Source organism: Metopolophium dirhodum, chromosome 3 (genome assembly GCF_019925205.1).
Source record: "Metopolophium dirhodum isolate CAU chromosome 3, ASM1992520v1, whole genome shotgun sequence".
Taxonomy (NCBI): Eukaryota; Metazoa; Arthropoda; class Insecta; order Hemiptera; family Aphididae; genus Metopolophium; species Metopolophium dirhodum.
In genome coordinates, this window is record NC_083562.1 from 39,600,881 (window position 1) to 39,702,649 (window position 101,769).

Sequence of the window (101,769 nt, forward strand, 5' to 3'; positions counted from 1 at the left end):
AACCACAACCTTTTTGTTGAAAAAATCATGACACATGATTGATATTGTCAATTCGTGCGGCGCAACGGTATAATGATAATAATATAATATGTATATTATACATAGTAATAATACTATGATAACAGTCCACAGGGTGAGTGGAGGGCTGCCTTGGGAAAAAAAAAAAACGTACTCGATCAAGTGGGCCCGCGGGATAAAACCCAACTGCAGCGGGGTACAATATAATTTTTTTTTTTTTTTTTATCAAGATTTAAATGCAATTTGTATTCTAGAAATATTTTATAAACTGCACGTATTAGTATGCCATAATAATATGCATCATAAATCATGCGCGGTTTAGAAGAAAAAAATAGGTAGGGCGACGGCCCCTTGGCACCCCCCCCCCCCCCCCCCACCCTGCGGATGTTTATGTACACTGCAATAGTCACAGCACAATATACAGGATGTAACAGATAGAACTGAGTTTTGGAATAACTTTTGTTCTAATCATTATTTAATTTTTTTTTTTTTTATATATATATATAATTTATAGTCACTTGCGCTACACATATATTATACAAAAAATTATTTTTATTTTTTAACACTGAAAATAAAAAGTTTAAAATTTGATTTAAATTTGCTTGAATATATTCGAAATAGCCAATTTGTGAATCTGATTATAAGAACAATTTTGATAACAAAACATTTATCCAAGTAAAGAAGTTAATTTCTTAGAATTTTTTAAAATATCAATATTTTTACGATTAAATTAACTTGCAACGTAATAACTTTTTCCTAAATATTTTTTTTGGGAATTTGCTGACATGAGTATATTTTTTAAATTATTAACTAATCATATAATTTTAACAATTTTCGTCATGCGTTTAAGTAGCATCATTTTTTTTTTTCGTCAAGGCTGTCTGTTACACGCCTTGTATAGTTGTTTGTATAATTTATATTATTTGATGTACTTTTACAGGTTAGGTTATTTTATATAATACATTTATAAATTACAATATATAGGTACACGGTCAATATAATATTATGTACCTATAACACATACATACACACATAATACACGCGTATCGAACTTATCAGCAAATCGGTAATGACCTTAAATAATAATAATAAACACATGCTCGAACAATATAATATGTGGGCAGTATGTGAGTTACGTATACTCCGCAGTTAATACAATAATATATTTATGTACTACCGTTCGGCATTGTCAATACATAATATAATATTAGAAATATGGGTAAATACTAACACTATATAGATGGGTATGCATACATGTTTACGACCGATTTTAACGATTTTACCTACTCGCAGTGTATATAGGTATAACATAATAATATATAACTAGGTATATGGTATATTATACGAGTAAGAGAGTATACTAAATTATATTATATTGTAATGAATAAAAAATATAGATAAAAATTTAAAGAATGAAAATAAACATTAAAAAAAAGTTTTGAAAATGAAACAATTAAATAATACTGTAAAATAAATGAAACGATTATCATTGACATGATGTCATGTTGTATAAAATTGTATTGTTGTACGTTGTGCCTAAGTTTATTTAAAATTTAACACGTCGGTTGTATTGTATCCCTATCACTGAATAGTATTTGATGACTGATGAGACTATCAAAAGTTTCTCTATAGGATTATGATTTTAGTTCAGAGACCCAGAAAGAAGATAATATCTATATAAAATGAATATTTCTTATTACCTTTATATGAAGGTTGTTATAATATCTGAGTCGGAACGACTTTAACGATTTTACAAACTCGCGGTATATATTCTACACGTATGCATATTATTACCGTATGTTATATTATACGAGTAAGAGCGCATATTTATGGATAAAATGTATTATTTTATAATGAATAAAAAATATGGATATAAATTCAAAGAGCGAAAATAGTCCAATTTTAAGTTATGAAAATAAAATAATAAAATAGTATTAATGAATTAATGATTATTATTATCTATTGATATGATAATATATTATATTTTTATATACAATTTTACTGTTATACCTAAGTTTATTTACTATAATACTTGATATTTTTAGGGCAAGAGAATATCGAATGTTTTTCTATATATTATATAGTATAGCCATTATAATTCTTGTAGACTATAATTTTATAGACTCTTAAGAATTATGATTTTAAACCCAGAAAGAAGATATCAAATGGATATTTCTTTTATTACCTTTACGAAAGTCGTTATGACATCAGAGTCGGACTGATTTTAACGATTTTCCAAACGCGCGGTGTACATTATATACTCGTATAATACATATAATATTATTACTACGTTATACGAGTAAAAGCGTTATACGTATTATTATTATATATATATATATTTAATATTTATATATAATATTCTATATAAATTGTATTTATTTAACGGGTAAAAAACGCACTGCTGTCCCGCGGTCGCGGTCGAACCCGGGAAACGTCGTCGTCGTCCTCGGCGGCGGCGCTCGGGGATGCGCGCGAAATTGACGAGCAGTGGGCCGAGGGGGTGGCGCGGGGGGTGGCGGCGGCGGGCGCCCGGGCGAAAGAAAAAGCAACACTCGCACACACAGAGCTGGCATTCGCACGGCGGCGTAAAAACGGTCTGTTGCGCTCCTAGTTTTCCGTTTCCACCCCGTCGGCGACGCACGTACCCCGCGCGTTAGACATTATTACTGTTACATCGTCCGTGCACAATCATACGCCGCCGTTCGATCGGCTCTCGCTGACGAGTCGATAATAACAACATTATAATAATATAATAGAATAATAATTAGCCACTTGAAAAACGTGTTATTCGTCACGACGTCGGCGGCAACCGGCTACGAATTATAATAATATTATCAATAATTAACAATCCTCGCGTCCATCATAATATAATATTATCATTTATTATCATATAATATCATAATATTAGTACGCGGTCGACTCACGTCTTACAGGCGCAGTGCTCGCGAGACGGCTGTCAGGTCTGCGAAGATCGTCCGCGCGCGCGTCGTGTCAACAGGAAATAAATAATATTTCCGACGAAATATCCACACGGTGACTCCGGGCCGATAAGGAGGCGATAACGACGACAACAACAACAACAACAATAATAATAATATAGTAAAATATATTATTATTATATCGCAATCATGCCAGCCATCGTAGCCAACGAGTTGCAAGACATGCAATTGCGGTCGGCCCACGTAACGGACGAGGTAAGCGATGCACCCGATCACACTTTGTTATATTATTCTTCTGCACACGCCACTTATGCCATCACAACAAGGCATCACATAATATTTGATATTATATATCGTTTTCGCCGAGATTCCCTGTATAGAAATAGCTGATTTCCCTTTTATATATTATATGTTTTGTTCGTGTTTTTTGTTTACAGTCTCTGGAGAGCACCCGTCGGATGATCGAACTCTGCGAAGGGGTACGTAATATAATACATACTGTGTAATATAGGTACATTCCTGCAGCTTTACTTGTATAGGTAGGTACGTAACGTAATACGAAAATGTTTATTTTTGTAATTGTTTTTTCCCCTCCGAGGCCAAAGCACAACTCCCTTGCCAGCATAACCCCGATCCAATGTCGTATTTTTCAAACAGTGTAATACTATGTTCGTCCGATTTTTTGTTTACACCCGCGACACCGGAGCGGGTTTTTTGCGTCGTCTGTAGGTAGTATTGTTATGGGGTATTAAATTATTATTATTATTATTATTATTATTATTATTGCCGTGTTCTGATTTCGTCTGGTCGCGCGCCCAATCACTGCGCTTGGCAAACGATAATCAATCGCCGACAAAATCTCATATTATGCCTGTACCTATATATCAAGCATACCTATATGGGCCATGACCAACATTATAATATTATGTAAATGTGTATTTATCGACTTATCGTTGAAAACGCGTTTGCTCGACGCCGCCGTCTGACACGTGCGTCCATTCATATAAATTATATTACGGGTAACGCGCGTATATTAAATTGAAAAAAATTAATTAATTACATGGTTGACAGATTTTTTAATAGAAAAAAAGTTTAATTTAATTAAACTATGGTCCGCAGGTTCGGTTCGCGTTATAATTATGTTGTGCTTAAGTGATCCGGATAAAGTTATCCTTCACTATTATTCATGTTTAGGTATTATACCATTAATCTGGAAATTCAATTTACATGAATTCTTTTTCTGAACAATAACCTTCTGCGAAAACATTTTAACGTAGTTACAAAATAATAATATTGGACTATTATACTGGTCAATTATCATTAACTTTTTTCTAGACTTTAATAAATTGTGACAATATTTGTTGTCAGGAACACGAATTTATGCATTTACAAAATAAACCAATCATAGGAAATCAATCGTTTTATTTCAATAAATTAATAAGTTGTAGATTTCGTTAATTTGTTTTTTTTATAAAGCAACTTGATAGTTTTTGAAAATAATAATTTTTCCGTCGGTTATAATATGTTTATTGGTTTTATAATGTTTTATATCGAATGTCATACCTTTTTAGACTAATATAATAATAAATAATATAAATATATGATATATCTAAATATTATTTAACATTAGCTTCTTAAATTATTTTTATAAAAAGTATCATCATTACCAATTTTTATATTCATGTCTCGACTAATTCCAAATAAATCGTGCAGGTTGCTAACTTGTACCTGTTATAATTATTTTTATTGAAGTATAATTATCCATAAATACAATGCAATATTGCATTTTATTATAATATATTATGATTTATTTGAGTTGCATTATATTGAGTTATTCAGAGTGGCAAAAATTCTAAATAATATATTCATATATACTTTATACATATTTCGATAGGTAACATATTGTTGATACAATAAACTGATTAATCATTAATATTAATTATTCAATGATAATAAATAAATAAATAAAAGTTAAAATCAATTATACAATCTTCAATTTAGTGTTAATAACGTAAAATATCAATTGTATTTTTGTAAGCCAATAATTAATTTTACTATAATATAGCATTAAACTAAGATCCAAAAATAATAGTACTTACCTACCTCTTGCACATGTTCAATATATCTATTTATATAAAGATGTATAATTTAGTATTGTATGTGTTGATGTGTTGTACTAATACGATATGCTAAATAAAATCCAACAATACTATACATGTATGTACCTATAATATAATTTTTGAAAAAATAAAATTTTAATGTTATATGTATGCATGGTATAGGTACTTTAAAATTTACTGTTTTCAATTAATTTTTTATGAAGTAACTATATGACTTCTGTATAAGTATAATCCCATTTTATCTTTAACCATTGATGATTATTTGGTATTGTTTTAGATTCTGAGTGGAACGATGAATGTATTGATTTTACAATGATATGTGTTTTTTTATGTCTCTACACGATAAGTAGTGGAAATAATGCTTCGAATTTCAATATCAGTATCTTGTTCGGTTGGAAAGTGAATATTGTTGGTGCATTGGGAGGTCAAATTTTTAAATTCCCAATAGTTTTCAAAAGCGCCGGGAAAAACAACATACACATTTTTTTTTTTTTTTTTTATTTATTTAGGATATTTACAATCTATACAGTTTGTACAATAAGTAAATTTTATAACATAGGTAATAATATTAGTGCATGATTGAATAACTTGAGGGGGGGAAACCGTCCATCAACAGTACCTCCTATTAATTTGATGGGTTCAAATGTTCAAAATATGGAAACCGTTAGGCAAGAGCGTCTCTTGGCCATTTTCTTTTTAACCTCCTCGGAGGATTGTTGGGGATGGTTATAGAGGACATCCGGGAAATTAGAGGGTTTTGGTTTGAGTGCAGTTTGGAGTGAAATTTTTTATAGTGACGAGTTGCTATATCGTTGACTGTTGGTATTTGGAGGTCTTTGTGTAGTGCGTCGTTGGTCATGTACCATGGGGCTCCAGTTATTTGTCTAAGACAAATAGACTGGAAAGCCTGAATGGGTCTTATATTAGATGGTTTGGCTTGGCCCCAAATTTGGATACCATATGAGCCATACAAATTAAGGAAAAACAGGAATTTTTACGCAAAATCGGTATCCTCAAAATCGATTTTGGTTTTTGGTGTAACTCTAAAACAAGTTCACATATACACATGACATTTTCACTGGTCGTTTATATTTGCATTTTCTATACAAGATAAAATTTTCAAAATATTTTGATTTGTTTTGAACTATTTAGGAACATTTTCTGTTTCCAATTTTATTAGTCTTTTAGATTCTGAGCGGAGCGATGAATGTATTGGTTTTACAATGATGTGTGTTTTTTATTTTTTTTCTATTTTTGTGTCTGTGTACATGATTAGTAGTCAAAATAATGCTTCGATTTTCAACTTCAGTATCTTGTTTGATGGGAAAGTGAATCTAGTTGGTACCTGTAAGGAGGAAAATTCTCATTAGTTTTCAAAAGCGTCCGGAAAAACAAAATAAAAATTAAGGAAAAGTTTTGATTTCATGTACCGATTTTGTTACTTTGTTGTTATTTAATAATGAAAAACTATAGATACATGAACATTTTACTGAATGTTTATGTTTTAATTTTCTATACACCATAACATTTTGAAAATATTTTGACTCTTTTTGAGCTGTTTACGGACATTCTCAATTTTCAATTTCTTTAGTTTTTTTTTTCTATAAATATCAATAAAATTTTATTTGTCAGGTAAAAGAGTGTGAAAATTTAATACGAGGCTCTTGATATATTGTCACAATAGCAGTTAAAAAATATTAAAAATACATAGGCACAATTTTTTAGCATTTATAGTTCGAATTTCAACAAAATGTATCAAATTTAAAATTTAATAAGTATTTTGCAGTTAAAAATTTATTAAATGTTCAACTTTTATAGTTAAGTATTGAAAATTTAAAACATGGTTCCACGTAAATAAGTTATGTATAAATTACTTTATTCACAATAATATCATCAAATATACTTAATAATATCGCAGGCTGACTGACCGTTTTCGCTCAGAATCGTTTTTCTTATACAATGATATTATATCATTGAATTCAAATTTAACACCATCCATTACAGTGACCCACTTGTAACTAACTGTACATCAGAGCGACATCCACTTTTTTTTTATAATTTTCAAATTATATATACTTACCTAATATAAATATCTGTATGTTTTAAAACTAGAAGTAGGTATAATATATGTGATATATTAATTATTATTGAATAATTATTAAATACAAGTGGAATTTAATAATTATGAAATTACAAAAATAAATAGAATTTTAAGTAAAAATAAGGCCTTGACTCTTGAGCTTTCCAAAAATTAGCCCTGTTTTATAAATACTAGTTAAACTATATTTACGATAAAAAATGTTCTATTTGTTACTTTATAATACTTTACTTTATGTTATGTACGACATCTTATAATAGAATTATTGGAAAACTCAATAAACCACGAGTTTAATATAATATTATATAATAAAACTGTAGGAGCTTGCCCTACATTTTTTATTGTAAAGTAAGGGTGTGGAATTGTATTCGATCGTTGCTTTGTACTTATTTCAATATTAAATTCAACCATGTTAAATATATTGTAAATATTAAATTATTTATATATGTATAAACATCGATTGGACCGAAAATCAAATTTCAAATATTGAATATAATGGTGTAGGTACCTACGAGTATGAATGTACAAATGCAATAATTAACTTTATTAAAAAATAAATAAATGTATAATATTATAAAATATAATATATTTTTATATTTATTTTAATGACATATAGGTACCTATACCTGTCGATTATCTGAGATGAAGGGTTAGTATTATCATGCAATATAGTGACGTTTCGTTTCATTATAGGGTGTCAGACACGGATATTGTCCAATTTTATACGATATAGGTACATTATACAATGTATGCGTCAGTAGGTATTCATGATAACTCGACAAAAGGCGCATTTAGGTGATGACTATACACCGTCGGATGTTCATTAATGGTGTCGAGATTATTTTGACAGTGACGGTTAGATATATACATATATAAGTACAATATAATCGCTAAACGATTTATTATTGTACCTATATATGTAGCAATATAGCATATATTATAAAGCTTTTGAACGTGTACATACCACCTCGTTAAAGATATATTTAAAACGAATACGGTCGATGGAAGAACTTAAGGTATACTTTTAAAAACGGCTATAATAGTAAGCGTTTAACCGCTATAAGTATATAATACCTATTTAAAAATTTACAATGTACATAATATATTTATATATACAATATACAATATATTATATTTAAATAGTAAAATAAACTTGTATATTATATACATTATGGGCAGTATTTCTTCGAGTTTTTACTTGGAAAGTATAATAGCAGTGTGTTATTTCTTAAACGATAGTGAATATATAAGTCTATAGTCACTTGAGAACCACTTAAAAAGTTTATTTCAAAGTTAAATCGTATTTAATGAAAACGATTTTTTTTTTCGTGAATTATTTATTATAACGTTTACTCATAGTCGTGGATGGCCATTAGCCTGGTAGGTAAATTAAATCGCACTTTAAATAATAACGTCTCGTAAGTTTCTCAAGCGATTTTCGCATTCGTCGAGTTGTACGCCACCAGTCTCGTTTTATATATACAGTAGTATTGGACGAAGAGCTATATAGTTGTTCATCCGAGTCATTAAATAGTTTTAATTTAAAGTCTAGAAAGAATGATGAAAAACATTCCCACGTCTTTTTGTTGATTCAATTTTACAAATTCGTCCAGGAGCTAACTGACCTTTTTTAAATTGAGTTTAAAAAGTAAACAAAGTGCTACACTATACAGGCATAATATATAGTGTGTACCTATAAATATTTGAATATAATATTATGCATAAATAATATACCTATCCTTATATTTTCCCGCATTTGGACTTCCATAAACTCTGTTAAAGTTAAGTTATTCATAAATGTATATTATTAAATATTCATTATTTTCATAGTGTGTGTGTCTGTGTGTGACTGTGTGTGGTGTGTGTGTGTGTGCGCTTTATAATTCAAAAGTATAATAGCTCGTGTTTATTTGTTAATTACTCATTATGTCACTATTGAATCACCTCAATACTTAGTCATTAATCATTTTCGTATGAAGATTTTTCATTAATTAACTGAATTAAAACAATTCAAGCGTGAGGTGTATTTTATGTTGCAAATTATATGACTTTAAGTACAAACACTTCATTTAACACAGTATTTATTTATACTAATTTAACTCTTACACAGTAATATAATATATAAATATTTTTCATTTTAATATAAAAATAAAAATACTTATCAATAAAAACAAAAATTGTACGCTCAGAAAATCACGTTAATTTGAAATTATAGTGAATCAGTTAAAATTATTTATATGTAAACCACTGCAGGAGTGAATTGACACATTCTTACAAAAATTTAAAATTAAGATTATTATCTAGGAAATATCATAAGCTTTATATTATATTTTAATTTTAAAGCGAGTTATGAGTATTGTATGATACAAAATTATGTATAAGTATTTGCTTTGGGGATTTTGGATTTTATTTCCGGAGATTATTTTTCCTGTGGATTTTTTTTTCGTCTACCCTTTTGGTGGAGTTTGAATTCTATTAACTGTTGAATAATAACAAAAGAATTATAACATATTATTATAATGAATAGTTATTTTGTAATTATCATGTGCAATTTTTGTTTTCATTTTAAATTTATTTTATAAAAAACTGATTTTTTTATAGTTTTAAATTTTAATCCATTATACTAACACAATAAATAATAATGGTAGGTATTAATTTAGTTGTTGTTAATCCAGTGTATGTATGGGTACCGGGAACACAACGTGGCAAAACTTTCTGGGAACGTGTGAGAATCCACGGGAATTATATTGAAATTTCGCAAATGAATTATAGTTAACTCATCATAAGACTAAATAATTGTTGATTTCAATTATACATAGATGAAGTTTTACGCAAATTTTTTATTTGAAAACCACTTAGGTTAAACATTAAAAAACGAGCATTAGGTTTTAATTAGGATACCTATCTATGTTTATTATATACCTGTAATGCTATTCGATAGGTGATATCGATAGGTCCCATTACAATTCTCTGATTTTTTATGACATTAATATATAAATACAAAAAATCGGGTAAGTGGATGTCGCTCTGCTCTACAGTAGGTTACAAGTGGGTCAATGTTTAATGGATTGTATTAAACTTGAATTCAATGAAATAATACCATTGTATAATAAAAACGATTCTGAACGGAGACGGCTTGTCAGTGTGGATATTTTATATTGTTGTTGCCTGTAAGTTAATTTAATATTATAATATTATTATTTTTAATTCGTTTCTATGGTGATAAGAAATTAAAATCCTGTTTTTGGCGGTTTTTCGTAATTATGGTCGGTGGTTTTTCCCGTGGCATTAAATAACTATTGAGAAAATTTAAAAATTACCTCTCTAAAGTACCATCTTGATCTAATTTACTAAAAGATAAGATACTATATTATGTTGAAATCGAAGCACTCCTTCTGGTAGAAATTTTGTATACAGGATAAAAATAAATAAACACCATTGTAAAACCACTAGCTTCCTCGCTCCGCTCAAAATTTAAAAATGTATAAATTAAAAATAAACATTGTACGTAGGTACTAAATAACAATTTAATCCAACATATTATCTTTTATAACTGTTATTTAATTAAATTTAAATTGAATACAATTTTTCTAATAAATCAGCCATTGTATATCTTTAATATTTTAAACACTCGAAATCCTTATATAAATAAAGGTATAACGAAAACGGGAGATACCGCAATTTGTTCTCAAACAATAGGGATTTTTTTCAAAAAATTAATAAATTTAAATATCCAAGAACAAAAATACCACTTAAGTGTCTTACAAATTATTTATAAACCAATAATTATTTTCACCATAAATCCAAGAACAAAAATGTCTTACTGTATTAAAATAAAGAAACGTTCTTCTAGTTTTTCATAAAATCTTACGTCGACGAGCAAAGTTTGTCAACTTGTCTTGAAAAAACTCGCATAATAATTATTGTATTCCATATTACTATAATAAACATTTTAAATTTTGTTTCAAAAGAATACTTACTGCAGTGAATCCAAACGGTAAAAGACAATGTCATTACGGACTGTATAGTGTATTATATTATAATCATTGATATTATATTACATTTGTGAGCATAAAAATGACTAACGTGAAATTTTTGCAGACAAAGGAAGCAGCCATTAAAGCTCTAGTTGAGTTAGATGATCAAGGCGGTAAGGATGAATTAATTAATATTAAATAATATGCATTATAGTATTTAGTATACCCCCGCAAGTTTGAGATGAACTATACGGCAGGCGTACTTATATATTATACATTATTAAAGCTCTCGAATCCACTGATAAACCTAATAGGTATCTGAATTAATAATGTAACAAAATATCGTTGATTAAATACGAACCCTAAACTAATATTGAAAATTACTGAGAGATCTATTATCGGTGTCGTACCCACACAGCGGTGCACAAGTGTTTAGAGAATAATATGACACTATTTGTCATAATAATATGTTTAGTTATTTTTAATATAATATTGAAGTATCCGAGAATACTGCAAGTTCCAAATCTATTTGCTGGACAAATTTTACATAATGGTAAATGATAATAGCCAATAGGCATACTATTTTTAGATCCAAGTTTTAATTACATATTATATGAACATGATTTCTCTATGCAATTAATATGTACACATATAATATATATATATATAGGGTTATGAAATAATTCACATGAAATTTTCACTTTGAAATATTCCAAACTAGAAACTTTCATCCTTGAAATATTGAAAATTATAATATTTTAATTTGTTTTTTTAATTTTGTGTTTTTTGTATGTTACATAAAATCATTTCTAGATGGTCAAATTGATTTCATACCTTATTAGTTATTATCAATATTTAATTTGCGATCACTGTGTAAAGAAGATATATATATATATATATAAGATAGATAATTATTATGTTATTTATATAATATACGATGAAGCAATATTTCTATAACATTTTCCACTAGACATTTAACTAAGTAGAGGTGTTTACTGCAATTCCTACTATAATAGTTTTGAATTAATTTTTTTTTTTTCATCAAAATTTAATTTTTCATGAAATATTTCAAAAAAAGTAATTTGATGAAATTTTAGAACCCTTTATATATAGGGAATAAATGCTCAATTACAATAGGTATTATGACATCCCCCTTGAAAAAAATCATGGATTCACCACTACTAGCTAGTATGATATTTATTTTTGTTTGTCGGTTAAATACCTACCTGCTATATAATAATAATACTTATACGACGACTCACCAAAAATAATATCTACGGACCTGACATACTGAAAAAAAAATATATATATATTGAATCGTTCAACAAGTCTTTACGCTCAAAGCACATAAACCGCAGACGGCTATACTGCGATATTTTTATCCCAACCTTTATCCGAGTATACCTGCTGCAGCAGTTCTATCGAAATGGTTTTTGTAATCGGTTTAAGCACGCGTTGCGTGACTGACATAAGCATATATTGACCAAGAACGATTATACATAATATATATAAATATATATACTATACACAAAGATACCTATGCATCATGGTTTATTGTTCGATTTCCAGAGAAAATGGACAGGATCGAGGAGGGGATGGATCAAATAAATGCGGACATGAAGGAAGCGGAGAAGAACCTTACCGGCATGGAGAAATGTTGTGGTATTTGCGTGGTGCCTTGCAACAAGTAAGTTCCTATCTATATTAATTCACCGTAACAACACTATTGGCTCGGAATCAAATAAACACTTGTATACGTGGTGTCTCGGTGGAAACTGTCAAACGGAGAAAAAAAATAAATACAAACCCCTCTCGACGACTAATACGTTTTATCTTTTGTACATCCAGGGAAAAATATCATAAATTCAACGGTTCGGCACTTCGACCTACAAGACGAAATCCTATTTCGAATCCGATCCGAAAAAAATACACTCGAGTGAATTTTATCACTAATTTATATTTGATTTCAAAGAAGTAATACAATTTTCCGGTAAAAGTACAAATGATGTTTCCATTATAGATTTTTATTTTTTTTTTTATTTTTTTATTGAAAACAATTAGTAGTTAAAAGTTGGTAACGAACAATAGTAGTAACATAATTATTATGTAACGAGTCGTTATTAAGATGTATTAGCTCGAAATAAAATGCAAATATAGTTATTCCTTATCCATAAAAGACATCGATATAATATTGATTTACAATCCAGGTTTACACATATACGTACTAAATACTAATTACGTAGGTATATATTTATATTATAATATGCGCCTTACTATGATATATAACATATTTTTATTGTTAGCACACTTGAATTTTTGAATTTCCGACAGAATTAATAAATACATAATAATATTATGTATTGAGGCTATTAAACACAAACATGTGCAAAATTTACCTTAATATGGAAGTCGAAAACTGCAGCAAGTAACCCAAAGTGATTTTCGAGCTTTTCGGATACACGGTGCACGTACCTAGGTAGCAAGTTCATATTATATTCAAAATACAAATAAATAATTGCGTTACAGATACACACAACACAATATATAGGTTTATAAATCATCGATTAGAAACCTCGACGAGAGTGAAAAGATGATTGACGGCGATTTTCAATCAATCAGACGGAAGTCATTGATCATTATTGCCTGTTTGCGGTGGTCCTGCAAATGCAGTGAACGGTTTTTGTGTAAATCCTATCTAAATTGCAATGCTAAATGTACCGCACTGAAGCGTCAACGATATATGACGACTTTATCGACGGTCATAAATTGCGTCTATTACCCTGCGCAGAAACTTTTTTTTCCTCTTCCTTCTATAATATTATATACTCTGTAAAGGATGATTAAAATTTTGTTTTTATTTCATCAGCCCCCGATTTATCGTATTTTCAATATGTACAGATTTTTCCGGTCACGCCATTTTTCTAATTTTAATTTTTGCATTTTTTTTATGATAATAATATGCTTTTATGTGTATATTTAAATATTCCACTATATTTACTATAGGAACACCTGTCAATATTAATTTGATCTTTCATTAGTTATTATGAGAGAACTAAAAAAGCACAAACCACTTTAACAATTAAAAAAAAAACTTTTAGTATCTAAATATAATTAATTTTAAAAACGTTCCGAATAAAAAATGTTAATATCTTTTTTTAAACTGTTAAGCGTAATACTGAACAAAGATTTTAAATAATTACATTTTTTTATAATGCTACAATTGAAGAGAACGCTACACCCGCTGCATTATCTCCGTCTTACAAACGCATAACATAGCAAATTGTATTCGTTCCGCGAGTAATCCATTTAACGTTAATAAACGTTTTTGTTATCGTCTTACAAACGCATAACACAGCAGATTTTACGTTCTAAATAATCCATTTAACTCTGTTATGATTAATATTAGAGTGAATTGAACTATTATCAAATTTAGAAGTAAGAATAGTATCCACTGCGAATCTTTAATTTCAAAATTGTAAATAACTCGCTTTAAAATTAAAGCATAAAAAAACTTTTAAGATTCATTAGATATTATTCTTACTTCATAAATTTGATAATAGGTAAATTTACTTCTAATATTGCACATAACAGAGTTAAATGGAATACCTATTTAGAACGGCAAATTTGGAATATACCTATGTCATGTGTTTATAAGATGAGACAACGCAAAACGTGCGAGTGTTGGGTACTAACTATTGAGACTTAAGAGGCCGTCACACTCACGTGTTTGGTACGAACGAAGAACGTAGAAATTGTGAGTACAGAATTTTGTGTTGTTAGTTTTAATATTAGGGTGAATTTATCCGATTATCTATCATTAAACTTCAAGCTTACAATAACATTATCTATGTTTGAACTTTGAACGTTGGATTTTTACGATATTAGAACTTGTAAGTGAATTATGAGTAGGTATGTCAAATAATTAAAATCAAAAATGCTTCCAAATAACTAACTTAAAAATTTTAATATCGCTAAAAACCCAGCTTACAACCACAGATACTGTGCTTAACTCTAATAAATGAAAACAGGTAAATTAATTCTAATATATTAAAGCTAACAAGGCGGAGACAGCATAATATGTGGACGTGACCGTCCTCTTAGGGGTTTAAATTAAATATCAAATACAATTTTAAAAAATATTTCAATAATAATATACAAAATTAAATAACTGACCATAACCATTATAACACTACATTATTTATTTTTATATTCTGGGAAAGTTTTATTTTATCGAGTTTAATAGGTAGGTATTTTGTTTTTAGAGATTTAGGTGTATATTATATTTTATATGAATATAATATTATAGTATTGACATAGCTGTCCAAAACATATAATTCAATTCACATAACGTTATATGATGTGCATCCGAGCAAACTGTTGCTGTATTTTTTTCCACGATTGACGTTTATTAAAATGATTTAAAAATAAAGTTAATAGGTATAATAATAATATAAAGTATTTTATCTGAATTACACCTTTACTGCAGCAGTGTACACCCGCAGTATTTAACAATCGTTAAACACTAATAATTGTCAGATACCTATAATTTTTTTATATTTCAACGTCAATCTTAACATAAGTGACCTATCAGGACACTGCCGTTGTTTCCAAATAAATATAATATATTACAGTGGCTGGCGACCAAACTGGCCCCTCTCTCTATATATACATACCGTCCATTGATATGCGTTTAAGTCGTTATAATTCGTCTTAATTAATCGCTGTTCCTTCCATCTGGCCATCATTCACTCTCGTCGAGGACTCCAATCAACGATGGTGCTGATACGGTCTACCTACTACAAGGTAAGAAATCATTTCCCCGTTAATTACTAAATTAATTTTGTATAAATCATTATTATATTAGTTAATTTAAAAACGATTCCTGCATATTAAAACGCGTGTAATTTAAAAATTATCCTTTATTTATTTTCTGACACACAAGAGAAACCTTTCTTTTCCTTTACTTCAAATAATACAAATCTTTGTAATATAATTTTTTGTATTTAATTGGGTGTGTTTCTTTGAAGTCGTTTATTGAATTTAAAATTGTGTTTATAAATTATCATCCAATATAACCAAACGAGAAATATTATTTCAAATTAACGCTGAAATCGGTATGAAAATTTAATTATCTCTTTCTATAGAACTTAGATTATACAAAGAAAAAAAATAGACGCTATAGTAAATGTGTAAATAAGAATACTAAAAATAAAACGCCATTGTTTCTTTAACAATAATTGCGTATTGTTTGTAAGGATTTTTCATCTTATACAATAATTGCGTATTTTTTGTATATAGATTTTACAAATTATTATGTATTTTAAGATATATATTTATATAATTCGTTTATAATCATTAAAATGTAAATTCTTGTTTGTTGTTGTTGTTTTTTTTTTTAATAGTTTTGTATATTATGGTGATTTAATTATAACTTTATAAGTTTTGATTAGTTTATTGGTACTTTAGCGCCAGTACTTGTCTGTTATCTCAACTACCAATTTTTTTATATTTAAACAAATTTAACGTATTTTCGATGGCTGACGTGCGACTTAAGATATATACGAGATAGGTACGAATATATGACCAATATGACCTACGCCTTTTAGCTGGTCACTAACCTTAGTATATGCAGGGTACCTAGGTATAGCATAACATATCTTACATATTATATTTCGTTATTACCTATTATTCAGATACTATAATTATTGAATTCATCTCGGATGAGTACATTGAATATATTATTTTCATCAGACAATTATGTAAATACGTGCGAGTTCATCAATACGATGTACGCAGTTTAAGTATTACGTATGTCATCATTTAATTACATTGATTCAATGTGCATATAGCAACCTTTATAAATATTACATATGCTGCATTTGCGAAACATATACTATATGGAAAAAAATCACCACGTATATGTGCGTACAAATCCTATAGTCAGTGCTTGAACTGAGGAGGTATAGATACTCGCGGGGTAATAGCCACTCATAATATTTTTAAAAAGTATTTTTGCTTACCCATTCTGATCAATATAATATCATCTTAATCAATAAGATATTTAAATATTCAGGTACGCACGTTTTTGACGCTTTTTTACCCTTCTCATTCTTTTCCCTATTTAAGCTCAAACACTGCCTATATATATTATATAAATTATGAGAAGGATAACTGTCATGATATTATACAAGATATAACCATATATAGGTACACACAGGGGTCAAAATGGGGGGTACGGTATGGAATGGCATCCCTCCACTTTTTATAATTTACATTTTCCATCCCTCTTATAATCATATACAAATATTATCGATTTAAGCATAATATAATATGTAAAATTATACATTTATACATCATAAATGTAATATTTGTTATGCTTTAAAGTTTAAATTCAAAATATATTTAAATTTTAGGTAGGTTTAATGATATACATGTGAAAATAACTAATAAGACATCAAACTAAAAAATAAAATTGTATAGGTACTACAGATCTCAGCCCCCACCCCACTCAAAAAAAAATAAATAAATAAAGGAAAGGTGTATGACTGTTTAACCTATATAAATCAGAACTATATGAGAACTATATAAATCATGCACATTCTTCCACTTTTATTTTGAGCTGCTTCGACCACTGCAGGGTAACACGTATATATTATATATGCAACAACAGTATCAGACATGGCCAACGATTATTTCCCCCTAGATTCACTGTTGTAGTGCAAGTATAGGTACCTAGATGCACAATATTTTACTATCCGTTACACACACTATAGAGTAAACAAAATTAGACAGGTATCGTGTAATAGGTACCTAACTTGTACCTACCGTCGACGAGCCGCAGTTTTGATAGTCGAGATAACGATTAAGTAATTTTATTTCGTATTTCAGTTATGCAAACGTCGAATAATACCTCTGTTCAACTAAACTGTTTATATAGTTTATTTATTTATATTTATTATATACATACCATATCGTTATTATTTTAATATACTGGTAAACTCGATATATATATAGGCTTGTCGGTAATTATATTTTAACTACTAAATTGCATGTAAAACTGTAGTACGTCGTTTGTTTGAAGTGTTTTGTATACATTGTGCTATACAACTATTAAGTAATATGTACATATACATTTTATGAATTTTTAGATATTTAGATTTGTTTTGACTTTCAAAATACATACATTTTGGATTTTCTCAACAACAAAATCGTCCTCTTAAAACTAATTACTATATATTATATATATTATAATACTTGCGACAACTATCGTATATTATATACTTTTATATAAAATAAAAAATGCAAAATACTTAGATATATTCACGGTCATCGCGTTATAATATTGCCATAGCATCGTTAGGAAATGGTGTTTAGATATTTCTTTAACTGTAATATTATATTAATTATACAAACTAATTTTTCGTGCATAACTTGAATGCAAGATTCAAAGAAATTAAACTTGGAGATATATTTCTAATAAGTATAGGAATGCAGTCTAAATGCATTTAATAATTAGTAATTACCTACCTATGAAACAAAAATAAAATATGAAGCTGTATCTTTCTCTTCTTGACAACTCATCTACAATATGCACGAATAATTTAAAGCAACATATTATACTACAACTATATAGAGGTACCTGCAGAGTTGTGACGAGAGTAACAATTATTAAAGTGATATCGAACAATAACAAAAACTTTAATAACTAAACCTTTATCTAAAAAAAAAATATTATTTTTAAAACTTTGAACATAGAATTTTGTACATGCTATATTTTAAATTATTCGTGAAACCAGATGAGCAAGATATACATAGTTACCTACTTACCTATAAGTTTAACATCATTCATATAATTAATCAAAATGGTATATTTTAAAACTGAAGAGCATATTTTTTATAAAATTAAATTTTGAAATGTTTGTTTTTTTATAAAAAAAATAACATAGGTACTAGTAAAATATAGCATAGAAAGTATTTCAATCTTTTTAAATGTTGCGTAAGTTTTATATTGATGGATTGTTTCCTCTTAAATCTTCTCGTTTCATTTATAAAACAAAACATATAATATATACATATACTACGTAAAAATATTAAATAAAACCGAAAAAATTGTGTTCGAAAAAATATGAAATAGTAAAATAATAAAATTGAATATTTTTTTACAAAACTGTTGTTTAAAATTATTGAATTTGGGTTTTACTGGGAACAATATATAACCCAAAGTGGCTGCAGCGTTATTTCTTTAAGAAATATTCTCACATAAAAAAACTCTATTGTCAACAATTTCAAATCCAGATGTTTTTTCTCCCCGAAAACACTTATTCCCTGCTTTGCCTGAACAAATTAAATATAGCGTTACGCTATTATGTTTAGGTCGACATCTTTCAAAGAGGACGAAGGCACGTGGAAGGGAAACGAAGATGGAAAAGTAATAAACAAACAACCTCAGCGTGTGATCGAGGGGCCGAACATTACGCCACAGGGTGGATACATAGTGAAGTAAATTGCTATTTAATTGAGAATTAATTAACATTATTAACAGAACAAAATACTACAAAGTGATACAAACGAAAGTATGCATTCATGTAGGATTACAAACGACGCCCGAGAAACGGAAATGGATGAAAACTTGGGACAAGTGAACACGATGATTGGTAACTTGAGAAACATGGCGTTGGATATGGGTTCCGAGCTTGAAAATCAAAACCAGCAGATCGAAAAAATCAGCACAAAGGTATGAATGCATTGTTTCGTATTAATTTCGATTTTAACAATGATTTTGTAGTATATGTAGCGTAAGATAAAATTTATAAATATACATACCTAATGGTTACACCTATCTTAGGTTCTATATATTATGATAAATTTCAAAAATATTTTTCAATAATATATTAACAAAGCAAATACAATATAAAATACCATATTTCATTTTAGACAAAGTCAAATGATTTGCGGATTTCAGCGGCCAACCAAAGGACCAGAAATCTTCTTAAATAAATTACTTAACTTAAACCTTCTGCTATCTGTGGTTGTCATAAGCGAACATTATGTATGGATTTTTTTTTTACATACTCAAACTTCATGAGTAAATATCGTGTCTTCCCTTCATGTCGTGTTATACTATACAGCATTAAATAATAAATAATAATATAGAAATAGGTTTATGAAATAATAATAATATTTTATAGATGTATTACATGTGGTTTGAAGTAGGTACCTACCTATAGTACCTATATATATATTATAATAAAATATATACTATCCGCTTCTGTCCAATGACTAATGTAGATAGATACAAAATGTCTATTAATAATATCGGTATTCATAAAATTCTCATTCGCAACTTTCACCCACTCGTGACAAGTTTTCGTATTAGCAAGTGTCAAAATTAATTTTTTTGACGGACAGTTTTGGATTTTTTCGTATAAACCTTATGAAGGTTTCAAGTTTGTGCCATTTGTATATATAGCATTTGCTGTCCATCAACAAGTTAAAAAATACATCCCTTTACTTTTTATATGATGTATAATATGCACGTCGTAAAAAAAATAAAAATACAAACAAATAACAATGTCGTTGAAATTCCAATTTAAACTTACCACCATAAACCGAACTAACGTGATTATTATTTACTTATACTTCAGTGACTTACTATTTATATTTGACACTTGCATTTATGTACAAACGAGTGTAAACAGTAAAATATATAACCTTAATATTATACGGATCCGTCCACTTCATAATTAAAAACAAAGTTCATTATTTTTACTATACAAACTCTGAACTCAATAAATACGAGTGCGTTGGAATCCTTCTTTTAAAATGTAATTAATCAATCTCAAAAAATATTAAAGCTAAAATACAATTATTAAACATATAAATAGATATATATTTAAACACATTTATATTATATTTTGTCTCATTTTATATCATATTCTATTTGTAAAATATTCATTATATATTATACTTTATGCGAAACTGTTAAGCTCAAATAATTCAATACAGTATATATTATTCTCAACCAATTAAAAATTAATTGTATTTAAATGTCGTGGATATACCTATAGTAATATTTACGACTATAATAGGGTACTCGCTGAAAATACGCCAAAAATATTGATTATTCATTTATCATTTATATATACCCACTAACATTAGGTCACTCGTGCAAGTAATTGAATAGATTACTAATTGAACCCGTTTTTAGTTTTTATTAATAACATTGTCGTAAATTTCTAAAATGTGTCAAACGCGTTAAGTTTAACTACATCGCGTCGTGTGTAATAAACTAATAACTATATACATTTATAAGTCTTGCGTACAGTTTACTATGTAACTTATGTCTGCAGCTATCAAATCATCAATATTAATAACAACTTATGCGCTGTAAGGTAAATGCAATTTCAAAAATTATCCTGAATTCCAATATATCGACGTTTTCTCCATTTATTTGTAAACAATTATTGGCTATATAGAGATATAATAATATTCATGATATGATTTTGATTAGAATAAATTACGACGTATATGTCATTAACTATTTAGATTATGTCCAACTTCTTTTCTTACTAATCATAACTAGTTATATCGTTCTATGTGACTATGTACTATACGCGTACCTATGAAAATAACAGAAGGGTTGCACGAGTGTTCGAACTTTATTAGCCTGTCTACGGTTACCTATATCGAATAGATAACTGTGGCAAATTTGTTTACATAATTACTTGTGATCGTGATGCATCTAAAATTAAAAATTTGAGTTTACATTTCATGTTAAGTCAAAGGGTCCTGCACGCCTATAATTTAAAAAATTTAAATATTTTTAATAGTTAAAATAAACTAATAATGACTTAACACTATATAATCAATGCAAATTGTGATTGTACAGTTTTCAAAACGAATACATACAAGCATATTACTTATATTATATTTTGTTCACAAATAAAATAATTTTAAACAGGTTTAACTATAATAACCACTTTTTCAAATGTTTAACATTTTTTTTTTTATTTCAATAATGTTATTATCAATTATTGTATTAGAATATAATTAGTATATTTGGGATGTCTATATATTATATAAATCGAATATTGTTTTCGAAATTTAGCATTTAATTTGCATCGATCCGGAATGTTTAAAATAGGGAGATATAGTACATTAGTACCTACTCATCGACCTCTACATAATTTAATAAATGTCTCAAATCCTATATTACAACTTATAAGTTGTACATTACTTGCATATAGATACGTTATAATATATAATATTGTTATATTAGATGATAAGTATTATATTTAATGTAATGTAGCCATAGCTGAGTATTTCACAAAGACCATAGATGATTAAATCTGAGCCTTTTTAAAGCTCACTATAAATTTTAATTATACGCATTTTATATGGTGTTAATGTTATATGTTATATCAACATTTTTTTTTTTTAATTTGTAAAATTATTCAAACGCGACAGCAATCACTCAACCCCCTGTGATGTTTTGTATATCCTGTCCGTGAAAATAAGTTTAAATAATCACAAGAAAATCGTTCAATATATATACCAAATATTATATTATATTATGTATTGTTATATGTACCCGCATTATTTTTCAGTTTTTATCAATGTCAAGGCTTTTTTCTCTTCGGTTGTACGTGTCCTTCCAGACTGTTTATCTTCAATTATTATCTGTAAAATGAATAAATGTCAATTAGAAAGTGAATTGCGTTATTTTTTTATACACCTACTTATATAATTTGTACCTTGTACTCATAGTTATATGTATCTATGTCCTATTATTATGGATTAATTATTTTATTTTAACGTTTTCCAGAATTTTATAGATATGTATCGAGAAACAATTGCCTACACATAGGCAAAGTTATGTCAAAATATAAAATGTATGATTTCAGTTTTAATTATTTAATTTATGCATTTTAGTAACTCCGGTAAATACCAATATTTGATAACAGAAATGGCCGTGTAAAAGCATATAAAAGAATATAGAGCGTCAAAGAAAATCTGAAATTGACGTATTTAAATTAGGAACAAAAGAGTTTTTGATATTCAAAAGTGGCCAAACTGCCACTTTTAGACCCCATTCAAAGAAATATAATAGCAGAATGATTATATAAGTCAGGGGTCACCAGAAAGCGGCCCGTGGACGAACTTTATCACAAAATAGACATAAAGTTTTAAATTTTTTTGATGGTAAAGTAAAGAGGTTTTTTATTAAGAGGTGCAATGGTATTATTTGAGAGCAATACCATAAAACTGGATGTTAGGTGGCAAAAAAAAATGATTGGTTCAAGACTGTACTTATAAATTGCGATGCCATGTTTTCAATAAGTATTTCTATTTTTTAAATATTTAAATTTTATTTTGAGTGTTTGGGATGACATTGAAAAAAAAGTATAAATCAATTATTTTGACCGTGTTATGCATGAACTTACGTGGGACAAAGATTTTTCATTATTTCATATAAATAAAGTTAGATTTTAACTTTTTGTAACATTCATTTATTAAATTTATAGCTTAAATTATGTTTGTATTAAAATTCAACTTTTATATGATATGTTTAAGCTAAAATAGATGCCATTTTGTATTACTTTATTATAAAATAACTGAAATATTGCGCAAATTTTACACTTTTATAGATATTTAGTTGCTTAAGCAAAAAGTAATTTGAAAATGTAAAGTGAACGAATTATTATTTGGGCGATAAATGGGGAAAATACCCTCATATGTTAATAAGCTGAGGTAAATTTCTGCACACTAGTTGTATTTTAGGGCGGTGGTAAACTCTTCCGATTTTTAAAACTAGTGAACTCTCCCGATGGTCAACTCTCCCGAGTCAATATTATGTTTACCTGAAGGAAATATGTAAACTCTCCCGAGTTGTTTTAAATGTTATTGCTACCCGATGAATTGGCAATATTGGCTACTATCTGCAGAGATTGTGATTATAATTTTAAATTTTTATTATCGATTGTATTACCTACCGTTAAGGGGATTCCATACCGTGATTTTCTGTTTTTGTCTAACACACGCACGACATAGGATTTTAGACGGATTCTTTGTCAAACATATCAATTGATATAATGAAGTGATAAGAATTCTGAAAAAAAGATTTGAATTCGTCGTCAAATCTACTTGAAATCGACTTTCCCACAATTTTTATTTTTTGATTTTAGCTTCTCCAAAAATTGAAATACAAAAATGTTTAAATACTCTTTTTTTAATATGACGTTTTCTGGAATTTGGGGGGATAATATCAAAAATGTGGGAAAGTTAATTAAAAGTAGACTTGACGACGAATTCAAATCTGTTTTCAGAATTCTTATCGCTTCAATAGATCAATTGGAATGTTTGGCAAAAAACACGTCTAAAATACTATGTCGCGAGTGTGTTAGAAAATGTATTATTGCTTGGACAAATTTGTGTTTAAAAATGACTGGTTAGTCCAAAATGAACGTTTTCCAAACATAAAAATTATATTTAGAAAATCAAAACGTATTTTTTCAGTTTTACGCCAAAACGTAGACGTACTATACCCTACACAAGGGGAAGTAAAAATTTCATGATAGCCGGTAGGTAACGAATTAAATAAACGATTTACAATATATTTATCTATCCAGGATTATATGTTAATTCATCATTGATCGTATACACATTACTTAACCAGAACATAGTTTAAAATAATAAACATATTATATAGGCAACTCAACCTACTGTCGAAATATGGATATCAACTTGAACGACAACCAATCATAAACGAACTTAAAGAAATAAAAAAGAATGTAAATTAATTGCATACTCCCGCAGTCCCAGTGTCCCACCGAATACCGATGTATTATATATATATATATTATGGTATATAATTCAGGGGTCCCCAACCTACGGCCCGCGCGGACAAATCCGGCCCGCCAAGGGTTTCTCACTGGCCCGCCAAGCTAATTAATGTTTTGAAAATAATATATGTACAGTGTATAGTTTTCATTGTTTTTAATTTATTGAATTAATTAAATTAAATTAATTTGTTAGTTTTTTTTCTTTCGGTGTTATTCGTTATAACAGCTTATAATAGTAGTTTATACCTATATAATTATACTAATTACTAACACTAAATAATAATAGAAAAACTCGTTATAAAAAAAAGTATGTAAGCAAACATTAATTGTTCTAAATAAATCTTATCTATTCTTCATATATTCTCATCTATTCCTCTAAAAATGTTGGCACGCAATGTCAATAAACGTATCTCAATTTTGGCCCGCCGTAAAAAAAAAATTGGAGACCCCTGGTATATATAATCTCACCATGCAGACATCATTACCACCAGACCAAGAATTGAGCACACATTTTTCACTAAGACTATAACATCATCCACATCTACTCAAGCATGAAAAAAACCACAACTGCATGGGTAATGCGATGAAAATCGTTTTACATTGACCAAAATTCTCCAGATCCTTCATCCTTTTATACTATGGAAGAAGCACTTAGGGAACAAAACACCTTCCACATTCATATGTCTTATTTAACACCATTGGTGTTTATACTAAAATATAATATTACAATATTAACGGGCCCGGTGCCAGTTTTCCAAATTTTCCGATATTCTATAAAATTTGAAATGGTATATCCAGCGCTATCTTATATTTGAGTGTAAACTGCCAGGCTAGGTTTACGTCGTAAAAAGTAAACGTGGATAATATGAGAACCCCTGGTTAAATAATAGTATTTTACAGTTGTTTAAGGGGCCAATTCAAATATACGTTTTCAGGAGCCAATTCAATGGTCGAATTCATACTTTCCCAAAATTGAGAGCCAATCCAATGGTAGCCTGTCGCCCCTGGTGCGTCGCGTTATAGTGTTGAACAGGTGTAACAACAGGTCACTATTATTCAATGCTTTCGCGCAAAATCACCGTCGCGACGTCGCGTCTTGCCTCCAACTGCCAATATAAAAAATAAAAAAACAAAGATTGACAAAATTAATGAAATATGGAAATCTCACACTCACTAGTCAGTAGTAACCGTTCGTCTAGTGTCGTTCTTAGAACATAAAAACTGAAAACCGTAAACTCTTAAACCATTTGGTGCCTCCGTGTGCATCTTCCCGGCTCGCCCGGTCTGGTAACACTGTCAAAACACGTCGTAATAATCACGAGTCATGACAAGTATTTTATATTAACCGTCCGACGGCCAACCACCTGTCGTGTACAGAGAGACGAGTTAAGAGTTCGTACTTCAGTAGTTCAGTATTAGTTCACTTAATTCGTGTTTCACAGGAGTAACGCCGTGACAGTGCTGAGATTACGTCGGTCCATAAAATATATCATATAACGCCAGGCGCTAGCCAGATAAGTTTCTATTTCGGTATGTAGTTGTTGTACGGCTGCAATGCGGTTTTCGGTGGGTCGGTTCGACTTCCGCCGTTTACTGTCGTACCCTCACATCGCACAATATAATCGAGCTTACGATTATTAATGCGTGAGGTACATTAATATATAAAAATACTTTTTTTTTTTATCGAAAGACGTATTAGGTACATCATAATATCTGGGATTTCTACAACTTTCGCCATAGCGAGAGTTCTGATTATTCTATTGTTCCTGATCGTAATGATTTAAATTGTACTATTGTAATTGCTTTAAAAAGATAACAATACGATGAACAGCATTAACTCGTGAGCTTCGAGATTTTATGAGGTGACGAGAGGTGACCCCAGGACATTGCACCTGTAGGTATTGTATGGCAGTACCCGTCTACTCTGATGACTGGAAGTGTGTTGCAGTAGATTTAATTTAAATTATTATTCGTCCCTTCAGATGAATGTTTAACAATTTTTCCTCACCGTAGATTTGTATTGCGAATGAGGAAGATCTGTTGTACTGCGTCAGCACTGAGCTAATTGACCCACGAGACACTGATAGTCCAGTCTGCGACTTGCAAACGCCACTTGTGACTGGTAAGTATTAATATCATACTTGACAACAGATTGTATTAATAAGAGACGCCGATCTTAGCAGCTAGTCTATGTGCCAATTTTATTAGTTATGAGTTTTCTCCGTCTTACAAGTGCGTAACATGATAAAATATATTGTCAGCAGAACACGTGTAGCTCCGTTAATTTAAAAATTAGAGTGAATTGACCTTTTATAAAATCTAAAGGTAAGATTATTATTTTGGCAACATCATGGGCTTTTTATTATATTTTAATTTTAAAGTGTGTTTATGAGTATTTTAAGATGTACAAACAGATTTACAATTTCCAAATACTCATAACTTGCTTTATAATTAAAATATAATAAAAATTCCATGAGGTTGCCTAGATAATCTTATCTTAAGGTTTTATAAGAGGTGAATTCACTTGTTTAAACTAACAGAGCTACATGTGATGTTCTGCTAAGTGTAAAATTTGCTATATTACGCACTTGTAAGACTAAGACACCACATCCTCTGAATGTGTCATTTATAAAAATATGACATTTCTACCAACTATTGATTAATAATGGACAAACAGTGTACAAAAGTTTATATATTTATGTTCTAGAGGTATTTAAAAATAAACGCTTATTAAAACATACATAAAAAGAGCCCGTCCAGTCACCCTTATATTGCACCTACAAACCTAATACAATTTTAACTATTCAAGACTGAAAACATACAAAACATAATATACAATATTGGGAATCCTCCCTGTAATTATAATTCCATTTTTAAACTGAACATTGGAAATAGCAATTGAAATATAAAAACTAAAAACCAAATTTGGCTATTGATACATTTTTCCATATATTTCCAAATATTAAAAAACTTTTACAATTGTTTGCAACATTGCCAGTTACTCGCCCATGCCTGCCATAAATAAAATTGTTATAAAATTAGCTTAATATTAACAAAAAAAAAATTAATTAATAAGGTTGAAGTAATAATATTATTTTCTTAAAAGGCACAGAAAAATTTGAAATCAGATGATTGGTCAAAATTAAAAAAAAATATTCTAAAGTTATATAAATAATAATTTCACACTATATATTATATATCCAACATTAAACAGTGTACAATTCCATGTAATATGCTATATTAAATAAGTATACAATAAGTAATAAGCATGATATTATAATGCTAAATTATTAAACAGTGCTGTGCCAACTTTCATTGGCTCCTCACGGCAATAATATTTGGCACCCCTATTAAACGTACTAGTTTTATATCTTTTGCCTCTCCTCCTCCTCCTCATCCTCTCCCTCCGCCCCAAGGAACATTAGCATGGCTCTATATAATAATTTATAATGAAAAAAATTTGTTCTGTAAATAATTTTTATTTATTAATTATGAAGTATAATTATTTTTTTAAATCTTTTGTAATATATGTCTGTATATTTTAATTGTGCAGCTAGATAATTATTACCAATAAATATAGGTTATTTAACATTATGTCTCAAATTAAAAAATCCTTTTATTATCTTATGATTGATTATCGTGGTTTAACTTGAATATTGTGTATTATCAAACTGTTTGTACTTATACTAGAAATGTGTTGATTTAAATCAGTGTAAAATTATCCCTCACCAGTTGGGTTAGGTGCTAACACCACAGTGATTCTTTTTTCACACCAGATTGTGTGAAAGCATCTCTAGTTTATCTTGCTTCAAATGGATTTAAGCTTATCAATTTTAACTTATGCCGATAATTGATAAAGTTTGGTTATATAAATTTGTGATGACCTCTGAATACTGATAAATTCAAAAATTGCACTAGATTGTTAATTGGCATATAAAGAAAAATCATTTAATTAATACATTTATCTTATAATTTTAAATCAAATATTTAATTAGTTGATCTAGATCTTTTATTTTATAATACTTATTTTGTATGAAAATACAGTTAAAAGTTGTTTTCAAGAATATTCAAACTTATATAATTTAAAGTAATACGATTAATCTTGAATTAGTACAATTTTATTCCATAAAATAGGATAGTTTATAACTTTATGTTTGAATTATTTTTTGTACCTAGCCACAAATATAAAATGTATTCCAAAGATTTTAATTATTTAACTATAGATTTAATTTGGTGTATATCTTATATTAATTAATAACTATACAGTTTAGTATTTGACAATTGTACAGTTAATATTTAAATATAATATATTAATATTATACATTTATCAGAATATTATTAATTAATAAATGCTTGGAATTAAAATATATAAGAATATACTTCTTATTTAAATAGTTTTTCATTATAATAATTTTATCAATAATATTATAATATATTCAACTTTTAAATACAATAGCTTATCCATGTTCAAATTAAAAAAAAAATAATATGATATGCAGTCATAATAATAAATATCAATACTATGTCTATGCTTAAATCATAATTTTTTTCTTCTCAACGTTATTGATATATATTTTTACAATGTAAATAATACTTTTGATTTTTAAATAGATCAATCAAATCACACTTAAATCAAATTAAAAACATTTTCAAAATGTACTTATAATAACAAACATCTCAACAATTTAATCCGCGTTTGAACATTGAGTTATGGGATTCAGTTTCTATATCGGTTTATTTCATTGCCTTTTATATTAAATACATGTAGATTAAATATTGTATTCCAGTCAATAACCTCATTCCTTAATGACTAATTATCCGTAATTCTATAATTTAAATTTTATATTTTAGTTGCCACCTTAGTTATAATACTTTTCCACTAATCTGCTCCTCGATACCTATTTGGGAGGACCCCGGGAGGGTTGATACTTGATAGGGTATATAATATCGAAAAAAATGACTCCACGGGAATCATTGTCAGGCATTTTAGAATTGTCGGATTTTATCAAATATATTGTTAATTTATGGATTTCTTTATTTTAGATAATATTATAATAATTAACAATGGGTGAAATAATGAATATTGATGTATCAATTAAGTTGCCTCCATTATTGCTGCAATCATTTTCTATCAACAATTACGAAGCCAAGTGTATGAAATGTAATATTTCATGTGCCCCTGAAGAAGAAGATATTCTTTTCCATCTTTCTGTATGTAATGGGACCCTTATTGAAGAAAATATTCAAACACTATTTAAATTCAATTGCTTGAAGTGTAATTTTTTGACTCATAGTATTGATCAATGGAAGCATCATTTATTCAAACTTGATCATATTTCCAAAAATTTTGATTTCGATATAATAACATTTTCGTACAATTGCAATTTGTGTAATACTCATTTCTATGGTTTTAGAGAATGTATACTAAAACATCATTGCAAACCTCAATTTATTTCAACATTATCCTATTTAATGTCCACTGTTTATGGGAAATACAAAATTAAGGACAAACAGACCATGCTTCATTATTGTGCGGATTGCTCTTTTTACACTGATAACTTAGCAGAATTGCACAAGAAAAAACATAGTGAAGTTGCTAACACTTCTGTATGCCATTCATGTCTGATAACATTTTATGGTTCTAGTAATGAGGAATTTTTGAACCACAAAATTTCATTTGAACATATGCTTCTGTGGTGTTTAAACGGTGTTCGGAGTATACCAAAAATACCAACAACAGTTTTTAAAAACTTGCCATACTACATAACCAAATATTTTGTAATTAATCCATTCTTGAAAAAAGTTTGTTGTATTGTCTGCAAAACAAAAGACATTCTAACTCATGACTGTATATACGAACATTATTACAACTGTATTTCTACAAAAGAAATTTCTGATGTCAAAGATTGCAATCCGTTGCTAAGTCTAAGTTGTAATTTGTGTAATTATTCATGTTTTGCAGAAGATGACATGTACAAATGTTGGGCAAATCATGTAGTGAGTCTTAAACATTTAAATAAAACTGTGGTTGAAAAAGGAAACAAACACAAAGTGATTTCATATTACTGTTATGTGAATGGAACTATATTTTGTGGTTCAGATTCGTTCATCAAAAACTTACTAATGAAAACGAATAATGATATCGGGCGTCTGTTATTTGTATCAGATTTAATGGCTACAGTGTATAAACATGTCACAAATGCACATTTCAGCTGTAATATTTTATTTTGTTGTGGAATTTGTCAAAATCATACCGTCAACCAGTTAAATTGTGTACATAAAAATAATGATTCACATCTATCATTTTATTGTTCCACTTGTTTAGTAGTGTTCAATGTCAGATCTGACTACTATGAACATCTTGTTAGTAGTGAGCATATTATTTTGAAATATTTTAAGCCCAATCAATTAGCCAAGCTTAAGATTCTTGATCATACCATGGAAATAATGAAAATATATTTAACTAATTTAAATAAAAGTGACTATGATGATGATAATGATGACACTGACAACCCTCAAGAGACCATATGGCAGGACAATCATGAAATGATTATTTCTACACAAAACCTAACATCCTGTGATCCAAAACAAAATATTATGACAAAATTAATAGAAAAACTACCTACACAGCCAATAAAGTCAGCATTTAACAATTACATAGCAGAGAATTTTGAATTATTAAATCAAGAGCCGCAAACAAGTTATGATATTAACATTGTGTTTTACTGTGAAATTTGTAATATAATTCTCAGTAATCGTGATGTTTGGATTAAACATGACAAAGAGTTTCATAGCAATGATATGGACCTTTGGGTTTTATTCTGTGATATTTGTTGCATTTACCAAGTAAGTGCTCAGATTAATACTATCGAACAGCATTTAATGACTATGGAACATATAATAATGGAAGTGTTTCAAAAATACGTCAAACCCTCAACAAATAACATTGATGATTGTTATAAAAACTCTAATCCCACCAATGATGACAAGGATTCTGATTTCAATGTTGAAATTAAAAAAATCAAAAATTCAAATGACTATAATATAAAGAACAAAACTATTTATATAGAAATTAAAAGTGAATATTGTTTTATACTCTACACTAATTTTATTAAACTTAAAACATTTAAATTAAACAATTTTTTTTATTTTTTATTCATAGACGTGGATAATAATTTAAAAAAAAATAATTATACTATATTAAACAAAATTATTCAAGAACGATATGGTAAATTCAAACAGTTCGAAAATGTAAACAATTCATTTGTGATTCTTTTCGAAAATAAGTATGTTTACTGTTTCATTTGTATGTTATAATAATAATTGTTGTTTGTTTTTGTAATTTAATAACCTTTAAGATACCAAGTTGAACGAATATGTGAGGATACAAACAAATTGGAAAACCAGTATGGCTTTACAATACAAGTTATAGAAAATCATCATTCAGGTATAAATTTAAAACAGCCTAAAAATAAGAATATTAATATTTTATGTTTATCTTTCTAGAAAAAGTATTATCGATGGAAACAATAGATTTATTTAAAGATTGGGGCTCGTTGTGTACCACAATTCTCCGTGATTTAGAAGTGATGAATTTGTCATTAACCAGTACAGAAATACAATCCCGTGTTCAACAATTGTGTGACTCAATATGTAGCTTCCAAATTGATACACATTCAAAAAAGATTCACATTTTTGGTTCTCAAGTTTATGGACTAGCAACAAATACTACTAATATAGATATATATTTGGAAATCGGTAAAACAAAACAACTTACAATTATTATTGTCAGACTTAAAAGAATATTTTAAATTTTTTTGTATTTATAAAATACAAGCATAATGTTAAAATTAATTTTAATATAGAAGAATCGTTGTACTTAATATAAATATAATATGTTTTAGTCGTTGGTGCACCTTGATAACGAGGGGCCTATGTGTAAATTTCCAGACTGGGGGGGGGGGGGGGGCCTTACTTTTATATAAAAATTAACATTAATCATACTTTATTATAACTCTAAAATAAATTGTTCTCATAAGTCATTGTTAATAATTATTAATTATGTATATTTTTGTAAAATTAACTTTTTAATATTTGATGGACTGATTAGTGAATATGTAGGAAAGGTGATCTGGCTCAATTGAGTTTTGCATGTGATTCTTAATAAATTCAATTTTGAGAAATATCTCTGCTAATGCAAATGTTATGATTAAGGTTAAATAAATAAGACATGCACTTTATTCATCACTGTATGTAGCGCTGAGATCATTTCCCAAAAAATATGACAAAATCTTTTATACACTTTATTTTTGAAATGTTTGAAAACAACTTTTTTATTAATAGTAATTGACTGTGAAATTCTAGACGTTTGTCATCATCGTACAACTGTATACAATATCATAAGAAACATTGCCTTGACCTGAAACTAATATAGATGGATGTTTAAAAGATGGAAATTATCATTAACTTTTTTTAAGTTGAAATAATACTGTATCTATAATTGGTAAAAAAAAAAACTTTAATTTTTAAATATTCTTCTGTAATATTTAGTAAGTGAACTCCTAAGTCAATAACTGAATAATATTTAAATAATATTTTTGCTGTATTTTATTTGAAAATAAAAATAATACATATATTCTGAAAGCAAAAAGTTTTCCTTTAAAATTCAAATGTCTAATTATCTAATTTTAAAAATTTTTGTTAATTTATCTGGAACACATTATAATAAAAGTCAACTTATACATCACAATTGGAAGTGCTGCCATATGAGTATATATATGTAATATTGAAAAGAAACTATTGAATAATTATAGGCTAATAGCTAATATAGAGATAACCATTTCAATATTATGCTACATTGCTACCCCTATTTATTTTTGAGTGTGTGCCACTGGCTTAGGTAGGTATATTTTAAAACATTTAGTTGGGACACTTAATATTATATTATATGCACAGAAAATGTCTTTAAAAATAATGGACACTTTTCTCAAATAGTTCTCACTAAGTATTAGGTTCATTTAATATTATAACTGTTGATGTTTGGTTGATAGTTCATTAAAATCTGTGATGGTCTAAAAATTGGATAGCGAGTGCTGTTGAGTAATATTGATAACGACAGTGATTTTAATTTACAGATGACACGTTTGACGGAATAATTGCAAATAATGAAGAAATTCAAGTGGAATTTGTACAACAATTTACTGAACATTGTCTATTGAAGCCCGAAGTCTTTCAAAATGTTAAATCAATCTATCATTGCCGTGTGCCTATTGTTACATTTCATCACGTACCATCAGAGTTCAACTGTGATGTATCCTTTAAAAGTGGTCTTGGCACATATAACACTAAATTAATCAAGTATGTAACACCATTAAATATTTGGCCAGAAATATGGTTATAGTTATTTTTATTCAACTTTGTTGCAGACTTTATTTGTCAATGAACACTACTGTGAAGTGGCTGGTCTGTGTTATTGTGAAGAATTGGGCTCTCCAAAATTGTTTAAAAGACAGGAACTTGTTCACCAGCTATGCCTTGACATGGCTGGTACTGTTTTATTTGATGACAGAAAAAGTGGTTCCATCGTTGATCGAACTCAGGCAAAATGCTACTAAAGCTGATCATAAAGTCATTGAAGGTACCTAATATATTATAATATATTTCTTTTGCTATTTAAATTATACCTACATATATAGACAGATATATATATATGTATATTTTTTTTTACCAGGATGGGACTGTACATTTGGAAAATGTTCAGGCTATATCAGTGAAGATAAACGCCCAAAACTGTTAATGGGTTTTTTTCAATACTATGCCAATAAGAGAGCCTTAAAGGACAATGTTCTGTCTACTTGCACCGGGCAGTTAATAAAAAAGCATGCATTTTATGAAAGGTTCAGCCAGTTGCCTGGACTAAGTAAAATACAGAGAACAATGTTTAAAAACTTTAAAGCCAAAGTTAATTCAAGTTTTGGAAAAAATTACGGACTGGTTTTGCAGGATCCATTTGTACTGTCGTTCAACCTAACCAGAAATTTACATAATCAAGCTTTGACAGACTTTTGTGATCTGTGTCATCAAAGTTCAACCCTTTTGATTAATATGAAGGGTTACAATATGTTTTCTAATACCTAATATTTTTTTATGTTTAACAAATGTTCTGGACTTAAGTTAATAATGCTTGTTAGTCAAAATATTTTGAATAGGAATTGATAATATAAACATATGATATAAATTTAAAGAGTCTATGGTTATTCATTTTTGCATTACAACAAAATAAAAAAATCCCTACATGAGACATCGACTGAATATATTTTAATGTTGTAAAAATGCTCATAAAAATTTTATTTTATTTTCTTGAATACATTTTTTTTTTTTGATAATGGTGGATAACCATTTAAGAAGTCTTGTATTACATTTTAAAATCTTTAGAAATTTCTATCCCTAAATAATCTGCACATTTTCATATTTTTATGATTTTTACGCCTTTTGTTAAAATTCAAACTTTAAATTAACCCTCATAACTTCTAATATTTATATAATTTAAAAAAAATTATTACTGCCATTATTTATAATTTTAACTTAGCATAAGTCATCCTGGTACTCTTTATTACTGTCATTATACTTTATGTTATAACCAATATTATTATATCTATTCATAACTTTGTATTGTTTATTGTTTTCTCTTCATATTTTATGCATATTATTTTATTGTATATAACTTATTAATATCAATTTAAAGTTGAACTCCCACTTCCGCACAGCCAATGGCTTGGAAGTGGCCAACTATTGTAAATGTATCTTTATATTTTAAATGTTAAACCATAGTGTTGGAAAATAAATATATTATTGTTATTATTATTATTATAAATGCTTTTAATAAAATATTGTGACTGGATTTTTAATATTTTTCAAATGTCATTGTAACAATATATCAAGAGCTTTATATTACATTTTCAAGCTTTTTACCCAACAAATAAAATTTTTATTGACATTCATAGAAAAAAAAAAAAATTAGAAACTGAAAATGTCCGTAAACAGTTCAAAACAAATCAAAATATTTTGAAGTTTTATCATGTATAGAAAATGTTAATATAATAAACAACTAATGAACATTTCTTATATTCAGTCATTTGTTTTAAAGTTATGCCAAAATAGGTTTTCCTTAATTTTTATGTTGTTTTTCCTGGCTCTTTTGAAAACTATTGAGAATTTAAAATTTTTACCTCCCTAATGCACTAACTAGATTAACTTTCCCATCAAACAAGATACTGTTGAAGAAAATCTAGGCAGTTTTACTGCCCTAAACAGTGGTGACACAAAAATAAAAAAAAAAATTAAAAATTAAAAAACGCACATTGTTGTAAAATCAATACATTCATCGCTCAGAATCTAAAATATAATTCTAGAATATTTAACACATTTGAATCGTTTTAAATATAAATAATATATTATTTAATAATTTAAAAACCTTTTTGTTAAAATGATTTGGATTTATTCAAAATTTTAAGATACAGAATATCACTTCTCTTATAAAATCAGTATTATTATAAATTTTATTATTAGGCACTAGTATATACTAGTATACTACAATAGGCAAGTTAAATTCATTTTTTCTAAAAAAATTATATTTGAAAATGTCATTCCGTGTACAATAAGTATGACAGTATACTCTAAAAGTTTCATATATCAACAAATAATATTTTTAAATTATAACAAAATAACTAAAATCGTTATTCTCGAATCTAATATGTAATTTCATCCAAATTTGAATTTAAAATGTCTGTAAAAAATAACTGTGTTTATATATTTGTTAAAATTGTTGGTTACAGTATGAACTATTTATGAGAATCTTTGTTTTAAATTTTCTATCCTTAGTTATAAAAACTGAACATTTTATAATCTATTAATTACAATGATTGATAAATTTCGTGATTTTGAACTTATTAAATGATCATAAAAAAAATGTGTGCCTATGCATTTTTAATATTTATCAACCGCTATTGTAAGAATATATTAGGAGCCTTGTATTACATTTTCACGCTTTTTGGCCCAACAAATAAAATTTTATTGATATTTATAGAAAACAAAATCTTGAAATTTGAAATTGTCCGTAAAAAGTTCAAAATTAGTCAAAGTATTTTCAACATTTTATTGTGTATAGAAAATGAAACTATAAACATTAATTCAATTTTTAAGTATCTACAGTCATTCATTTTTTAATTACAACACAAAATAAGTAAATCGTTACATGAGAAATTGAGTGAATATCAAATATTGTAAAAAATGAATTCCATATGCTCATAAAAATTTAATTTGACTTTCTTTGGACATTTTTTTTTAATAAAGGTAGATGAACTTATTGGAAAATCTTGCATTATACTTTCAAATCTTGGATTTAAAAAGAACATTTTTTATGAATTTCTAACTCAAAATACTTTGCAAATTTTTGTATTTTGTCAATATTTGAACTTTAAATACTTATAAAAAAAAATTGTGATTAAGTATGGATTTTTAATATTTTTCAACTGCCTTTGGAACAATATGCTTGAAGCCTTCTATTAAATTTTCAAGCTTTTTTACCCAACAAAAATAATTCTATTAATATATAACAGACATAAAAAAAAATAAAAAACATACATCATTGTAAAATCAAAAAATTTATAATAATCGAAAATTTCATATGTCTATAAATATTTTAACATGAATCAAAATATTTTGAAAATGTTATGAAGTATAATAAATTCTAATATAAACATTCAGTGAAAATTGTAGGTATGTATCTTTTGTTTTAGATACTCATATTAATTATTTTTAACAGGAAACATTAGTTTAATACATTTGACGCTGGATGATTTGTACAAAAAACGATTATGTATGGATCATTTTATAAATAATGATTTTACTAATGAAAAGATCAACAATTTAAAAAAAAAAAGCTGTGCCTAAGAAATACGAAGAACCACAATCAATTAAAGTATTAACACCAAGTAAAACTTACAGTGGACATCAACTTTTTCCAATAACTCCTCAAACACTCGCGTACAAAAAACAACAAAACTGTGATAATTTTGATGAAATTGTACATACAGACTCCAAAAAAAATATTTAAAAATACAAATTACAAGTCACCTGCATGTTTTACTTCTAACCTAACTTCAAAGACAAAATTACTTCTTGATTCAACACGAAATTTACCAAGCCCTAGTATTTAGTCCTCAACCAATTCTCCGCGATCATCTTCAAAAAAATCATTATTCAAAATTGTTGACAAATTGAAAAATACTATGAAATATCAAAGGTAAAATTTTCCCGTGGCAATAAATAACTATTGAGAAAATCGAAAAATGACCTCTCTAAATCTAAATCTCCCATCTTGATCTAATTTGTTAAAAGATAAGGTACTATAAGTTGACATCTAAGCATAGGCACAAATAGGGTGGGGCTTGGAGGGCTAAGCCCTCTTCCTCAGATTTATTATCGTATAAATGTAATTTTTGTAAAGAAATATAAACGATAAACCTATAAATATTATCGAATATTGGAAATATTATTAATAGTTTTAGTAGTTTGGGCTTACTATTAGTATGGAAAATTACATAAATATTGATGTAGAATCAGTGTTAAATGATTTTGCAAAAACTCAAAGAAGAACTAATTTAACTTTGTAAATATTAATTAAAATAATATTATGTACATTTATTATTTTATATGATTGTGATTTTTTAAATTTAATTAAGGCGCCCGGTGCCGATGCCATTTTGTCCTCAAAAATACACTGCGGGAATAACAATACCGCCTTGTAGAATCAACCAAATTTCATAATTATTTTTTTTAATTGCTAGAAGAAATTATTCTACAGCCCGCATCGATCTCTGTTTTTCAATATTTTATTCTCAAACTTTATGATATGTCTAAAAAAATACAAGATTGTAATAACGTAGAAATAAGATAAAAATAATAAATACGACTCCTGTCGATAGTTATATTAAAATAGTAAAAGTTAGAGTAGTAAAATTACGCTATTACCTTCCTCCAGGTGTTCGGAGGGCTATCGAGATCGTGTATTCGAGAATTAGATCAAATACACCGTACAATATAATTTTATGGAAAAAAAGCACATAGAATGTAGTAACTGCAATCAACATAAAATATTATATTATATGCCTTACCTGATTCGCAGTTGTTTGTAGGAGTTTTAGGTTTTAGATAAAACAAAGTAATACTTCAAACACACAAATTGAATTAAAGAACGCACTGATCATTGCTCGCATAAGGAGTCCAGTTGTCGCCCGTTGAAATCGGTTTCTTTGGGACTTGAGAGGTTGTTACTCTGGTGGTTGCGGTACTCATGCACTGGTTTAAGGGACGACACGAGGATGCTGACCAGAGAATGGTGGGCGGTTTTACCAAAAAGTTATCGTGGGCCTGGGAACTGGATTATTCTTTGGCGTCAGCATAAAATCAGGTCACCCACATCCTACGTAATATTGTTATGAGTGCGTGTCGATATCTTAGTTGTCGTTGTCAATGGTTTTATTTGATGCGACCGATTTCTACAAGCGACAGTCTGGCCGTTGTTTATTATTCTGTAAAATTTTAGTTTATTATAAGGGTGTGTGAGCATATCATTACAAGTTAGAGTAGTAAAATTACGCTATTACCTTCCTCCAGGTGTTCGGAGGGCTATCGAGATCGTGTATTCGAGAATTAGATCAAATACACCGTACAATATAATTTTATGGAAAAAAAGCACATAGAATGTATATTAACTGCAATCAACATAAAATATTATATTATATGCCTTACCTGATTCGCAGTTGTTTGTAGGAGTTTTAGGTTTTAGATAAAACAAAGTAATACTTCAAACACACAAATTGAATTAAAGAACGCACTGATCATTGCTCGCATAAGGAGTCCAGTTGTCGCCCGTTGAAATCGGTTTCTTTGGGACTTGAGAGGTTGTTACTCTGGTGGTTGCGGTACTCATGCACTGGTTTAAGGGACGACACGAGGATGCTGACCAGAGAATGGTGGGCGGTTTTACCAAAAAGTTATCGTGGGCCTGGGAACTGGATTATTCTTTGGCGTCAGCATAAAATCAGGTCACCCACATCCTACGTAATATTGTTATGAGTGCGTGTCGATATCTTAGTTGTCGTTGTCAATGGTTTTATTTGATGCGACCGATTTCTACAAGCGACAGTCTGGCCGTTGTTTATTATTCTGTAAAATTTTAGTTTATTATAAGGGTGTGTGAGCATATCATTACAAGTTAGAGTAGTAAAATTACGCTATTACCTTCCTCCAGGTGTTCGGAGTGCTATCGAGATCGTGTATTCGAGAATTAGATCAAATACACCGTACAATATAATTTTATGGAAAAAAAGCACATAGAATGTATATTAACTGCAATCAACATAAAATATTATATTATATGCCTTACCTGATTCGCAGTTGTTTGTAGGAGTTTTAGGTTTTAGATAAAACAAAGTAATACTTCAAACACACAAATTGAATTAAAGAACGCACTGATCATTGCTCGCATAAGGAGTCCAGTTGTCGCCCGTTGAAATCGGTTTCTTTGGGACTTGAGAGGTTGTTACTCTGGTGGTTGCGGTACTCATGCACTGGTTTAAGGGACGACACGAGGATGCTGACCAGAGAATGGTGGGCGGTTTTACCAAAAAGTTATCGTGGGCCTGGGAACTAGATTATTCTTTGGCGTCAGCATAAAATAAGGTCACACACATCCTACGTAATATTGTTATGAGTGCGTGTCGATATCTTAGTTGTCGTTGTCAATGGTTTTATTTGATGCGACCGATTTCTACAAGCGACAGTCTGGCCGTTGTTTATTATTCTGTAAAATTTTAGTTTATTATAATGGTGTGTGAGCATATCATTACAAGATAAAAAGCATTTTTTTTACACATTTTTTAATACAATTATTATTTTAAGTATTATTTTTGCAGTATTCGGTCAGTTGAGTATTAATTAAATTCATTCCCACATCGGGATACCCGGATCCGAAAAAGCAGACATGACAGCCTACGAAGCCTTTTCATCCCCATTCAAACCTCACATCGTCCTCATTCAAAACTTTCAACAAAATTCATCGGAAAATAACGGAAAGAAGAATGACAAAATGTTTAGGGAAGCCTACTTCTTTCCAACAAATTGAGACTAATGTAAGATTGAAAAAAAAAGAGAGGAAATAACCATTACTCGAGCCAAAATAGGCCACTCGCTCTTCTAATACTCATGTTTATCTCATCAAAAGAGACCCAGGACCAATATGCGACATTTGCAATGGCGTTTTAACGATAGAGCACATTGTCATCATTTGCCCCAAATATACACCGAAGCACGCAAGATACTCACAAATCCTGTTTCACTCCACCAAACCTTCAAATATGAGAACACAGATGCAATCAGTACATTTTTCCATAATATAAACTTAACAAATTCACTGTAAATAATGTAGTTACATTTTGATCAAATGTATGGTAAAAACCTGCGTTGTTGAAGCCTTTTAAATATATATACTTTATAATATATATATAAAAAAAAAATATGAATAAAGTTTCTAATTAAAATGTCCACAACAGTATAAACTTAACTTAGGTACTTACTTGAGTTTGTGCGTACGTTAACGACTAACTACGAGTATAATTACTAATTAGATATGTTGTCGTTTTCGAATTTATTTTTTGATATTAGAAGAAAATCTTATGAGGAATCTAGTATTAAATTTTAAAACTTTTTCAAGGAACGAAAATATGGATCTACCGACTACCGTTATTCTTTGAGTTACGCCAAAATACAATAAACATCGATTTTGTCAAAAACTGATTTTCCGTAAAAACGTCCGTTTTTCTTTAATTTTATAATTTTCGTTTTTCCCGATTATTAAGAGTATACCTAGGCATTTTTTATTTTAATCTCTGTGGAGTACCAACTAGCTTCAATTTATTATCATTAACCACCCTCACATTTGAAAATCAAAGCTATACTTCGACTACTCATCGTGTATGCATGCCTACACATAAAATTTTAATTTTAATTTTAAAAAAAATATTTACATTGTAATATCAAATTCATTCATCGCTCCACTCGGAATCTAAAATGTTCTTAATTTTTTTAATGTTGTAACTTCTACAGTTCTACTGCCAGTTGGGAGCGCCAAAAAAATTTTAAAACGGTCGACGCGCCTCGTGCGTCGCGTTGTAGAGTTGAACAGGTGTAACAACCCTGGATACCTTTCACTATTGTTCCATGCTTTCGCGCCTCCGTCGCGACTTGCCGCCAACTGCAAATATACAAAATAAAAAAAACAATGATTACCAAAATTAATGAAATATGGAAATCTCACACTCACTAGTCAGTACTCAGTAGTAACCGTTCGTCTAGTGTTGTTCTTAGAGCGTTGTGAAAAAAAACTCTGGAAACCGTATCCGGCTCGCCCTGTCTGTGAACACAACCGAGAAACACATAATAATCACGATTCATGACAAGTACCTATATTTTATATTAACCGTCCGACGGCCAACCACCTGTCGGGGTGCAGAGAGACGAGTTGAGAGTTCGTACTTCTTGGTTCATGGGGTTGACAGTGCTGAGAATACGTCGGAGTTTTGCCGTGTTAGACTTGTGCAGCTTGCTGACTGTCGGTCCAAAAAATATATCAGTTAACGCCAGGCGCTAACCGGATAAGTTTCTATTTCGGTATGAAGTTGTTGTACGGCTCCAATGCGGATTTCGGTGGGTCAGTTCGACTTCCGCCGTTTACTGTCGAACCCTCACATCGCACAATATAATCGAGCTTACGATTACTAATGCGTGAGGTACATTAATATATAAAAATACTTTGTTTTTTTTATCGAAAGACGTATTAGGTACATCATAATATCTAGGATTTCTACAACTTTCGCCATAGCGAGAGTTCCGATCATTCTATTGTTCCTGATCGTAATGATTTAAATTGTACTATTGTAATTGCTTTAAAAAGATGACAATACGAGGGACAGAATTAACTCGTGAGCTTTGCTTTAACATAGAATTTTATGAGGTGACGAGAGGTGACCGCAGGACATAGCACCTGTAGGTATTCTATGGCAGTACTCATCTACTCTGATGACTGGAAGTGTGTTGCAGTAGATTTAATTTAAATTATTATTCGTCCCTTCAGATGAATGTTTAACAATTTTTCCTCACCGTAGATTTGTATTGCGAATGAGGAAGATCTGTTGTACTGCGTCAGCACTGAGCTAATTGAGCCACGAGACACTGATAGTCCAGCCTGCGACTTGCAAACGCCACTTGTGACTGGTAAGTGTTAATATCATACTTGACAACAGATTGTATTAATAAGAGAAGCCGATCTTAGCAGCTAGTCAAAGTGCCAATTTTATTAGTTAAGAGGACGTGATACTCGCGTGTCTCCATCTTACAAGTGCATAACATAGCAAAATGTATTGTCAGCAGAACATGTGTAGCTCCGTTGATTTAAAAAACTAGAGTGAATTATAAAATCTAAAGGTAAGATTATTATTTTGGCAACATTGTGGGCTTTTTATTATATTTTAATTTTAAAGTGAGTTTATGAGTATTTTAAGATGTAAAAACAGATTTACAATTTCCAAATACTCATAACTTGCTTTATAATTAAAATATAATAAAAAGTCCATGAGGTTGCCTAGATAATCTTATCTTAAGGTTTTATAAGAGGTGAATTCACTTGTTTAAACTAACAGAGCTACATGTGGTGTTCTGCTAACTATAAAATTTGCTATATTACACACTTGTAAGACGGAGACAGCACATGCAAGTATTACATTCTCTTAATGTGTCAAATGTAAAAGTATGATATTTCTACAAATTTCTCATTTTTAATATTAATTAGAGCATAATTGTAACTGGCTAATTAATGGTATTAAGTATACAATATAAATGTGTGAAAGAATTTCTAGTTTATCTTGCTTCAAATGGTTATAAGCTCATCAATGTAACCTTATGCCGATAATTGATATGTTTAATTATATAAATTTGTGATGACCTCTGAATACTAATAAATTCAAAGATTGCAATAGATTGTTCATTGGCATATAAAGAAAAACCATTTATCTTTAATACATTTATCTTATAATTTTAAATAATAATAATAATAAGATAGTTTATTTAATTAGTTGATCTAGTAGTTCTTTTATTTTATAATACTTATTTTGTATGAAAATACAGTTAAAAATTGTTTTCAAGAATATTCAATCTAATATAATTTAATGTAATACGATTAATCTTGAATACGTGCAATTTTATTCCATAAAATATAATAGTGCATAATTTTATACTTGAATTATTTTTTGTACCTACCCACGAACATAAAATGTATTCCAAAGATTTTAAATACTTTATTATAAATTTAATTTAGTATATATTAATTAATAATTATACAGTTTAGTATTTGACAATAAAATTGTACAGTTAATATTTAAGTATTAAATATTAATATTATACGTTTATTAGAATATTTTTTAATAAATGCTTGGAATTAAAATATATAAGAATACCTAACTTCTTATTTAAATAGTTTTGCATTATAATAATTTTATCAATGATATTATATTCAACTTTTAAATACAATATCTTATCCAAGTTCAAATTAAAAAAAAAATAAGAATATATGCAGTCATAATAATAAATATCAATACTATGCTTAATTCATCATTTTTTTCTCCTCAATATTATTGATATATATCTTACTTTTTATTTTTAAATAGATCAATCAAATCATACTTATATCAAATTCAAAACATTTTTAAAATTAATGTATAATAACAAACAACTCAACAATTTAATCTGCGTTTGAACATTTAGTTGTGGTGTTTAATTTCTATATCAATTTATTTCATTGCTTATCATATTAAATGCATGTAGGTTAAATATTGTATTTCAGTCAATAATCTCATTCCTTAAGGGCAAACTTTCCGCAATTCTATAAATTAAATTTTATATTTTAGTTGCTACCTTAATACGATACCTATTTAGGGGGAAAGAGTTAATACTTGATAGGGTATACGTATATTATATCGAAAAAATGACTTCACGTTAATAATTCTCAGGCCACAGTAGATTTGTCAGATTTTGATTGCTATTTTTTTATCTAAAAAAAGAAAACTTACAGTCTGCATCAAACTTTAATTTTAAATAGAATAATGGTATGATACAATTTATAAAAAGACATATGTAAAGTTTGAGATTAAAATATTGAAAAACTGAGTTTGATGCAGCCTGTAGAATATTACCCTCTATAAGTTAAAAAAAAAATATCAAATTTGGTTGATTCTACAGAACAGGATCGTTATTCTTGTAGACCGTAGTTTTGCCTGTATATGATAATTCAATTAAGTTGAAATAGAAAAATCAGTTAATTTGTCAAACATATTGTTAATTTATATATTTCTTTATTTCAGATAATATAATAATTTACAATGGCTGAAATTATGAATATTGATGTATCGATTAAGTTACCTCCTCTACTGCTGCAATCATTTTCTATCAATATTAACGAAGCCAAATGTATGAAATGTAATATTTCATGTGCAACTGAAGAGGAAGATATTCTTTTCCATCTTTCCGTATGTAATGGGACCCTTATTGAAGAAAATATTCAAACACTATTTAAATTCAATTGCTTGAAGTGTAATTTTTTGACTCATAGTATTGATCAATGGAAGCATCATTTATTCAAACTTGATCATATGACCAAAAGTTTTGATTTTGATATATTAAGATTATCGTATGATTGCAAGTTGTGTAATACTCATTTTTACGGTTTTAGAGATAGTATACTAGAACATCATTGCAAACCTCAATTTATTCCATCAATATCATATTTAATGTCCTCTGTTTATGAAAATTACAATGTTCAGGATAAACAGACCATGCTTCATTATTGTACAGATTGCTCATTTTTCACTGATAAGTTAACAGAATTGCATAAGAAGAAACATAGTGAAGTTGCTGACACTTCTGTATGCCATTCATGTCTGATAACATTTTATGGTTCTACTAATGAGGAATTTTTAAACCACAAAGTTTCATTTGAACATATGCTTCTGTGGTGTTTAAACGGTGCTCGGAGTGTACCAAAAATATCAACAACAGTTTTTCAAAACTTGCCATACTACATAACCAAATATTTTGTAATTAGTCCATTATTGGAAAAATTTTGTTGTGTTGTGTGCAATACAAAAAATATACTAACATATCAATGTATTTATGATCATTTTTATAACTGTATTTCTTCCAAAGAAATTTCTGATGTCAAAGGCTTTAATCCGTTGCTGAGTCTAAATTGTAATTTGTGTAATTATTCATGTTTTGCAGAAGATGACATGTACAAATGTTGGGTGGACCATGTAATAAGTTTTAATCATTTGAGTAAAACTGAGGTTGAAAAAAAAAACAAACAAAAAGTGATTTCATATTATTGCTATGTCAGTGAAACTGTATTTTATGGTTCAGAGTCTTTTATTAAAAACTTTATAATGAAAACGAATAATGATATCGGACGTCTGTTATTTGTATCAGATTTAATGGCTACAGTGTATAAACATGTCACAAATGCACATTTCAGCTGTAATATTTTATTTTGTTGTGGAATTTGTCAAAATAATACCGTCAACCAGTTAAATTGTGTACATAAAAATAATGATTCAAATCTATCATTTTATTGTTCCACTTGTTTAGTAGTGTTCAATGTCAGATCTGACTACTATGAACATCTTGTTAGTAGTGAGCATATTATTTTGAAATATTTTAAGCCCAATCAATTAGCCGAGCTTAAGATTCTTGATCATACCATGGCAACAATGAAAATATATTTAACTAATTTAAATAAAAGTGACAATGATGATGATGATGATGATGATACTGACAACCCTCAAGAGACCATATGTCAGGACAATCATGAAATGATTATTTCCACACAAAACCTAACATCCTGTGATCCAAAAGAAAACATTATTACAAAATTAATAGAAAAACTATCTGCACAGCCAATAAAGTCTGCATTTAATAATTATATAAGAAAGAATTTTGATTTATTAATCCGAGAGCCGCAAACAAGTAATGATATTGACAAATCAATGGTGTTTTACTGTGATATTTGTAATATAATTCTCAGTAATCGTGATGTTTGGATTAAACATGACAAAGAGTTTCATAGCAATGATATGGCCCTTAGGGTTTTATTCTGTGATATTTGTTGCATTTACCTTGTGAGTGCTCAGATTAATACCACCGAACAGCATTCAATGACTATGGAACATTTAATAATGGAAGTGTTTCAAAATCACATTAAAACCTCAACAAATAACATAAATAATTGTAATAAAAACTTTAATCCCACCAATGATGACAAGGATTCTGATTTTAATGTTGAAATTAAAAAAATCAAAGATTCAAATGACTATAATATAAAGAACAAAACTATTTATATAGAAATTAAAAGTGAATATTGTTTTATACTCTACATTAACTTTATTAAACTTAAAACATTTAAATTAAACAATTTTTTTTATTTTTTATTCATAGATGTGGATAATAATTTAAAAAAAAATAATTATACTATATTAAACAAAATTATTCAAGAACGATATGGTAAATTCAAACAGGTCGAAAATGTAAACAATTCATTTGTGATTCTTTTCGAAAATAAGTAGGTTTACTGTTTCATTTGTATGTTATAATAATAATTGTTGTTTGTTTTTGTAATTTAATAACCTTTAAGATACCAAGTTGAACGAATACGTGAGGATACAAACAAATTGGAAAACCAGTATGGCTTTACAATACAAGTTATAGAAAATCATCATTCAGGTATAAATTTAAAACAGCCTAAAAATAAGAATATTAATATTTTATGTTTATCTTTCTAGAAAAAGTATTATCGATGGAAACAATAGATTTATTAAAAGATTGGGGCTCGTTGTGTACCACAATTCTCCGTGATTTAGAAGTGATGAATTTGTCATTAACCAGTACAGAAATACAATCCCGTGTTCAACAATTGTGTGACTCAATATGTAGCTTCCAAATTGATACACATTCAAAAAAGATTCACATTTTTGGTTCTCGAGTTTATGGACTAGCAACAAATACAACTGATATAGATGTTTATTTGGAAATCGGTAAATAAATCAACTTACAATTATTATTATCATACTTAAAAGTATATTTTCAATATTTTTGTATTTATAAAATACAAGCAACTTTAATATAGGAGAATCATTGTACTTAATAGAAATATAATATGTTTTAGTCGTTGGTGTACCTTGATAACAAGGGGCCTATGTTCAAATTCCAAACTGGGGGGCCCTTACTTTCAAATAAAAATTAACAACAATCATACTTTGTTCTAACTTTAAAATCAATTGTTGTCATAAGTGATAGTTAATAATTATTAATTATGTATATTTTTGTAAAATTAAATATAAAAATTAACTTTTTAATATTTGATGGACTGATTAGTGATTTTGTTGGAAAGGTGATCTTGCCCAATTGAGTTTCGAATGTGTTTCTTAATCAGCTTCAATTTTGAGAAAGATCTTTTTGCTAAAGCAACTGTTACGATTAAGGTTAAATAAATAAGACATGCACTTTATCCATCACTGTATGTAGTGCTGAGATCATTTTCTAAAATAATGATAAGATCTTTTATACTCTTTATTTTTGAAATGTTTGAAAACAACTTTTTTATTAATAGTAATTGACTGTGAAGTCTAGACGTTTGTCATAATCGTACAACTGTATACAATATCATAAGAAACTTTGCCTTGACCTGAAACTAATATAGATGGATGTTTAAAAGATGAAAATTATCATTAACTTTTTTTAAGTTGAAATAATACTGTATCTATAATTGGTAAAAAAAAAAACTTTAATTTTTAAATATTCTTCTGTAATGTTTAGTCTAATCTTTAGAATAATATTTAAATAATATTTTTGCTGTATTTTATTTTAAAATAAAAATAATAGACATATTCTGAAAACAAAAAGTTTTCCTTTGAAATTCAAATGTCTAATTATCTAATTTTAAACATTTTTGTTAATTTATCTGGAACACATTATAATACAAGTCAACTTTTATGCATCACAATTGGAAGTGCTGCCATATGAGTTGTGATTCATTACAAAGATAATTTTTAAAAATATAATATTAAAAAATATTAACCTGTATCCACTGTTGACATTTTTTTTTAATTTAAATTTTGATATGAGCAGTTGTGGGGTATCTTTATGATCTATAATTCTAACTTTTAACAGTTTGATAAATAGTTCTCACAATGTATTAGGTTAATTTAATATTATAACTGTTGATGTTTGGTTGATAGTTGTTTACAATCTGTGATGGTCTAAAAATTGGATAGCGAGTGCTGTTGAGTAATATTGATTACGACAGTGATTTTAATTTACAGATGACACGTTTGACGGAATAATAGCAAATAATGAAGAAATTCAAGTGGAATTTGTACAACAATTTACTAAACATTGTCTATTGAAGCCCGAAGTCTTTCAAAATGTTAAATCAATCTGTAATTGCCGTGTGCCTATTGTTAAATTTTATCACGTACCATCAGAGTTCAACTGTGATGTATCCTTTAAAAGTGGTCTTAGCACGTATAACACTAAACTAATCAAGTATGTAACACCATAAAATATTTGGCCAGAAATATGGTTATAGTTATTTTTATTCAACTTTGTTGCAGACTTTATTTGTCGATGAATACTACTGTGAAGTGGCTGGTCTGTGTTATTGTGAAGAATTGGGCTCTCCAAAATGGTTTAAAAGACAGGAACTTGTTCACCAGCTATGCCTTGATATGGCTGGTACTGTTTTATTTGATGACGGAAAAAGTGGTTCCATCGTTGATCGAACTCAGGCAAAATGCTACTAAAGCTGATCATAAAGTCATTGAAGGTGCCTAATATATTATAATATATTTCTTTTGCTATTTAAATTATACCTACATATATAGACAGATATATATATATGTATATTTTTTTTTACCAGGGTGGGATTGTTCGTTTGGAAAACGTTCATGCTATATTAGCGAAGATAAGCGCCCAAAACTGTTAATGGGATTTTTTCAATACTATGCCAAGAAGAGAGCATTAAAGGACAATGTACTGTCTACTTGCACCGGTCAGTTAATAAAAAAGCATGCATTTTATGAAAAGTTCAGCCATTTGCCTGGACTAAGTAAAATACAGAGAACAAAGTTTAAAAACTTTAAAGCCAAAGTTGATTCAAGTTTTGAAAAAAATTACGGACTGGTTTTGCAGGATCCATTTGAACTGTCGTTCAACCTAACCAGAAATTTACATAATCAAGCTTTGACAGACTTTTGTGATCTGTGTCATCAAAGTTCAACCCTTTTGATTAATATGAAGGGTTACAATATGTTTTCTAATACCTAATATTTTTTTATAATTCTTCTTTTTTTATGTTTAACAAATGTTCTGGACTTAAATTAACAATCCTTGTATTAAATAATAGTAAATTTATACAAAATGTCTAAAAAACAATTTTTATAAATCTTTTGAAATTGCAATAATAAATAGATATAATAATATATAATATGAGATTTTAATATGGAATTTTGAAAACAGTTATGTCAATAGATAATTTACTATATTATGCAAGTCAGTTTAAACTTGCTGTGTACGTACATTAAAAATATAAAATGTATTAAGTATCTGGATTTTTCAAGATAAATAATAGTATTGGTCCTTTGATATAATATGTTATCTTACAACCAATGCAATTTTGACCACGATCCCACCTTTATATACTTATACATTACATGTCTATTTTAATTTTATTTTTTACATTCAAAGTCAAAAAAGGTCAGCAAGTATGCGTTGCTCTGCTGTGCAGTAGGTTACAAGTCGGTCACTGTAATGGATGGTGTTACATATTAATTCAATGACATAGAATCATTGTATAAGAAAACGATTTTGAGCGAAGACAGTCAGCCTATGATATATTGATATTACTAAGTATATTTGATGATATTATTATGAATAAAGTACTTCATAATATATAACCTATTTTTGTGGTACCTTGTTTTAAATGTTCAATTCTTAGCTATAAAAGTTGAACATTTTATAAATATTTTTAACTACAAAATCAATTTTAAATTTGATAAATGTTGTAAAAAATTGAACTTTAAATGCTTGTAAGAAAAATTGTGCCTACTTATTTTAAATTTTTTTAAACCGCTATTGTAACAATCTATCAAGAGCCTTGTAATGAATTTTCACGGTTTTTTACCCAACAAATAAAATGTTGTTAACATTCATAAAAAAAAACTAAATAAATTGAAAACTGAAAATGTCCGTAAACAACTCAAAACAAATCAAAATATTTTGATAATTGTATCCTGTACATAAAATGCTTATATAAACAACCAGTGAAAATTTCATATGGTAATTTATTTAAAAGTTATGCCAAAATTCCTGTTTTTCCTTAATTTTTATGTTTTTTTTCCTGGCACTTGAAAACTACTAGGAATTTTAAATTTTGACCTCTCCAATGCACAAACATATTCACTTTCCCATCGTACAAGATACCAAAGTTGAAAATCGAAGCATTATTTCGAATATTTATTTTGTACACACACACAAAATAATAAATAAATAAATAAAAAAAAAAACACATAATTGTAAAATTAATACATCCATCGCATCAGAATCTAAAACCTTATTCGTCTTTTTATTGAACTATATTTCATCATCTTAATATTAGTTAAGCAAAAGTGTAGCCAGTTTATTATGGGGGAAGTTTGTATTTCTACTTACCTTTAATTTTAAAATCTTTTACTGTTTCAGAATAAAAAATATAATATGGTAGTTGGTACATAGTGTTTGAAGTTAAGACAAACTGATTCAAATAAATAAATTTAATTATATTAGTTATTAAAAATAACCGTTGTAAAAAAAAATTCAAAATAATGTATAAAATAATTCAAAGAAATAATAATAATAGAAGTAGTTGAAGGTTATTATAATACCAAAATAAATATTACTCTTAAGGGGACGTTACAGTGACATTTGTTGTCTGCGTCTTACAAGTGCATAACATAGCAAATTTTACGCTCAACAGAACACGTTTATCTCCCGTTAGTTTGAAAATTAGAGCGAATTGTCCTCTTATAAAATTTAAAGGTAAGATTATTATCTAGACAGTGACATAGTCTTAAGAATTAAAATAGAAAATTAAATTAAAATAAAAAGCTTGTGTAATTGTCTAGATAATAATCTTACCTTTAAATTTTATAAGAGGTCAATTCGCACTCATTTTTAAACTAACGGAGATAAACGTGTTCTGCTGAACGTAAAATTTGATATGTTACGCACTTGCAAGACACATACAACAAATGTCACTGTAAAGGCACCTTAACCTTTTTACTGCTATACTATTTATCCACAGCAACCTGTATAATATGCTACATAAAATAAAACTTGTTTTTTTTTTTTTGAACATTTTTTAAGATTTTAATTTTGTAATCTTTTTTACTTTCTTGATTTTTAATCAAGTAAGAGTGGTAGTTGAAATGAAAAAAGTCTGAATTTTGAAAACTTCCAGAATTTGTATTAAATAGGAAAATAATAAAAATGTAATTCACTAATGATGAGTAGGTGGGTAATTTAGCTAGCTTTAATAAAAAATATTAATGAGAGTGCTTTAATATCACAACCAAACGGTTACCACTTGAATCCATAAAAACATTGGCGTGAACCATCCCTAAATTTCTATTTTTTAACTTCTCCTAGGCTAGGAGAAGTGCAGTGAAGATTTTCAGAACTTAATCTCCTGTCATTGATTCACTACAAAGCTCTAAAGCTGAAAAACATCAAAAAACGCCGAATAAAATTTGTTTTAATGTTCTGTATTGAATTAACTATTAAAGATAAAGTTTTGAAAATCTTCACTGTACTTCTTCTAACCAATGTGAATCTAACAAGACAAACAACAATATCCGCTCTCCGGTTTCAGAGGTCTATCTCACTAAATGAAAATGAAAATGATATTTTGTGGGGCTGTTCACACCAATGTTTTTTTTGTATTTAAATTGTTATACCGCTTAGGTGTGATATCAGTTAATAAATTTACTAAAAATTAAAAATCAAGAAAGTTTACATGCCGATCCCTGACTTGGCTAGCGTTTTTTTTTTCATTTAAAAATATATTTACAATCTATAATCCAGGTATAATGAGTGAGTGTTGTGGCATAAAATAACATTTGACTTAGGAACATTGTAAAGTAGGTAGGCTCCCAACAGTGCCACCTGACAAGAAACTAAGATTTATTTTATTTTTTTTCTTAGTTAAACAATTTTTTTTTTAAGCATTGAGCCGGTCTCTTGACCATTGCCTTTTTAATCTTCTAGGGGTGATTGAGGCAGAGGATAGACTTTTAATTAGTGGATTTGAATGAACGCGAAGCTTTGAGTGGAATTTTATGTAATGGGATTTGGCTAGGTCGTTGAGGGTTGGTATGTTCAGGTCCTTATTCGTTACCTAATACATACCAAGGGGCAGAGGTTATTAAGCATAAGCATATAGATTGGAATGCTGGCAAGGTTCTAGTGTTTGATGGCTTCGATGGCCCCCATAGTTGGATGCTGGACAAATTATCAATTTGTATTTATCGTTATATCGTTGGCTAGAGAAAGTTTCGATTTTAATAGAGGTCTCAGAAGATGCAGTCTAGAGTTCCCTGATTTTCGTTTTTGTTTTAAATGCGAGCTCCAGTTAAGGTGTTAGTCAAATATTAACCCTAGGTATTTTACTTTGTCTGATGAAAGAATTACTTTATTGTTAAACGTGACAGGGAGCAATCAGATTTGCGCATTGTAAAAGTTACACGAGTAGACTTGTTTTCATTGATTTTTATTTTCCACAGTTTTGTCCATACGTTAATTATATTTTTTTTTTTCGAGATCTAAATGTTCTTATTATTTAAGTTTGAAACAATGCGAGTCATGGTTTCCAGAACTTGTATGATTACAAGTTGGTATAAGCTCATGAAACGCTTATAAGGTGGTTTATATTAAGTTCATTACACTTTTTGAGAATTCGGTTCTATGAACTGAACTTGGGAATTAACTGTTATTGGCGCCTCTGAATATCGTTCTTACCATATAAAAATATTCGGAATTTACTTTTCATACATTATTTAGGTACTCGTATATTATGCTACCCACCAAAACAAAAACTGTACTCGTGCTTATCTACCGGAAAATATAACATACCCACTTAAATATTTTGTATTTATATTTTATTTCATTATGGGAAAGTACCTATGGCTTGAGTTATTAAGATATAAACAATATATTATAACATTTGTTGTTCATACAACACTACAATAGCTAAATAGCAATATTATGCTGGTAAATATCCACCAAGCCCCCCACAATAACTTACTTTTTGATATTAAACTGTTTTAGTCGTGTGTTGTGTCCTTCCATCTAGCTTTGTTAAGCAATTGATTTGTTCGACTGTTAACTAAAAGAGAATGGTGGCGATCAATTAAAACACAACATGACATTTGTCAATATATTTTAAGTCTTCTGGGATAACGTTAACATGGCATAACATTTTTATGCAAAACCATGCATAATGTTTTAAAATACTTGACAATGATGATCATCAGCAAGTACATTTTAGTTAAATAAATTCTTATTATGTAAAAATGATAAACACCCATAAACTTTTTTGGTAGGTAAGTAGCTTTTTACAGTAGGTAGCATACTACATGAGTGCCAATCAGTGGCACAACTAGACACTTGGGGGCCCTAAAGTCAAATATAAAACGGGACCCTCTAGCAAAAAATGTAAATGGTCTTAAACAATTAAAGGTACACGGTATACCACTTCCTCCCCATCCATAAGGTAATTAAAACCTTTCCATCGTTATGTATGTATGAAAGCGAAATGGAAATTTTTGTTACGGATTGGCTCCCAAAATGCATGACCGATTTGGCTGATTCTTTTTTTGATGTGTTCATAATTAATAAAGGTTAATATGAAAGAATTTTAGAAAAATCAACCGGAAAAGTAGAAAACTTGGAAAGCAGAAATACCACAGTGGCATGATCTGTTCAGCAAAAAAAAAAAAAATGAATTAAATAATAATAAAATAATTGTATTGAATAAAAGTTTTACTATCTGATTTATTGCTAAATTATTTATACATATTAACCATTTTTAACGGGCAACAAAGTGCATAGGGTCAGTTATTAATTTCATAACATTAAAAATAATTGTATAAACTAACTTTTTTTTTTTATATTATAAATTTATAAAATAGAATAAATATTAATATTTCTAGTTTTTTGTAAAAAATCATCAACAAAACGCTCTACAAAATACTGAGAAATACAATGGTAGAGAATATCAACTCTTGATAGTTTATATAACACATAATATTATGATCTAATGCAATTCAGATATGCCAATATAAAATATATATTGAAGTATAGTATATTTTTTTTATATACCTATCATCTTTGCCTACAGTTCAATTATATCATTTATTAAAAAAATACGTATAAGTTTTTATATTTGACTCATTATAATATCCAAACTGGTGGAAGAGTTCTTTTGCCTTCCGTTACTTTCATACACTCTTCGTGTCGACATAATAATTATACAAAATATACTGATAATAAACAAATAAACGACTTAAATATACTTCATGATTACGTAAATAGAAAAAAGGTAATATTAAACTAATAAAGAAATTTAAGCCTAATAAATCTTTTGTAATGATTTTATAATATTATTAAATAAATATCTCGTAGTGTAATATAGGTAATCCATAGTCTATTAACAATAACTATTAAAATAACAGTACATAGGTAATTATAGTATAACCAAACATCTCATTTTAATGTAGATGTTTATAAAAAAATATAGGTAATAATAATTGTAAAATGTGAAAAAATACTAAAAACTAATTTTTATGAAGGGGGCCCCACTAAATTGGGGGCCCCAAAGTTTCACTTTGCTTACATACCCGCTAGTTGCGCCACTGGTGCCAATGATTCTACATAATAATAATATTAATAATATATCATTTACGGTACTGACACATAATGCGTACAACATTTGGAGTACAATAATAAAACACACACAATCACACAGATCATGTCAATTGAATTAAAAACAAAATAAATTACCAAAAATAAAAATATAATTATTAGAATGCCGTTTGAAGCTATTGTCTATAAACGTATACAAAAGCTTGATACAAAAAAAGTAAAATTAAACAAAATTATCAGCCTTGTTAAAATGTAGAACTCAATATACAGTTAGCAGCATTGTTGTTAGCAATAAATAGACTATTACATTAAAAAATAAATAATTGCTCACAAAAAAAATTGATGAATATTATTGAAGTACAGTATATAATATTAGAGAATATTTAAAAGTTGCATTTGGATTAAGTTGTTAAATTATTAGCTGTTACACATTGAACAAAACAAAAATATCTATACAATTGAACTTGTGAATGCGGATTGGAACCCAGCACAATTGTTTGGATATACTTTAACTATTGGTTACCACAGAGAGTTGTGATGAAATTTAAGATCTCGTTTCACGGAGTTTCCATCTTTGTCAGTTTTGAATGCATTACTATTTTCAGGATGTGGATTAGTTTCTTTGAACTGGTGATCCACGCTAAATTATTTAAAAACATTTTAAACTAAAATTAATGAAATCTAGATTATTATAAATTTGAATACTAACAAATCTGTGTCTTGGTTGTATTTGAACTTCACAAACGCAGCATCGCCTTCACCTTGAACTATCTATAAATAATAACAATGATATATTACTCTCATAAAAAATATATGTAAGTTGTTGAATTAACACTAACCTCGCCCATTGTATCATGATGTTTATGAGCCCCATGCCGTCCAAACATTGCCTGTCGCTTATATGATACAGCTCTAACATAGTAAAATAGTTATGTAAAATAATGATTTTTTTTTTTAATTCAACATCTTTAGAATAAATATTTACCTATGTCCACTATTGTCATGATTCTTTTCGTCTACTATAAATTATTAACAAAATTTATTAATAATAATTGCATTCAGTAAAGTAAAAGTATATTCTGGATTTTAATGTTTATACATATATTTTTGTCAAGGTGGGCAAGTTAGTAATTTTTTTCAACTAGTTAAAGTTAAGTACTTTAAAACAAACTAACCAAGTTAGAAGATAAATTAATTTCAGAAATCTTCCAAATCTAAAACTCTAAAAGTTAATTTGGTGAAAATACTAAATTATGATAGAGTAGGAGTTTGTTTTTTTTATAAATTAAAATATAAATACGTTATAAACACGTTTATTCAAAATATGTAATATATTTCATAAATTAAATACTCGGTATCTAAAATAAATTATTGGTGACGATTATATTGAACAACTGATAATTTGATCAAATGTTTCAAGTATGTAGGGTAATAACTTACTAATAACCTTAATTTCTTGGAAACAGTTAAGAATATCAGTCATTAGAATGTTTTACAAAATAAGAAATATACAGATAGTTTATATATTTATGTGTGTATATCTATAGGCTATAGGCTTCATAGTTGAGAAATACAAGTAATATAAAGAATTGATAATAAATAATATGACAAAACATGTTATTATTATGACGGCTATAGATACTAATTGGCACTCTGCAGTTATACAAAATATTTGGATTTTTGGAATGATAAAAAACTACAAAAATAACTAGTAGTACCTACTACATAGTTACTTATTGTTTTTTATCAGTTAGATTTGATTATTTTACACATTCAATTCAACTTGATAAGTTACAAAATGAATTAAATTAAGTAACTATCAAACTTAATTTTAACTTTCTAACTAGTAAGTACAAATTCAAATCAAAAAGTTTATATACTTCTGGTTAAGAGAATATTTTGATATACATTTACATAATTGTATCACATTAAACGCTTTTAAAAATCTAAGAGTACGGACTATGTAGTATGCAGTGTTGGGTAGTAATATAACGCAAATTACAGTAACGCAATTACTTTTTCAGTAACACAGCATTAATTTCATTACATTTTACTTAAGAGGACGTCGCACCCGCATATGTGGTCTCTGTCTTACACGTGTACGACATAACATTTTTTACGCTCAGCAGATCACATTTAGCCCTGTTAATTTTAAAATTAGAAAGAATTGACCTCTTATAAAATTTAAAGTTAAGAATGTTATCTAGGGCATCTCATCGGCTTTTTATTATATTTCAGTTTTAAAGAGAATTATGAATATTTTAAAATTGTAAATTATTTATACATCTTTTAATGCTCATAACTCGATTTTGAATTAAAATTTGAGAAAAAGCCGATGAGATGCCCTAGATAACATTCTTAACTTTAAATTTTATAAGAGGTCAATTCAATCCAATTTTAAAATTAACTGGGCTAAACGTGATCTGCCGAGCGTAAAATTTGCTATGTTGTACACGGGTAAGACGGAGACAACATGTGCGGGTGCGACGTCCTCTTAAAGTAACGCAATAATGCGTTTTTATTTGATAAATAATAGTTTTGAATGTATTACAGGTATAGGATGGATATCCTAGAAAAATTAAATATCAAATATATTTATCTTTGATTCCTATAATAGTTAATAATATTACTAAACATTCCAGGAATAAATATTATCACGTTATTAGCAGAAAGAAAAGTTCGGTTTAAAAATAAAATTTAATAAAAATTAATTATGATTCATGACTTATGATTATATAGCCATATAGGTGAGATATTTGAACATAATACTAATATAGTTCTATTATCACTAGGTCTATGTTTGTAAGATATATATAACAATTGAATATGGTAAAAAAATTGATGAAAAAAGTAACGTTATTTGTAACGCACTACTTTATTAATGAAAAAGTAATGTAACGTGATAAAAATAATTTTAGGTAACGCAAATGTAATTTAGATAAAAATATTTGAAGTAATGAGTAACGTAATTTCATTACTTTTGAAAATTAATTTACCCAACACTGGTAGTATGTAAGCATTATAAAACTCTTACGTGCGTCATCAAAAAATTCTTCATATATTACAAAATTATTTCCTTGGTTAACCAATTTGGATAGTTGATAATGCTTCCACATAAACTGCAATAATTTTTTAGTTGGCTTGTCAATAGCCAAATGTTTGGCTTCTAAATTTATATCCTAAAAATGTAACATAAATTTTAAGTCAAGAAAAACTATTTGATTTTGCCAAATATTATATTCTTTGAAGTTTAAAATATTCAGAAGTTAGTTACCTGTAACATGCATTCGATCAAACGTTTTCCATAACCTTTACGCTGTTTGGACTCATGTATGTAGAAATCTAACAAACAGTAGACCATTGCTTCTGACCGCAAGCCTTCTTTGTTATAGAGGTATAACTTTTTCCATCCCATCTTCAAAATTCCAACAACACTGAAATGTCTATACAACAAATACAAACAAACCTTATTGATATTAAATGTTAATATTTTAATGGGCTTGATTTTTTTAAAACAGATTAATACATTAAGAATAAAAAATAAACTGAGCACAGTTAAAATCCAACAAAATATATTATGTGTTCACTCAGTAATCAAATCAAAGTGTCACTAATGAGTGACTTCTTCCTTCGATGTTTTTTATTTTGTTTTTTTTCCACGTTAAGTATAGCATTTATCAAATATTCTTACTATGCATTTTCTGTATAGATGACTTATTTCAATATATAAGTTAAAGAAAAAAGTGTTTACTCAGGTTTATCGTGTTCTGTCATCATGTAGAGAATGTGATCGGAATTGGCTAGCTTGTCGCCGCTGGTTATGGGCATCTTCAATTCTTGAGCAATGGCCGAAGCTTTACCCATCTCGTCAATGATCAGTTTCATTATGCTTTTTAAGCTATACACAAAAATTAATAATAAGTAATAACACAGCAATACCAATATTAGCAACTAAACCATAGACGTATAATATAATTACGTTATATTATACGTCTATGAACTAAACCCCCTTAGATACAATCTCTCCAAATTTACCGGGAACCATTTCTTATTCATTACACACCTATCCACACACAAAATTAACTTGCACACACATCATATATTAACCTCAGTTACCCCAAGCCAGCATAAAATTTCGAATACACTGTCATCGCTCTCGCCCCTGGTTAGGTTAAGTTATCCATCACAGTGGGTAACGGAGGGACTTAATAATAATATGTAGGCACTCACTCTTCATTTTTTTCGTGTCCCAAGGCCGTCAGCGTGTTGTCAATCTTCATCACCTCTTCGGTGGCCACATTCTTAATGTCAAACTTGAACTCCATGACGCAGAACTACGAATATTTTAGTACTCGGCGAAGATACGACGATACCAGACCGGTAGAACGATTATTATCGGTCGTACACTAGTAGCGCGAAAACTAAGAATACTTAATAGCTATTAACAATTTATTAGTTTCGCTTTCGTCTAGTAATACGTAGAGTACAGACGATTATCGTCGCAGAGGCGTAAATCCGAAATCGGATCGACCAAGGAGGGCGTCCGCCAACGGTCAACCTTGGAATTAAAGTGTCGCACTGTCTGCCGCAGTAGGCGGTCGGGCAGGCTGTCAATAAATATAATCGCCTGGTTTAGGTAGGTACCAGTGTCTACAACCGTGGTCACGGATGGCGTAGGAAAAGGTTGTAAAAACTATTGATAAGACGACTTTTGCCGCCAAATGTTTTGTGTACAATGATAACGTTATACTCCTTGATAACCCCCCCATCTTATCAGAGGCGGTGCGCTGCGAAACCGTCATAAGCACGATTGAAGGCAAATTAGTATTAATCATTGATCAGTATTATTAATTTTATAAATATCACTGACCACTGTTCTTCTAATCTTCAACCGGTGGTACATTACCAGATTTTGCGTTACGTTTTCACGTGACCTTTAGAACTGGGTTAGCGAATGGGTGGGTCGTGGATAAACCCACAAACATTTTGTGTGATGTGTATTGTGTAGTACACCAACACGAAATGCTATACAGCCATATAGGTTAACTAAAAGTAAATTCTACACTACTTTATAGAAAAGTAACTCTCAATCGGGGCCTTTTTTCAGTCCGTTAACGTGGGTCGCAAATAATAACAGGTTGTCTTCGATGAGGTAGCGGTGTATTTATGAATTATTTCCTCCTAAAGTAGGGGGTAAGGCATTGATTCACGTACCTACATGGAAGTGGGAGACTAAAATATTTGCTCATTAATTTGTTTCTTTGTAATAAGAGAAATATATAATCAATAATCATACACAACATAAAAGTATATATCGATAAAAGCAATATATCATTCAACTAACTTGTATCTAACATCGTTCTCGAATACAAAACAAAATATGCGGGTTATGATTAATAAAATAAACATGATAAATCCAATATCATATTATTTTAATTTAATAGTTTTATTCAGATATTATGTCCAGGGAAAAGCTAGATTACAATCACAGTATCTCGAACTGCAAAGCCCTATAAGGCCATATTCTATATGCCCTATGCTGTATAGGTAGTGTACACTGTACACGACATTCTATATTGAATACCAACTAACACAATTATTAATCATTTATCATTATACCTTTGCGCAAGCCCGTTCGTACAAATAAAATTAAAAACTATTATTAGAACATCGCATTGATTATTTTTGTTAGGTTTAAAATAGTTAACAATAATAATAAAAAATTAAGTTTTCTTTCTTTGGTGGCCAGTATGTACCTAACCAGTGTTCAGTATATGTTCACCAATAACTTCGTCAATATTTATATGTTATATCTATTGTGATTTTTTAAACAAATTGAAAGCAAATAACTAAATACAGTTGACATCAGTAGAAGCCAATTGGTACATGGTAAGTAGTTGTGGGTACTAATAGTTCAAAATAAATATATTAACGTTAATACGTAAACATGTAAATCCACCGGAAAATACTCTAAAACAATTGTTAATACCTAAAAAAAAAACAATGAGGTCTATCCCCCAAGGCCCAAAATACACTACTGGTCTTCAAACAAACAATAATTTACCAGTATGTACTTGTATAGATGCCTCGTGCAGTCGTACATACAACAAATCGATGATTTTTTCACGCGGGGAAGTATGGGTAATGGCCAATGGGACATAGCGTTGTTTTTTGATTAAGTTGGGAAAAATATACAAGTTTTTATGTACCTATATAAATATTATATGGATAAGGATCCAATTGCTCCAAGTGACCATGGTATATTTTTAACACCACGTAATTGACTCGTGGAAACTCCAAGGTTCCCGAACTTGTCAGTTTGAATATTACCAACACTTTCTGAAAGATCCTAAAAAGTCGAATAAAACCTAAATTTTCATATACTTTTAAAAAAAAGTACCTCATTAGTACTCGGTAGTTTAAGTCAGTGTTAACTGTTATTATTGTCATAGGATCATAGTTCACAGGATCAGCAACCACCTTCACCTCGTACAATCTACAAATAAATAATAACAACACTAGGTATTTTTTATCATATCCATATTTAAATCGTCGAATTAACCAACTTCGACTATCATACAGTAATGTGTAGTTATGTCTATCGACCATCGTCGGTATACGTCCAGGATCCAGTCCACATGAAATGTCACAAATAGATTTATATTATAAAAAATTTCATGTAAACAACGTGTAAATAATTGTGTAGAAAATGTGTGTTGAGTATTTTCATAAACTTATATTGTGAAAAATTGAATGATTCAGTTGGCTAATGATTATTCAACTGTCAATTAATGTGCATGTACAATTAACAACAATATATATACAAAGTGTCAAAGTTATTAATTATTATAAAATAAAATGTATAGAATTTATTTAGTTTGAAAAATATTTTATTCCAGTGTTTCCCTATATACCTATGTACAATTTTGCTAGTATATTATACATTCGTAACATCTATATTACTAATTTAGACGATCGATTTATGTGAGAATGGAGATATTATGCATGCGTCGTCTCACGGTCCCAGTCTTATAAAGTTATAACGTACAAAAACGAAAAACATGACAGACTTATGATCAGCAGTTACAATTTTGTGTAGTAATGTTTGACTAATACTTAAGCATTAAGAGGACACCACATCCACATAATAATATGTTGTCTCCCTCTTACAGCAACCGTATACCATAGCAAATTTTTGTTCGGCAGTTCAAAATTATTGTGTAACCTTTAATAATAGAATGAATTGACTTATTATCAAACTAAAGGTAAGAACATAATTTGTGTTTTCACTTGGATTTTTTACCATATTTTAATTTTTAAAGAAGTTATGAGTATGTAATATATTACAAGTTAAAAATTCTCATAATTTGTTTAAAAATTAAAATATCGTAAAAATTCCAAGTCAAAATACAGATAATGGCCTTACCTTTACGTTCAATGATAGGATAGTTCACTCTATAGTAAATTATTAAAGGTTACTATACACACAATTGGAACGGCAGAACTCACATTTGCTACATTTGTAAGGATACAACTATACGTGTATACAACATTATATGCGGGTGTAGAGTACTCGGTTCTGGATGATGTAGGTATATACTATATATATGTTCTTATTTCTTATATAGGTAATGGACCGTTATAACTTATAATTTTAAATTTTAAATTATTTCAATGACTGTTAACAAGTGTATATATTATTATGCTATAAAGTGCTCCATAAATATGGTGGTATAAGTATATAATAGTATACATTATAAAAGTAAATAACTCATGTTAAACGCCAATAATTAGGAATAAATAAATATCTAAATACATCAGAAAATCTCGTACTTTTTTTAACAGAATCCAAACGATAGAAATACTATATGTCAAAATAAATTACATAATATATACTAGGTATATAACATATAAGTATATTTATAGTGACATAGTGTAATATATTTATCATTTACGCTCAACATTTTTTTACAGGTAAAACAATATAAAAAGAATTTACGGTAGGTGGGTACATTATGGTGCCTCATTTTTTGAATGGCTATTGTAATACTTAGAAGAGTGTAAGTCAATTGAAAATGAATATTATAAGTATTACATTATTGTTGACATGTAGGATGTATATTGTATATAGGTGTCATAATTAATAAATGATAAATGATTGCAATTTGCAGTAAAAAGATTTTTTTTTATTCATCTTTATAGTTTTCACTTTATAGCGCAATTCATAGTCGATGGTTAAGAATAAGTATTGCTTAGTTTTGTAAACTGTAATACTTACTATAAATTTAAATTACAAATAAAATAAAACTTGTAGAAGATATATCTTCTTCGTCTTGAAGAATAAAATATGAAGTACTGGTAATATACTACCTATATAATTTACACAAAAAATAATGTGAACTTGTGAGAATGTTTAGACAATCAAGTACTTAATACCTATAAGGTATATGTTTTAATAGGTATGTTTTACCGATGTTTACTAAATATATAAAACTAATGTAAAATTATGTAAAAATCATTACCAACCCACAACCACTCGAAACAAAGTTTTTATATGGCAGTGCCGTGTTGACGTAATTACACAGTGCCGTTACGAAAGTTCGACTTGCAGGTACCTAACTGAAACCCAGTGGAACTTGGGTAATATAATTTGAAAAAATTTATATAACACTCTTTTAAAATTATTATTAGTAGGTACTTATTTACCTTATTGTACTTATAGGTATCGTAACAACTAACAATATGTAAATGTAGGTATATACTAACAATGTCAAACAATTATGTTGTTATCATTATTAATTAATCAATAGCATTGTATAGATTATCGTCTGCCGTGGTTGACCACGACCGGTCAACGGGTTTGTCATAACGACGAATAATAATAAAAAATATACTCCATGTTAATTATAATTTATAGTCTATACTCTATAGATAATGTAAGTATATAACTACACCATATTATAATACCTACTTTTTGAATGAATTTAGCCATATAATGAAGAAGGTTATAAATTGTATATAATATTATGTTGCATACGCATGGCGCATTGCGGCGGTAGCAGTAAAATTCAGCCAAATATTATCGCTATAAATTAGTGTGCGAGCCAGGTTTCAGTTAGCTGCAAGTCAAACTTTCGTAATATGACACGCTGTATAACGTCGTCACCAGTGGCGTAATTAGAACTGAATTTCGGGAGGAGGGGATTAATCTTTATACAATAGTGTAATTTATTGTAGTATTATATTCATTATTAAGCTTTACACTTTATATTTGCTAGTAGCTTCAACAGTGCAAGTGCGATTAAAAAAAAACTACTTTATAAAAATGAATTCAAATATTGTATTATTCAACAAGATGAACACTTTGTCATATAATAAAAATTATAGCAATGAAACTACTAGTTATTCAGTACAAATAATAATATATTGTTCTCAAAAATAACTATCTACTTCAAATTAATTTTTAAGACTTGTATTTGCATATTATTTTTAAAAATAATATGGATTAAGTGAAAGTGAGTCAAATTATTAAATATAGGCCGTTGATTATTTCTGTATGTATTTATTACCATAGAGTGCTGTGATGGAATTTGAGATCCCGTTTCACAGAGTTCCCATACTTGTCAGTTTGAAGTTCACCAACGACTTCAGGATGTGGGATCAATTCTTTGAACCGGCTATCAACGCTAGATATAAGTTTAAAAAAATCCAATTGAAATAAATCTGAATAACTAGAAATTATGATTGGTATACTTACAAATCATTGTCGTGATTGTACTTAAACTTCATAGTATCAGTACCACTTTGTACAATCTACATAATAATAATATAATTATAATAATAATACAATAATTATGCATTATGCCGAGCAGCTGCTGCACAAACATATTATATTCATTTAAATATTTAACGGTTCACTAATATTTAACTGACCAATCGTCGTGGTCCACCAAATTATGTTTGAGGGACCATTAACTCGCTATCAATTCATTAAACGTTTACAAATTGTTTATGCAACCGCGAACCCGGCATTAGTGTATAAGTATAAGTATACAATTTTATTAAATCTTTGAATAACTCACTTCACCCATTGTATCGTGACGTTTGTGAGCGTCGTGCCGTCCAAATCTTTGTTTACACTCCGATGTTCTATACGATTTAAAAATAATTTTTTTTTTAAAAAACAACATTTTTTATCTCACACTCAAAAGATTTTACTACAATTATAATATACATCGGAATCGGGCATGTATAAGTTTAGGTAGGTGTACATAAGTCGGGGACGTCATTAAAGAACAAGGCGGTAATGTAACAATCTGACGAAATAGAAATTCGGCAACACCCGATAATTACTGTAATAGTTGAACAAATAATATTATAATTATGATGTCGGGGGAAATCAGAATAAAACCAACCGACGGCAACTGTAATGGCTGCCGCGTAACGAAAATCCGACCGTAAAAACAGTAAAAGGGGGATTATTGTCGACTGTCGTTTGGCGGTGTTCGACGAACTAAACATTAAACAATTCGTGTTTTTCCTGGTACTGTAAACGGGAAAATTCTTTTTTACGTGAAACAAACCGTACCAATAGTTTTATGAAAATCGCATTAATTCGTGCAGATAAATCACGACGATTTGATCGATTCCTTTAACTAAACCGTCACGATAATTATTGATTTATTATCGAGTAGAGTATACTTGCAAATTGCATTGTCTACTTGAAATTCAACGCAAAAATTATCATCGAGAACGCGTCATTATAAAATGAGTAACTCACTCGCCGACGTCCATGCGTCCCTCGGCCGGCGGCGGCGCGTCGCCATCGGTCTTCTGCGCCTCGTCGTGGTAGTTGTTGAACTGCATTATATTATGATACAATAATATTATCAATACGACCTTCAAATACCGTTGGAGTATTTTACTGGTATTGTCTGTAATCGAGTGACAGCGACAACACAAATCGAAGACTACAATAGGCAGTTACCGAATAAAAACAAAATCGTTTAGTAACTATGTTACACGTCAAGTCCGCGGGAGTACTGTCTGCAATTAGTGTGCGCGTTCGCTGTTCAACCTTCAGCGTTGTTCTTACGAAATATATTCTGTCGGCTGCGTTATTACGAGGTATATAGCGTGTACTGGTTAATGGTAGTCGGTTATAAGTGGTTCTGAGGGGTGGTGGCGGGTGTGATTATGGGGTGGACGTGACCTTGAATGAGCGCATACGTTTGTCCCGTACCCGCACAGCGTTCCTGCGGGAGACGGACGAGCCACAAAGATCGGCACGCAGTGTGGTACGCCGCTACACACATTCTAGCAATATCAACTGCTAGAAGGCTAGCTGTTATAAATACGGAAAATAAAATTAAGATAGACCAAATGAAGAGGCAAATAATTATTGGATAAGATAGAACGATTTACATTGGTTATTTTTCCATAATCGATTAGGTACCTTTCAAAAATGATTCATGGCAGCGTGTTGCGTTGCGTGAGGTAGGGACTCAGCGAAGAACTCATTTTTGTCGAGTCGCGTGCTGTTCTCTTAACCTGGACAGAGAATAGGTAGTCGGAGCATACCAGTCACGTGATTCCAGTCAGATTCTGAGCGGAACGATGAATGTTTTAATTTTACAATGATGTGCTTTTTTTTGTGTTTACCGTCACGACTGGTTTACACGATTATAGTAGTCGAAACAATGCTTTGATTTAAATTTCCGCATCTTTTATGTTGGTAAAAGGAATCAATATCTAGTTGATGATTTGCAGAGGTCAAAATTGAAAATGTCCAGTACTTTTCAAAAGCATTGGGAAAAACTGAGATATTTGCTTAGGCAGTTTTCGAAAAATTTTGATTTTTGATGTAACTAAAAATAATAACCATAAATACACTATAGATGAATTTTTCATTGAATATTCAGAATAGCATTTTCTATACAACATATAATTTTTAGTTTAGTTACTATCACAAATATATTAGTTTCCAATACCTTTTTATATATAATACTATGATTTTTACTGAGATATTTTGTCACTTTAAAAATATATAAGTATGATAAGTGTAAAAGTGTGTTAAGTACACCAAGGACATTATTGGTAACCCAAAAGGCCAAAACTTCAAAGTTGTAAATCACTTGTTGATTCATAGACAACTGTCACATTGAATATGAGTAAACAATAATATTGCAATTCAGTAACTTAAAATCTGGACTTCAAGATTAATAATTTCATTGTTATTATTCAGTTTTTTGTTTTGATATTAGGGTATGCTTTATCATACCAAACACTCTGTAGTTATACCTATAGTAGTATAATACATGAGAACTATAACCTAACCTAACCTTTTTTTTATAGTACGAATACATAATATATTTCCACAGACACCATCACCATCATCTTATATTAGCGATGCTAACAAAATTATACCGTCCAGTTTCATTCTCAACAATTTACCATACAAATATAGTTTATAAGGATACTAAATACCAATAAAATGTACTGAATACCTACTTAATCTGAAGATTTTAGGTTTTGGTGGAGTAATAGGTAATACAAAACTTTGTTAGTAATAATATATAATTATCAAAAATATTTATTAAAATAAAATTTTTTTGAACTCTTTACTATGCCACAATAGAAGTCTTAATACAAAAATTATTATACAAATAAAACCTGTTAAAAATAAACTAAAATGTTAAATTTTTTAGGTAAGTGGAACACCTACATTTTATAGAAAATTACATAAATATACCTAACTGTTTTAAACAATTAAAATATTTTAGTTTTAGTTCATATTCGTACAATTTGAAATGTGTAGTTGGTTGTGATTTTAGTGCATTAGGAGAAAGTATAATTGTATTGGATAGGTTGTTATTTTAAGTTACCACAGAGAGTTGTGGTGGAATTTAAGATCTCGTTTTACAGAGTATCCATCCATGTCAGTCTTAAAAGCACCTTTACTTTCAGGATTTGGATTCTTTTCCTTGAACTGGTTATCAACACTATAAAATCAAAAGAAGTTTAATTAAAAAAACTTTTTATCAAAATAATAATCAAAATAGGTACTAACAAATTGGTGTCTTGGTTGTACTTGAACTTAACAAATGCAGCGTTCCCTTCACCTTGTATAATCTATAAAGTATAAACAATAACAATGTATTAGTATTGTAAATAATGAACTATAATTAAAAGTAAAACTTACTTCAGCCATTGAATCATGATGTTTATGAGCTCCGTGCCGTCCAAACATTGGTTGACTCTTATATGCTACAGCTCTAAAAAAATATAATATATTGAATTTTTTTTTAAATATTTTAAGTTCTTTAAATTATATTCATACCGATTTCCAGTATTGTCGCGATTATTTTTTTCCTCTGCTATTGCTATAAATTAAAATGTTAATGGTAAAAAAAATACAGTTTTAAAACATTTAAAATTCTTACACGAATTGTGAAAAAATTCTTCAAAGATAACGAAATTGTTTCCCTGGTTTACCAATTTTGATAATTGAAAATGCTTCCACATAAACTGCAATAGTTTATTAGTTGGCTTATCGATAGCTAAATGTTTGGCTTCTAAACCAATATCCTAAAAATATAGAATTGTAATTTTTAATTAGCCAATATTAAGTACAAAATATTCAGAATTATGTTAAAATAATACTTATAAGAATAATGAGGTTATTATACCTGTAGCATGCATTGAAACAAACGTATTCCATAACCTTTACGCTGTTTGGACTCATGTATGTAAAAATCCAACAAACAGTAGACCCTGGCTTCTGAACGGGAAGCTTGTTTGTCGTAGAGAAACAATTTTTTCCATCCCATCTTCAAAAATCCAACAACAGCGAAATGGCTGGTAAACAAAATACAAATACAGTAATTGTTGTGAGAAACAAATAAATTAACCAAAAATAAACATTGGTAATATATTATAATATATGTATAACTTACCCTGGCTTATTGTGTTCGGTCATCATATAAATTACATGATCAGAATTGACAAGTCTTTTGGCGCTGGTGATTGGCACCTTAAACTCTTGAGATACAGCTGATGCTTTACCCATTTCGTCAATGATTAATCTCATTATGTTTTTCAAACTGTACAAACAATACAATAATATATTATAAGAACTCTGCATGGGGTGGAAAAAATAAATAGAAATAATTTGATTTTTTTTCATAATATAGGTATCCTAAATACAAATTCCAAACTATTTTTTCTTGGTCCTTCCGGTTTCATACCCTCCCCCTAGTTTTTAAATTAATTGTCGGGTCCTGTACTGCTCACAATTTAAAATATACCTAAGTAAATATGTCTTAAATGGTTATGATGCTGATAAAATTCCAGCCCACCCAGAAAAAATTCCAGTTCCGCCTTCCTACTCAGTACTTACTCATCGTTTTCCTCGTGTCCCTCGACCGTCAGTGTGTTATTTATCTTCAGCACCTCGTCGGTGGCCACTTTCCCGATGTTGAAGTTGAACTCCATTATTGTCGTCTGGTGAACGGTCTATAAAAGGGTGAATGAAACCTTAAGACGTGAATACGATTTAAAAATACAGAACAATCGTTCGGGACTCGAAGAGGGGCACAAAATATTCTTCGTCGCTATTATTCGATATTTTGAAATGCCAACAAAATACGCAACGGACAGAGAAGTGAAAATCTGAAACGCCGAACGAACATTAAACGAATAAATTGGTAATGGCGGTTGCGGCGTCGTGGACTGCGGTGGCCGAACGGGCAGGCTGTTGACGGGACCGACAAGAAAATATCAGGTAACCGCCATTCCAACTGAGTACCAAACCCACAAAGTACCAACGTCCTGCACACGCAGGCCTCACTCCGAATATTATTAAGCACCGATTATTCAGGCGTTTTTGTCAAGAATAAACTGGAATATCGGACAAGGTAATGTTTTTTCCATGAAAATTGGATCGCGTTTTCCGAGTGTTGAGTACCTACATTTTTTCTCGGGCGCGAGGCGGTTCCAAAGTCCAGATGGTGTCCAGGTGCAGAGTGCGGACGCGTAATAATAATTCTATAATAAATATGAATAACAATGAAACCGCTGTATATAAGACTTATTGAAAATGTTATTTATTAATATAAGATTATTGAAGTGCATTGGCCTTTTCCCGACAGCTGCGGACTGCGGGCTACAATAGGAAAATTGCGTACTAACGATAATAAATTCTCGTACACCGGAAATTATTATACTATACTGGTTAATTATTGTATTGCAATTAATAGACAACATTTAGTCTGAACTTGTATACATTTACAATCACAACAATTCTATTAGTATATAATGTCTACCCATATATAGTTCTATTATACGTCACACGCGTACCTATATAATGACTACGGAATTCCGAAATTTTAATTTTCCTTAATTGTTTCACCCTTTTAACCCTTGTGTAGTCTATTGTTATCATATAGTTTACACGACCTGTGGCGGCTATGAAGTACGAGACCAGCGATGGTTATTGGTAAGGGACAACGGATTGAGACTCAAGAAATAATTTTAAAATTATATGCTACAAAAAAAAAATTGCAGAAAGCCGGCGGCAGCCACTCGCCGGGTAGGGTAGGTCCGCGACGCGTTCAAGGTCAGCTAGCGTCGACGTTACCCTCCGCGCTCGGCTCTCGTCGTAAACAAGACGCGGCCGGTGTCGGCGTGTTGCGGCGATGACAACTATAAGTACAAACCGATAACAACAAACGTCGTCGGCAAAATTAAAAAAACGTAAAAACAACAACAATACAGACGCTCATCGCAGTATCACATATTATTATTCACACGCCCGCTAAAACAGTAAAACGTCTACGGTAAGTTATATAATCGATAAGTAATAATACCTGCTACGTCGTTTCGCAAATTTTTCTTAAAAGACAACGGGAAGCATCGTGACATGGACTTCAGCGGGAAAAATGACCAGTGAGTTGTATACAAATTGTCTTTATTTACTACGTATAATGTATATAATAATATTATGATAATTATGTAATTGTTGTTTTTCGGGAGATTATTGTCCATTCGTCTATAAAAAAAATAGACGAATGGACAATAAGACATTTAGTATAGTAAGCCGCGGGGCGTCGGCCATTTTCTTGTCGAAGTTTTTTTCAATTTATTATCAGGAAAAAAAAACCCGGAACTTGATGACATATAAAAGTCTTGAAAAAATACATAAAATGACACAAACATGTTCAACATTTTAATTACATTTGAAAAAAGAGTTTAAATACATCAAAACCATCAAATAATGATTTTAATAAATTACGTAAAAATTAATATTTGATTTAAACAAAAAATACATATATACACACAAATATAATACTCAGAACATAACAAAACAAATATTCTTTCGTTTTCTTTTTTCTTTTTCTTGTTTCTTATTTTTTTCTTATTAAACTGTAAAAAATATAGTAAGTTAAATTGGGTAGGTAGGTACTTAGCAAATAAATATTAAATTATAAATGTTTTCTTAGAATTATTAAAGCATTAAATATATTATATTGGACAATAAAAGAATGCGCATAATATTTTCATATGTACCTACTGCCGGCTATATGTACAATTATGAGATTCAGTCTATAATATTTGATGATATTATTGTGAATATAGCAATTTAAGTATAACCTATTTCCGTGGAATCTTGTTTTAAATTTTCAATCTTTATAGCTATAAGAATTGAACATTTTATACATTTTTAACTGCAAAATAATTTAAAATTTTGTCAAAATTCGAATTTCAATGCTTATAAAAAAAAATTGTGCCTAAGTATTTTTAATATTTTTCAACTACTATAATGACAATATATCAGGAGCCTTGTATTACATAAAAAAAGCAACTCAAAACGAGAAGAAATATTTTGAAAATGTCATCGTATATAGAAAATGAAAATATTAACATTCAGTCAAATTTTCATGTATCTACAGTTAATAGTTATTCATTTTTAAATAACATAACAAAATAAGAAATCGAGTAAATATCTAATGTCGTATAAAAATATGAACTCCAAACACTCATAAAAATTTAATTTGAATTTCTTAAAGTCATTTTTTTTTTGATATAGGTAGAAACGCATATGGAATGTTCTATTACATTTTTAAATCTTAGAAATTTTAATTCAAAATAATTTGCAAATTTTCGTGATTTTTACGTATTTTGTCAAGATTTGAACTTTAAATGCGTATAAAAAAAATTGTGACTGGATTTTTAATATTTTTCAATTGTCATCGTAACTTCATAAGGACCCTTGTATTACATTTTCAAGCTTATTTACCCAAAAAATAAAATTTTATTGACATTCATAAAAAAAAAAAACTAAAAAAATTTGAAACAGAAAATTTCCGTAAACAGTTCAAAACAAATCAAAATATTTTGAAAATTTTATCGTGTACAGAAAATGCTAATATAAACAATCAGTGAAAATTTCATATAAATACGGTCATTTGTTTTAGAGTTACACCAAAAACCAAAATTGATTTAGTTAAAAACCTATTTTGCGTAAATATTCCCGTTTTCCTTAATGTTTAATATACTTATGTTGTTTTCCCGGCACTTATAGGATTATTAGGAATTTTGCACCAACTAGATTCACTTTCCCATCAAATAAGATACTGTTGAAGAAATTCGAAGCAGTTTTACTGCCCCAAACAGCGACGACAGTCATAAAAATAAAAAATTTTAAATTAATAAAAAATACATCATTGTAAAATCAATACATTCATCGCTCTGCTCAGAATCTAAAATGCGAAATTAAATTTGAACTATTGAATTCTTTGTGACATAAGTCGAATCTCTATAAAGACGAGCCTTGAATAGTTGAATATAAGCATTAGAAAAAAGAAGCAAATGCATCAAGTTCCGGGCCCTAATTATAAAGTTATTAGTAGGTACCTATACTAACCATTTATACTGTATTGCAGCTTTTGAGTGTTTTGGCAGTAACCTATCCTGCGGTATAGGTTTGTGAAAAACTTTAAAAATGAGTGCAAGACTTTTTAAACCTAATTGATTTCAAATATTCATTAATTGAATTATGTCGAAATTTCACACTGTGTAATCCTAATTTTGGACTATTAAAATATATTTATGTTTTCGATATTAATACCGGCAGTAGACTTAAATCCAATATTGTTACAGGTAAATCGCAATAATATTGTATTGTTTATATCTTAATATCCATTTTTAACCTAACCTCGCAGACATCATTTCAACTCAAAATTTTAAATGTCTAGCACGCAATAATAATACAAAAGAAACATGTTTGAGTAGTGCAAAAGTATAATGTTCACTTCAATCTTACTTCCTCAGTATACATTCATGCTCACAATAATATTGTACTATTGTCTCTTTATATCCATTTTGTTATCCTCGTTGAGTATTACTGGTATGTTTGATAACATAATTTTTTTTTTATATGATTCGTTTGACTTTAGGTGATTTGTTTCTTCAACTGAATATCATTCTTACATTATTTTTTTTTTAATAAGTCACGTTTTATATAAGTCGATATAAATATTTTTTAAATTGTTGCTTATGATTTTTGCAGATCAACGACAAACAAAGATGAGGCAAAGCATGGGTATGATGCTCACAAACATCACGATACAATGGATGAAGTGAGTTTAGTTTAATAATAAATACATTTTAAATATTAATTATGAAAATAAATTGTATTATTTTTATTAGATTGTACTAGACCAAGAACTACCTGGTAATGTGAAGGACAATCATAATGGAGTTGATTTGTTAGTAACAATTAAATTTATATCCCTACACTTTTTGATGTTGATGTTTTTTAATTTTAATTTTTTTATAATTTAGGGTTGATAATCAAGTGAAAGAAGCTCCACATTCTGAGAGCTCGGACACATATCAAATCGATGAGTATGATGACTGCATGGATGAAGATATTAATATCATTACAGCTCCACTTGATATTTAACAACCTACCCATAGGTATTAAGTTATGAATGAATCACGATTCACATTGCTACTGCATTATTGCAAAATATTTAATTTCACAATTTCATACTTCAGCTATATTTTTTTATTGGTATACCGTATTAGACATAATAACCATAAATATTTATCAGTTGTCTTATTAAATACATACTTTTGACAGTAAAAATGTGTTACAGTTCTTTATCGTTATTCGTTATACACTAACCTTACCTTTAAAGTTTAAAGTATCCTAACTACAAATTAAATATATGAAACAAAAATAGAAGACTAAGACTAAGACAGTGTTTGATCTAAACTTCTCAAAAATTTTTTAATTGTTTATTGCTGCTTTCATAATATTATATCCATAGTAAATAAGCAGTTAAAATAATAATAATTCTTTGTGGAAATCGACAGTAATATTACCATCTTAAATAGGTGCAGTAGAACCTCAATAATCCTTACTAATTGGGGCTCTAGGTTGTCCGAATTAATGAAAGTCCTGATTTAACAAAATAACCAAAAGTGTGTTTGTATTTAAGAATATGTATTATATAATTATTAATTAACAATTGGATAACTTCAATGACAATATTATGTTATTGGATTTTGTAGAATTAATAATCGCGATCACACGTATTAATGGAAATTCGTGGAACTCGTTTTCATGTTTATTTTAGTCTGCGGCTTAAATTGCGTTTACGTGTTATGTCCGTTATTAAATGAATGTTCGGATTAAGCAAAGTCCGGTCTAATGGGGCCGGATTAATGAGGTTTTACTGAATCTGTATTTTTCAAATGCTTTTCTTCAACTTGTATTTTTCTGTTTTGTCAAGAATTCAAAACAATAGGTATGGCCTGTTAAGCTATATCAGTAGGTACCTATATCACAGATTGAAATAGTGCTTGTAAAAGAGAAAATTAACAATTCCCAATGTCTAATATTAAATACTAATTTCTTTAGATAATAGATAATTTATAGTACTATTGAAAGAACTTTAAACTTATATACTACATAGAATATAAACTACTGGTTATGAGTTTATGATATACCTAACATATATGTACCTTACATTAATAATTTACTAGGTAGATATCTATTATTAACTATTAATAGTACCTATATATTTAAAATGTTAAGAGATTATTAATTATTATTCCTAATAATATGATTTTCATATTATTTTATTTATACATTTTACTCCAAATGGATACCTACAAAATTATACAACAAACTGTATGATATGTAAATTTAAGACGTCATCAAATTACGAAAAATATATAAAAGAATTAAACTGTTGAAGAAGGCTGGCCACTATTTGTTTTCTCACTTAATTTCGTGCAACAGGCAAATTTGCGTTCAAAATAACCAATCTTGTGTTGTTAACTTTAACATAAGAGTGAATTGATCTATTATCAAAATTATTATAAGTTAAACGAATTATCGCTATTTGTACATTCTACTTTGACTGATTTTTTTGCAATATACAAGCATTTTTAAATTGTAACATTATACAATTAATTTGCATAATATTTGAAATATCGTATAAAAGTTGACGTACACGTCATACACAGATGACAGATGATATATATGACTTTAATTTTGATAATAAGTCAATCAACTCTAATAAGCTAACAACACAATATTGGTTCAACTGCGTGCAAATTTCCTAAGTTAGTTAAGTAAGTAACTATAATTCTATTAGTAAACTCAATATTACAGTGCTCAATAAATCGAAACCATTAAAATGTATTGCATTTGATATTTTTATGTATAATAATATTATATACTTTAATAGTTTAATACTTTATATAATAGATAATAGATTTAATGTCACTAGTCCAGTGTTAGGAACGTTCACTAAAAAAATGAACTCGTTCACGTTCACATTCAGTACTTAAAAAAGGAACTCGTCCACGTTCAAATTCATATTATTTTTAAAATGTTCACGTTATTTGAAAATACGAATGCGATTATCCGCGTTCATTTAATTTATATGTATCGTTTAAATACGAATACAAAATCGTGGAAATCATAATATTATTGTTGTTTTATACCCTGGCGAGCCCACTGGAATTTCATGTATTTTAATTTTATAATTCGTACCTAATATATTATTATATATCATAATAGTATTATAAATTAATATTTATTAAATAATAAATAAATTTGAACGTCTTAAAAATCGTTCAAATTCATTAAATATATAAACGCCGTCCACGTTTACGTTCTATTTGAAAAAAACGAGTGACGTTCACTAAATATAAACGTGAATGCGTAAACGAGCGTTCTTTCCAAACACTGCACTAGCCACTACCTATACTCCCGTCTCCCATAGTCCTACCGGCTAAGCATTTAGATACCTATGGGTATAGTATTTGATGGTATCTGCCAGTAAACTTATATGAATGTTTGTGACTAGTGACTATACCTACATAATTACATAGCTTCCACCGCTATGCTCGTAGCAATGGAACAAAACACAAATCTGATCAGCATCAACAAACAACAATATAGACAAGAGTGGAAATGGATATTATTTTGCAGATATCCAACTGCTCGATAGTAGTGATAACGTCAGTTGAATGATTAATTGCCTGAAGCCATATAGTTATAAATGAGACCTAGTAATAATTATGACTTATAAGATTAAATAATACTGTGAACAGTGCCGAATTGGCTAAAAAGTTCGGCCCTGAAAATAACCGTGTGCAGATAGGCCCAGGAACAGCATCCAGAATGTTTATAAAAAAACTGTTAGTATATTTTTTATATATTTTATTTATAGAATTCACTACTTACGAGAAACGCTGTTTAAAATTTTCAATCCTTAGATACAATAAATAATTGATAATTTGCAATTTTTGTTATTTAAATGAATTTTGTAAAAATTTTAACTTTAAATAGTTTTAGAATTTAAATGTCTATAAATATCTGTCAAAATATTTTTAAAATAGTATACTTTCCTCCGATCTTGTATAGAAAATGATAAAATAAACGTTTGGTGAACATTTGAAGTATCTACGATTATTAATTTTGAGTTACCTATACAAAAAAGTAAAATCTGATTTTGTCGAAAACTGGAAAATGCAAAACTATTTTATCTACCGTTCTAAAAACTCAATTATTTTCAACTATAAACTTGATAACAATTAATTACTTAGACAGGCATTGGGCATACATTTCGAATAAGATCTTTCATTTAAGTTCCATCATAAAACAATTTCGAATAAACCTTATAGAATGCTAGGTTTCAATGTTTTATTAATAAGAATTTAGAATACCTATAATTTTATGCAGAATTCAAGATTAAAAACTATATTGTATCCTAGTAGCCAGGGGCGACTCCAGAGACATGGTTAGGGGAGGGGGGGAAGTCATAATTTTCCCATAGATAATATAAGAATTTTATTATATTATCTGTGAATTTTCTGGCCATTTCGATGATTTTTTTTTTGTAATTTTGTTTTTAACAGTATAAAATTGTTTAGAAATACAGCTTGCAGGGACTGCGGCTCCTAGGCCCTCCTCTTGAGCCGCCCTTGCCCCTGCCCTAGTACAATCCACTCTAGACTTTGGATTTATATTTTGGTTCCAGAACATATCTACGTACCTATATTTAAAAGATCTTGAATTAGTCCAATATATATTTTTAATAATAATTGCTTACTTATAATAGTTACCTATATCACTAATACACATTTAGTTATTCATATAAAAGCATTCAATTATCAATTTGTTTGGATTCATTAGACCTAAGAAGACAATAAATTATGACATAATATTGTCTATGATCTATTAAATGTTTGTCCACATTTACTGACTTTATTAGGAATCAAGGTTCCCACATAAATAGGTACTTTTCCAGAACCAATGATCTGTTTCTTGTTTCCTGCTATCGTAAAACTATGGTAGGTACAGATTATTATATTTTTCCACGTGCTTTATTATTGTTAGCTAACAAAATATCGGCATCAATTGATTTTTTGATTCTAGTTGTGATGAATTTAGGTGTTATCTTGATATTAAGAAGTAGGTATTATTGATGCTTAAAATGTTTATATTATTTTTAATTAAAATTTTTTTTTATTATTCTGATATTATATTTAGTATTTACTGGTATTAAATACTAAATATTTTTTATAATGTCATTATACCTTGTATAGTTAATGTTTATTACATCAACATATTTGAATCATATTTGTTCTTTCTTATATTCGTTGTCAATTGTATAAATCCAAAATTCTCTACCCTGTTAAAATTATTAAAAATAAATAAAAATTGTAGTGTATGTATCCAGACAGTAATTTTCTGCTCCAGAATTTTAGTTAAAATAAAGCACTGGGTTGAGCTATATATTTTTTCAGTTCTTGCCTAATATAATATATTGAGCATAATATTATGTTCAAATGTAACATGTAGTGTTAAAAAATAATAAACTATAAATTTATTATAATAGATTTTTATTGCCAATACTAATAGTTTTTAGATTAATATATTTTATTAGTGTATAAAAAAATACTATACTTAAAAAGATTAGTTATAAAATATAAAAATCAGTAAGCATGTTAGCTTTAATAGTTTAAATAATATTTTCTAGTAAAAAAAAAAAATAGTGCACTCAAATTTTTTTTTTTTGAATAGCCCTTACATGGTGCATTTGATTTTTACCCTACTATTTATCTAGAATAATAACATTAAAATATTGATATAGGTTGTTATTTGTTAAGTTATTATGTAGAGCTGTGATGATATTTAAGATCCCTTTCCACGCAGTTTCCATACTTGTCTATTTGATATGTACCCAAACTTTCAGAATGTGGATTCACTTCTTTGACTTGATTATCAACCCTGAATTAAAAAAAAAAAATCAAAAAAAAATTAAATTAAATATTAAATATATAGTTACTAACAAATCAACATGCTTATTCTTCACATTATCAGGATGCCCCTGGGATTGCACAATCTAATGGAAATAATACAATTTATTTTCATACTTATTTAAAATGTGTACATTTTTAAACTAAACTCACTTCTCCCATTGTGTCATGATGTTTGTGAGCATCATGGCGCCCGTGTTTAGTTTCATCATTGTTTAGCGAAGCTCTATACAAATTATAAATAACAATTAAAAATGATTTACAACAAATGTACCAAAAAAAAAATTTAGATTATTATTAAAAAATATTTGAGTTCCGTGAGCTAAAACTAAATATAAATGTGATGTCCATATAGTTTCTAGGAATATATTAATATAACTTTTATTGAAAACAGCCCAGTGGCCAGTACTATCTGGGCATAGAACCACATGAATGATCTGGGACCTGAGTTTATAGAGAACAAAATAACAGAAAATTAAACAAACATTCATTTTTATATATTACTAGCCAGGGGCGGCTAAAGGGGGGGGCCTAGAGGCCACCCCCTCAAGCTGTATTTCTAAACAATTTTATACTGTTAAAAACAAAATTACAAAATAAAATCATTGAAAATTATGACTTCTCTCCCCCCCCCCCCCCCTATCAATAATAATTGGATTAAATATTTTAAAACAATTAATTATAATAATACTGTATAGGTGTATAAAAATAGCTGATCCCGTGTACTTTATTAAAATGCTAACTCTATATGAATAACGGTAAATTGGTCATTATTCCACTGACTTTTTTCGGGCTAGAGGGACATTCCCTCCCCCCCTCCACCGATATATTTTTGATATGGACATTTCCCCAAGTCAAGTTAATTATCGACTAATAATATTGAATTTAAAAGTATAATATTATTTATTATTTAATGACATTTTTTTAAAAAAAAAAATATAAAATATATAAAAAGTTTTTAATTTCATAAATATAATAGATTATAAATTTATATGTTTGATCAACTGAACTACTTACTTGAAACAATAAAAATTGAAAAAAATAATTAGGTATAAAGTAAAAGATAATTAATAATTAATAAAAATGATTAAAAATTCCAACATAAAGATGATACATTTTGTAAAAACCATTTGAATTCTGATTCTTTTGTTATTTCTTAACTTTTATTTTTTAGCCTTTGTTCATATTAATTTTTTTTTTTTTTTTTTGTTAAAACTATATACCAGTTTGAATATTTAACAATTTAATAATTGCTTGTGAATTTGATTCAAGTAGTTCAGTTGATCAAAAATATACATCTATAATTTATTATATTTATGAAAATATTAGACAATATTTAGGCATAAATGTATTCATATTAAATAATAATATTATATTGTTAAATATTAAACTTTAAAAAAAAATGGGGCGGGGGGAATGTCCGCGATTTATGAATAATATGTTTTACATAATCCATGGCAACCATTTATGTACAAAATATTCCATGGGAAAACTCAAAATAGTTTATAAATGGTTGCCATTGTAATATGGACACACAGACAGTCAATCAATAGACGGTAAAAAAATCAATTAGTTAGGTATATAAAAACTTTAATATCCTCAATTTATTTTATTCAAAAATATCATAAAAATATCTATGCTAATATAATATTGTATTATAATAATATATGTTTGTATGTAGGAAAATTTCAATTGGTTAGGTTTGATGAGAAAACGATGATTTCATGTTTTTTTCCGCCATTACCGTGAAAAGGCATTGGTAATAGGTACCTATAATGCATGTGCAGTTTCAAATAAATAACAGTAGGTCCCTACTCCTGTAGAAAAAATTTTGCAGTAGCCACCGGACACGGAAAATCGAAAATGATCCAAACGGGAAAATGGCCGCCCGTGGTTGGGCTGGTACAACAATAATAATATAGGACGTAATGAAACTATTCAACTCACTCGTTCTTCTGCTCTCCAAAGTTCATGATGCTTATTGTTATGGATTTTGGCAAATAATGAAAATTATATGACGTTTACAAGAAGCAATTACTTCAATTTTAACCAGTGGCAAGAGCGAATCGCGAAATATGGCTACTGAGTACTGACTACGAGAGGACCTGGTGTTTTTCTAGAAAATCCGATGTATCGACAACATCGATGTTTGAAAAATTTTGCCCATCTCTACTGAGTACTGATTGTATAATAGTTTGGACTCCGGTTTAATGTGTTGTTTAAAATGTATTATGATGTGCCATCCAATGGTCGAACGGCGATGGGCGTCTTTGACCTTGAAGGGGTTTCCAGGTGAACCTTGGTATTGGTAGGTGGTTGGTATTTCGTAGTTCGTAGTCAACGATTGTTGACTGTTTACGACGAGTGCCGAGGGCCTCTATGGTTGGTATGCGTTCCATCGAGTGTCGGTACGAACTACGAATGCTCGATCTGCAGCGTTCTCTTCATGCGTGACGGAAGGGACCGAGCTCCGGGGCAGGTGGTTGTCAAAGAGGCCGAGAAGAAAAAAAAGCAATGGACGATTAAGTCTAAACCCAAAACTGTAATACAATTATTTTTTTTCATCGACATATTGTACGTTTTCATATTAAACAGTAAAGTTTACCTTTCGTTAAGTTTTCGCGGCACCCAAGTACCACCCTTAGGACCTTAGTAATACAATAATTATAAACCTAACAAACCGGGACGATTGCATTTGGAAAACAATTCCGACTGAAGTATACAGTCCTACAGTCTTGTAGAGGATCGAATTAATTGATATTATAATAATATAATATACTTATACTAACTAGTTTTTACTTTTTAGCAGTGCCACAGTGGGATGCTACCATTGTGGGCTGTGACTGGTTGGATCAAATAACAACAATTCATTGGTATATTATAAACAGGTACAATATTATAGATTGTACAATTTAAATTGTCTGCCGTCTGGTATATTGAGTGACTTATTATATCAACTGGTTCCAACTTCCAGACCAATATATTTGATTTAAGAATTTTAGATTCTGAGCGAAGCGATGAATGTATTGATTCTACAATGATGTGTGTTTTTTTTTTAATTTTTTAATTTTTTTATTTTTGTGTCTGTCATCACCTTTTAGGACAGTAAAAGTGCTTGGATTTTCTTCAATAGTAACTTTTCTGATAGGAAAGTGAATCTAGTTGGTACTTTGGGGGGTCAAAAGTAAAAATTTCCCAGTAGTTTTCACACGCGACGTGAAAAACAAAAGAAAAATTAAGGAAAAACGGGAATTTTTACGCAAAATCTGTTTTCGAGAAAATCGATTTTGGTTTTTGGTGTAACTCTAAAACAAATAACCGTAAGGACATGAAATTTTGACTGAATGTTTATATTAGCATTTTCTATACACCATAAAATTTACAAAATATTTTGACTCTTTTTGAGCTGTTTACGGCCATTGTCAGTTTTCAATTTTTTTAGTTTTTTTTTTCTATAAATATCAATAAAATTTTATCTGTTGAGTAAAAAAGCTTGAAAATTTAATAGAAGGCTCTAGGTTATTGTTTCAAAGGCAGATGAAAAAAATTAAAAATCCTTAGTCACAGTTTTTAATTATAAGCATTTAAAGTTCAAATTTTGACAAAATACGGAAAAATCACGAAAAATAGCAAATTATTTTGATGAGAATTCATAAAAATTTTTCTTTTTAAATCTAAGATTTGAAAATGTAATATAAGATTACTCATAAGTTTGTCTACCTTTATCAAAAAAAAAATTTCTTGAAGAAACTTAAATTAAATTTTTATGAGCGTCTGAAATTTATATTTTTACAACATTTGATATTTACTCGATTTCTCATGTAACAATTTTCTTATTTTATTGTAATTAAAAAACGAATGACTGTAGATACTTGAAAATTTCACTGAATGTTTATATTAGCATTTTCTATACACCATAAAATGTTGAAAATATTTTGACTCTTTTTGAGCTGTTTACGGACATTGTCAGTTTTCAATTTTTTTAGTTTTTTTTTCTATAAATATCAATAAATTTTTATTTGTTGGGTAAAAAAGCGTGAAAATTTAATATAAGGCTCCTGATATATCGTTCTAATAGCAGTTGAAAAATATTAAAAATACATAGGCACAATTTTTTTTTATAAGCATTTAAAGTTCAAATTTTGACAACATTTATCAAATTTATAATTTATTAATTATTTTGTAGTTAAAAATTTATAAATTTTTAACTTTTATGGCTAAGGATTGAAAATTTAAAACAAGGCTCCACGTAAATAGGTTATATATAAATTACTTTATTCACAATAATATCTTCAAATATACTTGGTAAAATCATAGGCTGACTGACCGTTTTCGCTCAGAATCGTTTTTCTTATACAATGATATTATATCATTGAATTCAAATTTAACACCATCCATTACAGTGACCCACTTGTAACCTACCGTACAGCAGAGCGACATCCACTTATCCACCTTTTTATAATTTCCATTTGCACAAATAGTGTTGGAGGAACCTAAGTCATGTTTCAAAGTGCCGGGGAACAATAGTACATAATATAATAAAGTTACAAATGTATTGTTTTCATTTTTATAAACATTGATGCTGTTAATAGTTATTACTCATTAGTCATTAATACTAGTATATAAAACCATATAAGTACCTAGAACCAGTAATTTTGTGCGATACGGAGAGCGTTACCATGAAGTCATTGTGTTAATGCTGGGAGCCTCAAATTTTATTGTATTTTTCTGACCGATAATATCTTACAGTTACCATGACAACCAAACAATAACAAAGATGAAATGAATGTTATAAAGTTCCTGGGTTGCCCCTAGCAACCTCATTATACTTTTCTAGATTCTGAGCGAAGCGATGAATGTATTAAATTTATCAGACATAATATATAATATGTATAATACATGTATCGATGTATCTACATGCAGTGTGGATACTCCTTGATTTTTTTAGTTTTTACGCTTGTCCTTGTAAACAAAATTTGGAGTCTATAAATGATTGATTAATAGAAGTCTAATATATTTCATGATATCAAATGAAATATGGATATTACACATTTTTTCAAATTAAAAAAAAACAGTAACCTAGTTTTAAATTTTTTGTTAATTAATTATATAACTATATAAGACGTAATACACATATTAATTAGTACCTAAACATATTATTAAGATTTTAAAGATTTATTTGTTGAACATTTGATTTGTGTGATCTAACGTGGAAAAAATATGTGTTAAATGCCCATTGCCCAGTGGTTTATAAGCACATTAAGGGCTGTTCTTACAATCTCCGACACTTAACCGGCCGAATTCTGCCGGTAATAAAATCTATAGCCGGTTAGCGTTAATAGACACTTTACAGGACATTGTAAGAACGGCCTAATAAGTACCTAACCAAAAAAATTATTATATTTAAATTATTTTAAATTTGAACTTATTACGGTATATTCATATTTCTATATAATATTTTTCTACATACAATATTTGTATAATTTTTTCATACATAAATAAATTATGATTTTTATATTAATTGTGAAATTTATAACCAAATGTAGAAATAGGCAATTGTAGGTTTGAAGTTTGAACGAGACCCCTTCATTTGATTAATATTGGGAGACCCAGTCATCGACACTCCCAACCCTCCTGGTTTTTGTGATAGTGCCTGCATTAAAATAAAGACTGAAAAGGTTAAATAGGAATTGAAATATATTTAGATAATTGCTAAAGTCCATACAATTATCAAGACGTGTAAATATATATTAAAGTAAAGCTTATGTGTTTATCACCATAATAATTGATAGTGCATTAAAAAAGGTATGATGTAAAAAAATTTATTAAAACATTATGTTAGTTGAATTAGAATGACATAAATGCAATTAATAATTTAGAAAAACAAAAATATTGAATATTTTGTTCCCATTACCAATAGTAATTACTAATTATTTAAATATAATATGTCAATTTAACCTACTATAAAGTAAAATATTGTTTGAATCTATAATTTTGTACCAATGCAAAGCAGTAATCTAAACTTAAATCAATAGTTTTTTGCATTATGTAGAGCTGTGATGGTATTTAAGATCTCGCTCCACATAGTCACCATACTTATTGATTTGAAGTGAGCCTAAAGCTTCTTCAGTATGCGGTTTCACTTCTTTGAACTGGTTATGAACACTAAAATAGGTACAAATAAAAATATACATTTTACTAAAAATAAATTATTATAGATTCAAATAAACATACAAATCATTGTTATGATTGTACATCACAGAAGAAGAAGGTCCTGTATTTTGTATAATCTATAAATAACATAAATAAATTAATTATTTTCATAAATATTTAAATTGTTAGTTAATACTAACTTCACCCATTGAATCATGATGTTTATGAGCCCCATGGCGTCCAAATGTTGGTGGACGATTATATCCTGATGTTCTATAAAGATACATAAAAATAATTAGTTTCAAATTCAAATCTATATTAAATACAATTTTACCTGTTTCCAGTATTATCATGGTTTTCATCAACTATAAATTTATATTATATGATTATTTACTTAATTTTTATTCAATAAAGTTAATCAATTATGTATTTACAAATATAGGACATGTTTGGACACTTACATTCATCAAAGAAATCCTCATAGATAGCAAAATTGTTTCCTTGGTTTACCAATTTTGATAGTTGAAAATTTTTCAACATAAACTGCAATAGATTAGTAGTTGGCTTATTCATAACCAAATGCCTGGCATGTAATTTTATATCCTATATAATGATATTATATAAATATAAGATTAAAATTTTAGTTTGATAACAAACAAAAAAATTGTGATTGAATAATTATTATTTTTAATTTTTAATAACAGCAAATTAGGATTATTTTACCTGTAACATATATTCAATTAATCGTTTTCCATAACCTTGACGTTGTTTAGACTCATAGATGTAAAAATCCAACATACAATAAACCAAGGTTTCAGAACAGGTATCTTGTTTGTTGTAAATGAACAACTTTTTCCATCCCATCTTCAAAAATCCAATAACAGCAAAATTACTACACAAATACATTAAAGTCAATCATACTGAAATATTAGAGCTTAATTTAAATATAAAATAACCCTGACAATCATATATAACAAAAAATTATCTTACGCCGGTGTATTTTGTTCGGTCATCATGTAAATAACATGATCAGAATTAATAAGCTTTTCTGCACTGGTAATCGGAGTCTCTAAATGTTGAGCAATGGCTGAACTTTTTCCAATCTCGTCAATTATCAATCGTAAATTGTTTCTCAATCTGTCAAAACATAAGTTTATAATATATAATATTAAATATACACATTCGCAAAGAGTGGTGTGGCGTTGTCAAGCAATTTACGTGACAAAGTGATAATTTTAGGTTCTTAACGGACTATCGAGCAATGAATGTTTATAGTTTATTGTGTACACAATTTATAGTACCTAGAAAAAAACAACTTTAGTGGTGGTTTTTGGTAGTGAATTTGATCTAATTTGTACTTTTGAGAGATTAAAATTAAAATTTTCAGTATTTTATAAAATATCTATATTGAATCTTCTTTACAGAATACAGATGGTACGAAAGAAAAAGATTATCGCCCGACCCTCTGGGCTGTGTTGAGCAGTTTCACAAAAATGTACTTTTGTTTGTAATTTCAAAATATTATTCAAGAAGAAGAAACTTTCTCTAGAAGAAACTTTTAACGTATACTATTAAATTGTATACACACAATGACATTTACCAATTACCAAAGCAATATTGTCAACAATTAATTCAACCTACCGTAATTCAGTAATTGTAATATAAATTACCTACTAAAATAGCAATATTAATATTTTAATGTGTTTTTTATTATTTATTGTGTCTGTAATCACCTTCTAGGACAGTAAAAATGTCTCGATTTTCTTCAACGGTATCTTTTCTGATAGAAAAATGGATCTAGTTGGTATTTGGGGGGGGGGGGGGGGGGGTCAAAAGTAAAATTTTCCCAGTAGTTTTCAAAAGCGCCGTGATAAACAAAAGAAAAATTAAGGAAAAACGGGAATTTTTACGTAAAATTGGTTTTTGACAAAATCGATTTTGGTTTTTGGTGTAACTCTTAAACAAATGATCGTAGACATATGAAATGTTGACTGAATGTTTATATTAAAATTTTCTGTACACCACAACATTTTCAAAATATTTTGTATGAACTATTTACGTACATTTTCAGTTTCCATTTTTTTTTTCTATAAAAATGTAATTGTATTCGTTGGGTCAAAAAACTTGAAAATTTAATACAAGGCTCCTAGAGCGAATAATTATTTTGGTACTTAATACCAAATTTAAAGGTAAGAACTAAGAATATTATTTAGGTTATATCTGAGCGTAAAACTTGCCATGTTAGTAAGACAGAGACAATATATGCGGGTACTACCGACCGTTCCATAGTGCGCATAATAAATCCACGATTTACCGAGAGTACTAAATTTAGTAAGTTATTTACTCCTGTTTACTTCGAGAGTAGCTATACTATATCTATTTGGCGACTGTTTCTGATTATAGCTAATGGACTACCCGACTACGGTTGGTTATTAGAAATCGTTTTTGCATTCGTCGAAATATTATTCCGGAACATCATACTCACTCGTGGTTGTTCTCGTATCCATTGGCTGTTAACGTGTTGTCGATCTTCAGCACCTGGCCGACGTGGTTGTTGCTGTCGATTTTAAACTGCATGGCCATTGTTCGACGATATTTCCGGAAAAAATTCTGTACTCCGGTCAAACAACGTTGAAAAAAACGATAATGGCGTCTTCGGATTACTGTACTGTAAGTCGGGAATAGTTGTGCACTGGTGCCGGTCGTCGAGAGATTTCGACGTTGACCTAGGACAATATAATATTTTATTAATATTAATATTGTTGCTCGGGTGAGTCAGTGGTGTCGGGTAGTGGCAGCGGACCTTGGACCTTTGGTAAACAGTAAACACGGCGCACAGCGTTCCCGTGGCGACGTCGGCAGGGCGCAGGCTGTAAAACGACCGAAAATATAAACAAACTCCCGAACGAGACCGGCTTGGAATAATAATTATACCAACACAATAATTCAATATTTGTTGTTTGTTCGGCTTGTTTTGCCTTTGTTGTTCCTGTTGGCTGTTGCCGTTGTTACTTGTTGTTACTTGTTGCGCGTACCGTGTGCAGACAATATGCTTTGACGCTTTGTCTTTTATCGCCATTCGCACTCGCCGAATCAATTTTGGCTTTTGCCACCACGGCAGCCATTTTTGCATAGAGCATGTGCAGTGTGTAAACGCTGTATAGGATTTAGACTTTTGAAGATTGCATACGTATTGGTACAGAATTTTCTGGAATTCGAATCCCCAAAAAACATAATAATGTCATTGACTGCACTGACAATTAATGTCATTTTTTGATATTTCTAGTTCGTCTTTTCAGTATTTGAGCGTGGGGGGGCAAAATTTTTGACCAGCCCAAAATAAAACTGAAAAAAAAAACATCTCGCTAACAATTACATTACGCACTTCTTACAATTACATTTTTATCTCAATACAAATAGCCTTCTTACGTAATTTTATACTTACTATAATAATTACCCATATTTGAGAGATAACAATAACTAAATAATATTAATACATATTATGTAGAGGGATACTCAAATAATATATTACCTATTAGCTACTATATAAAGGCCCAAAACTAACCCATACCCGGCCTGACGGCGGTCCGCTAATGACAAGGGTAGGGGAGGGGGGGGGGGGGTGCAAACGCACACCCTGCCCCCCACCCAAATAAAGCCACTGGTTCGTCTACATAATATTATATAGGTAGCGGTGGTGTACTATTGCCAGCGAAATATTAGTGTATTAGTACAATTTATTATATCGTAAAAAACGGCGCAAGTATGCAAAACTCTACGTATAAAAACCGAGGGTTTTCCGGGCTTGTTCGTCGGGGGATTTTTTTTCCGATTACTATAAAACCACGTGAAAATCAAAATTAACAATATTATCACAAAACCTATGAACAATATGCATGTTAAATCTTTACAGAATATGCAGAAATATAATTATCTATCTATAAATGTACCTATATCCTGTAAGGCTATAATTAAAGTGTCAACCAAATAATTAAATACAGATCGTGGTTTACACGAAAAATTACATCAGATTGTTATTTATTAATTATTACCTAAAGGTGTATACGATATTAATATAATAATATAATAATATGTATTGGGTAATGGGTATACATAATAGATGTTCGTTTGCTGTTTGCTAATATTGTAATCATTTTACATTAATTATATGTATATTAATATTTTAATTTATATGAATTATGCTACTCACTGCCTCTTACTTACTGGTTACTGCCTACTCACTACCCCAGTAAGTTACTGGAATCGGACAATCGAATCATGTCAGCGAAAAACATTTCGGCCAAAATGTCGTTCGCTGAGATGACCTGATACCCCCCTCGCGATTAGTCGGAAATAAGCTATTGAGCATTTATTATTATTTATTTGTCGTTTCATATTTTTAAGTTAATAATCATCGTTCATAAATAATAATTATTAAGTTATTTTTTTTTATTTTAATAAAAAAATATGTACAACGTTTATATTGTTTATAATAATTATAATGGATAACTTTGTTTGAATTTATAAATGATTGAAAATTAAATAAAATACAATTTACTAGTTACCTCGTACATAATAATAACAGTTTTGTTTTGTATAGATTTATGGGTTTATTTATGATCGGTTATTGCCTAGATGTGTTTCCATTAAGAATAGTATAATAGATTTGTGATATTTAGTTTGTTGTTATTATTAATTTTAAGTAGGTAATACAAGTAGGTACAATATAAGTTTTATAATTTATCAATAATTGATAGTATTTTATATGTTATTTATCGTAATAGCTGACAATTATTAAATTTATTACGTTTTAGTTATGTAAAAATAGTATAATTATGCAGATCTTTGATTTGTATTGTATAATTATAATTTTCTGGTAGGTACAATTTATGCAAATATCTATTAATAATTTAGGCTACCTACCTATTATTATTTACTAAGCAATATGGTGTAGAACTGGAAAACATATTAAAATAAACCTTGTATTTTAAATCTTGATTTTTCTTGTACAGAATCAGCTGTATCTGCTTACTAAAATATATTTGAATTTGAAATTTCGCGTTACGTTACGTTCAAAACGTTAATTTATGCATAGAAATACACATTATATTTTATAGATGTTTCAATGGTTATTGGTTGCTAAATATTCAAATTGGAATAAATAAGTTTTTAAATTGTACCTACTAATAGTTTTGCCTAATAGGCCAGCACTTAGCAGCGATACTACCTTGCTAATACCTTGTGATGGCCCTGTCTCCATATAATAGATACCTCCGTCCTACCTATTAACATAATGTAAACATCTGTACTAAATACAATATACATGTACATAATATTATGCATAAATACGTTGACGATTGTTTTAAATAATACACTATGATATTATTATCATAAATATATGTGAAATGCAATACTTATATATAGGCATTTTCTTTTCATGACAAAACATAAAACTATACATATTGTGTTCGAAACAATGATGGACATGTCGCAAGTAGCATCACTTATAAAAATTTGATCGTGAAGGTAAACCATGTCATATTATTAATCATTATATATTATAGATGATGTATTAGTGTAGATTTTTGACATATTGCTTACATAAAATATGTGAAACGGGCATAGATACTTATACAGTTATAAATGTGCAACTGTTCGAGGGTAGGTATTGGAACAAGCAGTGTTTGATTAATTAACCCAGAAAATATAATTTGAAGTGGTGGTGGATATAAATATATAATATTCTTATTATAATCATTAGTTAGCATTCAAAAAATGCTATAGATTTAAATGTACAAAAAAAAAATAGTGTTTTAGCTAGAAGTTTGAATGTATTATTTTTTTCTGGATTTCAGTCAAAACTTAAACTGACACCTTTTGGGCACATAGCCGCAATGTCAGTTTTTGACTTTAAGGGGCTTTACATATTTAAATGAAACATATCCGTGGGGGAAAGAACGTTAACAGAAATTATGACAACAAATAAAACATTAGTTGAATAGTGTGAAAATAATAGCTATGCCCTATGACAAAGAAACACAAACCTGATATGGATATAGGTATATTAGTTTTCTGTTATATTTTTAAAAAAATAAGTTGAGAACATTTTGCATTTTTAAAATTTTTAAGTACATGCTGTGTTTTGGGGTTTTTGAGCAAACCTACCAGTTAGGTTAGGTTAGGTAATAATTGCGGCATAACGCTTTTTGAAAAAAAATTACAAAAATTATACCGATATCTACTCGTACATCCGAATTTTTATAACGCACTTATAATACGATTTGCATATCAAAATGTATTTGGCTTTACCTACGATATTATTTTTAAAAAACCTGGTAGTTAAGTGTCGGAAGTCACTCAGTATAGGCCACATAACATCCCCACATGTGGCCAAGGAAGAATCTCATACCTCAATCACGGAACACCCATTACGGTCAACTGGCAATGACATGTATTTCACTGTGTTTCATACTTTCATTAGATGCTATTCTCATATTAAAATAAAAGTGGTTTGTAAAGTCTAATACAATATAATATTAATTTGTGTCTCCTCAAACATTTTTGAATATTATACGTTTTTCGCGTGTTATTCATGAAATTTTGATATTGTCTTGTAGTGTTGTAAAAAAATTGATTTTTAGTTTTTATAAACAAAGCTAATGTTAAGTGTTAACTGCCTATTTTTTCAAACAGAATTTAATTTATCTTTATTAGTCAGAATTCAGAATAGGTCAATAATGTCGTGTGATATAGGTTCCTACTGATATATATTATTTGTATTAAATATCAAAATATTTAATATATCACTAGAGGAAATGGTATTTAGGTTTCCCGATAATTTTTTTTCATATATTATAATAATATGTTCTGTTGTGCGGCGACTAACAACAATAAATTATTAGTCCTTAAACTTTAAACTTTAAAGTATAATTAAATAATATATTACGACATAATATTATGTAGGTATAGCCCAAAGGTAAAATTTCAGTTTTTGACTTGGAGGGGCTTTACATATTTAAATGAAACAGACCCGTGGGGGGAGGGCTCTGCCACCACACTCCCTGTTCAAATACCTTTAAATTGTATTACTTAATGTAATATTATATAGGTAACACAATATATTATTTATCATTTTTTTTCTCTTCCACTTTCTTAAATTTAATATATTATAATACATCTACGATCTACCTATTACTAAAATGAAATATATTTGTATTAAAAAAATTTCAACATTTAGGTACATACTATTTTATAATATATATATTAAAATTGTAACCGTAGATTCTAAATATCAAGTTTATATAAAAAAAAACACTACTATCGAGTATTCTAGACAAATTTAAATGTTATCAAAAATGTATTGTAATTAATGCAGTAAAACTCGCTGAAGACACTCTTTAAGGAACCAGCTCTCTAGAGCGTCTTAAGCGGGAAAGTCTCGTATTTGGGAATCGAACAAAACATTAAGTAATTGAAATATAATCGAGTTTATTTTATAACTCCTAATATAAGATTATCAATAAGTACACGTAAACGAGTGAAATTTCTATTTTTATTTTCACACAACTATACTAAGATAAAAAAATTATTGTAATCTATTGAACAAAAGAGCGTCGTATCCGATTAGATGGAAAACCGAGCCTTAACAGGTGGTTTTTACTTTGACTAGAATAAGAAATGCATAGGGACCGACGAAAAACAGCGTCTTATGATGCGGGAAAGCGTTTTAAGCGAGTTTTACTGTAATTAATTTTAATAGGTATACTATTATTAAACCTATTATATTATGTTCTGTGGGTGGATCCAATATCTACTGTTGAAAACACAGGAATCGTTGTTTATATACTTAATAAAATAATTTCTTCAAACAACGCATACTTTATATTAGGTAGATTAGATTGGTTAGATATGTTTTTGGGTGAAAAATAAATTGTATAATCTATACCTAATACCTACTTGTTTGTTTAAAGGTTATGCCGATCATTGTTTGTCAATGCTTATTGCTTAACCGCACACTGCACCGCACGTAAACATTTTTTGCCATCAAATAATTCGACAATATATTTATAGATATAATATACAAGAATACAAGATTAGTAAATAGTATATTGTCTTTATGATAGTAATTTGTAAATATATATTATTGAGTATACCTATAAACCTATTGACACGATAAAACAATTTTTTTTTATTTAGAAATAAAATATAAAATAAGCAATATAATGTACATCAATGCATATAAATAATAAAAGTGAAAATTTAAAGGCTAATATTATTAAAACCATAATTAACCTCATTCATTTGTGAAAAGGAAATAATTAATTTTAATTTAAACAATACTATTTTCTACTAAAGTATCTACTTAACTGATATTATATAGGTACACTATTATGTTTTTGGCAATTTAATTTTCTATAGGTAGCATTTTGAATTGAATATGTGTACCTACAGCTAACATAAAATCTTATGATGTAAGTATACTCTGATACTCATCGTATAGAATTTAATGAATTCTAATAACAAAGCTTGAATCTATTTTATTGTTTTGTAAAATCAAATGAATGTTTATTAACATAAATTTGAATATTAAGTAAAAACAATAAATTAATAGTATTGGTATTAGTTATACACTTATACGTATATACCTTAACCTAATACTACTATTGTTTATTATTATTTACATACATTTAAAAAATAATATCCATTACAATGTGTCAGTGTAACTACAGACATAATTTAAATGTGGATTATTGAATCCTGTATATTTTGCATGTTATTGAAATGGCAGAGGATAGTCCTAAAAGTGACAGTAAGTGTAAGTCATTAAAAAGAGTTATTTATTCCATAGCTATTTATGGTTTGAAGGAGTTTTGGCATATTTACCAAACAGTAATATAAATTCAAGTTGACAGCTCAAGATTATTTAATGGGGTAATTTGTAAAACTAAGGTTTTCTGAATACAAATTCATGGTATTTAGAGAAAACAGAGTTTTAAAAATATACAGCTTATATTATAATTTATTTCTATTGTAGGTAAGTACCTACTACTGAAACAGTGAACCTAACGTTTTAATTAAAAATATAATTTTACAAGTGTTGAATAATAGGTATTTAATTTCTGAAATCTTATAAACAAGGTAAAATTTAAATTTGACCGTTGTGTCACAGTCAATTATTTTAATTGAATTAAAAATAGTCAATTATAATTAAAAATGTATACGTATTTTGTTAATTTTATTTGTCAACTCAAATGTTGCTTGCACTAATATTTGAACTATTTGATACAAACGAATCAATTTAAATAGCAAAATCTTCACAGCACTGCACACACGCATTAATTAATCAAACTATTCAGATATTTTTAATTGAAATCTTCTGCACAAGCAGCTATCGATTATCAGACTATATTATAATATTATCATTTGAGCGACTTACATGCAGAACTAGCGGAATACCCATAGTATATATACAATGGCCTTAAGAATCAATAAATACTTTCACTCAAGATAGAATTATTATGCCTATAGTAGGCAGGTAAATATATACATGATATAGCATTCCGTTCATTCAGAAAACATCTGTCGACAAAACAGAATCTGAAATGATCAGTTTAAATTTAAAATATTTATTTTTTTTGTCTTAGTTAAACTGGTCATTATTCCCCAACCCCATATACCTACGTTCATAAATTCCATAGGTGATTTTTCCTCGAAAATATTCAGGATCGAATTTCCACAGTATACGACGGTACTATTATGTCAGAAAACTGAACAGGAAACTCTGCGTAATAGCCGTGTAGGTATACCTAATTTAATCTTTCGAATATGCAATAATATCTGCGGCCCACGTAAAAGTGTAAACCAATATAAATGTTGTTCAACGCGAATATTATACGCAAATAGGCACCTTTATTAAAGTTGTACATAGGATACAGAAACATTTCTACGAAACGGTTTGGACCCAATTATCAGCTAAAATGTCATATACAGAGAATGCAAAAATATTATATTTTATTACACCGGCTTAGGTACACATTATTATATACACAACTCAGGTCCGGTTCGGCAAATATCGAGACTATGTGCGAAATGATTTTCCTGTGCCTATCAGGCGCACAACGTGTTTAGGTTTTCCGCCTCAGCTCATCGATGAATCTGAATCTCAAATACAATATACAACAACAATGTGTATTCTAGCCAATTGTTAACCAATTAATTTACATATCATCGAATAAATTTATTATAAAAGTGCGGTATTGTATTACACGATATTGCCTATATATGTGATACCCGTGATATTATGCTACTGTTAATTTATAATAAGTAATAACCAACCGCGATTCATCATTACGAAGTTAACTTCAAAATATAATATGTAACGACCATCAACGAATTCCCAATAGGTAGGTCCTGATGGTCGTTCACCCCAACCCAGTGGCGTCATTTGGGGGGGGGGGCAAGGTGGGCATTTGCCCCTGTCTGATTTTAAAAGCAGCCCTATGGGCCGGTGTCTAGTTGTTGCCGTTTTACCATTATTATATTTTATTAGCGCAAAAACGTGCCTATAATAATGTTATAATAATATGCAAACATTTGCTGTCTGGGTAGTGGGTATTTTATAATATTTTCAGAAAATATTATAGTATGTACTAAGAAATTATTGTCACAATGATACATTTTTACTAATTGATTGTTGGAATATATTTAGACGTATGCGGGGACGTACACATTGTATGTATGGGTATGTATTTATGTATGTTTGTTTGTGTGAGTGTGTTTGGTGAAGGAAAATGAACAGTTAGTATCATAATCTCGTTTAGTTTAATTTCTAAAATCTAAAATGATTACAAATTCTAAAAACAACAACCCATTGACGCTCTTACTATTTATCATTGATCACGGACTTCATAACTTGCGACAGTCGTGTATGATTCAACTATTCTGCGTATTGTGTTAATTTAGTTGAGTACCTAAATTAAAATTAATTTTTTTCGTGACGCATGTTTACATTAATCTTTTAATTTGGGGCAAAATATGATCTAAAAAAAATAGATGGGTGGTTAGGTGGTGCGATTAAAAATATAAAATTACCGCAAACTGCTCGAAAAGCATGGAAAATAATTTCTAACATGTTAATAAACAGACAAAACTTGAGCCGGTAAGCAAGCAATAAAAAAAAAATATATTATAATTTAAGATAATATTAATTTGTAAATATATCATATACTTAAATAAGATATATATATATATACTTAAATACTTATAATGAATCAGGTAAAATTGATTTATAGATAATGCAGTTAATAGATTTTCAAAAATAAAAAAAAGAAGATATCTTAATAAACTACTAATATTTTTGCGGTTTTTTTTACCCATTCGGGCCGGTCTAAACCTTTGCCCCCCTCTATTGAAAACTGAAATGACGCCACTGCCCCAACCTAATGTGTTTTCGCCACCTAACCCCTGCACGGGGCTCTGTGCGATGGCACAGCTTGCACAGTGTTGCACAGTTACACCTTATACACACGGCAGATTTATAAACACTATATATACAGCAGCTATATAAGTTTAAAATATAGTTTACTTATTGTATAATATTTTTACGGATTTAGCCGTTTGTTAGTCGAGAATTCCCGCCCGTCGACAATGCAGCGAATATCGTAAAATATAATATTATATACCGCTCAGCAGAATTTTTTTTTAATGGTCAAAAGGAGATTTGATGAAATCCATAAGTCAGTGGTTAATAACACGGTGAATTCCTTTGGGAAGCGATTTTTTTTTCCCAGGTCGAGTATTAAAAACAATCACACATAATATATATATATGTGTGTGTGTGTGTGTGTATTATATATACTATATAGTATACAGCGGGTATATATATATATATATGTGTGTGTATGGATAAGTGCGCGCGCTTTTTTTTTCTTATAAATTATCAATTCAAGTCATGCTCAAGGCTAGGGGGTTGTTCGAGAGATGTTTTATAGGCCCGCGTATTTTTCCATGAAGTCTACGTACGCGCATAAAATATACTTGACAACGACAGACAGTTGGTCGCTAAGCATCGCCATATTTGACGGAAGAAGGAAAAAATGTTAATAAAAAAAAAAAAAAAAAATATAATAATAATAATAATAAGAATAATAAAATAAATAAAATAAAAATCGCACTAGGTAAGACACATCGCCGGTAGACTTAACGTCGTCTCACTGCTACGACAACATACGCGTACATAATATATATATATATGTGTGTGTATAGGTATATAGTGCGTACGACCGTAGTACGAGTAAGAATTCGCGTCAGCTTCGCAATCTATATATCCTTGCTAATGATGAATTATTAATTAGTCGCACACCGTACGTTTAGAATTAGTTGAGTTCTCTTCTTTATCATTATTATTATTATATTTTTTTTTTCTTCCATCATCTGATCCGTCGCGGACAAGCTGTCTGGTGGAAATGATTTCTGGAAAATCATATATATATATATATATAATATACCTACACTATGCGATGCGGACAACTTGTAAATCTACAACAGAATGTCACGTCGGCAACGACGAGGTCATTTTATGGGTATCGTATACAATAATAATAATAATATATAATAATGTTACACGTTCGTAGATATATATATAATGCTTATGCATATAGATAGGTATTGAGGCTGGGCTGCGTTATTGTAGGTATTGGTTCACTAAAACGACCGTGATGACCTATAGATATTATTTTTAAAAAAAAGGACGAACAAATAAGGTATTATACAGACGTATGAATAATACCTGTAAATTGCATTTTGCTATCGTTACAATGTACCAATTATTCGTTGGTAAGTTATTACATACTACAGAGTATACTATTTAATATAGGATATAATAGGTACTTAATACACTCCCCCCGAATCAAACATTTCAAATGTATATACTATATAATAATTTTAGTCCAACAAAAAATATAACATTTAGGTACATTATACAAATTTATAAATCATTCAATTCAAACCCCTATCGAATAGTACCGATGATTGTACATTTGTACATAACGGTAAAATATTGAATTACATTTTTCAAAATCTATTTTCAGAATATTTTAATTTCCACGGCTAATTGACCACCGCACTTCAACGCAAACGTTCACTGACGACGACAAGTACCTACCTACCAAAATGCACAGATATAAGCATTGGATAAAATGGAACACCTTTTTTTTTATAACAAGATTGTTGTTCTCATTTTAACACAACGTATCTATTTTGTCAATACATTTTAAAATCAAATATTAATAATAGTGCCTATAATGGGTAATGTAAAAAAAATGTTTTGACCATGATTTACAAATTAAGTTTAAGCGTTTTTATTTGAAAGTACCATAAAATTAAGCATGCAAAGCACGCATTTTGAAGAAAAAATCCAAAAAACGCTTGGGAGCTGAACTGCATTTATTCTAAACTTAAAGTTTTATACTTTTGGATTTAAAACGCGATATTTTTGTGTACCTACTCAGAAAAGTCAGATTTATAAACTGTAACTAAGATTATTTAGTTAATTATATTAATTACAAAAATTTATAATCAATGTTTGTTTAGAGTATTTAAACTGAACTTGTATTCTCATATGAACTCATATAAGTTAATTGTTAATTAATATATAGAAATAAAATGTTCAGTGAACTTAATATATCACTCAAAAATATTCCTACTAGCCACCCCCTTAAACAAGCTTCAGATCCACCCCTGCTCTATAGTGTTAACTGTTTATACGCATTTGATTTGCAATGAATACATACAAATCATAATAATTATATTATTATAATACATTTTTAAAATATAAAGTACCTATCTACGTATTTATTATTTTATATACAGCTGACTGCCGAATGTTGCGTAGGATTTCCGCCGTTAATAGTAATATTTTTTCGGATTTAATAAAAATCTCAACTAACAAACTTAACTCAAAATTAAAATTAAAATTATTCACAGTCTCTACAAGTTTGATAACAAATTACTTAAAAAAATCTACTCAGGCGAGTATATGTACATTGTACCTACAAACTACGAGGACAACCATACTGTATATTTTAATTTGCTATACGTAGGTTCATCAGTATATTATACGCAAAAGAGGCCACTGAAAAGGAGTTGAGAATTGTATTCGCATATTCTCTGTATTTACCACTTTTAGGAAGGTACTGTATACAATACACACTACCTATATTAATAGATTTATTTATACACGGTAAACACACACGTGTTATTATTATTTAAGCCCACGTTATAATAAATGGCAAATTGTACGGTTTTATAATGCTCGTGTGTATATATAACGCTGTACCTACGTATACACAACTTTTACATTGATATGTTCGTTTCCTTTTCGCAGTAAAATGAGTTCGATTTTTTCTGTATACAGTCTTACAAGAAATTGGCTAGATCGTCAACAACAAAAAAAAAAAAAAAACGAAAAAGTAGGTTAAAAAGAGTTATTTTAGGCCCAAGATTGGGAAACATAAGTTCACATCAGTCGTGGCGAATGGCCATAAATTCCAGAGGTTTGAATATTATCCCAAACGAACAGCTTAATAGCAGAGACGATACTTTTAAACACGGGTCGAGACTGTACGAATTATACGAATACTTGTAAGCCAACAGTATAACTGTTATGTCTTAAGTCGTCACCCGTCAATAGTTATTACATTTTTTATGCACAAAAGGGTAATAAGTATTAATAACTAATAACCTACCGGTAACGGATATCACATCCAGGTCTCTGCAGTACGGCGGAGCTATCGCATGCGGCAGAAATGTGCTTAAACTACGTATGTTTAAAAAGTATACGCATACGATTAAACGACTTTAAACGTTAAAAAAGTGGATCAAGTAGGTATTTTATTTTCGAATAATTAATATTTATTATATAGTATTATTCCTAGGAGTATATTTCGTGGTTATTGCGGCCACTCGTTTCCGTACGTTATAGCTGACGACCATTACATACCAGCGCACCTATATTAATTATATTTTATGGGAAATGGGAATGCGTATATAACAGCTTAACTCGCGTGTGATCTCGGTGGCAGTGGCGAGGCATAGAATCAATATAATACGTATGATTGCGCATTCGTGTTTTATTTACAATATAGACTACGTATATTGTACAGACGCACAGTCAAACATGACTTATACCAACGGCACGACAGTAAACAGCCGCAGCAGTAATTTCCAAAGTCCTCCTCAACCGTCACTATATTTCGCTATAATATTATGTCAGCTGTGCTGCTTGTTACTTGTTTGTCCACTGCGCCTTGCAGCCCACGTCGTCTCATACCCCTAAATCAAGACTCTGAAGTCTAAAATCTGTTTTATTTAGCCATGTCCTTGTAATGATTATATTGCACGTAATAATAATAATAATAATATAATATAATATATCATTATAAATGAAACCAAAATAACACAAGACGTCATGTGCAAACTTTTCGCTGCAAGGTTTCCCAATATAATGATTACTTAAAATTTTTATATTTTAGTGTAAACTGTAAGTGTGCCACGTGAAGCATGATATTATTTATGAATTAAATGTTATATTATAATATGTATATTTTGTGTATACCGAATTGTAAATGTGCAAAGTAATTTAAATTATAGTTTTAAAGAACGTTC

At 29.0% G+C, this 101,769-nt stretch overlaps 9 protein-coding genes and 1 long non-coding RNA gene across 16 annotated transcripts; 4 read left to right on the top strand and 6 right to left on the bottom strand.

Moving 5' to 3' along the window:
* The first annotated feature begins 2,591 nt into the window (after positions 1-2,591).
* LOC132940556 (synaptosomal-associated protein 25-like) lies at positions 2,592-22,865 on the top strand. Of its 3 annotated transcripts, none has more exons than XM_061008287.1 (7): positions 2,592-3,212; positions 3,395-3,436; positions 11,277-11,325; positions 12,722-12,839; positions 19,526-19,651; positions 19,712-19,886; positions 20,087-22,865. In XM_061008287.1, exons 1-7 carry the CDS (start codon positions 3,147-3,149, stop codon positions 20,147-20,149), a joined length of 639 nt encoding a protein of 212 aa, XP_060864270.1. In that variant the 5' UTR covers positions 2,592-3,146; the 3' UTR covers positions 20,150-22,865. The 3 variants fall into 3 exon arrangements, with proteins under 3 accessions (XP_060864270.1, XP_060864271.1, XP_060864272.1); XM_061008288.1 differs by having other exon boundaries at positions 19,727-19,886; XM_061008289.1 differs by having other exon boundaries at positions 19,742-19,886.
* Positions 22,743-42,508, bottom strand: LOC132940557 (uncharacterized). Its single transcript, XR_009664094.1, has 3 exons — positions 42,377-42,508; positions 42,081-42,307; positions 22,743-22,831 (listed from the first exon to the last, which is right to left on the bottom strand). It is a non-coding gene; the product is annotated as an uncharacterized LOC132940557 (long non-coding RNA).
* Positions 26,333-35,736, top strand: LOC132940555 (uncharacterized). Its single transcript, XM_061008285.1, has 9 exons — positions 26,333-26,930; positions 27,007-27,115; positions 30,037-32,071; positions 32,156-32,279; positions 32,352-32,440; positions 32,500-32,751; positions 34,128-34,350; positions 34,419-34,630; positions 34,724-35,736. The coding sequence occupies exons 3-9, from the start codon at positions 30,058-30,060 to the stop codon at positions 35,128-35,130; spliced, it is 3,321 nt and encodes a 1,106-aa protein (XP_060864268.1). The 5' UTR covers positions 26,333-26,930; positions 27,007-27,115; positions 30,037-30,057; the 3' UTR covers positions 35,131-35,736.
* Positions 42,383-50,638, top strand: LOC132940553 (uncharacterized). Of its 4 annotated transcripts, none has more exons than XM_061008284.1 (9): positions 42,383-42,512; positions 43,218-43,326; positions 45,468-47,508; positions 47,593-47,716; positions 47,789-47,877; positions 47,937-48,188; positions 49,476-49,698; positions 49,767-49,978; positions 50,072-50,638. In XM_061008284.1, exons 3-9 carry the CDS (start codon positions 45,486-45,488, stop codon positions 50,476-50,478), a joined length of 3,330 nt encoding a protein of 1,109 aa, XP_060864267.1. In that variant the 5' UTR covers positions 42,383-42,512; positions 43,218-43,326; positions 45,468-45,485; the 3' UTR covers positions 50,479-50,638. The 4 variants fall into 4 exon arrangements, with proteins under 4 accessions (XP_060864267.1, XP_060864265.1, XP_060864264.1 ...); XM_061008282.1 differs by having other exon boundaries at positions 42,399-43,141; XM_061008281.1 differs by having other exon boundaries at positions 42,399-42,842.
* A 5,605-nt stretch (positions 50,639-56,243) lies between these two features.
* LOC132941177 (alpha-tubulin N-acetyltransferase 1-like) lies at positions 56,244-60,719 on the bottom strand. The gene is made up of 8 exons (XM_061009116.1): positions 60,340-60,719; positions 59,861-60,007; positions 59,384-59,552; positions 59,144-59,288; positions 57,095-57,128; positions 56,949-57,021; positions 56,819-56,880; positions 56,244-56,749 (listed from the first exon to the last, which is right to left on the bottom strand). Exons 1-8 carry the CDS (start codon positions 60,432-60,434, stop codon positions 56,629-56,631), a joined length of 846 nt encoding a protein of 281 aa, XP_060865099.1. The 5' UTR covers positions 60,435-60,719; the 3' UTR covers positions 56,244-56,628.
* A 4,716-nt stretch (positions 60,720-65,435) lies between these two features.
* LOC132941625 (uncharacterized) lies at positions 65,436-67,261 on the bottom strand. The gene is made up of 4 exons (XM_061009765.1): positions 66,890-67,261; positions 66,192-66,258; positions 65,867-65,922; positions 65,436-65,795 (listed from the first exon to the last, which is right to left on the bottom strand). The coding sequence occupies exons 1-4, from the start codon at positions 66,973-66,975 to the stop codon at positions 65,675-65,677; spliced, it is 330 nt and encodes a 109-aa protein (XP_060865748.1). The 5' UTR covers positions 66,976-67,261; the 3' UTR covers positions 65,436-65,674.
* A 1,448-nt stretch (positions 67,262-68,709) lies between these two features.
* On the bottom strand, positions 68,710-70,982 carry LOC132941623 (alpha-tubulin N-acetyltransferase 1-like). The gene is made up of 8 exons (XM_061009764.1): positions 70,508-70,982; positions 70,065-70,211; positions 69,798-69,966; positions 69,552-69,696; positions 69,449-69,491; positions 69,311-69,383; positions 69,179-69,240; positions 68,710-69,110 (listed from the first exon to the last, which is right to left on the bottom strand). Exons 1-8 carry the CDS (start codon positions 70,600-70,602, stop codon positions 68,990-68,992), a joined length of 855 nt encoding a protein of 284 aa, XP_060865747.1. The 5' UTR covers positions 70,603-70,982; the 3' UTR covers positions 68,710-68,989.
* An 855-nt stretch (positions 70,983-71,837) lies between these two features.
* LOC132941626 (uncharacterized) lies at positions 71,838-75,214 on the top strand. Its single transcript, XM_061009766.1, has 4 exons — positions 71,838-72,054; positions 74,678-74,747; positions 74,818-74,876; positions 74,953-75,214. The coding sequence occupies exons 1-4, from the start codon at positions 72,029-72,031 to the stop codon at positions 75,071-75,073; spliced, it is 276 nt and encodes a 91-aa protein (XP_060865749.1). The 5' UTR covers positions 71,838-72,028; the 3' UTR covers positions 75,074-75,214.
* Positions 75,215-79,537: 4,323 nt separating this feature from the next.
* LOC132941627 (uncharacterized) lies at positions 79,538-82,062 on the bottom strand. Its single transcript, XM_061009767.1, has 4 exons — positions 81,901-82,062; positions 80,107-80,179; positions 79,987-80,039; positions 79,538-79,924 (listed from the first exon to the last, which is right to left on the bottom strand). Exons 1-4 carry the CDS (start codon positions 81,924-81,926, stop codon positions 79,807-79,809), a joined length of 270 nt encoding a protein of 89 aa, XP_060865750.1. The 5' UTR covers positions 81,927-82,062; the 3' UTR covers positions 79,538-79,806.
* Positions 82,063-85,632: 3,570 nt separating this feature from the next.
* Positions 85,633-89,405, bottom strand: LOC132941622 (alpha-tubulin N-acetyltransferase-like). Of its 2 annotated transcripts, none has more exons than XM_061009762.1 (10): positions 89,045-89,401; positions 88,910-88,976; positions 88,592-88,832; positions 87,097-87,243; positions 86,830-86,998; positions 86,568-86,709; positions 86,441-86,471; positions 86,307-86,379; positions 86,188-86,243; positions 85,633-86,118 (listed from the first exon to the last, which is right to left on the bottom strand). In XM_061009762.1, exons 1-10 carry the CDS (start codon positions 89,237-89,239, stop codon positions 85,998-86,000), a joined length of 1,242 nt encoding a protein of 413 aa, XP_060865745.1. In that variant the 5' UTR covers positions 89,240-89,401; the 3' UTR covers positions 85,633-85,997. The 2 variants fall into 2 exon arrangements, with proteins under 2 accessions (XP_060865745.1, XP_060865746.1); XM_061009763.1 differs by having other exon boundaries at positions 85,982-86,118; positions 86,312-86,379; positions 89,045-89,405.
* Between the last annotated feature and the right edge of the window lie 12,364 nt (positions 89,406-101,769).

Coding starts and splice junctions, on each gene's coding strand:
- LOC132941623 (XM_061009764.1), bottom strand. CDS start 70,602: ATGGAGTTCAACTTCAACATCGGGAAAGTGGCCACCGACGAGGTGCTG. Junction 70,212..70,507: donor GGACACGAGGAAAACGATGA/GTAAGTACTGAG, acceptor TTGTTTGTACAG/TTTGAAAAACATAATGAGAT. Junction 69,697..69,797: donor TGTTTCAATGCATGCTACAG/GTATAATAACCT, acceptor CTATATTTTTAG/GATATTGGTTTAGAAGCCAA.
- LOC132941622 (XM_061009762.1), bottom strand. CDS start 89,239: ATGCAAAAATGGCTGCCGTGGTGGCAAAAGCCAAAATTGATTCGGCGA. Junction 88,977..89,044: donor AACAAATATTGAATTATTGT/GTTGGTATAATT, acceptor GTCGTTTTACAG/CCTGCGCCCTGCCGACGTCG. Junction 87,244..88,591: donor GGATACGAGAACAACCACGA/GTGAGTATGATG, acceptor ATGTTTTGACAG/ATTGAGAAACAATTTACGAT.
- LOC132941627 (XM_061009767.1), bottom strand. CDS start 81,926: ATGAACTTTGGAGAGCAGAAGAACGA. Junction 80,180..81,900: donor TTTGGAGAGCAGAAGAACGA/GTGAGTTGAATA, acceptor TAATTTGTATAG/AGCTTCGCTAAACAATGATG. Junction 79,925..79,986: donor AAGAATAAGCATGTTGATTT/GTTAGTAACTAT, acceptor TTTTTAATTCAG/GGTTGATAATCAAGTCAAAG.
- LOC132941625 (XM_061009765.1), bottom strand. CDS start 66,975: ATGCAGTTCAACAACTACCACGACGAGGCGCAGAAGACCGATGGCGAC. Junction 66,259..66,889: donor GGACGCATGGACGTCGGCGA/GTGAGTTACTCA, acceptor TAAATCGTATAG/AACATCGGAGTGTAAACAAA. Junction 65,796..65,866: donor TACAATCACGACAATGATTT/GTAAGTATACCA, acceptor ACTTATATCTAG/CGTTGATAGCCGGTTCAAAG.
- LOC132941177 (XM_061009116.1), bottom strand. CDS start 60,434: ATGGAGTTCAAGTTTGACATTAAGAATGTGGCCACCGAAGAGGTGATG. Junction 59,553..59,860: donor ACAGAACACGATAAACCTGA/GTAAACACTTTT, acceptor TTTGTTGTATAG/ACATTTCAGTGTTGTTGGAA. Junction 59,289..59,383: donor TGATCGAATGCATGTTACAG/GTAACTAACTTC, acceptor TTACATTTTTAG/GATATAAATTTAGAAGCCAA.
- LOC132940555 (XM_061008285.1), top strand. CDS start 30,058: ATGGGTGAAATAATGAATATTGATGTATCAATTAAGTTGCCTCCATTA. Junction 32,441..32,499: donor TATAGAAAATCATCATTCAG/GTATAAATTTAA, acceptor TTATCTTTCTAG/AAAAAGTATTATCGATGGAA. Junction 32,752..34,127: donor AGATATATATTTGGAAATCG/GTAAAACAAAAC, acceptor TTTAATTTACAG/ATGACACGTTTGACGGAATA.
- LOC132940556 (XM_061008287.1), top strand. CDS start 3,147: ATGCCAGCCATCGTAGCCAACGAGTTGCAAGACATGCAATTGCGGTCG. Junction 3,437..11,276: donor TGATCGAACTCTGCGAAGGG/GTACGTAATATA, acceptor AAATTTTTGCAG/ACAAAGGAAGCAGCCATTAA. Junction 19,652..19,711: donor CAGGGTGGATACATAGTGAA/GTAAATTGCTAT, acceptor AATACTACAAAG/TGATACAAACGAAAGTATGC.
- LOC132941626 (XM_061009766.1), top strand. CDS start 72,029: ATGGACTTCAGCGGGAAAAATGACCA. Junction 74,748..74,817: donor ATCACGATACAATGGATGAA/GTGAGTTTAGTT, acceptor TATTTTTATTAG/ATTGTACTAGACCAAGAACT. Junction 74,877..74,952: donor AATCATAATGGAGTTGATTT/GTTAGTAACAAT, acceptor TTTATAATTTAG/GGTTGATAATCAAGTGAAAG.
- LOC132940553 (XM_061008284.1), top strand. CDS start 45,486: ATGGCTGAAATTATGAATATTGATGTATCGATTAAGTTACCTCCTCTA. Junction 47,717..47,788: donor GTGATTCTTTTCGAAAATAA/GTAGGTTTACTG, acceptor ATAACCTTTAAG/ATACCAAGTTGAACGAATAC. Junction 49,699..49,766: donor TATAACACTAAACTAATCAA/GTATGTAACACC, acceptor ACTTTGTTGCAG/ACTTTATTTGTCGATGAATA.